The following is a 132,270-nucleotide window of genomic DNA, read 5'->3' on the forward strand; positions in this document are numbered from 1 at the left end:
TCTTCCTCAGATTGGAAAAAAAAAAGGGCAACCTTCGAAAGCTAATCAAGAAATGTATTAAGTTATGTCCAATAAAAAAGGTATCTTATTTTCTTTTCCATGTTTTATATTGTTTGATTTCTATTGATAACCTTAAGAGTGGACTAACACGGCTACCACACTCCTCTACATGAGAGGTAGAAAAGCATTACAGGTGCAGTTATTTCTGGATTGTCAGTGCAGTACTAGCTTGTAATTTAGGGCTGGGCAGGAACAGAATGTTCCAAGAGTCACTAAGCCTGAAAGCATTTCACTGTTTTCAAGATAAGACCATCCCTGTGGTGACAATTCCCTCCCATGTTGCTCTTGCATCCCCTACCTTGTGATTTCTCCTCTAGATGGAGCTATAATCCCTGACTCTTCTCCTCCTCAGGAAAGCTGCAGTAAGAAGAACTGAGGGAATGTGGTCTTGTCAATGGGATGAAGTTGAAGGACATTAATGTTCTTATCATCATAAACTACACTATACTACATAAGGCTTATATTCTACTTATTTCAAACACAATTCTAAGCAGATAACCTCTTCAATTGAGGGAAGATACCATAGTACATAATTTTAATGATGAAATTACATTATGTCCAGAAGAACAAATATGTTTTTAAAGCTTTGCAAAAAAAGATAGTAAGATGGCAACATTCTGATCTGACACAAAAGAGAGGGAAAACAGCATACAAATACAACCAGGCAAACAAAAAAAGCAAACACTGGGCCTTCAGGATTGAGAAAAAATGTAGTCCTTTAATATGACAAAGACCCGACACGGGCCGTGTTTCGGCGTACAACCGCCTGCATCAGGGGTCAATAAACTCCTATTGGTCAACTTGCAAACTATGGCGCAAGAGGTAAGTAAGACAATCGGGGTAGAACTCCCGTTGTGTGAACAGCTCGTCTGTATTCAGAAAGACGCCTCCAATACTGAAAACCGCCAACATTCTGATCTGAAACAGATTATTCAAAATCTTACACCATAGAAAGGAAGCAATGATTCTAAATGTGTTTTGTACTCAACACCCTTCACTACTGGATAGTTAAGCTTCAACTTCTGGGTATTTCTTGATGTTAGCCAGCTGAGTCAGGCCTTCAGAATTTAAGCCATAGAAGGCTTTATGAATTAAATAAGCAACTTATGCTCTTGGCTGAGTTTGATGCCTTAAATACTGAGGCTCTGATGCTCAGAAGCAAATGCAGGCATTGGAGACCATAAGCGCTGGACCCACCACCTACATTTGCTTGTGCAGGATGCTGAGATCCAGTGAACATGTGAACCAATGGGCTCGCCGGCTCTCGGTGCAATGAGTATGCAAATGCATGCTAATCAGGTCTCTCCCTATTCCTCCCCAATGCTCAACGGAATGCCAGCAACCACCAGTGTTGTTGGCGTTCAAGTCGGGCTCCCTTAGCTCTAGAGGTGGCTGTTTGCTATGGAGGTGAAAGGAGGCGCTGAGGGCCCAAAGCAATGACTGCGCTTCATCTCTTGAGCCGATAGATGTTTGGCAGCCTGCAGGTCTTTTACCCCCCCCCCCCCCCACACCCACAGGTCTGCCTTTGCACTGTTTAGCTAAGTTGCATGACAAGAAGCAGACATGTAGTTGCAGTAGAAGGCAGCTAATGGAGCTGATGGCGCAATGTAACACAGGTCGCAGCCCCCTAAATTCCAGTAGATCAGAGGTTTGTAGGAAGAGCAGATATCCTACGGTTCTGCAGGGATCTGCTGGCAACAAGACTAGGAAAAGCCGTCTGTATGGAGGGTGCTGCAAGCTCATTTCTGGGGTAAAGTTAGTGCAAGTAGCTCTCGGGTCGTCTTCTTCCTCCTTCCCTGCCCCCCCCCCCCCCCAATGTGCTTGGCATGGCTCAAGAGCTGTCCTTAATGCACAGCTCTTCCGCACATGCACCAGGCTCCATCCTCCCACAGAAGTCCCTAATGCTCAACGTAGTGAGCGTGCCTAAATTTGCATCTCATTAGCATTGAGTTCCTTCTGGCACTGTTCGGAACAACTCCGGAGTTCTGTGCGTCTGCTTGTCTGTCCTTCTCAAGAACTTAAGATATTCAGAGGTTTCGATGCAGGATGCAGCCTTCTGTAGTTGACAGATGGTGATTTTGACAATATCCAGTGTGTTCAGTGTTGTTCCAGGTCTTTCAATCTTACTCCAGGGCCATCGATTATTACACGGACCAAAACTTCAGGTTTTCGCCAGAGTCACTGAACTTCAACCTTCAAGTATTGGTTTTAATAATAATAATAATGGCCCTGATATTTTCAGATTGCTGGAGATAGCCAGGCACTAAACCTGGATATTCAATTCCGGTCCATTTTTGCAGATCTGATTTTAACCTGTCACGATGATGCCCGGCACTGGCCACTTAAAGTGAGACCGGCCAAAGTTATTCCACCTATTGTGCCACCAAAGTTGGTCACTCTCACTTTAAAAATTGGTGGATAGCCGGTTCTAACCGCTAAGTGGCAATATTCATTGCCGGATAGCCGCTTAAGTGCCGTTTTAGCGGTCATTTGACTATCAGGCAGCATAATGTTTGCTTCCTTCCTATCTTTTCACTTTTAGGTGCATCTTATATCTTAAAAACAATTCCTGGAAAATTGTACTGAAGGTCGTGGGACTGTGTCTCTGTTCTGACGAGAGAGAAGGACTTGACGGATCACAGATCAAGGTGACGGCATGTGACGACAGGTTGTACATCAGGAAAATAGAACATGAGATACGTTGAAGGTCAGGGAGAGTTGGATTTTACATCCAAGTACTGGTGACAGTTCATAAACTCTCTGCCCAGGTGGGTTTACAATCCAAACAGCACCAGAGGTAATAAATGACCTGCCCAAGGTCGCAAGCAGCATAAGTGGGAGAAGCAGAAACCTGGTGTTCTTCCTAGCTCGGTAGGTGATGATGGTGGGCAATGTGATGGGTTCCTGAGCAAGGACACAGTTGGAGGTCATGAACAGAGAAAGGGACATTTTGTCTTCATTTGGGGCGCGGGGGGGGGGGGGGGGGGATGTTAGCGACTGTGTTATTTTGCATGGAAACCATATATGGAAAACACCCACTCTGCTCAAAGTCAGCCACACTTTTCCCTTTTGTGTTTTTTTTATTTTTTTCAATTTGAAATTCTACTTGTCTTTCCCTAGAGCAAATGTACCTGGGAGAGAGTGAGACTGGTTTTCCTGCAGACATTGTATCCAATCAAAACAGGGTGGGTGATTCTTAGGCAGGTACTTTACATGGTTAAAATGCTTTTTCATCCTCAGAAATTCCTTAAGGAGGGCGATTTTCAAAACCATTTACACAGGTAAAAAGCAATTTACAAGTGTGAATAAGGTAGAGGATTAACTTCCCTCCTGCAGCATCAACGTTTTTAGGTGCATTTTAAGAGAAGGCGTCCACGGGGGTCAGGTGTGAAGAATCTAATCACTTTTAACACGTCTCAAGGTGAAAGCATGCATGCACTTTCTTCTGTTTGGTAAAAAAAAATGACATGCAGATGTCCCAGTGGCTCCGAGTGTATAATCTTTTGTTCATTACTGGTTTCTATAGCGCCTGTTGTACCTGGACATTTTCTGAGCTCTGTGACTTGGGAGAGGTGAAAGGTTGACCCGAATGTTGGCATAGGCAAGTTTCCTGCCGATGTACTGTGGTTTTTGTAGGCTTTTGTGTTGGGTCACAGAGGGACCCCAGAATCGAAGTCCAGTGTGTTCTCTTTTGGTAAGAGGTAGGGGTCCTTGGGGGTTTCTTTTTTTCCTTACCACTCTCCAAGTTTCTCTCTCTTGTCTTCGTCTCTTCTCTGTCATGCCATCTACTGACTTAAATCTTTAATGTACTCTGCAAACGATGTTGTCTGGAGATTGCACTGTCAGCTGAGGGCGGGGGCAGGGGAGGGCAGAGAGTATGGAGTGGGAGGGAGAGGGAAGGTGATTATGATGGGACTTCCAGCTTTATCTGGCAAGAAACCAGTCTGGAGTGAATCTAACCAGGTTTGGCTGGACGGATTCGGCTGTTTTGCAGGTATAGTGTACCGGGAAGCTCCACATTACAGCTACAGAGAAGGGACTTCAACACACAGCTGTGTATCCGGCTGTGTTGCAGATACAGGGTACCAGGGAAGCTCCACATTAGGGCTACAGCCAGAGAAGACACCAGAGACAGACACACAGGTGTGTATCCTGCTCTACAAAAAAGTTTGTCTATCGTTAGTAATGGAATTTTACACTTAAAATACAGAGCTGAGGTGGGATTTAATTGTTTCTATTGTGGTGTGTGTATGGTGCTAGATACAGCTTGTGTGGTTCTATGCCTATGTGTGTTGTGTTGTGAATGTCTGTATACATGTGTGTGCAGTGCTAGAGGTAAGGAAATCCTCTGTATGTGTGTGTTGAATGCTTCTCTCTCTCTCTCTGCGTTGTGAATGGCTTTCTGTGTGTGTTGTAGGAAAGGTTATTTGTCTATATGTGCTGGAAGTGGCTATTGGACTATCAAACATTTATATAATGCTACAATCTGTTGGACAAAGGAATACTCAGGATAGATGGTCATCCTGAAGTGTGGGCAGGATGTTTGGTACGTTTTGTCTCTCCTTTGCTTTCACCCATGGGTGGATGTGGAGTCTTTAGTAGAAATGCCTACGTATGTTTATGGTATGTTGGAAATACATATTTACATTCTTCTTGTCCCACCTCTCTAATTTTAGTCCAAGACAGATTGTTGTTGTTTTGTTTTTGTTTTTTTTAGGAACAATAACTTCCTGCTATAAAGAGACACTTCTCTTGCCAAAGCACACAAGGTACATCAGTAGAGACTGAGAGATTTGAAACGCAGTATGGGGTCCTTTTACTAATGTATGCTGAAAAATGGCCTGCGCTGTTGTAGGTGTGTGTATTGGACGCGTGCAGGTCCATTTTCAGTGCGCCTGTAAAAAGGCCTTTTTTTTTTTGGCCAAAAATGGACATGCAACAAAATACAATTTTTGGGCCTGAGACCTTACCACCACCCCATGACTTAGTGGTAAGGTCTCATGCATTAACTGGGTGCTAATCGTCAGCGCGCTTACTGCTGATTATCACCCGGTTAGCGCCACACGGTAGAAAATAAAACATATTTTCTGCCGTGCGTATCGGACGTGTGTAAATAAATGGAATTACCGCCCAGGGCTCATGATAGCCAGATGCTAGTTCTAAATTGACGTACATTGGATGCACGTAGGCACCTACAAGACTTAGGAAAAGGGTCCCTATGCTTGGGTCACTGCTCATTGCTCTAACAACTATGCTCTGAGCAATGGATGTGTATGTCTGGTGTTTGAGTTAGAGAGCTGCACGGCTTCCGTCCCCGCGGGAATCCCGCGGAACCCGCGGGATTCCCGCGGGGACGGAGGCAGTTCCTGCGGGGTTCCCGCGGGGATGGAAACAGTTCTGCGGGGTTCCCGCGGGGATGGAGGCAGTTCCTGCGGGGTTCCCGCGGGGATGGAACCAGTTCTGTGGGCTTCTCGTGGAAATGTAAGCTGCACCTGCACCAGCCTCTCATCTACCGAATACCAATTTATTTGAGTGCTGTCTCTTCCTCCTCTTCTTCCTTGCTTTAACAGCATAAATGTGGAAAGTCTTCCATTAAGGAGGTGGTAGAGTCACAAATGATGACGGAATTCAAAAAGGCGTGGGATGAACACAGAGGATCTCTAATTAGAAAATGGAAGTTATATAAAAGCTAACCTTAAATGGCTGCATGTGTGTGGATATGTCAAGTGACACTTAGATGGCGACTCTGGCTGTGATGAACTAGAGCTGATACCTGGCAGACTTGTATGGTCTGTGTCTCATACATGGCAATCTGGTGTAGGATGGGCTGGAAAGGGCTTAGACAGCAACTTCAGTGGCTGGAACATAAGGACAGTGCTGGACAGACTTTTATGGTCTGTGTCCCACAAATGAGAACATGAATAGGCTGGAGTGGGCTTCGATGGCAACTCCAGCAGTTGGAACATAAGGATGGGGCCAGATAGACTCCTGTGGTCTTTGTTCCAGAAACACGAAAGAAAGACCATAATCAAGTATATAATATCACACTCGTTGATTTAATGATGAATTGATCATGAGTGTGACTATTGGGCAGAGTGGATGGACCGTTCAGGTCTATTTGCTGTCACTTACTATGTTACTGTTAATCCTCTTTGCTCCCAGGCTGGTGCACAGACCTCAGCTCTGACACAGGCACGAGAATCAGATGTCACCTGACCTACTGGCGCGTGCATGTGGCGTAAATGGACTCATCCTCAGCACACACTGCCAGTGAATCAGAGACAAATCTTACATGTGCGCACCAGAGTGTTCCAAGTTCCAACTTCTATTCCTTCCTTGCCTACAGTGCTGTGGCTCAAATCCAGAAAGGGAGCTGACTGGAACTTTCTTTTATGTACTATTAAATTCTTACGGGGATGGGTGGGGATGGGTTAAATTCTTGCGGGGACGGGTTGGAATGGTTTTAATTTTTGCGGGGATGGGTGGGGACGGGTAAGATTCCAGCGGGGATGGGTGGGGATGGGTAAGATTCCAGCAGGGACGGGCGGGGATGGGTAGGATTTCTGTCCCCATGCAACTCTCTAGTTTGAGTTAAGGAGATACAGTGTAGACAGAACTGAGTGTGAGATGGGTAAATACCTGAGTACCTCTGATGTCATAGGGAGAGATACAGCACCCCCTAGAAACAGGATGGCAGAATGCCTTAGTAGCTCCAGCACCCTTGATACAGGGCACAAGATTGGCTTAGTACCTCTAACCTACAGAGCAAGATACGGCACCTCTAGACACAGGATAAACGATATTCATAATACTTCTAGCCCAAGAGAGAGAGCGTTACAGCAAACCTGGTATATGTTTATATTACTGCCCTGCAGGAGGCAGTGACTTACAATGAGTTGACCTGAGGATTAATATAATTATTAAATATCTAAATAAATAGGACAATTATTCATAGAACCAGTATGAGGCAGTCATGATTAATTTCCCTTTTCGCTATGGACAGGTCACGCTTTGTTCAGGTGACTGCGAAGGTACAATCAGGCAAAAGGACAGGGCTGGCAGCTTTTCATGTTGACAATTTATTGTTCCAATACTTTCTTAGTTATTTACAAATGATTGCGAGTAAGGCAGTGTTTTTGGCCATCAGCATCCCCATGGGTATAGAGCCCTGTTCACTGCTTTGTTTGTAGTTCGTCTCCTCCCCCAATGAATACATGTCTCATGTGGTTGAATGTAACTAATCTGAGATACAGCTGAAAAAAGGCATGAACTAAATCCATAATCCCTCCCTGTTCGTCTTCCTTAAATTCAACTGACAAAGCCTGGCCTGGGTGAGAAGGCAGCCAAGGAGGGAAGTGACAGCCCTGTAACACAGAGGGTTCAGTTTACTAAGGCTTTTGACCAAGTCTATGAAGGAAAAAAGCTTAGTATCTAACTATTTAAAGGAGGGGGAGGGGGAGAAAGCAGGGCAGCCCGAACTCCCAGACCACCTACTACTACTACTGCAATACAGTACAGATGACAGATTATTTTTTAAATTTAGTCAACTTTTCAAAATTCAAATAATACATTTAGGCAGCCTTTTTTGGCCATGTTAACATTTTTCTTTACATTGCTTTTTACAGTATGCAAACATATCTATTGAAACCATGTTATCGTAACCACCCCCCCCCCTTAAACCCTCCATTCTCCCTCCTTTATTCCTGCTAAAGTTTGAAATGGGACCAAATAAAGGAGTTGGCATCCAAGGGTACAAATGTACCTGAGCCAAGAGTCTTATCATAGGCCGTCTTCCCACAGCCCAATTTCTATGTGCCTTCTTGGCCCCACTGCAAAGCAAATGTAGTCATCAGATATAAATAATCCACTTTTGTAATTACCTTGCTGGGGTATCTCTCTGTCATCCTAAGTCATCCTATCTGCCGTAAACAGGTTAACTATTTGCGTATATGGAGTATATGGGTGTCTGTAGCGTTTAGCACACCTTAGTAAATGAGGCCCAAGCTTTTGCATCCAGATATTCCTGCATGCACATTGCATCCCTAGTAAGCCATCACTTGGCTACTCCAGTTGTTCAATGTATCAGGTTGGAATCAACTTGTCACTCTGCCTTTTCTTCCATTGCCCCAACACTTTGGAATTCCTGCCCCCAGAAACCTGCTCCGAACAGTCTTATAGTAAATGTATTTATTTATTGTATCCCGCCTATTGGTAGGTTCAATGTGGCTTACATGATTCTGGAGTAAATTGGTTACAGATTGTATCAAACAGTGTTACAGAAGGAGTTTGAATAAACAGTATAGAATTTGTATAGACCAATGAGATTGGTATGTAGGTTAATGGGTTTTAATTTAATTTCAAGTAGACACGTTATGTATTTCTGGTGAGTTGAGCGACAGAAGCCTGTGCCTTTTCTGTCCACTAGCGAAAGCCTTTCTCTTTATTTTCTGAGGGGACTGGGACCTGACCAGACTGACTGACCATTTATTATTTCATCATCTTTCTTTCTTGCCCATCAGAATTGTAGTTCCTTTCTTGTTTCTTGTACTTATTTTTAGAATTCTGTAAACCGCTTTGATATTATTTTGAAAGGCAATATATCAAGTTTTTAATCAACATAGAAGTGCTGTCTAGTCTAGATAACCCTCTTTTTCCACAACCCCCTCCATTTGCCTTTTCCAACAGTTTTTACTCCTCTGTTAATTCCTTTATGTTGTCTGAAGGCTTTGATTTTTCTGTGTTGAAATATCTCCTTCTGGTCCAACTCGTATTCCTCGATCACTTCTGCATGGTCAGAGATCTGTCCTTTCTCCAGCATAATCCTTTGGTTTGCCATTGCTTTTAGGTAATATCAGGGGCAGACCCTAACCGCCTATCAAAAGTGATTAAATGTTGACTAGGGGAGAGTGGGCCCCCTACTGCTGTGGCCCTGGGTACTACCCTCCCTTCCCAGCCTAAAGCCTTGTGCATACTGAATTGGGGTCAAGTGGAAATCTATTGTGCCTCACAGTAATTTAACCCATTGTTTACTCCATATGTAAGAATGAGCTGGTCTTAAAGTAATTGTAACTCATTTTGTGGACACCATAACACTACCCCAAAGGATCGGTTTCCTATTAGTTGCTGTTCTATTCTAATCCCATTTCCTAAAACTTCACTCTGCCACTCTGATAGACCTCTTGAGTTGTTCTGCTCTATTACATATATAGATATAGATAGATGTAATATATATATATATATATATATATACATTGGTTACCTATTAAATTTTGAGTGTTGTTTAAAGTGCTGATTTTGATGCACCAACTGGTCTATGCTACATCTCTGAAATATTTTCTAGATGCTTTGTCAATATATCAGCCACATCGGTATATATATTGTGTGTTTCTTCCTGTCGATTGGCCAATACTCGTAATACATAGTAACATAGTAGATGATGGCAGAAAAAGACCTGCATGGTCCATCTAGTCTGCCCAACAAGATAAACTCATATGTGCTACTTCTTGTGTATACCTTACCTTGATTTGTATCTGCCATTTTCAGGACACAGACCGTAGAAGTCTTGTCCAGAACTAGCCCCACCACCCAAACACCAGCCCCGCCTTTTGCTATTACAGGGGTGACTTCATGTGATAGATTACAATTTAAGAAACTTTTAAAAACATATTTTTTGTGAAACATTTTGGGTTGACTGATCTTTGATTAGACATGGACTTTTCTGTTTGGTTAGCAGCACAATGTTACGGATTGAAATTTATGATCTTGTTTCTTTTTTTGTGTTGTTTTATTGGGGTTTTTTTGTATGTTATTATTGTAACCTACTTTGGATTAAAAGCAGGATATAAATACCACTCTGATAGACCTCTTGAGTTGTTCTGCTCTATAATAAAGTTGGAAATTGGAAACTGCCATATGCCCTCTGTACCTGTGATCTTTTTTTTCTTCCAAATGTAAGCAAACACATTCTGATGTAACTTAGTTCAGAAAAAACAGGCAAGGCTGTGAATAAATAAAATAGCTTAGGTAGGGCCATCGTTTTTATCGCCTTGACCCCTCCCACTGATCAGTAGAGGGGGATGGTTGGGATCATATAGTTTTATTGGATTAACGATTACATTAAAAGTGTAGCAAGCTTGAAGTTGCCCTGCTTCAGCCGTATTCAAGTTAATATTCAGTATTTCAGTTTTGCTTACATTTTTTCTGAATCCTGACACTTGGCCATAGACATGGGGAAGTGAAACCCTTGGTTCTGCTAAGGTAAACAGAATATCATCTGTGAACAGTAATGTCTTATGGCTCCACATGTAATACCCTGTACATTCTAACATGCTGAGCCAAGGGTTACACTGTCAACGCCAATAGCAAGGGGGTGAAGCACAGTCCCACTATGTCCTGCTTCCTTCACTCCCTCTGATTCCCCTCCCCTGCCCCACCCCTCTCCCTTACTTTCCCAAAAACAGATCCATCCCCGGCCCAAACTCCCACTCTCCAACTCCCAAAGGCCCCAGCCAGGCCTACCTTGAAATCTCACTGGTGGTCTAGAAGTTCCTTCTGGCAAAGAGTGATGCCCAGTTGCATGATCTGGCTCTCTGCCTGTCACGATAGTGACTGTATTCCATGCCTACACTCATCTCACCTCCGGGTGACCCCATTCCCTATGGCTGCTGTGGACTGTGTTCTTCCTGTTTCCCAGACATGTTCTAGAGTTAATTCCAGTTCTGATGTTCCAGCACTCTAGACTTGCCCTGGTGTTTCTGCTGCCAAGCCTCACCTGTGACCTCATCTGTAATTGCCTTTATTAAGCACCTGAGAACTTTCAGACTTGCCTTTGCAACAGAGATCTTCAGATGAGCTGTTGTTGCAGTTCCAGCCCTGCTAGTTCTTGTCTTGTTTGTTTCAAGCTTTAGTTCCCCTCCTGCTTGTATCTACCCTGGTTGTCTTTAGCTTCTGTTCCCCTCCTGTTTGTATCTGTTGTTTGTCTGTGTGGGTCAGCTTTGTATCCTGCTTGTGTCTGCCCTGGTTGTCTTCAGCTCCAGTCCCCTTCCTGCTTGTCTCTGCCCTGTTTTGCTTTCAGCTTCTGTTCCTGCCAAGCTTGTTTGAAAATCCTGAATCCTGCTTGAGTATCCTGAATCCTGTTCCTGCCTAGCTTGTTTGAAAAAACTGAATCCTGCTTGAGTATCCTGAATCCTGTTCCTGCCAAGCCAAGTCCGTTCCAGCATCCGGCTCCAGCCAAGCCAAGTCCGTTCCAGCATCCGGCTCCAGCCAAGTCCATTCCAGAATTCTGTGCAGCCAAGCCTGTTTGAGAGTCCTGAATCTTGTACCAGTCTCTCTCTGTTTAGTCTCGCTTCCTGTTGGGTGGTTCACCTGCTGCTGTGGGTCCCCGGCAGCGGCCCAAGGGCTCACTACTCCGGATCATTCCTCACAGTTGTGACACTGCCTAGTTAAATTGATTTGAATATTGATAGAATTTTGACTTAAAAATGGGATACAAATGCTACAAATAAATAAATACATTTTTCAAGATAATTTTTTATCTTCTAGCTGTAGAGCCAGTGATTTGCAGCAGACCTCCAGCAGGTTTATATTATTATTATTTGTGGCATTTATACCCCGCTCTTTCCCGCTCAATAGCAGGTTCAGTGCGGCTTACAAAGTATGGTACAAAGTATCACAGAGATAATACAAAGTATGGACAAAGTATCACATAGATGACATAGTTACATAGAGTAGGACAATAGTGATAGATGTGGGGAAAGAATTGGAGTATGGGTAATGCTAATGGTATGGAATTAGGATCGGGGTTTTGGATTGGAGTATGGGTACTGCTAGTGGTGTGGTATTAGGATCGGGGTTTAGGATTGGAGTGTGGGTACTGCTAGTGGTGTGGAACTAGGATCGGGGTTTAGGATTGGTCATTTGGGTAGGCTTGTTTGAAGAGGTAAGTCTTCAGGAGTTTTCGGAAGGGTAGGTATTCATTGGTTTTTCGGATGTGTCGAGGTATGGCTTTCCAGAGTTGGCTGCCTATAACAGAGAAGTTGGATGCATAGTAGGTTTTGTATTTGAGGCCTTTACAGTTGGGAAGATGAAGATTGAGATATGTTTGAGAAGATTTGGACCAGTTCCTGGCTGGTAGATCGATCAGGTTGGACATGTAGCTTGGAGATTCGCCATTGAGGATCTTGTGGATCATTGTGTGGACTTTGAAGTTTATACATTCCTTGATGGGGGAGCCAGTGAAGTTTTTCTCAAAGTGGTGTTGCGCTTTCAAATTGTGATTTGCCAAAGATGAGTCTAGATGCTGTGTTTTGGGCGGTTTGGAGTTTTTTCATGATCTGGATTTGCAGCCAATGAAGATACTGTTGCAGTAGTCGGCATGGGTGAGCACTGTGGATTGTACTAGATTGCGGAAAGTTTTCTGTGGGAGGAATGGTTTCGCTCTTTTCAGTATCCACATCATGTTGAACATCTTTTTCATCGTGGCTTTTGCATGAGTTTCTAAAGTTAGGTGTTTGTCTAATGTTACTCCTAGGATTTTTAGATTGTCGGATATTGGAATTGTAACGTCGGGGGTGGTCAGGGTGGTTGGGAGCTGAGTAGCATGTTGTGTACACCTCAAGAATGAAAAATAAAATAAGCAAATCTCCCATCTATAGCAGGCTTTTGAACTCTGACCACAGTCATCGATGGTTTTAAAGCTACTGACCTGCAAGGGCTGACCCTAACCCAGATATTAAATGCCAGGTCATGTGTGGGCACAGGCATTGAAAATTCAGGCCAGCCACAGAGCTAGACATTCAGGGACGACCTTCACATAGCTAACTGGGCAAAGCTTGCTCTGCCTTTTCTAATTAGCTATGCAGACACCGGCACTGGAAAAAGCCAGTGACTGCATAACTGTCAACTCTTGCCTGACTCCGTCCATGGACCGCCCCAGTATTAAGCTCACAGTGCAGCAGTGGTCAGAGGGGTTTTCACTGCCACTGAAATCCGAGGATGGCCCACTGATTGGGATTTAAGTAGGCAGGAATTTCTCTTGACCATACAGGCAACTGGGCAGTGCCGAGAGCCCAGAGGATGTGGGGTGCCCAGTGCCTCTCCACCCCCCGGCGAAAGGACACCCCCCCCCCCCCCGGGGTGCATTTTACCTGCTGGGGGGGTGCCACGCGCCTGTCAGCTTCGCTTGTTCCATGCTCCCTCTGCCCTGGAACAGGAAGTAGCCTGTTCCGGGGCAGAGGGAGACCAGAACGAGTGGAGCCGACAGGCGCGTGGCAACCCCCAGCGGCTTGCACCTGGGGCGGACCGCACCCACTGCCCCCCCCTAGGAATGCCACTGCTTTCCTGCCCCCCAAGAGGCCACTAGACCTCCAGGACCATTCAAAGTAGGCCTAGGGGACTAGAATGTGCAGGAGGGGTGCTGGAAACAAAAGTGGGAGTGGGGGCACAGGGCCCAATAACATGTTCTGCCCTGGGGCCCAGATCATTGTCAGTCCACCCCTCCTCTTGCCTGCTTAAACACCTTTGAAAATCTACCCCAAATTATTTAGTTTCAGTTCTAGACATCTTTCTTTTGTCTATTCGTCTTTCCGTCTGTTTGAGTGTCTCTCTCTGTCTTTGTCTCTGTATCTCCATATTTCCTGTTCATTGCTTCATTCCCTTTCTTTGTCTATTGTTTTCTCTCTCTCTCTCTCTCTCTCTCTATATATATATATATATATTTCCTCTTATCTCTTCTTTGCCTTGCTCCCTTACTCTCTCTGTGATTTTTTTTCTTTGTCTCCCTTTCCTTTGTTTTCCCTTCTTTCTTTCTCTTCATATTTCCTCTCCGTCTTCTTTACCTCATTCCTTTACTCTCTCTCTTTTAATTTTTCTTTGTCTCTCATTTGTTTCTCTCTCTTTTGTAATTTCTTTTGTCTGACTGTTGTTCTCTCTCTCTCTCTTAAATATACACATATTCCTCTCCATCTCTCTCTTTTAATTCTTCTTTGTCTCTCATTTGTTTCTATGTTTTGTACTCTCTCCCTTTCCATTGTTTTGACTCTTCCTCCTTTTTTTTTTCGCTGCTGACTTTATTTTCTCATTTCTCCTATATCTAGGTATCCAGAATGCCAGAGGAGGAGAAGAAAGAAAAGGAGGGGCTGATCGAGTTCTACAGTTCATATCGTGAACTCTACGAGTTCTTTTGCAACAATACCACAATCCATGGAGCCATCCGGCTTGTCTGCTCCCTGCACAACAAGATGAAAACTGCTTTTTGGGTGTTTCTGTTTTTTGCCTCTTTTGGGCTCATGTACTGGCAGTTTGCGCTTCTTTTTGGCCAGTACTTCAGCTACCCAGTCAGCATCAGTATGAATGTGAACTCGGATACACTGAACTTCCCAGCTGTCACCATATGCACCCTGAACCCCTACAGGTCAGAAGCTGAATTGCAAGAACTTATCAATGTACATAATCAGGTCAATACATCCAGCAGCCCACAGGAAATACATAAATTCTGGCTATACAAGTTGCTGAAAGGCAGAATTTATGCTTCCGATTTGGGGTGCTGCTCTTCCTGCATTTAGAATGCAATGTACAAGTTGGCTGCTCTCCGTATAATCTGCATCCAATTCTAAATGTGTGAACAGCAGGTCTAATTTTACACAGAGAAGATATCTGTTAACAGTTAAACATGGATTTTCCGCAGTACCCCTGATATTCTTGTCACTTAAAATCCACATAACTGTGAAGACAGAGCTTACAGTTAAGCAGCGAGTGGGCTGCTGGATGTTACCTTCAATATGTTAACTGCTGTGGATGGTGTCAGTCTGGGAGGGTCCCGCTGCTGAGGTTGTGACCCCTAAGGGGTATCATGTGCAGTAAGTTACATGTACTTTGCAAAGTCACAGAAGTGGATGTAGGTGGATAAAGCTGGAGAAGAGAGTGTCCTAGACCCTCATAGGCAGCAACAGACAAACAAGGAACAGGGTGGATCTGAGACTGAACTCTGTGTGTGTAGGGGGGAAGGAGGGGTGTTATAAGGAAGAGATTAAGACTGCAAGGTTCAGGAAAAGGGTTATATGCTAATAAACAAGAATTAATGTCCCACTAATCTCAGTATTGGGAATCCATGTCCCACACTAAGGGGCCGATTTAATAACAGGGCCTACTAAGCAGGAAAGACACACATTTTAGCCAGGTAACATACAGTATGTACCTAACCTTTCTGAAATTACAACCTCCAGTCGGGACTGAGAGTCAATATAGTTGAATTTTGATCTTCACATCATGTTATTAAGGGAGGAAAAAAAAAGACCTCCGAAACTGCAAGACAAAAACATCTAACTTTTCTTTTGTCTCTAAGGCTATTCAAGTTTCTTTCATTGGTCTTAAAAACTCCCAATTATCTTTCATGGTCATTGTAGAAAGAGCTCTACGGGCATTGCGGAGAACAGCCTTCCTCAATAAGAAAAGTTGCTGCTCGCTTGAACCTTTGAAGCACATTAGATAAAACCCCCGAGTAAGCCAGAAAGCTTGGTGAAATGGTGGCTTTCGGTGGGTTTGGAATAAGATAAGTCCTTAGCCACTCACGTTGCATTAGTGATTTTTACACATTGGAAATTGAATTGCATATATCACAATAGTTGCAGAAAGACTTATATTCCACTTTTGGCATCACATCATAAACAATTCTTGGTTGTTTTTAAACCCAATGAAAGAAACTTGAGCAGCTTTAGAAACAAAAGAAAAGTTATTTGAAGGTGTTTTTGTCTTGCGGTTTCTGAGGTCTTTTTTTCTCCCTTAATAACATGATGTGAGGGTGAAAATTCAACTCTATTGACTCTTGATCCTGATTGGAGGTTGTATGACTGAGATTGTCTGCATCATTTGTGGCTACTCTCTTCCTCCGATTATTCGACCTGCTCAGAGGTGGCCTTAATTATGTGTGTGTATGTCTTGGTTTGTATGGATTGTCACATATGTGAATATTTTTATTTAAAAGGTGTATAGGTGCCAATCCTGCTCCCTCTCCTATTCTGCAGCCCCCAGAATCCGTTTGAAAGTCTTTACCTCTTAGAACTTAGAAAAGAGGCCTCTTAAAGAAATGTAAGATAGCCCTTAAGACTGGCTATTTAAATAGGTGTATTAACTTCTCTCTTAAACCTGTAACATTGGGTATAAAATGGGGCTATTTCTAGACCAGCTATGCTCCTGTTCCTCCCCTTTTGCGTGCACCATGAAAGCTGCTCTACCAGGTTAAATGTTCTTGTCCTATGTACTTCCTCCTTTCATGTGTCTTTCTCCATAATGTCTCATTTTTTAATGAGTTTAGCCTCATAATCTGTTTTCTCTTTGTTTGCAAGTATTAATTTTACATTGTGTACCACCTTGATATAGTTTTTGAAAGGCAGCATATCAAATTTTTCAAAATAAAGAAATAAGAACGTACCTGAGCATATAAAATGCAGTTCTGCATGTTCGAGTCCCCAAAAGATTACTTCCTAAGAAATCAGGTCCCACAACCTGCAAAGTTAAATGTTCTATGTTTGTACAAATCGGGAAACATTTCTCAAGAACTTGTACAGATGAGAGTTCATACGTGTTCAGGTAGGAAGTCACATCTCACAACTCTGTATATCTGATAAACCTTGTCTTGTGTACTTATGGGAGAGAAAAGTTACATTCTTGGGCATGGAATATGGAGTCATTTAATCTCGACAGAGAAGAATTTCAGTTGGAGACCAATTAAATGAAAAGAAAAATAAAGCTTCATACATGGCCATTGTGTGTGCTACAGTTGAGGATAAAAGCCTTTGCCGGTATGTAATCTGCTCCCCTCTGACTCCAGGTATACGAGTGTGCTGGATGAACTCCGTGAACTGGATCAAATAGCACAACAGAAATTGTATGAGATGTATCGGTACAACTCTTCCAGCCTCCAGAACCGAGACCCCTCCACTAGGAGAGAGCGACGTAGCATCTCACCAGTGCTGGTGCAGCTAGAGAGGATTCCACCTGAAGAAGGAAGTCTAGGGGCTAAGCCCCAAAGGAAGCCTCGTAGGCCAAGATCCAACGTGATGGACGACAGCCCACCAGTCGATAAGAAAGACTGGAGTATTGGGTTCAAACTGGTGAGAATCAAAATCACTCTGGGAAGGATTTACGGAACAATGAAGGAGAGATAGTGGGACTGTACTTGAAGGCACGTATTTAAAAATGGAAAAAACTTCATGGTAGCTTGTTCTATCTTCCTGTCTAGAGTGCTGGGAGGGGAGGGGGACAATGCTCTAGGTGTGTCTTTTGTGCTTTTTGACTCTTTCTTAATATAATGCTACAGTTCTGTGGAGATTAGGGTCTGACGTGACTTGAGTAGTGAGAATGTGTTGCAGTGGGAAGGGGGCAGTAATCACATTTGCTCCCATCATGATGGTTCCAGGAGCTCTGAAGTCTCCTTTCAGTACAATATTTGTCAATATCATCTCCTGTTATTCTTTCAGTGTGACGAGAATGGTAAGGATTGCTTTTACCAGAGGTATTCCTCCGGCGTAGATGCAATTCGGGAGTGGTACCGGTTTAATTACATTAATATCCTGGCCCGAATCCCTGATGGAGCTATGCTAGCTGAGAATCAATTTCAAGATTTTATCTTTGCCTGCAGATTCAATGGGGAACCCTGCACCAACAGGTGAGAGGGGAAGGAGGGAGGGAGTGGGTCATAGGGGAAAGTGGAATGGATGGATACGTCCTGCCCCAACAGGTGAGGGGGGAAGGAGGGAGGGAGTGGGTCATAGGGGAAAGAGGAATGGATGGATACGTCCTGCACCAACAGGTGGGGGGGGAGGAGGAGGGAAGGAGTGGGTCATAGGGGAACGTGGAATGGATGGATACGTCCTGCACCAACAGGTGAGGGGGGAAGGAGGGAGGGAGTGGGTCATAGGGGAAAGTGGAATGGATGGATACGTCCTGCCCCAACAGGTGAGGGGGGAAGGAGGGAGGGAGTGGGTCATAGGGGAAAGAGGAATGGATGGATACGTCCTGCACCAACAGGTGGGGGGGGGGAGGAGGAGGGAAGGAGTGGGTCATAGGGGAAAGAGGAATGGATGGATATGTCCTGCACCAACAGGTGAGGGGGGAAGGAGGGAGGGAGTGGGTCATAGGGGAAAGTGGAATGGATGGATACGTCCTGCACCAACAGGTGAGAGGGGAAGGAGGGAGGGAGTGGGTCATAGGGGAAAGAGGAATGGATGGATACGTCCTGCACCAACAGGTGGGGGGGGGGGAGGAGGAGGGAAGGAGTGGGTCATAGGGGAATGAAGAATGGATGCATACGTCTTGCACCACTGCAGTTGGTTATAGGCTAGTAAGAAGGGGGTGGAGAGCATGAGAGGCAAGTCTGTTTTGTACCATAAAGAAACTTTCTTTCATGACAATCTCAAAAGTGGTACCATTCATTGGAATTTACTGATATAAGAAATACATGTTTTATCAAAATAGTTTTCTATCTTTCTTACCTGTTTAAACCTCTGGCTCTTTTTTATTTTCCTGTAGTAACTACTCCACCTTTCATGACCCTATTTATGGGAACTGCTACACATTTAATGAGAACATTACCACCAACAGCAAAATATGGACCTCCTCCATGCCTGGAGTCAATAATGGTAAGAAACTCTGGGAGCTGTTCCATGGGGTGGGGGGTGGGGGGGGGGGTCATCCAATGAATATAAACTTAACCAGTTATGATTTTAGCGGCCAGAAAACCTCCTGGAAATTCAATTCCGTTCACCAGACAAGGGCCTTGCATTGAATTTCTGGGTTGGCTGCCGGGCTCCCTCCCACAGTCTGAATATTGGCCCCACTATATCTGACAAGGCCCCCTAATCTTTGGGCCCCAACACTAACTCTAGTTTGGCCATATCTTATTTCTTCCTTGTTTTTGGACCTGGAAGTCCATCTCTTCATTTGCTGAGTGGGGTTATAGTTAGCCTCCATTGCCCCTGGTACAAAAGAAGTACCTGAATATATGTAAACCGCTTTGAATGTAGTTGCAAAAACCTCAGAAAGGCGGTATATCAAGTCCCATTTCCCTTTCCCTTTGCTTCTGAAAACTCTCCCATCCACTGCTTTGCCAGGATTGTCATTGATGCTTCGCACAGAACAGCAGGACTACATCCCATTATTGTCCACGGTGGCTGGTGCTCGGGTGATGGTTCACGGACACAACGAACCAGCATTTATGGATGATGGAGGATTTAATATACAACCTGGGGTGGAGACTTCCATTGCTATGAAAAAGGTGAAATAATATTTATAATTCAGAAACCTAGATAATATGAATGATCAAGGAGTTTAACTGTTGAAAGCAGCAAAAAGGACAAATGAAAAAGACAGGAGAGTTACCAAGAAAAACAAGGAGAATTGGAGGAGGGACAGAGGGTGAATGAGCAATGAGGGAAAACCTGACATTTCCTAAAAGGAGCAGATAAATCCTTCTTTAGATACAAAATGACCAACCAAAGCGGGGAAAGGTGAGGTAACAGGATTTGTAGAGGGGCCTGAGCTTAACATGGCTGTGCTCTTGGAAGTGCTGGTGTTGATATGCAGGAGAATTTTCGAAAGAGAAGGGCGCCCATCTTCCGACACAAATCAGGAGATGGGCGTCCTTCTCTCAGGGTCGCCCAAATCGGCATAATCGAAAGCTAATTTTGGGCGTCCCCAACTGCTTTCCGTCACAGGGACAACTAAAGTTCCCGGGGGCGTGTCAGAGGCGTAGCAAAGGCAGGACTGGGGCATGCCTATGGGCATCCTCGAGCGATAATGGAAAAAAGAAGGGCGTCCCTGACGAACACTTGGCCGACTTTACTTGGTCCTTTTTTTTTTATGACTAAGTCACAAAACTGTGCCCTAAATGACTAGATGACCACCAGAAGGAATCAGGGATGACCTCCCCTGACTCCCCCAGTGGTCACTGACCACCTCCCACTCCAAAAAAAAAACAACTTTAAAAACTTTTGTCTTTTTTTTTTTTAGAGTATGGGTGAAGGATGTCCCTCACTATGCCTCCATCCCTGCAATGGCGGTTGAGGACGTCCTTCCCTGCAACGGCAGTTGAGGATGTCCTTCACTATGCCTCCGTCCCTGCAACAGCAGTTGAGGACGTCCAAAATGTGGATGTTTCTGTGAGAAGGATGTCCATGCCTTTGCTATGCCTCTGACACCCCCTTTATTTATGTGAATTTTGGATCACAAGTAGCAGCAGTGGGATTTGAACTGGCCATCTCTGGATTGCAAGACCAGTGCTCTAACCACTAGGCCACTCTGGCACTCCTCCAATGCCCTCCACTCCCTTGAAATCTGGCCGTCCCTGTGGGGGGGGGGGCAGTTGAGGGCATCCAAAATGTTTGAAAGAAGGACGTCCATGCCTTCGTTATGCCTCCGCTGAAACACACATACCTCCCCCCCCCAGGGACCTGCATACTGCCCCCCCCCCCCACAGGGACGGCCAAATTTCAAGGGAGTGGAGTGGAGTGGAGGAGTGCCAGAGTGGCCTAGTGCTTAGAGCACTGGTCTTGCAATCCAGAGGTGGCCAGTTCAAATCCCACTGCTGCTACTTGTGATCCAAAATTCAAATAAATAATGGGGGTGTCAGAGGCATAGCAAAAGCATGGATGTCCTTCTCACAGAAACATCCACATTTTGGACATCCTTAACTGCCGTCGCAGGGACAAAGGCACAGCTTGTCTGCATGTATGAAGCCGTCTTTGGCATGCACAGAGCAGCCACGCATAACGCTTGGCTGCTCTGCACTGACTTCCCCTCCCTAGGAAGAAAATCTTGTGCAAATGAACTAACAGTGAGCAGGTCATTTGCATGCGATTTCCTTCATGCATGCCCGTTCCTTTCCGAATCACTAAGGGATCGGTAAGGGAAGGGCTTTTTCCATTCAGTTAGTGGGACCAGTGCGCTACGAATGCTGGCTCCTCCCATGACCAAATGGCTTGGATTTGGTCGTTACTGAGATGGGCGTCCTCACTTTCCATTATCGCTGAAAATCAGAAACGGCCAATTCCTGGGGACGACCATCTCTGCGGTCGACCTAAATTTGCTAATTTGGGCGTCCCCGACCGTATTATCGAAAGGAAAGATGGACGCCCATCTTGTTTCGATAATACGGGTTTCCCTGCCCCTTCGCAGAGCCATCCTGCAGGGACGGCCCCAGGAAAACTTGGGCGCCCCGTTCGATTATGCCCCTCATGGTCTCCAGTTCTGATCTCAGCCTCTGCCCTGCTGCCACTGATTGTTGGTTGGTGATCATCAGAGAGAGAGAGAGAGATTATTATGAATTTGTGTCTCACGGCTCTAGCCTAAAAGGCTAATTTAGGAATCTATGATTGAAATATTTGAAAGCTTGGACTCCATAGCAACTCAATACTACTGAATATAAGGGATTTTTCACCTGAGATTGAGAATACTCCTGTGTGTTTAACTTTTCTCTGGGGTCTTTTTTCCTTTATAAAACTTCTCAGCCAGCCAGACTCTCCTCGTTACATTACCAGGAACTGTAGACATTGAGGTCTTGACTTCTACTCTGTATCTGTCTCTTTGTGATGCACTTTTTTCCTGTTCTTTTAAACATTCACTAATCAAATGACCTGGTGAAGAAACTGTGGCTGGATAATTCTAGACCTGTGACAAATCTGCCTTTTCTAGCTCTGTTTTTACAACGTGATCCCCCTTTGTCTTGTTTTAGGGTCAAATTTAATATGGAGACAGCATGATTTGAGTGTAGGAGTAGATTTGTATTTCAATTTTATTAAATTATTGGCTTACTCGAGGTCATTGGTGTCTCTGGACAGATAACTTAGTGCTTCAAATGTTCTTGTCAATTTACATTCGTTTTGTGATATGATGGAGCCATATCTCAGTGCCTGGTCTGCTGTTTGTGTCTGATTGTGAACATTATAGTTTCATTTATGAGCTCATTATTTTACTGGTGTCAGCTCTGTGTGCTGGGATTATTTTACCATTGAAATTCTAGGTATTAAAGAATCTTTACTGTTCATGTCTGTAGAAAGGCTTTGTATAAACTTGGCCCTTGACATCAACAAGTCTACTTTCTCTTTAGAAGAAAGGTGGAAAAGGGAAGATATGATAGAGACATTTAAATACCTACCTGACATAAATGCACAGGGGGCGAATCTCTCAATTGAAAGGAAGCTCTGGAATGAGGAGGCATAGGATGAAGGTGAAAGGGGTAACCTACTAGTACTACTACTACTATTTAGCATTTCTATAGCGCTACAAGGCGTACGCAGCGCTGCACAAACATAGAAGAAAGACAGTCCCTGCTCAAAGAGCTTACAATCTAATAGACAAAAAATAAAGTAATCAAATCAATTAATGTGTACAGGAAGGAGGAGAGGAGGGTAGATGGAGGCGAGTGGTTACAAGTGGTTACTAGTCAAAAGCAATGTTAAAGAGGTGGGCTTTCAGTCTAGATTTAAAGGTGGCCAAGGATGGGGCAAGACGTAGGGGCTCAGGAAGTTTATTCCAGGCGTAGGGTGCAGCGAGACAGAAGGCGCGAAGTCTGGAGTTGGCAGTAGTGGAGAAGGGAACAGATGAGAAGGATTTATCCATGGAGCGGAGTGCACGGGAAGGGGTGTAGGGAAGGACAAGTGTGGAGAGATACTGGGGAGCAGCAGAGTGAGTACATTTATAGGTTAGTAGAAGAAGTTTGGATGCGAAAATGGATAGGGAGCCAGTGAAGCGACTTGAGGAGAGGGGTAGTATGAGTAAAGCGACCCTGGTGGAAGACGAGACGGGCAGCAGAGTTTTGAACCGATTGGAGAGGGGAGAGGTGACTAAGTGGGAGGCCAGCAAGAAGCAGATTGCAGTAGTCTAAACGAGAGGTGACAAGGGTGTGGATGAGGGTTTTGGTAGAGTGCTCGGAAAGAAAGGGGCGGATTTTACGGATGTTGTAAAGAAACAAATACTTCTTAATGGAAAAGGTGGGAACAGCTTCCCGGTGGAGACAAGAACTGTATCCAAATTGAAGCAAAAATGGGAAAAGCATAAGGGATGTCTGAAGGAGAGGAAGAGAGAGTAGAGCTTAGTTGTTGGTATGAATGGACAGACCGGATAAGCCAAATGGTCTTATTTGTCATCATTTTCTGTGTTTTTATGTTTAAATAACTAATTTTAAATTATGAACACTATGACAGGAGACCATAGAACGACTGGGTGGAGTGTACAGTGACTGCACAGAGGATGGCAGTGACATTAAAGTGCAAAATCTCTTTCTGTCCAAGTACACACAGCAGGTAATGACTGCACAGCTCTATCCTCGCCCTTCCCCTAAGGTCTTTCTCCCCCTCCTACTCTCCTTTTGGACTCGTTGGGCAATTCTGTGCATTACACTGACTCTGTCTGGTATTCTTTGGGTCCTCTAACTGCCTTTCAGGAAGTTGATCATTGCACATATAGCATTCTTTGTCCTCTCCTTGCTTCTTAATTTTCTGTTCTCTTTCTTGCTTTTCATTCTCTGTCTTTCTTCTTATTATACAGTATTGTTCTCTGTCCTCCGTGTTTCTTACTCCCCCATTCTCTCTCCTCCTAGCTCGCCCTCTCATTCTCTTTCTTACCTTCATCTCACCCTTTAGTTCTCTCTCTCTCTTTCCTGTCTGCTTCTCACTCTTCTGCTCTATATTTGGTTATCACACTTTTGTTCTCTTTTCTCTTTGCTTCTCATCACCTTTGCCACTCCCTGCATCTCTCTTTTGTGCTTCTTCCCATCCTTTTGTCCCGTCTTTCTTTTTGCTCATTCTCTCTGTCCTCTTTGCAAGTTGCTCATGGTTTGTTTGTCCTTCTGCAGGTGTGTGTTCGCTCCTGTTTCCAGGATGCTATGATAGATAGATGTGGCTGTGCTTATTATTTCTATCCTCTGCCTCCTGGAGAGCAATACTGTGACAATACCAACCACAGAGGATGGGGTGAGCATGTAGACTTTGAGATGGTTAGAGTTACTAGATGTTATATGTTGGTTCACCGTTTCAGCTCTGCTGCACATCTGTTTACTATAAATAAATATTCTTCACATGTCCCTCTCTCCGTCTCTGTTTTACATCCTCTGTTATGTTACCCCCTCCACCCCCTTGCATATACCCTTCTATATTTCTGAACTCATCTTTCTCAGGAGGTCCCATATTGTCCTACAGACTATTTCAGCACCCCACCCCACCCCCCATGTGCATCGCCTATATCTCTCGGCTCCCTCTCTCTGTACCATAAAGTTAAGAAATCTTGCAGCAGCATCTGATTTCATGACCAATATTCAGGCTCTTGTCCATACGTGTCTTGATTATTCCCATTCTCTGTACCTGGGGCTTCACCTGGGCATCTTCTCTACTTAACTAGAATTAACATGACCCCATCATAGTATATTGAAAAGGGTTGTATTAATGCCAGTGCTACAGAGAATAAAATTCAAGGCTTTAGTCTTATGTTCAGGAGACTGAAGTGGAATGATACAAGTTATTTCCAGAGCCTCAGGGCGCTAGGGACCCATTTGTTTTTCAAGGTCTGTTGGAGGTCCTTTACTCTCACTTTCCTCCTTGAAGTTGACAGTGGCTTCTTCAGATGTCTGTTCATGTATTCGGAGTTGCTGGATCTCAAAGCTGGAATTCTTTGCCTGTCTGTATCTATGAGGAGATTGACTATCTGACATTTTGGAAGAAGCTAGAAACTTTTTTTTAATTAGCTTTTTGCTCTTTTTTTTTGTTAGTTGCATTATTTATTTATTTAAAAGCTTTGTATTTGCTATTTTAGGAACCATATTTAAAATACATAAAGCAACAAAATGAGAACTGATGCCATAGCAACATCAATATCTTTACATATTGCATATTCTCTATGATTTCATTTGCAGTAACTACATTTATCTGTTCTTGTGTTTATTTTGGTTATATTTTTAGGAGTCAATATTCAAAAGGGTTTAATCTGCCTGGTTAAACCCCACTGAGCAGCATTTAACTGGTTACTGCCCTTGAATTTCTCCACTAATCGGCCATCCCTTAAACAGCGAGGTTAGAGGTGGGCCTGGAGCGGAGTTAGAGGCAACTTAGCTGGTTAATGGTGACATTCAGTTTAAGGAACTGCTTAAGGTTAGGACATTACACAATGAGTTAACGGGGCACCAGTCTGACTCTCAGCCAGTACCCGGTTGACTTCTGGGTCACTGGACAAAACCAGGTAATTCTGTGCCAGGAGGGTTGCCTGGCATTGAATAACCAAGCGACTGAAAGCGGCTTGTAAGCTGAATATTTACCCTTAATGTATATCGGCCTAGTATTTAGGCAGAATATAAATGAATAAAAATAAATAAGGCTTAGAGCTCCTGTCCTCGTCCTCCCCCTCCCCTGGGTCACAGTCACTTTGCATTTCTGGGCTTTTAGGCAACTTTCTTTCAGTAAATACTTAATTCTTTTTCTTTTCTGTGTAGGACATTGTTACTATAAGCTGAACAGCGAATTCTCTTCTGACGAACTTGGGTGTTTCACCAAATGCCGGCAACCCTGCAAGTAAGGATGACATTGATTATAGTCATTTTTTTCTATTTTAGGGAAATTATCAGTGAAATATATATGGGTAAATAATTGTCTTACTTTTCAAGGTTAGAAGTATATGTTGGGCTTCTGCAATGCCAAAAGGCAAGTGAACAGTTCACATATACTGACATTTTCAAATCTGTGTGGGACAAATGTATCTGCATACATAAAGCAAACTCTGACAATTTGGCCCAAGGTAAGCCTGGCCAAAAGTGTGTATTTATTGCACCTTAAACCACAGACACCTCAAGAGGATTCCTTAAATCATAGGAATCTGTCTGCTATGTCAGGCTGGATTCCCTGATTTCTGATCTTGTTTTTCTGCTCTGCCATCCCTGGGCTGACCGAGTCTCTATTTCCTGACATCTGGTGTCTGCTCCACTTTAATAAACATTTTTCAAATCCATTCTCCCCAGTGACTGTCCCTGTAATCCTCATTTTTCTCTGCAGAGTTTCCAAATACCTGCTCACCACTGGATACTCTCAATGGCCCTCAGAAACCAGCAAGGTAAGTCATGTGCTGTTCTAGTGGTAATCAGAAACCCTCTTCTTCCACAGACTGCAGGGTATCCCGAGAAAGATGGGAATGACCTTGCTGGCAGTCTGTCATAATGTAGCTGGAACTAAGATTTTACATGAAAAGTTGCCATACGTGTGCATTGTGGATTTTCAGCAATGCAAAATATTTGCTAATTGAATTACCTAGAGAAGAGAATGGCTTGTCAGGGAAAGTGTTGAGACTTATGTCTATAAACTTAGAGGCAGATGCACTAAAGCTAAATGAGCCTTTAATGACCCTCCAACGAGGAAAATTTGATCCGTTGCATGCATCAAAGGGCTTTTACCGAGGAAGCCAGCAGCTAACGAAAACGGAATGGAGATGAGCAATTAGTGTGAAAACCCCATTGAAACGACATGCACTAACCTTTTCCGATTGCCTTTACGCAGGAAAAAGGCAGGAAATCTAACGAGAGGTCTGGACCTCTCGTTAGGACAGCTCTGTGCCAGGAAAAATCATTAAGTGAAAAAATAAACAAACTTTGAGCCAATCCCAGCGCATTAGCAGAACTAAAAGCGCTGTGATTGGTCCAAAGGACGTCAGAAAACACATCAAATAAAAAAAATAAAAAAAGGATCAGGAGGGGGCAAGGGCGCTCATCAGGAGCGTCCTGTATGGACGGCCTTGCCCCCCCCCCCCGCTGCTCCCCACTTTCCGCCGCTCCCCCCCCCCCCCCCGAAAAAGCAAAATGCTAGCTGCCCCGGTCCCCCTCCCTTCCTGTTCCTGTGTTCTGCAGAGCTAACTCCGCCTCCCGTCATTCTTTCGCACCGTGCCCCGCCCCCGCTGCCCCCCCTGAGATCGACTACGCCGCTCCCCCCCTCCACCGAGACCCCCCTCCCTATTAACGACCCGAGCAGCGCCTCTCACCTCTTTCAGAAGCGCTGCACGGGCAGGAAGATCTATTATGTTGGTTGTAGAGTCTCCATGACGTCTCTTCTAACCTGGCCCAGGCCCCGCCTCCTTCTGACGTAGGGGGCCTGGGCCAGGTTAGAAGAGACGTCATGGAGACTCTACAACCAACATAATAGATCTTCCTGCCCGTGCAGCGCTTCTGAAAGAGGTGAGAGGCGCTGCTCGGGTCGTTAATAGGGAGAGGGGTCTCGGTGGAGGGGGGGGAGCGGCGTAGTCGATCTCAGGGGGGGCAGCGGGGGCGGGGCACGGTGCGAAAGAATGATGGGAGGCGGAGTTAGCTCTGCAGAACACAGGAACAGGAAGGGAGGGGGACCGGGGCAGCCAGCTAGCATTTTGCTTTTTCGGGGGGGGGGGGAGCGGCGGAAAGTGGGGAGCAGCGGGGGGGGGGGGGCAAGGCCGTCCATACAGGACGCTCCTGATGAGCGCCCTTGCCCCCCCCCGATCCTTTGTTTTTGGATTTTGCTGACTGGGTAGCCACGTGTATGTGTTGTGGCTTTTTTTTTTTGTTTGTTTTTACGTTTGCAGCATGCGCAGAGCAGCCAGCAAAACGCTTGGCTGCTCTGCGCATGATTTAGGGGCCGATTACCGATGTGTATTGTGATTCTTTGATACATTGTACGTTTGAATACCGATCTGAGCATGTGTGACTTTTTTTTTTGGTGCATTCTTCATTTTTTAAAAATCGTTAGGGACTTTAACGATTTTGATTTTTTTACGTTTGGTTGCTGCATCTGCCTCTTAGTCTCTGTTCTCTTTGCTTTTTATGATCTAATCTCCTGTATCTCTCCACCTCCTGCTGTTAACAGAGCTATTTGATGTTTGGTGAGTTTTGTGGTGAAGCCAGGCCTGCAGCTCCATTTTCCATGGATTTCAGTTTATCTGCATTAAAACAAAACGCTTTCATTGGTTTTAGGCATCTGTTCTTGGCAAAGGGGTCATAGGAGCCAATTTAAAATTTAAATCTGAATTGTGTCCCTCTACTGGAAGCTCAGTTTTATGCAGCTATGTCTGCAATTGAAATACGTTATTACAAATTTATGCTAGGGATTCCCATTTTTTGCATTGAGGACCAGACTAACAAAGGGGTCCTTTACTTATGCCATGGACCTGATTATATTCCTATGGGATTTAGCATGAGCCTATGTGTCTTAGTACAAGATCTGCTAAGATGGCTGGAATTGTGAAGGGTGCCTCTGAATTAGTAAGTGGGGAGGGGATTTTTATGAGGTGAGGGAGGTCTAACCCTATAAAGATCTGAAAGGTTTGGAGGGTAGTGGCATGGGTGGGGGGAGTCCCTCAACACATACACTCTGCTACACTGGACACTAAGACAGTGGAAAAATTCAGGTCTTGGCAGTTTTTAAGACTGGATCTCGGCAGAGGAGAGGGAGGAAGAGAAGCTGAGAGCCTCTGTTCATTTCCTGGCGCAGCGGTACCACGTGGACCTGCGGCTAGCATGACATGACGTACAGGGTCCACATTCTTTCCTCATTCTTAACCTTCTATAGTCAGGGCCTGGTCTCTCTGCCAGCTGCGATCTTCCTGGCACTGGCAGGACATGGAAACCTTCACCAGCGTTTCTCCTCTTACCATAATTGAAAAAAATTAAAAAAATAAAACCTCCTCTGAGGGAGGGGTGCAGCCATAGGGAGAACATGGTGGGCTGGATAAATGAACTCTATAGGCTGGGTCTGGCCCAAACTATCAGCTGTCTATGATGAGATTTGTGTTCTTTCTCTTTCCAGGCATGGGTTTTCCACATGTTGTCTCAACAGAATCAGTACAACCTAACCTCCAAAAGGTAAAAAAAAAAGTCAAAACACAGAGGGTCAGATGCACAACGGTCGTCATTAGAGCCGTTCACTATCGAATTCCATAGCGAATTGGTAGGGAACGGCTATGCATCAAGGAAAGGGAATGCAAATGAAAACAGTCGGAGAATCGGCCGGTCAAGCATGTGCAGAGCAGCAGAGCGTTATGCTGGCTGCTCTGCGCATGCCAAATACGCCTCAATTGCCAAGTGCTCGTCAGGAGCGTCCTTTATGGACGTTCTTCACTGTAGTGTATTATTAAAAAAAAATCACAGGCATCCACTGCACCTACCATGGTACAAATAGAAGCAATTCTGGAGATTGTCATTAGGATTTCCATCCGCCCAGCGCCATCTTCCACCCAATCACAGCGAAGGAAGCATTGAGCCGAGCTGAGCTAAACGCTTTCCCCCCTCCTGCGAGGTAACCCTGGCTCCGATGCTGCAGGCTCTCAGCTGAGAGACCCGGAAGTCTCTGAGCTAAACGCGTTGTGATTGGCTCAGAGACTTCCGGGTCTCTGAGCCAATCACAACGCGTTTAGCTCAGCTGAGAGCCTGCAGCATCGGAGCCAGGGCTTCTGCTAATGTGTTGACTGAATTTCACTCATAGCACGCAAGTGCAGTTTGGAAGTTGTTAGTCTTGAAAAGGTTCATGAATGGCAGAATAACAAATGTTAAAATAAATAAATTAAACAATCAAACGTCCTTTTTGCCCTTGCTTCACTCAGCTGAGAAGTCTCTGAGCCAATCACACCGCGTTTAGCTCAGCTAAATGTGCTGGGATTGGCTCAGAGACTTCGTTTTTTTTTTTAACATTTTAATAATTTTTCCAATCCTGCCCAGCCCCAATGAGAGGTACAGACCTCTCGTTAGATTTTCCAGCATTTAGGCAACCGGAAAAGGTTAGTGCATCTCATTACAATAGGGTTTCTACACGATTTGCTCATCTGCATTCCGTTTTCCTTAGGAAAAAAGTGTTTAGTGCATGCCAGGGTTTACTGCTTGCTCGTTAATGGCTCTTAAAGTTTAGTGCATCTGGCCCAGAGTCTCACCACCCATAAAACAGGTCAGATAGTAACAACAGCTTCCCTCTTCTGTGTATAGAAAATTGCACAGTTCCAAAGGCCACACAGCAAGCAATCACACAAACAGAGAAGTGTATTTTCAAAGCACTTAGGGCAAGATGCACTAAACTTAACGAACAAGTTAACAACCCTTTAATGAACAGGTTTTTAACCCTGGCATGTATTAAAGCCCAATTTCCGACTACGGTAGCAACAAACGAAAACAGAATGCAGATGAGCAAATTGTGTAGAAACCCTATTGAAATGAGATGCACTAAAGTTTTCCGCTTGCCCTAACGCTGGAAAACCACTGGAAAGCTAACGAGAGGTCTGTACCTCTCGTTGTGGCTGCCCGGCTAAACTTTAATGAAAAAACAAAACAAAAAATTTGCGAAGGGGGCAAAACGCTCGCCAGGAGCGTCCTTTATTACCGCCCAAGGTCGCTGCTGCTCCCCGCTCCCCCTGCATTAATTAAAATGTAAAAAAAAAAAAGGATCAGGAGGGGGCAAAGGCGTTCATCAGGAGCGTCCTTTATGGACGGCCTTGCCCCCCCCCCCGCCCTGCCCGAGGTTGCCGCTGCTCCCCGCTTCCCCCCGCTTCCCAAAAATCAAAACTTTAAGCTGCCCCGGCCCCCCTCCCTTCCTTCCTCTCTTCTCCCCAGCTCCGCCTCCCACCATCCTCCGTCCCCCTCCGTCTTACCGGGCGCGTGCAGCGCCTCTCACCTCTGTGTGAAGGCGCTGCACGGGCAAGAAGAACAGCTGATGCCTCTTCGCTGAGTCTTCGGATGTCCCTCCTGTCCTCCTGGGCCCTCCCTTGTATGACGTAAGTAACCTACGCAGGTTACTTACGTCAGATGGGGGCGGGCCCAGGAGGAAAGGAGGGATGCCTGAAGACTCCGCGAAGAGGTATCAGCTGTTCTTGCCCATGCAGCGCCTTCACACAGAGGTGAGAGGCGCTGCGCGGGGCCCGGTAAGAGGGAGGGGGCCTGGTGGAGGGGGGGAGCGGCGGTGACAAACCTCAGGGGGGCAGCGGGGCACGGGGGCGGAGGATGGCGGGAGGTGGAGCTGGGAAGAAGAGAGGAGAAGAGAGGAAGGGAGGGGGGGGCCAGGGCAGCTTAAGGTTTTGATTTTTGGGAAGCGGGGAGCAGCAGTGACCTCGTGCAGGGCGGGGGGGCAAGGCCGTCCATAAAGGTCGCTCCTGATGAGCGTCTTTGCCCCCTCCCAATCATTTTTTTTTTTTACATTGTGGATGCCAATAATGTGTGCTTTCTGTGCGCATGCGTTTCCTACTCTGCTACGGGGGATTGCACCACATTAGCGAAACTTTCATGCATCCGACTTTTGAATACCGTACCGAACATTTCTGAGGTGTGTTTTTAGTGCATTCTTCGTTTTTTCAAATTCGGTAAGCACTTTTCCGTTTTAGATTCTTTTACATTTGGTTGATGCATCTTGGCCTTAGACTTGCAAAGTTACAGAGTAAGGAAACAGATGTTTCAAAATGTGCTTTAACTTGTGTTTCCTTCAACATAAACTTTGAAATGTTATGTCTGCTCTTGATGTGTCATCGCTGGCTGTGTATTGTTTGGCTCTGTAGTTTTCTATGTACAGGACAGGTGAGATGGTTTTTTTAAGAGTGTGACGGTACAAACCTGCCTCATTAACACTAAACTTTACGAGCCAATAACGAGCAAGTAGTAAACCCTGGCATGCACTAAACGCAGCTAACGAAAACGGAATGCAGATGAGCAAATCGTGTAGAAACCCTATTGTAATGAGATGCACTAACCTTTTCCGATTGCCTTAACGCTGGAAAATGGTGGAATATCTAACGAGAGGTCTGTACCTCTCGTTGGGGCTGCACAGGATTAGAAGAATTATTAAAATGTTTTAAAAAAAACCTGGAAGTCTCTGAGCCAATTCCAGCGCATTTAGCTGCGCTAAACACGCTGTGATTGGCTCAGAGACTTCTCAGCTGAGTGAAGCATGGGCAAAAAGGACGTTTTTATTATTCCGAGGTTGAATGATGCCCAAAAAAGAGCCTGCAGCATCAGAGCCTGTTTGATTTTTTTAATAAAGCTTTGCTTTAAAAAAAAAAATGTCCATTTTGTCCATTATCAGAGAAATATATATGGGTAAATAATTGTCTTACTTTTCAAGGTTAGAAGTATATGTTGGGCTTCTGCAATGCCAAAAGGCAAGTGAACAGTTCACATATACTGACATTTTCAAATCTGTGTGGGACAAATGTATCTGCATATATAAAGCAAACTCTGAAAATTTGGCCCAAGGTAAGCCTGGCCAAAAGTGTGTATTTCCTGACATCTGGTGTCTGCTCTACTTTAATAAACATTTTTCAAATCCATTCTCCCCAGTGATTTAAAGCTTTGCTTTAAAAAAAAAACATGTCCATTTTGTGCGTCCTCCCCCGCAATAATAAAAACGTCCTTTTTGCCCATGCTTAACTCAGCTGAGAGACCTGGAAGTAAGGGAGGGATATCCAAGCAAATAGAGCTGTAATTCAGAGGTGGCGGGTTCAAATCCCACTAATAGTTTTGTTAAAATTGGAGTTATTTATTATTTTCTCCCCGTTTTTATTTATTTATTTGAACATTTGTTATTCTGCCATTCATGAACCAACAACTTCCAAACTGCAGTTGCTATGAGTGAAATTCAGTCAACACATTAGCAGAAGCAGCATCGGAGCCCGTGATTTTTTGTGCGTCCTCCCCCGCAATAATAAAAACGTATTATAAAGGCGTATTTGGCATGCACAGAGCAGCCAGCATAACGCTTTGCTGCTCTGCGCATGCTTGACCGGCCGATTCTCCGACTGTTTTACGAGGGAATAGAGAGAAGCTCATTTGCATTCCCTTTCCTTGATGCATAGCCGTTCCCTACCGATTCGGTATGGAATTCGGTACGGAATGGCTCTAACGACGACTTTAGTGCATCTTGGCCTCAGTCCATTCACAGGACTGTAGCAAACCCTCCTGAGAGACGATGAGACTGCAGATTTTTTAAATCTGGAATATGATGATACCATGTGGCAGAGGGGGAGGAGGTGTGTCTATAGGAAAAACTTCAGTAATAAAATATAGACAATGTATACTGTCAGAGTTAGAACTGAAAGGACAGGTAGAATCACAGAGGAACTAAATCAAACTTAACTATAATTCTAACAACATCAACAAAAGAGTATTTACGTACTGTCTTCCACAAAGCTCAAAATGGTTTACATAAAAAGGGGGTTAAAAAAAAAACCACAGAATAATTTGTTAGTAGACTGGAAAAGCCATATGGTCTTTATCTGCCTTCATTTTTCTTTTTCTCTCTCTTTATTTTTCTAACTACCACAGCAATAATTAGAACACAAAGTAAAAGAAAAACCTGTATGGCAGTGAAATCCGGAGTAAGGTGCCAGAGGGATCCGTGCAGAGGGTAGCTGAAGCTGATCTTGGTTAGCGTCTGCTGCATTTTCTCCTTGGATCAGATTCAGAGCCCCTGTCAAGCCTTTTACGCAACAGCTGTTTCACTGAGGCAGCAGAGACTGGGCAGTGGTGGAAGTAGTGGTGATCTTGACATTCCTTCTTCCTCTCTAGCGCCACAGGAATCCCAGAGGGAAGGATCAGGGGTGGTAGAGCACCTTGGCCGTGCCTTGTTGATCTCCGACTGATAGTAGATGTCAGGTGTCATATTTTGGATAATTTGACAGTTGTTTATGCAAATGATTTCAGTATACGAAGAATTAATATGGGCTGTGTATAATAAGAGAGAGAGAGAAATATAAACTCCCCTGCTGCAGTCACACCGTCTCTCTCCTGAAAAGCAGATAATCCCAGTATTCTCCTTCATTACACTGCCTCTTCTGCAAAAAATCCTACCTCAGCTACAAGAGCATAAACAGACTTGGTTTATTAAGAAACGTTTTTCATGTATTGTTTGTAGTTTTTTTTGATCGTATACTGATTTATTTTGTTTGTATTGTAACCATTGCAACTGATCTCTTGTTTTATGTGTATTTGTAAAAATAAATCTCTCTTAGGAATGGGAGAAAGTTGACTTGTGTTCCACTGAACTGATTTTGTGCTTTTCCGATAGGATTGATGTGGCCAAGTTAAACATATACTTTGAGGAACTGAATTATAAAAGCACTGTGGAATCTCCAGCTATAAATGTGAGTCTTGTAGCTCTGTATATTCAGAGATAAGGTCTACCTGCTGCAAGCAGGGGGCGCTCTCACTGGGCTGAGGGTGTCAGTGCAGGGGGAGAGGAGTACTCAGGCATGAATGTCTCTCTGGTACCTGCAGGAGACGCTCTCACCGGGCTGTGGATGTCACTGACAGTACAGGGGAGAGGACTGTGACTGTGGAGGAGGGAAATGTCTCTCTAATACCAGTGGGAGGTGCTCTCACCAGGCTGAGGGTGTCAGTGCAGGGGGAGAGGAGTACTCAGGCATGAATGTCTCTCTGGTACCTGCAGGAGGCGCTCTCACTGGGCTGAGGATGTCAGTGCAGGGGGAGAGGAGTACTCAGGCATGAATGTCTCTCTGGTACCTGCAGGAGGTGCTCTCACCGGGCTATGGATGTCGCTGTGACTGTGGAGGAGGGAAATGTCTCTCTAATACTAGTGGGAGGTGCTCTCACCAGGCTGAGGATGTCAGTGCAGGGGGAGAGGAGTACTCAGGCATGAATGTCTCTCTGGTACCTGCAGGAGGCGCTCTCACTGGGCTGTGGATGTCACTGTGACTGTGGAGGAGGGAAATGTCTCTCTAATATCAGTGGGAGGTGATCTCAGCAAGTTGGAGGGTCACTGACAGAAGTGCAGAGAATTTAATTAATCTACTACTGTTCATGTCTCCACAGATGGTAACACTTCTCTCTAACTGTGGCAGTCAGTGGAGTTTCTGGTTCGGTTCCTCTGTCCTCTCTGTGGTGGAACTGGGAGAGCTTGTCTTTGATGTGCTGGCAATCACTCTTATTCTGCTCCTGCGACGTTATCGTGCAAGAAAACGTGATGCTGTGGAGGAGGCCAGCTGTGCGCCTTCACCATCACTACCCCGCATGGGGCATGTCAATCCTGAGTTTCAACAAGAGGTGGTTCATTCCCAACAGCTGCGAGTGGTGGCTGACATCACCCCACCGCCAACATACGAGAGCCTGGAACTGCAGGCCATGTCCGAATGTGGTAGTGACTGTGGCTGTTCACGTCACTCCAGTGTCAGGACAGCCAGAGCTGCAGCTGAGGAGGTGGAGGAGGAGGAGGAAGAAGAGTGACAAGTCAGCAGAAGAGCACTCCAGAGGTCTAAAAGTCACAGCATCAGCCCACAGGGTACAAAGCAACATGAACTACCTCAAGATCCACCAATAGGCATCTTTATTTCTCATTTGGAGGGGGAAGGAAGAGGCTTGTATAATCAAATCTCTGTCCAGAAGCTGGGGTGAGAGTATAGGATTGCCTCTCATAGTCTTCTAAATAATAATTGACACTTGGCTTCCATTGTTCAAATTTCAAGCCAGTGATATAACTAAGAGGAAGTGAGGTCCCTTGATAATGAGCTTACCTCCCACTAGAGTATGCTGGGAGGGTAGCTCATTATAAAATGTAACTGAGCTATGGAAAATCACTGGACACTGCCCACTGAGGCTGACCCTCAGCCTCAAGCAAAAGTCAGTGGATAATAAAGGCATTTGTAAAGATCCGTGTTCACATTTTGTCATGTGATCAGATCATCTTGTACTTTAATTACTCAAATGTATGAGGCAGAGTGACAGCCAGGAACAACCAGGTACCTACCACAAAAGAAATCCCTCAGGGATCTACTTATCTGTATCTACTATAAATGATATCCTTCCAGGAACTACTAACCTGTATCACAATGGATGTCCTCGGGGACCTACTAACCTGTATCTACCACAAAAGACATTCCCTCCGTAACTACAAACCCGTATCTACCACAAAAGACATTCCCTCAGTAACTACTAATCTCTGTCTACCACAAAAGACATTCCCCCACTAACTACTAACCCATATCTACCACAAAAGACATTCCCTCCGTAACTACTAACCCGTATCTACCACAAAAGACATTCCCTCCGTAACTACTAACCCGTATCTACCACAAAAGACATTCCCTCCGTAACTACTAACCTGTATCTACCACAAAAGACATTCCCTCCTTAACTACTAACCCGTATCTACCACAAAAGACATTCCCTCCGTAACTACTAACCCGTATCTACCACAAATGACATTTCCTCAGTAACTACTAATCTCTGTCTACCACAAGACATTTCCTCAGTAACTACTAAGCTATAGAGCTTATCATAGTATTGAGGTTTTCTACCCCATTCCCAGCTGAGCTTTTGCAGACTGAACTATACCACCCTGCCAGCCTGCACAGGCTGATCAATTACTCAACTTCCTGGGGGGGGGGGGGGGGGAGGATTCCTTCACACTGTGGTTGCAACACCAAATTAAAATTTTGTGACCCCATTTGAGGGTCATGATCCACCGTTTGGGAACCACTGCACTACAAGAAATGTTCCTGCATGGCCCAGTAACCTGCATCATATACCATAAAGAGACTTCTCTCCAAGACCTAGTAACCTGTATAATATACTACAAGGGACATGTCTGCAGGGTTACTAATATCTTCTCTAATCTTGCCGTATACCCCCTCCCGACTTTCGTGTTCCTGTTCTGAACACTGTGTTCCTCCTGTTCCTGGTTTCCGTCTTGAATCTCTTCTACCTTGCCCCAGTTATATGGAACTAAATCCCTGCCTCTGTCAGAAAGGAGCAGTCTTATCCCTGATTTAAGGCCACCCTGATGATGGTTCACCTTTTCAGCCAGGCCTTTGGAAGCATTTCCCGATAATATTGTGGTGGTGGTAGATAGTGGTGAAAGCTTCTAGTTACATAGGAGTGGAGGAGTAACCTAGTGATTAGTGCAGTGGACTTTGATCCTGGGGACTTGAGTTTGATTCCCACTGCAGCTCCTTGTGACTCTGGGCAAGTCACTTAACCCTCCATTGCCCCAGGTACAAATAAGTACCTGTATATATTATGAGGTGTATTTTCAAAGCACTTAGACTTACAAAGTTCCATAGTAGCCTATGGAACTTTGTAAGTCTAAGTGCTTTGAAAATTAGCCCCTATGTAAACCACTTTGCAAAAAACACAGAAAGGCAGTATATCAAGTCCCATTCCCTTTCTCTCCCTTAAATCTTTTCTAGCCATATTTCCTACTTCCTTTCCTCACTATGCGTGGCTTATTTTATTGTATTCTGCTTTGATTTTGTTTTTGAAAGGAGGTATATCAAATACCCAATAAACCATAAGAGACATCTCTCCAGGACCTGGTAATCTGCATGATGTAATATGAGACATCCCTTCGGTGGCATAGAGACAGTCCTCCCAGGGTCTATTAACATGTAATATACACCACAAGTGACATCCCTCTCAGCACCCAGTAACCTGCACTACACAGAGAGCATAATGTAGCTGCCAATTCACTTATTTTTGTGGGTTTTTCTTATTAGGAGATGATTTCTTAAACTTACAGGGGTGTTGATGGGGGAAGGGATATGGGACTTGATATACCGCCTTTCTGAGGTTTTTGCAACTACATTCAAAGCGGTTTTACATATATTCAGGTACTTATTTTGTACCAGGGGCAATTGAGGGGTAAGTGACTTGTCCAGAGTCACAAGGAGCTGCAGTGGGAATTGAACTCAGTTCCCCAGGATCAAAGTCCACTGCACTAACCACTAGACAATTTTAATCATAGTGTTTTTAGTTTGTCTTTGTCTTTGTATGTTTCTTTATTGAATTATATATGTGTCGTTTCTTTCTTTACAACATCCGTAAAATCCGCCCCTTTCTTTCCGAGCACTCTACCAAAACCCTCATCCACACCCTTGTCACCTCTCGTTTAGACTACTGCAATCTGCTTCTTGCTGGCCTCCCACTTAGTCACCTCTCCCCTCTCCAGTTGGTTCAAAACTCTGCTGCCCATCTCATCTTCCGCCAGGGTCGCTTTACTCATACTACCCCTCTCCTCAAGACCTTTCACTGGCTCCCTATCCGTTTTCGCATCCTGTTCAAACTTCTTCTACTAACCTATAAATGTACTCACTCTGCTTCTCCCCAGTATCTCTCCACACTCGTCCTTCCCTACACCCCTTCCTGTGCACTCCGCTCCATGGATAAATCCTTCTTATCTGTTCCCTTCTCCACTACTGCCAACTCCAGACTTCGCACCTTCTGTCTCGCTGCACCCTAGGCCTGGAATAAACTTCCTGAGCCCCTACGTCTTGCCCCATCCTTGGCCACCTTTAAATCTAGACTGAAAGCCCACCTCTTTAACATTGCTTTTGATTCGTAACCACTTGTAACCACTCGCCTCCACCTACCCTCCTCTCCTCTTGCCTCTACACATTAATTGATTTGATTTGCTTACTTTATTTTTTGTCTATTAGATTGTAAGCTGTTTGAGCAGGGACTGTCTTTCTTCTATGTTTGTGCAGCGCTGCGTATGCCTTGTAGCGCTATAGAAATGCTAAATAGTAGTAGTAGTAGTATATTCTTTGTAACCTGCTTAGTGGTAAGCGGGGTAAAAGTTGTTCAAATAAATAAATTAAAAACTTAACCCAGTTCCAGTGAAGACATTTTAGGCCAGGCCTGGATTTCTAAGAACCCCATCCTGATGCATTATAGGACCTGCAGCATTTATCTCAATGGGTAGAATCAGGAGCTAAAAACACTGCACTGGGGCAGTAAATTCAAAACTACTGAAACAGGGTAAATTGGCAGCTATGTATAGGTTGTTAACTAGCTCCAGGTTTACCCAAGAGGGTTAATCCATTCCTGAGCTTATCCCACTGCCTGCTGGAACTTGTTTATTTATTTCAAACAATTATATTCTGCTTTAGATCTAAAGTGAATTACAGTAAAAAGATACATAACAGCACAAAACGGTAATCAGCAATACAACATATTTTTTTCATTCTTATATCCCACAATTATCCAAAAGCAAGTTTTGGTTCAATGTAGCTTACAATTAATAGGAGAAGTTATAGTGTTGTATTACAGTTACATGTCATGGAGCATTATGATAATAGTTACGTGTGATTATATATATAATAATTACACTGTGCTCAAATAGAAAGAATGATACTGCAGAGTGGTTGAAGCAGGACTGGATTAACTTTTTACATAAATCTGGAGTGAGTGGACGCCCCTAATTATATATCATTAGAGATTAGAGATGGTCTTCCCGCACCTCTTGAGAGAGATTTTTTTCTTTCCTGTGCTCAGCAGTTTCACTCTGAGTTTCTGGGTTCTGGCTGTACAGTTTTTCATGCTTGTTAAGCAGTGAATTACAACAGCAGTTTCCTGTCCTGTGCTGCTCTGCCACACACCACCTCTTCCTCTTAGAAGCAAGACCTGGTATTTACAGAAACAGAAACGTTCATATTATAGAAAGAAAAAACAACAATTTTCTGTGAAGGAAATATTAGAGGCTACACGTAATCCTTTCTTTATATATGGTGGATTTAGGAAACTTTTTGGCATAACAGTTTGTTCCAAAAGTAGAGCATAAGAGGAGAAACAATTACATAGTATTAATTACAGTCAAATAAAATTCTAAACTATAGAAAGGCCAGTAAGGAAGACAATTTCCAGGTTCTGGTGCTGCTCAGAGTTCAGTTCTAGGGGCAGAAGCTTCTGTGTAGAGATCTGTCTCTTTGCCCTCTAGGAGGTGTTTTGGGGTTCAAGGGCCTGTGTAATATTTGCAGGGTTCTTGCGGTGTGAGTCTCGGTAGTATTATGTTATGTTATGATATGATATGTTAGCTACAAAAGTGCTGACTGTGTATTTTGGCAAGATTTTATGTTGTATCAGAGGGCCTAGTAGTGCAGGGAATTTCTGTGATTATCACTGAAGTAACACCCAAATTTTAATGGTGAGTGGGTAGAGTGGAGGTCTTACTTCTGCTCTGTAGTTTCTGTTCATGCAGAGTGTTTGCAGAATTGGAACTGCGGGATTCTCATTCAGATTCTTTTCCTCTTCATATTGTCTCTCTTGTTCAGTTGTCTTCCTTTGCCTGTGTTTCTCTTGTGCCCTCTGGTCTGCCTCTTTGTGCTCTAGTACGTAAACAGGATCCCCAATCACTGAAAAGATGTTGACATGCAATCACTGCTGAACAAACATTCTGAGCTCTTGCAACTGTGCAGTAGCTTTCCGCACAAAGAAAGCAATAGAACTAATAAAGGGCTCCTTTTATGAAGCTGCGCTAGCATTTTTAGTCCACACTAAAAATAAGCGTGCGCTAGGTGGTAGACACCCATGGATTCCTATGGGCATCTCTAGCGTTTAGCACATGCTAAACACATGATGAACTCAAGATCAGTTACATTTACATACGTAAGTACATAATTACTGCCATTCTGGGACAGGACGAAAGTCCATCAAGCCCAGCATCCTGTTTCCAACAGTGGCAAGATCCCAAAACAGTACAATACATTTTATACTGCTTATCCTAGAAATAAGCCGTGGATTTTCCCCCAAGTCCATTTTAATAATGGCCTATGGACTTTTTTTTAGGAAACCATTCAAACCTTTTTTAAACCCTGCTAAGCTAACTGCTTTTGCTACATTCTTTGGCAACAAATTCAAGAGTTTAATTACACATTGAGTGAAGAAATATTTTATCTGATTTGTTTTAAATTTACTACTTTGTTACTTCATTGTACAGTACCTATATACCTGCCCAAGAAACCGTAGAAGTTAGGCTTGTAGCTGGTTCTACAATCCTGATGTGTGCAGGCAAAAAACTGCAGTACACATGAGAGAGTCCTGTCCACTGCTGCTTGTTCCTACAGGACCAGCTGGACCTCCATGCAAGAAGTTCCTTTTCAATCCTCCCTCCTCTACTGCATCATGCAAATGAGGCCGGCAGTGAGTCTCCTCATCTCCACAAGTCACCTCCCTGTACCTGTGTGCAATGACTTTAATGGTCTGATATAACATCAAAGACAATTTCAAGTTTAACAGAGTCTAAGTGAATGGGTTTGAAAATCATCTAGACTGGTTTAAATGTTGCCTAGCATTTTGAGAGCCAATAACACAACACAAGAGAAATATGATTGCATAGCCTCCAATCAGAAGGTGGGTTGCAACATTCTGAGTAAATTGTAGAGCCTTTAATAAGGAGAAAAAGTAATCCTGAATACACAAAACTGGGCAGGGATCTCTAGCAGACCTTGTGCAATCGCACCTGTCAATAGGAGGGTGTATTGGTGTTGCAGGGCTTGCTGCAGTGTTTGCATTACCTCTTTTGTAGATAGGGTTGTTACTGTTTGGCTTGTCAGTGTTAATGCTTGTTTGGTGGGGCAGGTTTAAAAAAAATATATATATATATATATTATATTCATTGGGATTTATTAACAGCCTTTATGAAGAGATTCACCCAAGGCAGTGTACAGCAGTACAGTTTAACATAAACCTTACAATTTTAACAACATAACAATAGTAAAATAACCAGGAATAAACATAAACACAGTAAATTGAAACCTAATAATAGAACTATTGTGAAACAGTAACAAAAATATACACATTTAACAGTATTGGAATTGAAATACCAGAGAGATAATACAATGTAAGCATAATACTAATGATACACCTAATAAGCAGCATTAGAACATTCAACTAACTTAGATATGATGCTAAAGATTTTCGACAATATGGCTTACCATATAGCTGAGGGACCAAGATGCATGGTACAGAGTCAGTTGGGATCATTTAATGGTTAGCTACATTTAAGGCAAGTTCATTGTATAGTTAAGCAAGAGGTAAGGAACTGATCTAAGTTACAGTGTTTGTAGCAAGCTAGTCCAGGTGCAGAACGAATGTATAATCAGTCACCCTATGTATTAAAGGCTTGGGAGAAGAGCCAGGCTTTCACCTGCTTCCTGAAGTAGAGGTAGTCTTTAGTTATTATACGTAGCCCCTCTGGGAGTAAATTCCAGAGCGTGGGGGCTACTCCTGAGAAGGCTCGCTGGCGGGTATCACGTCATACAATTTGTTTTGATGGAGGGTACAGATAGTGATGATCCTTGAGAGGATCTTAGAGGTCCTTAAAGGTGTGTATAGGGTTAACATTCTTTAAGTACTCTGGACCATTTTGTCTGAGGGCCTTGAAAATCAAACATAGAGTTTTATATATATATATATGTTTTGAGTGTATTTTTGGGGGGTTTTGTGTTATTTCATAGAGTGGCTAATAGTGAAGGAAGTTTGTGTCCCATATCCTCTTTTGCATAGAGACAGTGGCGTACCAAGGGGGGGGGGCGGTCCGCCCCGGGTGCACGCTGCTGGGGGGGGGGTGCCGTGTGGCTGTTGGCAACGCTCGTTCCCTGCTCCCTCTGCCCCGGAACGCGTTACTTCCTGTTCCGGGGCAGAGGGAGCAGGAAACGAGCGAAGCCGACAGGCACGCGGCACCCCCCCCCAGCAGGTAAAGATGCACCCGGGGGGGGTGTCGTTTTGCCGGGGGGAGGTGTCCGTCATTTTGCCGCTGGGGGGGGAGGTGCCGCGCGTCTGTTGGCAATGCTCGTTTCCTGCTCCCTCTGCCCCAGAACAGGAAGTAACCCGTTCCGGGGCAGAGGGAGCAGGGAACGAGCTTTGCCAAAAGCCACACGGCACCCCCCCAGCAGGTAAAGATGCACCCGGGGGGGGGGGTGTCCGTCGTTTCGCCGTGGGGGGCGCATCAGCGATCCGCCCCGGGTGTCAGCTACCCTAGGAACGCCACTGCATAGAGACTTAGGGTTGCCAAATGGCTTCAGATTTGCCCTATAGTTTGGTTCATTCTAGGTCTTACCCCATTGCGTGCAGAGACTTTCCTAAGAAAAGCAAGAGTAAAAGCCTCTGCATGCAACGGGGTAAATTCAGGACAGGATCAACCCTGTCTGGGAATCTGGAGCCATTCCGGGAGGAGACATTTTGACCTCATTTCTGTCATCCTCATCCTGTTGCATTATAGCGGAACAAAAAAAATTTTTTTTACGTGTGCTACTGGGCAAAAACCATTTGTCCTATACTAAATTCAGTGTGCATATTCCAAATCCGAAGTCAGAATTGTTGTAACATGTCAGGAAATTTTGTTATGCATAAGTTTGCCAAAATGAATTAAGAACTTGGAAAGCATTGAATAATTTTTTACAGAACAAGTTCTACTCCAACAATTACCTGATCAACATCAAAGTTTTCGTAGTAAACAGTATATGAAAATGTAATGGAATAACAAAATTTCAAAAAAGTCTCGTATTCCAGTTTAAAAGTCTTACTTCAGCAAGGCCCAGTACTGTTAAAAGTGCTTCAGGCATCTACTTTTACGTTTGTGACCGGTCATATAGTCCCCCATCGTGTTGGGATTCCAGCGGCCTTGATATCTGTTCTCCATTGTAGAAATGTCTTTATGGAACCTCTCTCCATGTTCGTCACTTACGTGTCCCAAATTGGGTGGGAAAAAGTCAAGATGGGAATGTAAGAAATGCATTTTCAATGACATTCGGCAGCCAAGTTGTTCATATGCTTTAACCATGTTGTCTACTAGTTCAGTATAGTTTTCAGCTCATCTGTTCCCAAGGAAGTTCTGCACTACTAGCACAAATGCATCCCAAGCTGCAAGTTCCACAGGGTTGAGTTTTGTTCTGAATGTGTCATCATGCATTAGTTTGTTGATTTCGGGGCCAATAAAAGTTCCAGCCTTTATTTTAGCCTCAGTTTTCAGTATGCTAAACATCTCCTTCAAATACTGGAAACCATTTCCATCACGATCAAGTGCAATTACAACATTTTTTATTAAACCGAGTTTAATGTAAAGTGGTGGAAAATAAACTTGAAGTGGATTGACCAGTGATTTGTGTTGTACATTGTACGGGCCAACTGTGTGCTGGACTCTGAGAGGCCACTGTCTCATTTTGTAATGATTTTTGTCATCACGACTGTTCCATAGGCACAAGAAACACATATGCTTCATGTACCCTAACTGTAGGCCAAGCAGCAGTGCTACCACTTTCAGGTCAGCACAAATATTCCATTTATGTTCAGAGTATTTGATCATTTTCAAAATTAACTCCATAGAAGCATGGGTCTCTTTCATTCCAACCCCATGAGCCAATGGAGCAGATGGTTTTTCGTTACAATTGTGCAACAAGACAGCTTTCAAACTCATTTTGCTAGAGTCTATGAATAGCCTCCATTCATCGGGAACATGTGTACCGTCTAACTCCATCTTAAGACCATTTACATCAGTACAGAAACAGACATCGCTTTCCATTGCATAGTATGCAGTTAACTTGGTGTGTCATAAGTACATAAGTATTGCCATACTGGGAAAGACCAAAGGTCCATCGAGCCCAGCATCCTGTTTCCAACAGTGGCCAATCCAGGTCACAAATACCCGGCAAGATCCCAAAAATGTACAAAACATTTTATACTGCTTATCCCAGAACAGTGGATTTTCCCCAAGTCCATTTAATAACGGTCTAAGGACTTTTCCTTTAGGAAGCCGTCCAAACCTTTTAAAAAATCTGCTAAGCTAATCGCCTTTACCACATTCTCTGGCAACAAATTTGAGTTTAATTACATATTGAGTGAAGAAAAATTTTCTACGATTCGTTTTAAATTTACTACATTGTAGCTTCATCGCATGCCCCCTAGTCCTAGTATTTTTGGAAAGCGTGAACAGATGCTTCACATCTACCCGTTCAACTCCACTCATTATTTTATAGACCTTTATCATATCTCCCCTCAGCCGTCTTTTCTCCAAGCTGAAGAGCCCTAGTCGCTTTAGCCTTTCCTCATAGGGAAGTCGTCCCATCCCCTTTATCATTTTCGTCGCCCTTCTCTGCACCTTTTCTAATTCCACTATATCTTTTTTTGAGATGTGGCGACCAGAATTGAACACAATATTCAAGGTGCTGTCACACCATGGAGCGATACAAAGGCTTTATAACATCCTCATTTTTGTTTTCCATTCCTTTCCTAATAATACCTAACATTCTATTTGCTTTCTTAGCCACAGCAGCACACTGAGCAGAAGGTTTCAATTTATCATCAATGACGACACCTAGATCCCTTTCTTGGTCCGTGACTCCTAACGTGGAACCTTGCATGACATAGCTATAATTCGGGTTCCTCTTTCCCACATGCATCACTTTGCACTTGCTCACATTAAACGTCATCTGCCATTTAGACACCCAGTCTCCCAGTCTCGTAAGGTCCTCTTGTAATTTTTCACAATCCTCCCACGATTTAACGAGTTTGAATAACTTTGTATCATCAGCAAATTTAATTACCAGTGACGAAAGTGTGAAGTTGTGGTGCTTCGTTGTAGCAAATTCCATTCCCGAAGTCTAGAAGCTAGCAGTTTTGACTTTTCTTTAGATAATGACAGATCTCTTACCAGATCATCTAAATCTGATTGGCTCAGCAAGTGCGGCTGACCCCCCAGTTGTTCTGGATCAGGAAATACATCATGCCAATCAACATCTTCTTCATCAGGATCAGAAGCATCAGTTTCAATTGCCGTTCCTGCTGCGGGAGGGGCAGGCACTGGATTCACTACGTTGCGTGGTACTGGTTTAAGAGCAGACTCACTACTACTACTACTATTACTACTATTTAGCATTTCTATAGCGCTACAAGGCGTACGCAGCGCTGCACAAACATAGAAAAAAGACAGTCCCTGCTCAAAGAGCTTACAATCTAATAGACAAAAAATAAATAAAGTAAGCAATTAATGTGAACGGGAAGGAAGAGAGAGGGTAGGTGGAGGCAAATGGTTACGAGTCAAAAGAGGTTAAAGAGGTGGACTTTTAGTCTAGATTTAAAGGTGGCCAAGGATGGGGCAAGACGTAGGGGCTCAGGAAGTTTATTCCAGGCGTAGGGTGCAGCGAGACAGAAGGCGCAAAGTCTGGAGTTGGCAGTAGTGGAGAAGGGAACAGATAAGAAGGATTTATCCATGGAGCGGAGTGCACGGGAAGGACAAGTGTGGAGAGATACTGGGGAGAAGCAGAGTGAGTACATTTATAGGTTAGTAGAAGAAGTTTGAACAGGATGCGAAAACGGATAGGGAGCCAGTGAAGCGACTTGAGGAGAGGGGTAGTATGAGTAAAGTGACCCTGGTGGAAGATGAGACGGGCAGCAGAGTTTTGAATCTTTCCTTTCCTTTTACCATTCAACCACTGCGTTAGCCCAGAGTAACACACAGTGCAACAAACATGAGGTGCCCAGCTTTTATCTTGATCTCTAATTTGACAAAGTAATACTTGTAAGCAAGGCACACTTGCTTTCTCAGATTCTTGCGCTGATCAGTGTATTTGCCACATATGTAGCAGAAGTTGTCCGGATCGTTAACACATTTGCATCTATCCATCTTGCCTTATATACTTACTGCTGACATCAGCCAATAGACCTGCCTGAGTGCGTCCGAACAGGTCTGGGCATGTCCGTTGGAATATTTCCAATATATACTGTAATGCATTAATATTATAAGTGAATAGGCTTTGCATGTATAACTTAAAATCTAGACGTGTCATGTCAGGCAAATTCGGAGTTCATAGTTGGAATGGGCGGGTTCCATTTAGTATAAATCACATGTTTTTCTCTCAGTAGCAAAATGACCTGCAGCACTGATTTCGATGGATACAATCATGGACTAAAAATACTAGGCTGCTTTGGGATTTACGTTTAAAAGCAGGACCAGCCTCCCTCCTGGAATGGCTAACTTGGCAGCTCTGGAACTCTAAATAGTAAGGGGAAGCATCCCAATTTTGTTCTACACCCATCCAGCATTTCCCCTCCCCTACGTGCTCATGTTTGGGAGATTACTGCTACTTTTACACCAGTTGAGGCAGGAATTCGTAGAGATAACAGCACAGGCTGCAGCAGGAAGGTTAGAAGGAGGGGAGGAGTCGGGGACAGGATCCTTATGATTTATCCCAAATTATTAGGCTTTTTGGAGTATCTGTTTGCAGATCAGGAGGTGCAGGATTTTCGTTGGGGTTAACTGAGTACCTTGAAAGCTCAGACTGGGATTAATCTTGGACTGAATCTACTGCACAAGATTTCTCATTACAGCCTGGATCCCATCAAGGTCTCCAAGTATCCGTGTTACATGTCGGAGAAGCAACAGAGGCCAGGGGAAAGGAATCGGGTCAGAAACGCTTTCCCACCCTGAGCAATGCTGAGAGAAGATGTGAATGGGTTAAAGAGGCAGTCGTGAGCCTCTTGCTCCACCTCTCTCCTTCTGCTGTAAGCTGCTGCACCCACTTCCTGAAACTAACTTCCAGATTTCGCAAGAGGGTGCCAAAAGATTCTTTGAACCGAATTCTGGAGAGGGTTTGGAGCCCTGAGGCTGATTCCTAAGGGCCTAAGTGAGAGCTGGCGGGGAATGGAAGAGTGAGCACCAGGGGGTCCCCAGGTAAGGACTGGGGACCATGACAGAGACGCTGGAAACATGCTTGGCTGTGCAATCGGTTGCCTTCTTCTGGTGAGTCCTTTCCAAACTTCTTTTCTCCCCTCTCTCTGTTCCTGCTTCCCATTTTACCACTTTACTGCCAATCATGAGTCGCCACAGTTTGAGACCCAGGAATTTTTCAACTACATTTTATGGGGTGAAATTTCAGCAAGGTAGAGGTAGCTCAAAGGAAGACCATCAAAATGGTGCATGGACTACTCTGTTGGGGGGAAAAATCGTGTTACAATACAAACGACATTGAAGCGACCTACTTCAGTTGTAGTGAGTTCATACTTGCACACTTCCTGCTTCGTGTTACACTTGCACCAGCCCCTTTGGAGTGTATTAAAATGTTTTATTTTATATTATTTTGATGTTTGTTTGTTTTTTTACTGTGTTGTTTCAATGTATACTGTGCTGACACTGGCATTTTCCTAAGTTTACATCCTGTTTTTTTAATTGTGCTCTGTGTATCATGTGTGACCGCCATGTTAGTCTACTTTAAAATAAGAAATAAAAGCAAAAAAGAAAATAGGATGCTATACTTTGACTAACTTTTGAAGGCCAGACCCTTTCTAACTTCAGAAAGTAGAGGAGTGTGGTAGCCGTGTTAGTCCACTCTTAAGGTTATCAATAGAAATCAAACAAAATAAAACATGGAAAAGAAACTAAGATGATACCTTTTTTATTGGACATAACTTAATACATTTCTTGATTAGCGACCTTCGAAAGCTAATCAAGAAATGTATTAAGTTATGTCCAATAAAAAAGGTATCATCTTATTTTCTTTTCCATGTTTTATTTTGTTTGATTTCTATTGATAACTTCAGAAAGAATGGTTTTGGCCTTTGAAAGCTAGTTAAAAAATGTATTAAGTTGGTTCCAAAGAAAGGTATAATTTTCTATTCTGTTTTATCATGCTCATATTGTCATTATAATAATAAATTGCCTTTGTCCAGTTACTCCTGCTGCAGGTTAGGAGAATTTTTGTTCAAAAAGGGCGTAAATAAATCTTAATAAACATTATTATTAAAATATTTACATCTAACCTATCATGCCACTTCTAGGCAAGTTACAATAGTACTTAAAAGTAGGAATAGTGTACATCTGTAAGACATTTAGCAATAAGCCCGTTTCCCTCCCCCCAGTGCACACCATTTCCTGCGCTGGAAAAATATTTCAATTTTTGTAGCGCTGGTTTGTACCCGGCAGTAATCAGGCAGGTGCCACGCACTGCCCACTTACTGCTGAGTTAGTGCGGCAGCAGGTGGAGTTGTGTGCCCCCCTCCACACCAAAATGGCCGCGACAAGAGCTTTGCTTGCCACACGGCCATTTCTTGAAAAAAAACAAAGACCTGCCTTTTACACGCTCTGGTAAAAGGGGCCTCAGCATGCATCAAAATCACGCCAACATCAGCACAAGCCCCCTTTTGCAGCAGCTGTGTAAAAGGACTCCTAATTTCTGTTTACAATTATATGTTGATATTTTAGTAACAAAATTGGAAAAAATATTTGCATTTTATTAAAGTGTGCAATATTATGACTATAAAGGAGTATATAAAGTGGTAAAAAGCAAAATACTAACAGTAAATGCACATCATTTATCCCAGAGGCCATTATATAAAATATGTGGTGTGATAGTGAATGATGCTCACGTTATTTAATGAGTGATATTGGAATGTGTCCTACTCAAACACCTGTTACCTATGAATATCCAGTATGGGAGCCAACTGGGAGTGCTAAACCCAATGGAAATTCTCTCTCGCTGCGCACGGTCAAGGAACTTGTTCAGTATTGGCTCCTATAATGTGCAGTGTTTATGTAAAAGTGACTCCAGCCCTCAAGCCACCACATGAAACAAGTCAAGGTAACACCTCTATGGGTTAACATTTTTTCAGGACTGCATTGATGATCTTTGTGACCCTTGGCAAGTCACTTAGGCTTCTTTTTAGCAAGCGGCAGTGCATGGGTTTGCTGCATGCCGAGGCTCCCTTTTACCACTGCCGGTAAAAGGCTTTTTTTTTTTTTTTAAAGGAAGGAAATGGACATGCGGTACACCATGTGACCATTTCCTGGGGGGGCCCTTACCGCCTCCTATTTAGAAGGTGGTAAGGGCTGCTGTGGTAGCCTGGTGGTCTGCCCTAATACCAGCGGGCACACCCCTGATGCTAGAAAATACAAAAGTTTTCTAGAATCAGAAATGGTACATGGTGGGGGTCAGAACTACCACCGACCTCCCAGCAGTAGAGCCGAATTGTCACCCGGCAAGCCCGCAGTAGGCTGCCACACGTTTGTGAAGGGTCCCTTAATCCTCCATTGCCTGAAATACAAAATAAGTACCTGCACATAATACCTAAACTGCTTTGATTTTAGCCACAGAAAGGTGGTCTATCAAATCCCATCCCCTTTTCCCTTATGGTCAGAAAACTAAGAGGAACCCTTACAACAATCCAGGAACAGAAGAGCTTTGAAGTTAGGTGATGACATATTTTGTCACCAACAAGACAGGTGTTAACAGAGATCTGGGTTTCCTATGGGATTATAAATAAAACGATTATACTGCTTTGTCATCTTCTGATCACCCGTCTGCCTCCCTGTATCTCACTTCTCCCCACCCTTACCTTTCCCTCAAGACTGTCATTGGAATGCTTTCTTGTTTCAGTTTACAAGGTTGTAAAAAAACATATCATCCTATTTTCCTTTTTTTAACATTTCTATTTATTACCTGAAGTGGACTAACATGGCAACCACCCTATTTTATCTAATGATATAGAAAAAGTAAGATGCACTCAGAGATGACAGACAGTCCCAGTGGAGGAGCGTGGAAATGAGGGTGTCCTAGTGGAGATGGATGGGGGAAGTGTGAAGATAGGAGGGTCCACAGTGATAGAGGCAGGCCTAGATTTTCTGTGGGGTCCAGTGGTTCTCCTTTCTTGAGGCTGGCTGATGGCGGAGGACAGAGGATTTGGTGGCTGGAACCTGGGGTCTGAAGATCAAGATTGCCCTATGCTGTCTGTTAAAATGTTTTATAGTGTATTGTGTTGGCATTATAATGTAGCATAATATGCCATACTTTGTATTGTTGTTTGAATACTTTTACTGCTGTAATTGTCTATTGTTTATGTTTGACTTATTCTTGAGTGAATTCCTTCAAAAAGGCAGTAAATAAATCCTAATAAATAAGTGTGGAAGAACATTGGCTGCTTTCTCTCATCTGCCAATGGTGACAGCCCCCACCCAGGCTATGGCCCCTGGATCTCCAGATGGCACACAGGTGGGCCAGGGCCATCCAACAGTAGCTGGTGGGGATCCCAAGCTCAGTCAGCTGAAGACTTCCTTCCCCCTGATGGTAATGAACACACTACTCTCTAGGATACCAGCATCTGCGCAGTCTCAGTTTTCAGCGCATGCCTGCTGCAGACTGCCAAGGTAGAAAGAAGCATTTTTTGGTGGTGGTTGGGGGGAGGGAGAACACTTGGTGCCCACCCACTTCTTGTCTAGGCCCACCTAAAATCTGTTGTCTGGCTAGTAGGAAACAGAAGGACAGTAACCCTTAAAGACATGCAAACCAAACAAACATAGGGAGGGTGACAGTGGAAAGAGCAGCAGACTAAAGCTGATTTGTTTGGTCATGGTCTGCTGCTCTTTCCATGTCACCCTCCCTGTGTTCTTTTGGTTGACACACAGTGTCTTCAGCATAACTTCCTCCTCTGTTCTTTCCCTGTCACATTCCCGAAGACAGTTGGAAAGGGAGGCTCCAGCCGCAGTGGGGGTTGGTTGCCTTCCTTTCTAAACAGAAATGTGTTTCAAACACAAGCAGCTTCCTCTCCTGGGGCTCAACTTAAGAGTTTCCTGTTTGAGGAAATGGATTTTACTGTGTCATATTTAATTTTGTAATTTATGAGCTATCATTTAATATGCTGTAAACTATTTTGGCAAACCTGTTAGAATACCCACAAATAATTATCCCTTCCCCGCCTCATTATGTGTTTAAGGGATTCCTGGTGGTGGAGAGTCTGATGAAAGAATTAATACGTTTAGGAGTCTCTGCAGTGATGGTTTGTGCTAAAAGAAAGTTTTGTCTGCTTCTTTGGAATCTATTTTCAGATTATTTCTCTTTAATTTCCCTTAGTTTAAATGGCTGCTTGAGTTCAGACTATGCCTAGATGCTTCCTTTGCCACTTGGTTGGATTTGAGCTGTTTATCTGGGAGGGAGTTGTCAGGAACTCTCCCCACTTCCTGCCTGTTCTCTTGCCTAATACCCTGATTGCCTTTTTGCCAACCTCTTTACGGGAAATTCCCTCCTCTTCCCCTAAGGCAGAGTTACTGCTAAAGATTTTAACTCCTTGCATTCTAAAACAGGAGAGACAAGTGCTAGCCTAGAAAACATTAGAAGTGCTCTTGGGTCAAATTTTAACAGCTCTTCCTATGCCATGTCACCATATGAGAGACAATACCAGCCTGAAGTGCCCCTGGAGAGAGTTTAACAGCGTTTTCCCCTCATATGAGAAAGGGGCCAGACTGGAAGAGATAGTAGCCACTGGTATCATATATGAGAGATGGCAACCAGTCTGGGAGAGACTGGTAGTACTTGGGGAGAATGTAGAGACCCGGGGTGGCCCCCCTCCTGTTTCATCCTGTTTTGTGCTCCACATGATTCATTGGGTTTCCCAGGTTACTAGTCTGTACAATTCAGGCTGAATGAACTGATCCAGTCTGAAGTTGTTATCAGATGCTTTGCTATTCTGTTCACAATACACAGTGATGCAGACACCTCAGCTCTTGTCAGCGTAAGGTTTATGCTTATTAACATGTTTGATATAGAAGGTCAAATGGTTTACAAAGAAAAGAAACCTCTGGAGGAAAGGAATGCCAGATGTTAGATGGGAAAGAAAGCAATCCACCAAGGTTGCAGTCAATCGCTTATAATCAATTTCTTCAATCCCGCCTGCCAGGGTCTCAGGTCTCCAGCATCAGTCCTCATGGGATACGATAGGAAAGGCCAGTGAGAAGACCTGAGTCTTGTTCAGTTTTGGAGGCCGTACCTTGCTAAGGATGTAAAAAGAATTGAAGCGGTGCAAAGAAAAGCTACAAGAATGGTATGGGATTTGCGTTACAAGACGTATGAGGAGAGACTTGCGGACCTGAACATGTCTACCCTGGAGGAAAGGAGAAACGGGTGATATGATACAGACGTTCAAATATTTGAAAGGTATTAATCCGCAAACAAATCTTTTCCGGAGATGGGAAGGCGGTAGAACGAGAGGACATGAAATGAGATTGAAGGGGAGCAGACTCAAGAAAAATGACAGGCAGTATTTTTTCACGGAGAGAGTGGTGGATGCTTGGAATGCCCTCCCGCGGGAGGTGGTGGAGAAGAAAACGGTAACGGAATTCAAACATGCGTGGGATAAGCATAAAGGAATCCTGTGCAGAAGGAATGGATCCTCAGAAGCTTAGCCGAAATTGGGTGGTAGAGCCGGTGGGGGGAAGAGGGGTTGGTGGTGGGGAGGCGAAGATAGTGCTGGTCAGACTTATACAGTCTGTGCCAGATCCGGTGGTGGGAGGCAGGACTGGTGGTTGGGAGGCGGGGAATAGTGCTGGGCAGACTTATTCGATCTGTGCCCTGAGCCGGGGAACAGTGCTGGGCAGACTTATACGGTCTGTGCCAGAGCCGGTGGTGGGAGGCGGGGTGGTGGTTGGGAGGAGGGGATAGTGCTGGGCAGACGTATACGGTCTGTGCCCTGAAAAAGACAGGTACAAATCAAGGTAAGGTATACACATGAGTTTATCTTGTTGGGCAGACTGGATGGAACGTGCGGGTCTTTTTCTGCCGTCATCTACTATGTTTCTATGTTACTATGTTAGGGAAGGAAAGTTCAGATCTTAGGGAAAGGGGAAGAGGCCATTCCAGAGTTTAAGACTTATGAAAAAGAAGGCAGAGTGAGGTGTGGATTCACAGTGTTGCAAGTTTGATGCGGGAAGAATATTCAAAGATAGCCGGTTAAGTTTACACCAGTCAAAAATATTCCAGTTATTATGCAGCTCAATGTGGCCACTTAGAATAGCTGTCTCTGCACTGATATGTGGGGATCTATCGTGTGATATAGCTGGTTATCTCCTAGCTGCTAACGTGAAATATTCAGAGGGGGCCCCAAAGCTGGTCTCCAGCCTTACGCCTTCTTCAGCTTCAGGCAGGTATGGGGGCCCGGGGGCCCAGGGCAATTGCCCTGTTTGCAAACCCCTAACTCCGGACCTGTGTAGAGCATTTCCATTCTGAACACCAGGCAGGCATTCAGATCATACACTACATGCTCTATTTTAGGAACTGTATTTAAATTCTGCTGTTAGTGAAATTCTGGATATCAATGCTGACTATCCAGATATTTTGCATAAAACGGTGATATTCAGCACTGTTATCAGAAGAAGCATTTGCACAGTTATCCAGTTACAGTGCGGAATACTGCCACTCTCTGGATATACCCTGGCTGTATCCCAGGGGTGTAGCCAGACTTTGAGGTGGGGGGCACATTTTGGTCCACCGCCTCCCTCCGCCGCCCTGTCACTCCCCACCCACTGCCGCCACTATACATATCCTGGCTGGCGGGGATCCCCAACCCACGCCAGGTGAAGCCTTCATCCAGCGCTGGTCTCCGGCACTTCCACATTGCCTGCCTTTCTCTCGCTTCCCCTCACATCCGGCACACTTGTTTTAATAAAACTGAGCATGCATGCATGTAGTCTGCATGTAGTCTGGAGTCAGACTACAATTGCAGCAGCTTAAATGAAGTAAGTGTACATTTTATGCAAAATTTTTTATTTTCAACAAATCCCCCCCCCCCCCCCCCTTCCCAGCCTTCAGGACATAATTACTAACCAATGAAAATCCCAAAGAAATTACATATTTGCAAGTTGACAGAAGGCATCCTCTGGTATTTATCTGCTATATATCGAGTCAGTCATTATAAATGGTGTTGATTTTTTTTTTCTAATTGGGTTGTGTAAAACTTTGATGTATCTCTGAAGGTTGTGTTTATCTATTACACACTGTTATATTTTACAAAGAGTAAAGGAATTAGGATTCTTAGTAGCTGAAGATACATTAGTTTCCTCTCGCCCAATCTAAGTGTACCTGAGGCCAGAGGTATCTGCTTCTTACTCTTGGAATTGTAATTTTGAAAATATCCCTAATAAACAAGATTTAAATTTTAAAAAACATTTTGGAAGAAAGTATCACGAGTAGAAGGCTGCCTTCCCTGGAAATATCCTGGACATGTACTTGTAGGGTCGTTACCTTCACTCTGCTCCTCTTTCTTTGGTCTTCTATGTCAATCATGTTTTTACTAAATTCTGGCTATGTTTCCATGATTTAATCACTATCTCTTTCGTCCCAGGTCTTTATGAATATGCAACTCTTGCTGGCTTATGAGATCCCTGGGAACATCTCCTTGCCAGAAGCAATCCTAGTTCACGGATCACCACTGGGATATGGGAACTTCTCCAGAGATTCTGTGAGGAAAAGGAGGAATATTGTATGCAAATTAGATGAGCATGCAGAACGTAACCGACAATTCTGCTGCAAGAAATGTCAAAGAGGTAAAAAAATAAAATACTGAGAGTACCTCCTGCTAGGTTCAGAGGGTCTCTTCCATTTTCCATACTCCTAATCCCAAGGATTCCTCTCCCTGCTCACTGTAATTGTCAATGACTCCTCCAGTCTGGGGAAAGTGCCTCCTGCTAGGTCCAGAGGGTCTCTTCCATTTTCCGTACTCCTAATCCCAAGGATTCCTCTCCCTGCTCACTGTAATTGTCAATGACTCCTCCAGTCTGGGGAAAGTGCCTCCTGCTAGGTCCAGAGGGTCTCTTCCATTTTCCGTACTCCTAATCCCAAGGATTCCTCTCCTGCTCAATGTCAATGACTCCTCCAGTCTGGGGAAAGTGCCTCCTGCTGGTCTCAGAGAGATACTTCCATTTTCTGCACTCCCAGTCCTGGGACTCATCTTCCCCTGCACTCTCAGTGACAACCTTCAGCCTGGTGAGAGTGCCTCCTGCTGGTACCACAGAATCACTTTCATTCTTTGCACTCCTAGTCCTGGGAACTTCTGTCTCCCTGTGTTGTCAGACTCCCTCCTCTACGTCCTTTATCTTCTGTTTGTAGCATGTTCTCTTTATTAAATGATTGATTGATATGGATAATTTAATTTTTTTTTTAGGTTTCTATAAGTCTTCAGATTGTAAAGGACCTGGGTTGATGACTGAGTGTAAGCCATGTTCAAATAGGACCTACATAGATATGGAGAATTATATTTCCAGATGCCGGAAGTGTTCTACGTGCCAAGAAGGTATTGACCATACTGAATGTTCCACCAGAAATAAAACTTTACATTTTAGTTCAGAGGAGCTCTTTTGGACATGGATAAAGTTGCAGTCTGTTCTCTTGGGACACTTTTGCAATAAGTAGCAGAGGGTTCAGCTAGTTAATTCCTATTTGCGCTACCCACCCAAATTTTGGCCACTTTTTAGGTACAAAAGTGTATGAAGCAGGTAAAAATAGGCTGTAAAATTTAAGAACTTGGCCCTGGTCATTTTGCAAAGGGGCTGATTTAGGCAACCGTCTCCTGAAACTAGACATCATAATGTTTGAAAATTGCACCCAGTTACTAGACAGAAATTTAGATGCTTAAAAAATGGGTAGACTGAGGCGTTTGTGATGTTGGTGGGGACATTCTGCCTCATAAATTTACATAGTTAAATTATTGTTGCCTATAACTTGCCAAATTTCACAAGCCAGATCAGGTATTGTGTATTCTATTTGTTATGGATTGATTGATTGGGATTTTATGAAGAGATTCTCAAGGCGGTGTACAGCAAGTACAGATTGATATAAAACTTATAATTTTGTTAACATTATAACAATGGTAAAATGATGAAATATAAATACAATAAATGAGGTAAACTTGGAGATGGCAAACTGAATCCTAGAAAAGGACTAACATGATATGGTATCAGAAATATAAGCATTAAACAGCACAGAACAAGCATATAACAGAAATATGATACAATGCTAGCATGATATCAATGAAACACCTAATAAGCACACATTAAATGTTCAAATAACACACTGCCCAATATTCAAAAGTTTTTAACCAGCTAGGAACGGCACCTGGCTGGTTAAATACCCTCAAGCCGCCTATCTCCTGTTGAATATCCTGGTCAGTGGCTACCCCGGTCACTGGCTGTGTCACGTGACATAGCCGGTTACTCCTGATTTTCAGCAGCTGACCTGTTAAGTTTAGTGGCCAGATAGACACACGTTAATAGCGGGTAAATCTTTGGCTGCTAGAATCTCGCCAGTCAGCTGATAAATATTGGCTTAACTGGCTGTGTTTGCGGTGCAAAAAAAAAAAACCCCGGAAAATCAATGCTGATGGCTGGATGCGGCCCCAGAATTGAATTTCTGGATTCATCAGCGACAGCAGGCATTAGCCACTCTAACTACCGCTATGAGGGCCATAGATATGATGCAATGGCAGCATAATACCAATGAAACATCTAATAAGCATGCATTAGAACATTCATATAGAACAGTGCTGGGCAGACTTGTATGGTCTGTGCCCTGAGAATGGCAAGAACAAATCAAACTTGGGTATAAAGTATCACATACCATGTAAATGAGTTTATCTTGTTGGACTGTTCAGGTCTTTATCTGCCATCATTTACTATGTTACTATCAGGCTTATTTTTGAAAGTGATCGCCGGCGATCTTCCGACATAAATCGGGAGATGGCCGGCCATCTCTCAAAAGCGGCGAAATCGGTATAATTGAAAGCTGCTTTTTTGACACCATTGGCGCTTTCCCGTCACCGAGCTGGGGTTCAAGGGGGCATGTCAGCAGCATAGCAAAGGCGGGACATAGGCTGGCATGGGCCTGGCTACCAGATCACGGATAATTGAAAAAGAACGCGGCGTTAATCAGTATTTCACCAGGTTTACTTGGTCCTTTTATTTTCACGACCAAGTCTCAAAAAGGTGCCCCAACTCACCAGATGACCACTGGAGGGAATGGGGGATCACCTCCCCTTACTCCCCCAGTGGTCACCAACCCCCTCCCACACTACAAAAATAAAATAAAAACCTTTTTTTGCCAGCCTGTATGCCAGCCTCAAATGTCATACCCAGCTCCCTGACAGCAGTATGCAAGTCCCTGGAGCAGTTTTTAATGGGTGCAGTGCACTTCAGGCAGGCAGACCCAGGTCCATCCCCCCCCCACCACTACCTGTTACACTTGTGGTGCTAAGTGTTGAGCCCTCCAAACCCCCCCCCCCAAAACCCACTGTATCTACATGTAGGTGCCCCCCTTCACCCATATGGGCTATCGTAATGGTGTAGAGTTGTGGGGAGTGGATTTGGGGGGCTCAGCACCCAAGGTAAGGGAGCTATGCACCTGGGAGCTATTTGTGTATTTTAAAAAAAATTTTAAATGTGCCCCCTAGGGTGCCCAGTTGGTGTCCTGGCATGTGAGGGGGACCAGTGCACTACAAATGCTGGCTCCTTCCATGACCAAATGCCTTGGATTTCGCCGGGTTTGAGATGGCCGGCATTTTTTTCCATTATCGCTGAAAAACAAAACCGGCGATCTCAAACCCAGCGAACTCTGGCATTTGGCTGGGCCAAACCGTATTATCGAAAGAAAAGATGGTCGGCCATCTTTTTTGATAATACGGTTATGGCCAGCTGTTGCGTCGCCGCCAAAATAGATCGCTGGCGCTGTTCGATTATGCCCCTGTATGTTACTCTTTGAAGTTCTGCATGGAATGTTGCTACTAATTGGAATTCCAGAATCTAGTAACTCTTTAGGATTCCAGAATCTTCAGAACTTTTAGTACAAGAACAGTGTTGGGCCGACTTCTACGGTCTACGCCCTGAGAATGGCAAGGACAAATCTACTATGTTACTATGTGATACTTGCAATGTAAGCACAATTCAAATGAAACACCTTAATAAGCATGTATTAGAAAATTAAAATAATGTAGATATGATAAATGGAACACCCTGCTACCACAGCTGTCATTTAGAAGAGGGACAGATTTCTTGGCATAGACACAAACTGTATTGTACTGAAGCGTAAGGTTTTAGCAGTGGTTTGCAAACTAGCTGTGCTACCTTGGCACCCAACTTGATGTGACTGACGTTTGGCTGCCGATTCCCCACTTAAGTGTTGCATAAGTTTGTGTCTGTGGCACACTAATGGTTGTGTGACTTTTCTTGACCCCTCACGAGTGGCTCCATTCATTCCATTATAGATTTGGGACATGTGGCGAAGTCTGACTGTATCTCCACTCAGGACACCATCTGTGGATGCCCAAAGAGTCAGTACCAAGTACAGGCTGGTAACACCTTCCAATGCAAGAACTGCTCAGAGTGTCAAAATGGTAGAGTCCTGACTGAATGTGAGTAAAAAGCTTGTATTCAGGGCTAAGCCAGGGCAGAAAACAGGGGAATGGAGCAGATCTATAATGTAATGTTCTGTCTTGCAGGTGTGGGTTATAACGACACACTCTGCAGCTGCTTCTTTGGCTTTTACTTCACCATGGAGGACAGATCTTGTCGCCCCTGTGAAAAGTGAGTATCCTCAACCACATCTGCACCCACCAGGAGCTTGCTGTGCTGCCCGTCCAGTAAAAATTCCACCCTTCCTCTTGCTGTGTCCCATCCTCAGTAATTCCCCCTTTCAGTCTCCCATCATAAGACCCCTTTAAATATTTATATCTGTCTCCAGATACTATATCTACAGCTGTGTAGACATACGTAAATATGATAGTAGTACAATACATATTATTATAGCACAATGCCCTCCTTAATTCTTTCCTCATTCAGTCTTCATTCCCCTAATTATTACCCCTTCCTTGTCCCACTATGCTCACTCTACTGTAACCCTCCTCTTCGGTTTTCTGCCACTGCAATGTCTCCCTCTTTTACAGGTGTCAGGACTCTGATTGTGAGAAGCATTGTGGCAGCCTTACTGGTAAGCATCTTCTGTTCTTGGGGGCCCCTTTGCCCTACCCCTTTTCTCTGGATTATTTTCTCTATGGCCTTGTCCCCACCCCCCTTCTTCTCAAAATACCCTTACGGATTTATATATTTAGTTAGATTCATTAACCACTTTTAACAAGAGATTTACCAAGGTGGAGTAAGACAGGTATAGCTTGACATAAATAACTTACATTGTAATAACAAAAGACTAATGTTATCCCTTTCTCCTTGAGCCCCCAGCTTTGGTCTGTCCTTAGGTCACAGCCCTCTGTTGCTTTCTATGATGGCACTCCTGGCCGTTGGATTTATCTTGATGCTGCTTGGCTTTGCCTGGCAGTATTGGAGGAGAAAGAAAAAGCATATGTACTGCCATGGTAAGAGATGCCCACCCCTAGCTGTCTGTTCGTCTGTCCAATTTAGATTGTTGAGCAGGGACTGTCTTTTCATGTTAATTTGTACAGCGCTGCGTAAGTCTAGTAGCGCTACAGAAATGTTTAATAGTAGTAGTAGTAGCCCCTTTATTTATCTTGCACCTAAGAGAGAGGGAGAAAAATGAGACAAAAGCAGGGAGGTATGATAAAGGTGTACAAAATCTTGAGTGGAGTAGAGCAGATAAACGTGAATCGATTGTTTACTCTTTCAAAAAGTACAAAGACGAGGAGACACTCCTTGAAGTTGTATAGTAATATTTTTAAAACAAATAGGAGGAAATATTTTTATATATATATATAACATATAGTTAACCCCTGGAATTCATTGACAGAGAATGTGGTAACAGCAGGTAGTATATCTGGGTTTAAAAAAAGGTTTGGACAAGTTCCTGGAGGAAAAGTCCATAGTCTGCTATTAAGCCATTACTTATCCCTGGGATGTTAGAATGGAATCTTGCCACTCTCTGAGATTCTGCCAGGTACTTGTGACCTGGATTGGCCACTGTGAGTAGCAGGATACTGGGCTAGATGGACCATTGGTCTGACCCAGTACGGCTATTCTTATATTCTTAAGAAACTGAAGGGTGCAGTTTTAAGATAGGAAAGTTCTAGGCGTGGTGCTGGGGGAAGGTGAGAGTGCACCCAATGAAGGGAGGAGATGGCATTTTTGAGGGTGAAGTGTACACCACAGGGAAGTGGGGAGGGAGAAGAGTGCAATGATGGGGGAGGTGACATGGGATTAGGTAGTGAGAGTACAGTGCTGGAGGGGAATGAAGGGGAGGTGACTTGGGACTAGGTAGGGAGTGAGAAAGGCCCAAGCTGGGGGAGGAGGGGAGTGAAATGGTGGTGACTGGGGACACTGCAGGACCAAGAGAGGAGTGAGAAAGGTGTAATGCTGGGGGAGGAGGGGGAGTGAAGGAGAGGTGGCATGGGGCTAGGTAGGGAGAGTGCAGTGGGCAGAGGTGATTGGGAGGAATGGTTGCAGTGCTGACCAGGGTGGGTAGAATGCAGTGGTGGTCTAGGGAAATGTGTTTCACTGAGGTTTGGAAGGATGCAGTGCTAGGGGTGAGAAGGTGAAGGAAGTAGAGAGAAAAGAGCAGCAACAGGTAGGGAAGCATTTAGAGATGGTATAGTATTGTGGAAAGGGGACAGAATGGCATGCTGAGAGGGGAAGAGGGTATTCTTGACCGCTGACTCTCTGCTTTCTCTGGCAGTGACAACTGTGAGCACTGATCACCCTTCTTCAGAACAGGTGAGAGGAAAAATATATCAGACACTTACAGTAGGTGAAAAGATCTTGGTATTTCACAACAGTCCTTATCCCCTGTCCAAGCTGTTCTCAGTCCACCTCTGTGTCTTGCGACCCCTTTCTCTGGTCTGTTCCTGGTGCACTTGCTCTCTCCTTCCAAGTCGCTGGTCTGTCCCTGGTGCATCCCTTGGTTTCACTGATTCAATATATAACAAAGCCTGTGGATCTCTCTACAGCTGGTTACTGCACAGTCCTCAACAACCTACCTCCCTGGTCATCCTGTTTCTCAGCTGGAATCTAATGAAATGGAGAAAGCAGCATCTGAATCTGAAAAACATCTGACTTCAGCACAGAACACAAAGTTACCAGACTGTATTAATGATGTTGTGAAAGCTCAAATCCCAGAAAGTAAGAATTTAAACAATTGAATTGCATGTGTGTGGGGGGGGGGGGGGGGGAGGGAGGGGACAAGATTATGGCCTCGCACTCTGCATCTGAGGTCACGAGTGTGGGGTGTATTTGTGGCATCATATTGAATGTGGGATGTTCTTTTGTAGCCTCAGACTGTGCATCAGAGGTCTTGCTGAATGTGGGTGGGTGGGGAGGGGGGTTGCAGCCTCACACTGCGTCAGAGGTCACACTATTTATTAATTTATTTGTATCCCACATTTTCCCACCTCTTTGCAGGCTCAATGTGGCTTACAATACATCATGAATAGTGAGAATGCATGAGAAAGTATACATTTAGCAATAACAGAAAGATTTTGGGTAACATAATGATAAAACTTGGTAGTGTTTTAGCAAGCAATCATAGTAAGAAATATATAAGAATTATATAGAAAATGTACATTTAGTAATAGCGAGAGAAAAAAACATGATAGTGGTTTGGCAGTTCTGGATCTGTGTACAGGAGTTCATATTTATTGATCATTGTTGTATGCCTTGTTGAAGAGATGGGTCTTCAGTAGACTTCGGAAGTTGGCTTGAATGTGGATACTCGGGCTTGAAGCCTAACTCTGAATCATATTGAGTGTAAAGGAATATCATTACATGGTTTTGTGTTATCTCCATAGAACCTTGGGTCCTATATGCTGTGGTGGACAATGTACCTCCCTCTCGGTGGAAAGAGTTTATGCGTCGGTTGGGCCTCAGTGACTATGACATTGAGAGAATTGAGATGCAGAATGACCGTCGTTACCGGGAAGCCCAGTATGAGATGCTACTGGCCTGGCGGGAGCGGACAAACCAAGCAGGGTCCACAGTGGAAGCAATTAGTCGAGTCCTGAGAGAAATGGAACTCAGTGGCTGCAGTGAAAAAATCCAAGAATCCCTGCAGAGAGAGCTTTAAATATTTATCCTCTGTCACTGTCTTTTCTCCTCCTTTTATTTTACTATCTACTCCCTCCCCTGCAGCCGCCTCATTTTCCCCAGTTCTTACCTCCCTTCCTCAGGAGTGTGCATGAGCTTCTGAGACCGGCTAGGTCCTGTCTTCAGCATCAGAGACAGGAAGAAAGACCTAAGGACAAAAGTTCGGGTACCTGCTCCACTTTAAGGCCTGTTGGAAGTATTTCAGACCTTGCACCTCAGGCTGAGGGAAAGTGGGTGTGCTGCGAGACAGGAAGCAGAGAAGTCAGTCCGGCCCTTGTGATAAAGCATCCCTGGTGGGTGAGGAAACCTTATATTGCCCTTCTTCCTGGTGGTCTTGCTTGGAGGTCTAGGAGCAGAGACTGCTGCTGACTGACTGACAGCTTCTTGTTGCTATTCAAGCTTTCCTACAAGTCTTAAAAGTTCTGTAAATATTCAGTTCAAAAATGTCCACCTCTCTCAGTGACCTGGGTTGGCCACTGTTGGAAACAGGATACTGTGCTGGATGGACTGACCCAGTATGGCTGTTCTTATGTATAGTGTTTGATTGTGGCTGTGCAGAGGGGTGAGAGTATAGATTTTAGGCAGAGATACCCAATCCCTGAGCTGAAAGTTTTGTCCTGTATGTAGAAAGTAGATTTTATACCAGGGAGGAGGTGTTCTCTAGGGATGTGCCATCATTTGAAAGAACATAGGAAAATGTTAATGATATATGTCATTTCCTAAATGGAATGACAGACAAAAATCTGGAATTCTTTTTTTTTTTTTTTGGCAATAGAATATACTAATCTTAGTATGCATATTTCTCCTACATTGTGTACACTAGGAATACCATTCATTAGTTTACATGTTGTTGGTTAATGCACCTTAAACATTAAGGACTCGCTAAACTGATTTTATGTATGCTAACTTCCAAATTATTGAGCATTTAATTACAATGATGAGAATATCTGAAACAAAATATTCTTAAAATGAAATGAGATAAACTTCAAAACCCACAAATGACATGAAAACAAAACATAGTGAAAACATTTTCCAACTCAGCTCAGGGGGAGGGCTTTATACCCAGGTGAGCATTAGTTTGTATAAAGCAGGATTCAGTTCCTTTTCTTGTAAATACACTAAACACAACTTCTGTTGGAGAAATAAAAAAAATTCTTAAGATTACAGCTCTCTTGTGCCTTGTAGCTCATCCTGCCTGCTTCCCACAGCTCCTCTTTCTACCACTGGGATAACGTGGGAGGCTTATGATCCTGTGACCTGAAGAACAGCAGTTTAAGATCCTTTAACAGGACATGGAGCTTGGGCAGAGAGGCTCAGTGTAGCAGGGCTTGGATAAGGGGAAGGTGTATCACAGAACTGGGATAGGGGGTGAACAGGGTAACAGCATTTGGGGAATAAGGGAGGGTGTATCAAAGAACTGGGGTGTAGAATGGAGGCAGCGTGAATAGGGTGTTTGGCCTTTAAAGTGTTGAATAATTTGCTTTCACCAATTCTTTCATTATCTTTATGTATCTCAACCAGTGAGAGCTTTGAGATCCTCCTGTGAGGGTAAAACACAGATCACACCACCTCCTGGAGGATGGTGCAATTAGGAACATGAACTCTCTAATATAATTAGCACTTTGGGATTTACAAAAAACAATGTAACGTTCCCTGACTTGTGGATCCAAGTCCATAGCCAAGGTTATGCTTCTAATTGGGTTTCCTTTTCTCCATCTATACCTCTTCCCTTGGTGCCCTGATCTCATCCCATGGTTTTCATTACCATCTTTACGCTGATGACTCTCAGATCTACATCTCCACCCCTGAAATCTCAACCTTAATTCAAGACAAAATCTCTGCCTGCTTGTCTGACATTGCTGCCTGGATGTCTCATCGCCATCTCAAATTAAACATGGCTAAAACTGAACTTCTCATTTTCCCCCCTAAACCCTCCTCCCCTCTTCCTCCATTCTCTATCTCTGTTAATGGCTCTCATATCCTCCCTGTCTCCTCGGCTCGTAACCTTGGAGTCATCTTCGACTCTTCTCTCTCCTCTGCTCGTATTCAACAAATTGCCAAAACTTGTCGCTTCTTTATCTTCAACATTAGCAAAATTCGCCCCTTCCTTTCTGAACACGCCACCAAAACCCTTATTCACACCCTTGTTACTTCTCACTTGGACTATTGCAATTTACTTCTCACTGGTCTTCCACTCAATCATCTTTCTCCTCTCCAATCTGTCCAGAATTCTGCAGCTCGACTTATTTTCTGCCAGAATCGTTATGCCCACACTAGCCCACTTACCAAGTCTCTTCACTGGCTCCCTGTCCGCTTCCGTATACAATTCAAACTTCTCTTACTGACCTTTAAATGCATCCACTCTATGATCCCTAGACACAACCGAAACCTTATCACTTGACTGACTAACCTCTTTGCCATTAGTGAACAAATACTATCACTACAATCCTTATGTCAAATATGGTCTCTCCAAAGTCGATGACCTAATGTATGTTATAATCCAATTATCACCCAGGAACCTTCATGCAATACCATAATGTATTCTTCTTTACCATGTATGTATGCACACGGTGTGTATATATATATACAGTGGGGGAAATAAGTATTTGATCCCTTGCTGATTTTGTAAGTTTGCCCACTGACAAAGACATGAGCAGCCCATAATTGAAGGGTAGGTTATTGGTAACAGTGAGAGATAGCACATCACAAATTTAATCCGGAAAATCACATTGTGGAAAGTATATGAATTTATTTGCATTCTGCAGAGGGAAATAAGTATTTGATCCCCCACCAACCAGTAAGAGATCTGGCCCCTACAGACCAGGTAGATGCTCCAAATCAACTCGTTACCTGCATGACAGACAGCTGTCGGCAATGGTCACCTGTATGAAAGACACCTGTCCACAGACTCAGTGAATCAGTCAGACTCTAACCTCTACAAAATGGCCAAGAGCAAGGAGCTGTCTAAGGATGTCAGGGACAAGATCATACACCTGCACAAGGCTGGAATGGGCTACAAAACTATCAGTAAGACGCTGGGCGAGAAGGAGACAACTGTTGGTGCCATAGTAAGAAAATGGAAGAAGTACAAAATGACTGTCATTCGACAAAGATCTGGGGCTCCACGCAAAATCTCACCTCGTGGGGTATCCTTGATCATGAGGAAGGTTAGAAATCAGCCTACAACTACAAGGGGGGAACTTGTCAATGATCTCAAGGCAGCTGGGACCACTGTCACCACGAAAACCATTGGTAACACATTACGACATAACGGATTGCAATCCTGCAGTGCCCGCAAGGTCCCCCTGCTCCGGAAGGCACATGTGATGGCCCGTCTGAAGTTTGCCAGTGAACACCTGGATGATGCCGAGAGTGATTGGGAGAAGGTGCTGTGGTCAGATGAGACAAAAATTGAGCTCTTTGGCATGAACTCAACTCGCCGTGTTTGGAGGAAGAGAAATGCTGCCTATGACCCAAAGAACACCGTCCCCACTGTCAAGCATGGAGGTGGAAATGTTATGTTTTGGGGGTGTTTCTCTGCTAAGGGCACAGGACTACTTCACCGCATCAATGGGAGAATGGATGGGGCCATGTACCGTACAATTCTGAGTGACAACCTCCTTCCCTCCGCCAGGGCCTTAAAAATGGGTCGTGGCTGGGTCTTCCAGCACGACAATGACCCAAAACATACAGCCAAGGCAACAAAGGAGTGGCTCAGGAAGAAGCACATTAGGGTCATGGAGTGGCCTAGCCAGTCACCAGACCTTAATCCCATTGAAAACTTATGGAGGGAGCTGAAGCTGTGAGTTGCCAAGCGACAGCCCAGAACTCTTAATGATTTAGAGATGATCTGCAAAGAGGAGTGGACCAAAATTCCTCCTGACATGTGTGCAAACCTCATCATCAACTACAGAAGACGTCTGACCGCTGTGCTTGCCAACAAGGGTTTTGCCACCAAGTATTAGGTCTTGTTTGCCAGAGGGATTAAATACTTATTTCCCTCTGCAGAATGCAAATAAATTCATATACTTTCCACAATGTGATTTTCCGGATTTAATTTGTGATGTGCTATCTCTCACTGTTACCAATAACCTACCCTTCAATTATGGGCTGCTCATGTCTTTGTCAGTGGGCAAACTTACAAAATCAGCAAGGGATCAAATACTTATTTCCCCCACTGTATATAGCATGAACTGTTCCACGTATGTGATGTTCCATCTAGGTTGCCATGTATGTATGCATCTTAACGCAACATCATTTATAATTTTGTTACCCGGAAATGGCAACCGCCACTACGGCAAATGTAAGCCACATTGAGCCTGCAAATTGGTGGGAAAATGTGGGATACAAATGCTACAAATAAATAAATAAAAATAAATGACCTTTCCTCTCTCATTTCTCCCTACATTCCTCCCCGTGAACTCCGCTCTCTGAGCAAGTCTCTCTTGTCATCCCCCTTCTCCTCCGCCACTAACTCCAGACTTCGTTCCTTTTATCTTGCTGCACCTTATGCCTGGAACCGTCTTCCCGAGCCCATACATCTAGCTCCATCTCTACCTGTTTTTAAATCTATGCTGAAGGCTCACCTTTTCAGTACTGTCTTTGGCTCCTAGCCGCTACTCATTGCCCTCCTCCTCCCCTGTTCCTCTTTACCCTGTAATTCCCTTGCCCTTAATGTCTTGTCTGTCTGTTTTACCTAGATTGTAAGCTCTTTGAGCAGGGACTGTCTCTCTATGTCAAATGTTCAGCGCTGCGTGCATCTGGCAGCGCTATATAAATGCTACTATTAGTAGTAGTTTCTGCCAGGTACTTGTGACCTGTATTGGCCACTGTTGGAAGCAGGATACTGGATTAGGTGGACCATTGGTCTGACCCAGAGCAGGAGAGCTCAGCTGTTCCTTCCTCCTGGGACATTGCTGTGCTGCAGGTGCAGGGCTGGCAGGCACACGATGAGGGGGTCCTCCTTGGGGAAGATGCAGATGCTGTGTAGATCTCTAGGGCACTGGCAGCTCAGATCTGGGAGAACATTTGTCACCAGATAACCTCTTGCTTCCCAAGAGGCTGCTTATATTCAGTTCTTGGAAGAAAGTGTGTGAACAACATTGCTATTTGTTCCAGATGTTTTGGGTTTCTGGGGTACTATCCTTGTTGTGTACACACAGCTTCTTGAGGCAATAAAGCCCAAAAGTTGCATCACTCCAGTAAGCCTTAAGCATCTTCCTCGCTGCTCAGTGGTCTTGACAATTCAATCTACAGGATGAGAGTTTCACCTTGCCAGGCTCTATATTGTAGAGCTATGTAGGGGTTTCACTGGTTTATTAGAAATTCCCTCTTTCAAGGTAATCAGATTGGAAAAATATTGTTCTACAATCTTTAAAGTAATTGTATCCAAACTATGGAATAATTTAGCGCTTAATTTGCAAACAATGAAGAAGGTGGACTTATAAAACGAATTGAAAACTAAGTTCCGATTCTATTTCGGAGTACTGCAGATCTTTGGTTAATCTGAGGGACTGAATGAGAGATTTATACATTTTATTTTGGAACATTATGTTAGGTATTTTATGTCATGTAAGTATTATGTATTTTCATTATGAATGTTTATTTATGAGCCGCCGAGTACATTAGGATCATGTGGGATATAAATAAATACATAAAGGTCACATCACTGGGGAATAAGGGGAGGGTGTATCAAAGAAGTGGGGTGTAGAGGGAGTGTGAAGAAGGTCACAGCACTGGGGAACAAGGAGAGGGTATATTGGGGAAAGCAGATTAAGCCAGCTGCGTCATCAGGAAAGCTTCCAGTGCCCTGCTCCGGGACAGAGAAAAGATCAGAGCATGGACAGTACAGTTGCTCCTGAGAATCTTTATTACATATGGCTCACACATTCAGTTTTCAAATATCTGAAGACGTGGAATACCGTTAAATGTTAAATATCCCAAATTCTAATCAAGATAAAAATTCAAGTGCAATTTCATAAAAAAACAGCAGCAAATACATGCAAAAAAAAAAAAAACCAAGATAAAATCTAAAGAGTCCCTGAGCTCTGTACTCCCTGGAAAGTTCCTTTTCCCGTATTTCTTGCCCACAACTCTCTCTAAAGATGTAACTAGGATCCCTTCAGGCCATATCCCAGCTTCCTTCTGTGCATTCCTTGGAGGTTTCTGTTTCCATGCAGACTTGGGAAATCTTTGCTTAACCCTTGACATGAACAGGGATCTGCTTCTTGGATACTGCTGGGTAACTGTGACCTGGACTGGATGCTGGACTTGCTGGACCTTTGGTCTGAAGTGGTTTGGCACATTTTACGTTCTAGCCTCCTGCCCTACTGTAGATTTCTGTAATCATAGATTCAGTGCATAAGTTGTCTGAAGCAGCATTAACTCTTTCACCGGGTCCTTGTTCGTTGATTCTCATCTGAAGGTAGCTCGATTGTCAGTGCAGAAGCCTTGAAACTTTCACATCACTGATGTGTGAAGAAAAAGGCTGTGAGTGAAAACTGAAATCTGATTAATGAGACAGAAACCAATTCCTTCACAGTGCTCACAGAATGTAAAAATGACAGACAGGGACAAAGGAGGGAGAGAGAATTGTGAGAAACGAGGCAAGAGATGGGAATGGGTGACAGAGAATGGGAGGCAGAAAAAAGTGAACCATCACCAAGAGATGACAGAAGAGAGACACATTCCTTGGCAGTTTCAGGGTCCAGAGCATAGGAGCCAACTTTTCTAAATTAGTGGGATACTAAACTCAACACATGAGAATTCTCTCTGGTCACAATAAAGGAATTTGGGGGTGTTCAAGCACCCACGGCAGCCCGAGATTGTACGTATGGTCTATAGGGGGTTTTTTTCCTAAGAAACCTTAACCCATTTCTGTGGTTTGGGCAGTAAAATCTACAGGTATAAACCATACCTGTGAACTGGGCAGAGGAAATATGTGAGAAATGAATCCCCCGTGTGTATCCCTCCTCCATCCCTGACCCAACACACACTTTTCCTGTAGCAAAATCCACCTCCCTGTGAAATTAAGCAGCCAGACTTAGTGCAAAAGGAGGAAGCCATTTACTGGGTGAAAAGCACTTGTAGAAAAGAAGCTTTTCTTGGGACATGGACAGAAGTGAACTTCCATCTGATTTCAAATGTGTGCTTGCTCAATAATAGGTGATCAGTACATGCAGGGATTTCACAACGAAACTGCGCATACGTCACCTCCCTGATCTTCCTGCATTCCCAGCACCACCTACTTGTGACATAGCCAAATTTATGCTCCTGTTTTAGCCCACACTGGTTAGGGAGGAGATTTTAAACACAGCAATCCAGACTAGTAAATCATTATTAAACCAACCTCCAGTTCTGCAGTCACTCCCTACCTGCACTAACAACTCCCAACAATGAGTACAGAGCAGAACTAGCATCTTTCTTACTCCATCCTCACCATACCTTCAAGAATATTCAAATTCAGCCATTACTTCAGCAACTGCCCCAGATTCTGTGATGCAATACAAAACTCAGGGGTGTAGCTACCATTGAGTAAGCCTGGCAAAGTGCCCAGAGCTGCTCAATGGAAGGGGCCACCTGCAGCTGAAACCTCCTTTCCTCTCCACCATCTTTCCAGATCCTCACCCGCCTGCCAGACCTCCAAGGGCTGCAGCGGGTTGTGGCAGAAACAGTGCTGAAAGCTGCCTCTCTCTGGCTGGAGGAGCCTTTCCTCTGCATGTCCTGCCTCTCTGATGTAATTTCCTGTGGGCGGGACATGCAAAGGAAAGGGTCTGCAGGCCAGAGAGGCAGCTTTCAGTACGCTCTCTGCCACAACCACCGCAGCCTTTGAAGGACTGGGGGGAGGGGCAGGTGACAAGCTGGAGAGATGCCGGACCTGGGGGTGGAGAGAAGAGAGAACTGGACCAAAAGAAAGCAGGAGGAGAGGAGGCAGATACTGGACTGGGGAGGTAGAGAGAGATTGAGACCCCTAGGAGGGAGGGGGTAAGAGAGAGAGAGACTGAGGCCCTGAACCAAGAAGGGAGAGAGAGAGAAAAAGACACCCTGGCCCTACAAGGGAGAGGAGGGAGAGAATGAGAAACACTGGACCAAGAAGGGGGAAGGGGGGAGAGAGACCCTTGACCAAGGAGGGAGGGAGAGAATGAAGAGATGCTGAACCATGGAGGAGGAGGGGAGGTCATGAGGTGCAGGAAAAAGGGAAGAGGAGAAAAAGTGGGGAGGGACAGGGAGACAGAGAAGAGATGCTGGGCATGGAGGGAGCATAGAGACAGTGACACCGAGAAGCAATGCTACATATAAGGGGAGGGATATTGACACAGAGGGAGATGTTGGTCAGAGTAAGATGAGGACACAGAGAATTGATTTTGGACAGGGACACAGAGGGGGAAGACACTGGACAGGACGGATAGGGCTGCAGAGGAGAGATGGTCAATGGATATAAAGAGAGAAGAAATGCCAAAAGGATAGGAGATCCTGTAGAGCGTTAAGAAAATAGAGAAGCAGGAGACACTGAGACTCAAGCAATGCTCAGACAAAAAAAAAGGTTGAAAGAAGTATATTATGTTTAAATATTGTAATACGTGAGCTTTGGGAAATGATCAGCTCTGGTATCTTGCATTTCCTCTGACATTTTCTATATAGGTCTGGAATGTGTTTGATTTTTGCAAAGCTTGTTTACTGGAGCTCTGAAAGGGTTCTCTCCCTCCCCCCCCCCCCCAACCACCTTTGGAGAGACGGCGTTATAGGGTCCCATCTCAGTTGTTCGGCCTTAGAACACTAAGGCACTTTCTGAAAGGATAAAACAAGTGGGAATGGACCAAATACCCGCAGATAAATTCCATGCCGGCGCAGAATACTGGAACTTAGTCAAGGACGCAGAACATAGACCGACTCACCAAATACAGAATAAAGGGCCACAAATTAGAAATAGAAATGTGCAGACGAAACCTGAACTGGAAACCCCAAGAAGCCAGGTTATATATGCAAAACCAGAACCAAGAAATGCATTTCCTCCTGTACTGTGCAAAATCCAAAGAAAGAAGAGATACACATTTACCACAGAGCAGAGAGAGAAAATTAAAGACTTCCCACAAAAGAATGAGCAGGAAAAACTGTCTAATCCTGGGGAAAGAGGAGAAACAACAGCTGGAGCAGCAAAATCTGTGGGATCCTGAACCCAGGTTAGAAGCAGAAATGCTAAGAGAGAAGAGATTCACATTTCCCAAAGAGCAGAGAGAGAAAAATCAAAGACTTTAATAAAAAAGAATGAGCAGGAAAACCTGTGTCTAATCCTGGGGAAAGAGGAGAAACAGCAGGTGGAGAAGCAAAATCTGTGGGATCCTGTCTCCAAGCAGAACCATAGAAGAGAGAATCCGCATTAGAACAGCATCAGAACTGGGGACCTATCTGTGGGATTTCACTTCTGCACTTTGAAATTCTTTCCCTGCTTTGCTTTATTACTTTAGGGACAAAATAACAGACTGTAAGGCCCAGAGAATTTCCTGAGAGAACAAAATGGGAGAGAGAAATAGAGTTAAGAGAGTCACAGGAGAGCACAGATTCCTGCCTCAGCTTCGAACTGTTCTGTCTGTACTGATCAGTTGTTGGTCTCTTCTGGCTCTGGTTCTCAGAAACTGCAGTGCAAGAACCATTGGTACTTTTTCATTGACCTCGGTGACTGGAGCTGTTAGACTTCACTGAAAAGAAAGGATTGAAAAAGAAGCTGTCACCATAAATCTCCTTTACAGTCTTGAAGATCTAAACATGTATTCTCTGGAGGACAGGAAAGAGATGAGACATTTTAAATACTTCTATGGTATAGACACACAGGAGTGATCTCTCTCAGCAAAAAGGAGGTTTTGTATTGAGGGGTCGTAAGATAATGGTGAAAGAGGATAGACTCAAGAATAATCTAAGGAACTATTTCTTTACAGAAATGGTTGTAATAGCCTCCCTAATGGAGGTGGCAGAGATGACGATGACCTCAATTCAAGAAACTATGAACAGACTGGATGGCCTGTGGAAGACTTTATCTGACGTCATCTACTATATTACAAGCACCGAGGATCTTGGGGGATATTGGCACTTAGCCTGGGCAGACTAAATAGGCCATATGGTCTTTTTCTGCCATCATATTCTAAGTCGCCCGATCTGTTCACTTTCAGTGTTCCCTAAATCTTTCCTTGTACTCCCCCCTTTATGCTCTCTGACTGGGTGGAGATCTGTCTGTAATAGCTGACCATAGAGCCCCCTTTTCTCATCATACTGGGTAACCCAGGGGCCCTGATCCTATGAGTCTAAGGAAGGGCCTATAATGCTGGGTATTCCAAAGTGTCTCGTATCTCTCGTGACATCTGTTAAGGAAGGTTATGAATATAGTACTTACGAGACTGAGGTAGTGCATTTCAGGTGAATGCTTCTGATTCGTCGAAGCTCCTTTCGTGTCAGTTTACGATTTGTTAATGGACCACCAGTTGTGGTATTACTTATTCCCTCCCGGAAAGGGACAAGCATAGAGCTAGCATCCCCCACTCTGTCCTTTATCAGGATAGTGTCCTCTTTAAGGGTCCTTGGAAAGTGTCTCTCATTAGGATCTGATTCTAGCTGGATTGTCAGGAATGACTGCGAGAGGGGTCCTTCATACCTCTCTGCATGTATTTGAGGCATCTCAGTGTGCTGCAGATTTGTCCAGAGACTCTCAGAAGATGGAGGACTCTGGGATAGAGACACATTCCTGATGTGGGCAGGGATCCCAGAACCATTTTTGACTCTCAGAGTGTCTCTGCTGGGTAGCACTGGTTCTTCCTCCTTCCCATGATTGATCAATGGCAAATTAGAAAGAGGGTGCTCTTCCAGGGTCTCCTGGCCCAAATCTTCCTCACCAGATGTTCTGCGGACCCACCCTTCCACATCAGAGAGATGTGAGGTGCATTCGCTACCGTCTTTAGTAGATAACGTTCTCCACTGCCTTTCCATGATTTCTGCCCTCTGCAATGTCTCCACCACCAAACTGCACCTGGGAAAAATGGAGATTGGTAAGTGATCTGTGGAGCCAGAATCCAGGCTTTCTTCCTCAGTATCGGAGAAAGGAGATGTCCCTTGGAGCTCGATATAGGACCCCATATCCGGCATGCTTCTGAATGGATGACCAGTGAGTAGCGAATCATGAGGAGAGACTGCTGTCAGCTCGCTGGAAGAGTCAGATATATGCAAGGACCTCAGGTCTAAGGCAGACAGGGCCATCCGGGGTTCTTGCTTTGACCCTAGTTGATATCTTCTCTGGTGCTGAAGCTCCGGGCACAAGAAACCCCTAGGAGAGGTGTTTTCCAGATCAGCAACCCATGAGAAAAGAACCTGGTTTCCATGGATCTGAGTCCCATATTTGTGCCCCTCATCTTTGGGCAGATCCTCCAAGCTGCTGCTGCTGCTTTTGTCTGTTCTTCTAAAACCAATGTCTGAAAGTTCATCTTCTAGGTCTGGGGCAGTGGCATCATCTGTAATTACCAGCTGTGGCAACACTGTAGAAAACTCAGAAAGACTGAGGAAGAAAGCAGATCATCAAAGAGGGGGGGGGGGGGGGGGGGAGAGAGAGAGAGAGAAACAAGAGATCTGTAATAGGCCCTGCTACCAAACCATTTTACAAGCATTCCCTCTCAGCCTCCCTCTCCCATCACTCTCTGACAAACAAAGTCTAAGCCATCTGTCTGTGTCCAGTATAACCACTGCTTTGCAGGATATCAATCATGGGGCAATTTTCACCAGCCACTTTGGGATTAAAAACTGTTTAGGTATTGTGTATCCCCATTTCTTTCCCCTGCTACATCTGCACATGGATTTCATGCTGAAAAGTATTGTCACAAGAATGCAAACAATTCAACTTAGAAGTAGAACCTTTTCAGCAGTGGATCCCTGTGGAGATTGGAAGATGGATTACTGATATTTTGAAACAAACTAAAACTCATTTATTAGCGGAGTAGGCTGGAGTTAGGATGGCAGCTGCTGGGTAAGCCTTCCACACACCAACTGTGCCTTATGTATAGAGAAAGTCCTCCCAACTCTGAGGAGAATTCAGTACAAGAGACCCCCCTCCTTTTAAGAATCCAGCAACAAAGGTAAACGTTCAGAGACTGGAGCTTCTTCAGAAGGCTTCCCAAGATTTATACCCATGACCCGCAGGTTGCAAGGTCTCACTAAATGTCACTTTTTTGCCCAAAAAATAGTCCTGGTTTGTTTTGCAGTCAGCATTTAAATGGAGACCTCCAGGACCAAAGACCCTCTGACCGGACTGTACAAGAATTGCCAAGAGCTTCTTCTGAGATGCACCTCGAAGATCTTCTCCTTGTGTGCATGGGCTGCACTACTACACAACCCCCCCCCCCCCAAAAAAAAAAAAAAAATGTTGCTGCCTTAGATAACCACCTACTCTGCCTAATGATTAAGCTGAGCCTGGAAACCATATTGTTCACTGGAAGAAAAACAGAATTATTTGTGAAGGTTCATAAAGATACGATTTACAAAGTGTCCTCATTCCACGGTTCCATTTTCAAAACACGTTAAGTGGAATCAGGCTATAGTGTTTCCCAAAGTTAAACCATACTTGAACAATTCCTGAAACCAAGAAATGAAGATGTTTCATCTGAAACTATAGGTTACCTCACATGAATTGCACAGAGAAGACCATTGTCTGATCGTTTAAATTGCAAGGGTGCTTAAACAGACATAGAGGAACTTTTCTAAAAATTGGCTAGTCCTGTAAAAGGGATCAGTGTTGTCTAAGAACGTCTCTTAAAACCTGGACTTTTATGGACTACATTTTTAAAATATAGTATTTATGAGGTTTATGAACAGAATCGCCTTCTTGTAAAATTTGGAAATATTCTGTGGTTGTATTATTTAGCCAGATCTCTTTATACTCCTTTGTAATCTTGACATAACCATCCCCCTGTCTCTTCTCTCTTCCCTAATCCTAACAGATATCTCCATGCATCCTGTGTAGGATTATGTACCCATGTAATCCTGACACGCACCTTCCCATGTCCAGTGCAGGGTCATTGCTTCGATGAGACAAGGCAGGAGAACTAGATAGTGATGGGTGACTCTGGGGATTCGGAGACATGTAAAGAGCTCGAACTTCTTTCTCATGTTTTAGAGACTCTTCAGTTTTCAGCTTTTTCAGGGTGTCCTGTTCAACATAAGCAAAGATAATAGGTTTAAACTCAACCCAGAAAACCATATAGCAATGTGGATCACTACTGTTCAGTCTCATCCAGATGTGTTTCTGTCCTTTTGGGTCATTTGATTTTACTGCTGGGCTACCAAGTGGGCCAGGATCTGATTTTTCAAACATGTATTTTGGTAACAATCTTTTTGCTTGAAGACAAATTTGTTCTGTATGTCTTTATTTGGAAATTTGTACTTTAGTTCATACTTGATTGCTGAAATTCACTGTATGTAGGACTTAGAGAACCCAAAATACACAGTAAATGACGACAGATAATAGACCTGTCCTGGTTCATCTAATCTGCCCAACAAGACAGCCAGAGCCACACTTGCCACTCTGTGCGGGTTATAGTCATTCATGCTTAAACACTCTTTGAAGGAAAAGCAGAATTAAAATGCGTCTGTTATGGTATTGTATAATCCCAGAAAGTTTGATCATGTATCAGCTCAGGGTTCTCGTTTACTCACTCTCCCTGTAAGGGAATCCATGGGACCCTTAGACCATGAAGGAGCAAAAGAGGCACTCGGAGAAGACAAGGCCATAGTGAAGAGATTAATTGAATTAATTCCTTGCTTCGGTCTTTACGGCAGAAGATGTAAGAGATCCACCTGTACCGGAAATGGTTTTCAGGGGTGACAATGCGGAGAAACTGAAAGAAACTTTGGTGAACTTGGAAGACGTACTGAGCCAAATTGGCAAGTTAAAGAGTGACAAATCACCTGGATTGGATGGCATACACCCCAGGGCACTGAAAGAACTCAAACATGAAATTGCTGATCTGTTAGTGATCTGTAACCTGTCATTAAAATCATCCGTAGTACCTGAAGATTGGAGGGTGGCCAATGCAATGCCGATTTTTAAAAAGGGTTCCAGAGGTGATACAGGACTTTACAGACCGGTAAGCCTGACTTCAGTGCTGGGGAAAATAGTAGAAACTAATATAAAGACCAAAATTATTAAATTAAATTCTTGTATATCACTAATATCCCCTTTCCAGGGTTCAGTGCGGTTTACATTCTAGGTGAGAGAAAAGCCAATAATGTTTGTGTGAGGTATGAAAACAATTAAAGACCATTGGATTAATGCAAGAGACCAAAAACATTAAAGGAAAGGATAAAGGATGATACTAGGAAGTAGAAATCATGATCTTTGGGAAGAGAAAGGTTTTTAGCCTCTTCCTGAAGTTGAGGTAGCTGTTTTCTGTTCTGATGGGAATAGGTAGAGAGTTCCATATTTTGACTCCAAGTACGGGGAATAGAGAGCTGAAAATCTTCTGATTTCGAATTGTCTTTTGAAATGGTGATGTGGCATTAGTTGTTGTTTCAGTCTGTTAGTCTGGACCAGATATAGCGAAGCAGTCCCGCCTTCTGACGTAATTTCCTCGAGGGCGGGACTGCAGAACGAACTCACGAAGGGAGGGAAGGCTAGAGACGGGGCAGGGCTTTCAAATGACGCGGCTGCTGGAACGGAGGTAAATTAAAGATTTAAAGCACCAAGGGCGGCGGGGGATGGGGCGAAGGAGAATCGCTGGACAGGGGCAGGGTGGGAGAAGAGAGAAAGGAGATACTGGGGGGGGCGCGCGCGGGCGCCAACTCATAGTCTGCAGGGGGGCGCCAGAGACCCTAGGACCGGCCCTACCGGGCCGGCATGTTTTGTGGAATGCAGTGGTATATTATAAGGGTTAATGAAAAACAAAACAGCGAAGAAGACAAAGAATGTATGAGGATGACCACACTTCAGATGTAAGTCCAAATAGAAGGTTTATTGATCGTTGAACAACCCCTTCTTCCACCTCAATCTCACTGTTTTTCCTCCTTTGAAGTCCACTCTATCCGCCTTTTCTCTCCTCTGCCTCTTCGAATAGCGGTCATTTATCGTCCCCCTGATAAGTCCCTTTCATCCTTTCTCAGTGACTTTGATGCCTGGCTTGCCTTCTTCCATGATCCTTCCTCCCCCTCTCTCATCCTTGGTGACTTTAATATTCCTGCTAATGATCCTTCCAACTCTTATATTTCCAAGTTACTCGCTTTAACGTCGTCCTTTAATCTCCAACTATGCTCCACCTCCCCCACTCATCAAAATGGTCACTGTCTTGATCTCATCTTCTCCTCCAACTGTTCACCCTCTAGTTTCCTTGCCTCCGATCTTCCCCTCTCTGATCACCATCTTATAACTTTCACACTTAAATCTCCTCCCTCCCAGTCCCGTCCTATCCTATCTAATTTATCTAGGAATCTTCACGACATTGACCCTTCATCTCTATCCTCCCATGTTTCAAACCTCCTCTCTACTGTGGCACCATCCACGTCTGTCAACGAGGCTGTTTCTTCTTACAACAATACTCTATCCTCTGCCTTAGACACTCTTGCACCTTTGATGACCCGCCCTGTAAGGCGTACAAAACCCCAACCTTGGCTGACTTCTAATATCCGCTACCTACGTTCCTGTACCCGCTCCGCCGAACGCCTCTGGCGGAAATCTCGGGCCCTTGCTGATTTCTTACACTTTAAGTTCATGCTGACCTCCTTCCAATCTGCTCTCTTACGTGCCAAACAGGATTATTATATCCAACTGACCAACTCTCTTGGCTCTAATCCTCGACTTCTCTTCACCACATTGAACTCTCTCCTCAAGGTGCCCCCTCCCCCAACTCCCCCTTCATTATCTCCTCAGACCCTTGCTGAATTCTTTCACAACAAGGTTCAAAAGATAAACCTTGCTTTCTCTACCTCACCAGCTCTCCCTCCACTAGTCCGTTCCCCTCTCTCTCCTTCCCCTCATTCCCTTTCCTCCTTTCCTGAAGTTACTATTGAGGAAACTACACTTCTCCTTTCTTCCTCAAAATGTACCACCTGTTCCTCTGATCCCATTCCCACCCACCTTCTTAATGCCATCTCTCCTACTCTTATTCCTTTTATCTGTCACATTCTCAACCTCTCACTTTCCACTGCGACTGTCCCTGCTTCCTTTAAACATGCTGTGGTCACACCTCTCCTTAAGAAGCCTTCACTTGACCCTACTTGTCCCTCTAATTACCGACCCATCTCCCTCCTTCCTTTTCTCTCCAAATTACTTGAGCGTGCTGTTCACCGCCGCTGCCCTTGATTTTCTCTCCTCACATGCTATTCTTGACCCATTACAATCTGGTTTTCGCCCTCTCCACTCAACTGAAACTGCGCTTACTAAAGTCTCCAATGACCTATTACTGGCTAAATCCAGAGGTCAATATTCCATCCTCATTCTTCTTGATCTTTCCGCTGCTTTTGACACTGTCGATCACAGCATACTTCTCGATACCCTGTCCTCACTTGGATTCCAGGGCTCTGTCCTTTCCTGGTTCTCTTCCTACCTCTCCCTCCGCACCTTTAGTGTTCACTCTGGTGGATCCTCTTCTACTTCTATCCCTCTGCCTGTCGGTGTACCTCAGGGTTCTGTTCTTGGTCCCCTCCTCTTTTCTATCTACACTTCTTCCCTTGGTTCATTAATCTCATCCCATGGCTTTTCCTACCACCTCTATGCTGATGACTCCCAAATCTACCTTTCTACCCCTGATATCTCACCTTGCATCCAAACCAAAGTTTCAGCGTGCTTGTCTGACATTGCTGCCTGGATGTCTCAACGCCACCTGAAATTAAATATGACCAAAACCGAGCTTCTCATTTTCCCCCCCAAACCCACCTCCCCGCTCCCCCCGTTTTCTATTTCTGTTGATGGCTCTCTCATTCTCCCTGTCTCCTCAGCTCGAAACCTTGGGGTCATCTTTGACTCTTCTCTCTCCTTCTCTGCTCATATCCAGCAGACCGCCAAGACCTGTCGTTTCTTTCTTTACAACATCCGTAAAATCCGCCCCTTTCTTTCCGAGCACTCTACCAAAACCCTCATCCACACCCTTGTCACCTCTCGTTTAGACTACTGCAATCTGCTTCTTGCTGGCCTCCCACTTAGTCACCTCTCCCCTCTCCAGTCGGTTCAAAACTCTGCTGCCCGTCTCATCTTCCGCCAGGGTCGCTTTACTCATACTACCCCTCTCCTCAAGACCCTTCACTGGCTCCCTATCCGTTTTCGCATCCTGTTCAAACTTCTTCTACTAACCTATAAATGTATTCACTATGCTGCTCCCCAGTATCTCTCCACACTCGTCCTTCCCTACACCCCTTCCCGTGCACTCCGCTCCATGGATAAATCCTTCTTATCTGTTCCCTTCTCCACTACTGCCAACTCCAGACTTCGCGCCTTCTATCTCGCTGCACCCTACGCCTGGAATAAACTTCCTGAGCCCCTACGTCTTGCCCCATCCTTGGCCACCTTTAAATCTAGACTGAAAACCCACCTCTTTAACATTGCTTTTGACTCGTAACCACTTGTAACCACTCGCCTCCACCTACCCTCCTCTCTTCCTTCCCGTTCACATTAATTGATTTGATTTGCTTACTTTATTTATTTTTTGTCTATTAGATTGTAAGCTCTTTGAGCAGGGACTGTCTTTCTTCTATGTTTGTACAGCGCTGCGTATGCCTTGTAGCGCTATAGAAATGCTAAATAGTAGTAGTAGTAGTAGTGAACAGGACTCACACAGCTATGTTTCGGCCCACAGGGTCTGGATCAGAAGTCTATGTTTCATGATCTTATGAGTCAATCCTTGTATTCATTAATCGATCTTATAGTAGAGTTACAGCGTCTCCTGCAGCAGGAAAAAAGTGTTCAGAATGGCACCTCTCGGCGATTTTCTAATCTCAAGACTGAACTTGGATCAAAAAAAGTAAACGGAGCAGTCGTTTGCCTTTCTTATTTAAATGGCGCCAATCCCAACGGAGTCCTGTTCAACGATCAATAAACCTTCTATTTGGACTTACATCCTAAGCGTCGTCATCCTTATACATTCTTTGTCTTCTTCGCTGTTTTGTTTTTCATTATATCTTTTGCGAAGACTTGTTTCTTCTGTTTTTTTGCATCATGTTATAAGGTTTCCCAGTGCAGATTTAACAGTTAACATGAAGAACCTATCAGGAAACAGGATATGTTATCTCTGTGATACATTGTACCATACTTTGTATTACCTCTGTGATACATTGTAACATACTTTGCACTGTCTCTGTGATACTTTGTAACATACTTCGTATTGTATCTGTGATACTTTGTACCATACTCTGTAAGCCGCACTGAACCTGCTATCGAGCGGGGAAAGAGCGGGGTATAAATGCTAGAAATAAATAAAATATCCTCACTGAAATTTGGCCATCTGTTTTGTATAGAAGATAGAACAGTGTGGAAAAATTAGCGCACAAAATAGAGTTTATAACTGCTTTTTCTACCAGCTACAATAATTTTTGAAGCTGTTTCAGTGATATTCAATCTTTATTTCATTCATATTTATATCTACATATGGGAAGCTTTCAAATGAATTAAAATACTGTCAAGTAAAAAGCTTTTGTCCTCCACCTTTTAAGGCACTGACTGCCTATCCAACTGGAAGAACTGTAGACTTTTTACAGATGGACCATGCATGGGCAGTCCGTTATTTCTAATCTTTTGCTAGATATGGTAGAAGGGGAGTTTGAGGGGGCAGACTGGTCACAGAGGAATGAGGGAAGATATGTTGGGGAACATTCTGGCCTGGGTATGGAGGTGGTGGAAAGGGAGATCGTGGGACATGCTGGACATGGAGGTATGTGGGAGGGGAAATGGGGGGGTGGAAAGGGACATTAGGGTGACATGCTGATAATGAAAAAAATCAATGAATGGAAGAAATTAGGAAGACAGAAAAAACATGGCAAATGGACGCGAGGCCCTGGATAGCGATCTAAGAGATAAGAAGGAGCAGAGACTGGGACCATAAAGGTAGAAAAATAATTTTATTATCCATTTATTGATTGCAATGTGTCAGATTTGGGAACTGACATTTGTTATCTTTATACTTTGCACTGTACAAGGAAATGCAACTTTTTCTATTTCTCTGGCGTTGTGCTGAATGTAGAGTCTGGGGTCTTGAGCTTTCAAGCTAATTGTTGTTTACATATTGCTACTCCTTAGAATTCACTAATGGGAATTACTGTGCACCATAGGTATAAAATAGGATGTACGACATTAAGCTTTAGTGAACGGGCTCCTTACTTCCTGTGTATGTGTTTGCAGGTGTGACCAAGGCCAGATATTTTGTGGGTGTTTATTGTTGGGGTCTGTATTAATACTCGTAGTAATCCAGCTTGTTCAATTTTCCCAATAAGTGTATTGATGCTCTGGTCTCACCGTGATTTTTCCAATGCTGCCTTTTCCTAGGAAGGTCCTTGTTGGTGCTGTTATGGAAGGGTGGATTTGTGTCACACAGATCCTGAGTGACTTTTATAGGGTTTTGTATAAATTCATAATATGTCTGCTACTGGAGAAAGGTTATGTTGTTGTATTCCTTAGATTAATGTTTGGTTTCCTCCTCTTCTCCTCATTGAAGTAGATTTTGTGATTTTTTTTTTGGTCAATCTCTCTTTACTGTGTAGTAAATTGTCTATTTATTAATTATAATATGTCAGTTTTAAGAATGTACATATGCTAGAGCTGGTTTAAGGGACCCGTGATAAAAATCTCACTCATTTGGCCTTCAATCTCCAGCATTGGAATGGGTTATCCTTGGTGTGCCTGCCCCCAAACAAGCCACTAGACCACCCCTTCAAGGTAAGAACTGTGGGGGCAGTGTGGGAGGGACCAAGAGTACTTTCAGTGCCCGGGGGCCCAGAGTATTCTGTCTGTCCCTGCTAGAGACACCTATATATATTGTGATCGAATGCAATCCTTCTGGGAAGAAGGTACATGGAGAGATTAGAGTTATCACGAATGTATGTATTAAACTCACCCCTCATCTTTGTCTCTGGGAAAATGGGATGATGGAAATGTAACCGAGCAGCAGGAGTGCTGGATTGCAGACGGTCTCCATGCTGCTTGGCTAACTATTGCCTTGGCTTTTTTGAGAGCTATGGGCTTTGCTACTGGACCTGGAGGTGAAAAATGGCTTAGGCCATTGAAGTCCTGATGAATGCGAATTTTAACGGAAGTTTCGAAATGTTAGAGAAGGCTCTGGGATAAAAGTTATACTCAGGGTTGAATCTAATTCTCTTAATATTATAAAGACATTTATACTGTTGCTGTAATTGACTCGTATCAATCTACCTTGGTGAAATAAAACATTAACATGAAATGTGAACACATGGGAGACACCATGGAAAGCAACGCACACAGATAGTCAGATGAGTAACTAGGCCCTACATGAAAACAACCACATGCACATATAAAAGGCAATCAGATACTCCTGGGAATGGCGAATGAAAGCGTGCACACTCGTGTGTATTCACTCACATCCATCTAATACCCACAAAAATGCCTACTTGACACATATGGGCAGCACTTAAACTCCTGAAAATGGTACATGCATGGACATATGTACCCAAACTCTCACACGCTCAAACATGTATAAGCACAGAAAGTTACCCATGCACTCTCAGTCTTGAACCACGACCTGGATTCTAGAAGACTGTTATGATTGTTTTGAAAGGACAGGGTGAAATGGACCTGTGCTTACATATCAAATGCAGGTGGTCAAACACACCTTCACAGCAGTGCCAAAACCTCCTGCTAGTAATGTCACTCTCACCAGCACAGTGATGTCACAGTGCTTATCTGCTGCACCAGAGTGATGTCACAGTGCTAATCAGAACTAGAGTGATGTCACAGTGCATCACACTCTCTTGTCGGCAGGGGCATAGCCAGACAACAGATTTTGGGTGGGCCTAGGCAAGAATTGGGTGGGCACCAAGTTTCCCCCCCCCCCCCCCCCAAAAAAAAAGAAAATCTCAGCTGGTGGGAAAACGCTTCTTTCCACCTTGACAGCAGGAATGCACTGAAAACTGAGCAGGTGCCGGTGTTGTGGAGAGTAGCGTTTTCATTACCACCAGGGGGAAATCTTCAGCTGGCGGAGCTTGGGATTCCCACCAGTTACCACTAAACATGTGCTGCTGTTGGGTGGGCCTGAGCCATAAATGAGTGGGCCCTGGCCCACCCAAGCCCACCTGTGGGTACGCCACTGCTTGTCGGTGTTCTCACCTGTGAGTGTCTGATTTTCTGTATCCAATCCTTACAGCTGGAAGGGCTGGAACACTGAAAGCTGAGAGCAGCCGATGCACAGCAAAACTCATTCAAGTAAATGAGGAGGAAAGAATCTTAAAGAGAGACAGGGAGCAAATTAAATTGTTCCTTATTAACAATGGTTATCTTTGTAACACCAGTTGTATTCTTGTACCCTGAAATGGTGATGCCATAACAGGTCTTTGTAAGCCACATTGAGCCTGCAAATAAGTGGGAAAATGTGGGATACAAGTGCAATAAATAAATAAATGGTGACAGCACATGAGACAGAAAAAACAATGGCTAGAATTGGCAGTTACCTTTGAGAAGGCAAGAGCAGCCAGAGAGGTGGAACATGGAAGGACGCCAAAGGCAGAGGAGGCTGGAGACCGAGGCAGCACAGAGATCAACCAGAGCTGAAGGAGAATGAAGAGGAGAGAACAGAAGCACAGAGAGAACAGCCCTGCCAGAGGAAGAGGAGGGGAGTGAGACAGCACAGAGAGAACAGCCCGTGCCAGAGGAAGAGGAGGGGAGTGAGACAGCACAGAGAGGACAGCCAGTGCCAGGGGAGGAAGAGGAGGGGACTGAGGCAACACGGAGAGAAGAGCCAAAGTTGGAGGAAACTGATGAGCAGCAGCACAGAGGGACTGAAAGGAGTAGAGAAAATGCTGAAAGAGCAGTCCAGCAACAGCTCAAGGAGTGGAGAGGAAGGTGGGACTGCAGTAGAGATATCTTTAATACCATCCTTCATTAGAAGACTGGGAAGCCTGCTTATGATACTCACTGGGATCCCGCAGCCCATGGCACACAATTCTCTCTGTCAGAAGTGGGGAACGGATTATTTTGCAGAGCTCGGACTTCTTCTGCATCTTAGTTATCAGCAACACGTCAATGAATAAGAAACAATGAACATCGAGCTACAAATGAAAACAAGGGGTGGATGTCAGTCTTCATGGCAGGTCCAATGGCACTTCTACTAGTTCTGAAAGGGAAAGTAAGGGACACTATTCCCTTCAATGTGCCCAAGGAAAAACTGTTGCCACGACTTGGAACTACTTTTTCTGTGGGTTCTTCTGTCCAAACAACTGCAAACCTGTGCATAGTGTACACTGACTGCCTCCCTCCCCCCCCCCCCCCCCCCCAGCCAGTCACTTTCAGGATTCCCACAATGAGATCAACAACACACTGGAATCAGACATACAAATGTATCTCATGCATATTCATTACATATATTCTGAAAAGATTGGCCTGGACAGTTTTCAAGAGACCCTTTAACTGGGAAATGGTTTTTGTAGTTTTTTCTCATGAGATTGTGGCAATAAACACAAAGTTCCTGCGTCCTTGTACTGTAGTGATAGTCTCGTGTTCTGACACTAATTTGCACCTGTTATCTGTAAAGGGACACATTTTCCAAGGCAAAACTATGGTTCCATAATGGTGTCTCCCTCTGCTCTGTCTTTCTTCTGGATGTGCCCTTCCTTTCCTATCTACATTGTGATTTTTCTTCATTCCTTTGATTTTAATGCAAACCGCTTTGATGGATAAATTCTCCTTAAGTGGTATATCAAGATTGATAATAACCTTGGAAATGTCTCAAATCCAAGTGTGTACAAATGACAAGGGGAAATGGTCTGGGCACGTTTTTGGCTGGGACAAGAGTTTGGTCCCCATTTCATGAGTAAACCTCTGTGTCCTAAAAGACGGACGTCAAGAGTTACACCTGCTACTAAGCATGTTTAGGGTTTTGGAGATGGCTGCTATTAAGCAGAATTCCACTGGAGGGTTTGAGGGAGACGTCTCAGGTCCTTTCTGCAATGGGGCTGATTGTGTGAGATGGTCCATGGGCGCATATAGCTGCCCAGGTCATTGCCAGTAGGGGCCATGTCAGTGTCGTGCATATCTGCCAGAGCCTATACAGATAGCGCTATACGTATACAGCACTCTGGTGTCGCTTACAAATAATGTTTGTTTATTCCTGCTGTTGGAACCCGGCTACGCATTATTCTATACAGGTGCTAGACAGGCAGCTTCCACGGCAGAGGACCTCGAGCATGCTCTGGACAGGGCATGGATATGTTTGCCCCTGTGGTTCCTGGTCACAGGCATCCTTTTAGAACTTTCTGGATTCCCACATTTACCATGGTGGCATTTTGTGAAATCAACGTTTATCTCCTATACGTTGTTAATGCTTTTTAAAGGCCTTCAGAGGGGAGGGAGGGGGGGGTGTTTGAGATCTGCTACTTTTACTGTACGCTTACATACACAGCCCTAGAAATGTAAAATATGTCACAGGCTCAGCACGTTTTCACAAAAACATCTATATTCCAGAAGATTTCTAAAATGACACTATAAATGACAGTCTGGGTGCACACACAAGCAACAAATTCATTCTAGCAGGCTACTTACACTTTCTCACCAATTTATACCCTGGTGACAGTCAGTATTCAGGAGACCGAGTCCCAACCACTGATGTTCAGAACTTTTGGAAACTTTAACCCAGAATGCCTATCACCATAAAGTATGTGCCACAGCCAGTCAGGAACTAAAGGACATCACCTTTCCCTCTTTGCCCTCCTTCATTTTCAGGGGTCCCTCCTTCAATAAACAGCGAACGCACTGTGGTCCAGCCCCTGACATGGGTCCAGTCAGATCCAGTCTGGAGAATGGTTTCAAGTTCTGCAGGGACAAGAACAGACAGACAGACACAGCATAAGTGAGATTTCAGTCCCCTGAAGAACTGACTTTTATGCAAAGTTCTGTCCTGTAATTACCTTCTCAATTTCCTCCGATGCTGATTCTAGAACCTCATATGATCCGATTCGTCCCAGAGTGAATAACAGCTTCTCATAATCTTCCCCATGCTGCATCTGACCATTAATGTACTGCAAGAACTTCTCCACTGAGCTGATCTATGAAAAACAGATTTATAAGAAAAGACACAGGCTTCAGTCATCCTGTGCTGTCAAGAGCATCTCTGGGGAAAAATCAGGACACTATGCCTCTTACCATGCTGGTGAGAGCATCACGGCTCTGGATGTCTTCAGTTCGTTTCAGGATAGCTTTCAATAGGAGGGGGTATTTGGTGATTCGCTGGTGAGGTTTCATCAGCATGTCATTAAGCAACTGTCGATGAGACTGTTTGTGTTTCTGAATCCACTGGAAGAGATATTAGTAACTGTAGGGCTGATTCAAGACTGACACAGGCCTTTATACCAAATTTACCTCTCCAATACGATAAGTAGAAAATATGCAGATTACGTCTGCACTGTCAGAAAAGCAGCACACACCTCCGTGCACTGACAGGAAGGGAGACGTTAAAATATTAAATTCTGCAGTTTTCCTCTGCACACCCTCAAAAACTCCCTGGTGGTCTAGTGGATTCCTGGATCCCCCACCTCTGACCCCAAAGATGACCCCTCCTGACAACACCCCAATACCCTAATAAAAAAACTTTGCTGGTCTCAGATTCTCCAATACCTTCTCCCAATGATGGCACCTGACTCAGCGCAGTGCATCTGGGTAGAGAATGACATGAGGAAAACATTTGTCCCCGTGGGTTGTGTCTCCGCAGGCCCGTCTCCATCCCCGTGGGCAGAAGCCTCAACACTTATGATCTTATATTTAAATCTTTTTATTAAAGTATAAAAAGGAACAATATGCTGTGCAGCTGTTGTGTATAAATTACAAATAGAAAACAATAATACAATGAGCAGCTATAATAACCCTCCTTCCCACTACCACCCCACAACCCCCAAAATAATCATTCTACTACCTCAAGGAATCCTAATCCACCCTGTTAAAATGTCCAGGGGTACAAAATACAACCTGCTTTGTATGCCCTAGAGAACAGAAATATTCCCTATGAAGTACTGTTATGATGTTTTAATCTGTGGATTATAATGAATCATCAACAATCTCAGGATTGAGTCTAGCTCTCCTCTCTTCTGCAATAGAAGATGTCTTCTTAGAAGATGTACAGAATCCCTTATGCAAATGTGGCTAGCTGTGGCCAGCACGTTTAAAAAAAAATACAAATATTATCATCGGCATCAATCAAACATAAATAACAGTCCAATTCATTAACAGACTTCAAAGTAGAAAGTGACATAGGGACAAAGTTTGTCCCCATCCCCGCCCCCATAGGCTCTGTCCCCGTCCCCGCAGTTACTGCCGGTCCCTGTTCCCATGTTATTCTCTAATACTGCATGCACTGCACAGTGTCAGTCTGCCAAATAAGGGCCCAGGCTCTGAAAATATACTGAAAAAGAGTGGAGCATTCAACAAGCTCTGAGGAATATCATAGCGCAGGTGATAAGTGAGTGAAGCAGAGAGAAATAAAAACGGAAAGTAGCAGACTGGATGGACCGTGCAGGTCTTTTTCTGCCGTCATCTACTATGTTTACTATGTATGTTTAAGAAAGAACATAAAGCACTAGAGGTCATGGCCAGATATGCCAATCTCGGTGAGTCTGTAAGTCATGGTCCACCACAAAAGGCAGAAGCAACATAAGCACTGGCAAGTCAGATGCAAAGCATTAATAAAGAAGTAAAACTCACAGTACATCAGAAGCAGCCTGCAAGGGAATCCATGGGACCATTAGATCACAGAGGAACAAAAGGGGCGCTCAGGGAGGACAAGGCCATAGCGGAGAAACTGAATGATTATTTGCTTCTGTCTGTACTGGAAATGGTTTTCAAGGGGTATGATGCAGAGGAATTGAAAGAAATATCAGTGAATTTGGACGATGTACTGAACCAAATTGACAAATTAAAGAGAAGTAAATCACCTGAACCAGATGGCAAACATCCAAGGATACTCAAAGAACTCAAGCATCTTTTATCATACTATGTTGCTTCCCTCCCGCGAGCCTCGTTGACTTCACAAAGGCGGAAACAACTTATAGACTTATTTGATCTGGAGGCGCGGCTTTTGGTACCTCTCAAATACTTCCATACCCAACTCAGAGAAACTTGTCCCGGGACAAATTACGAAATACCAGCTCAGGCTTGGTCTGGAGAGCTGGGTTGTTGCAACACAGCTACAATGGTGCAGTCTAGCCTAGTGACTGGATATAGAACTTTTAGAGATGTGACACTGCATGAATCACAGTACAAATTTACCATGCGATTGTATATCTCACCATACAGAGAGCGTTCAAGGCCACCTTAAGACCCAGAGACGATTGTCCGAAGTGCGCAGGGCCCGGAGCACATCTAGGCCATATGTTTTGGCTATGCCCCCCCCCAGTCCGTGCTTTTTGGACTCGATTATGTGCATTTGTATCAGCTATCTGGGGGCTGACTTGGAGCCCGGTGCCTGCCCTCTTGTTTGACACATACCAAGTGAGGGGTGGCCAGAAAAAAAAGGCATGCTAGCATTTACCCGCAGAACAACTGCCATGGGAAAGAAAACAATCTTGTTAGGTTGGATATCACCAGACCCACCCAACTTACAACAGTGGCGATCTCTAATGATTTCCCTGAGCGCTATGGAGCATAGAGAAGTAGAAAATCTGGCCTCCCAGAAGGGAGACTGTCTACTCCAGTGCTGGTCTCCGTTTTGGGACACGCTGACCCCAACAGCCTGCAGTAGGATTTTGAATGGTTAAGCCCGCAGGGAGAGAGGGGGGGAAGAGGGTAAGGGAGGGAAAGGGGAGGAGGGAGGGAGGTATTGGGTGGGGTGGTGCACAGATGGAATGGTGAAAGCAAAAAAGAAAAGTTGTGGTACCATACATAACATAGTAACATAGTAGATGATGGCAGAAAAAGACCTGCCCAACAAGATAAACTCATATGTGCTACTTTTTGTGTATACCTTACCTTGATGGTATCTGTCATTTTCAGGGCACAGACCGTAGAAGTCTGCCCAGCACTATCCCTGCCTCCCAACCACCGGCTCTGGGACAGACCATAGAAGTCTGCCCAGCAATATCCTCACCTCCCACCACCGGCTATTCCAATGTGGACAGCCATTAGGCCCCGCCGTGAAAGTGGATCTATTATGGAGGAAGGGGGGAGAAAATGAAAATTTATGATGACAGACCAGGTTGTAACTTGATAAGTTTGTATATTACTTGTTACATACTTTTGTTAACCAACTTGTTTTCTGGCTTGTAATTTGCGTTGATATGGTCATCAATAAAAATGACATTATAAAAAAAAAAAAAGAACCAAGCATGAAATGCTTATCTGCTGTTAGTAATATGTAACCTATCGTGAAAATCGTCCGTACTAAATGAAGATTGGAGGGTGGCCAATGTGACGCCGATTTTTAAAAAATGGTTCTAGGGGCTATCCAGGCTTGATGGACCTTTGGGTCTGTCCCAGTATGGCAATACTTATGTACGGCTGCGGGACAGGGTGTGCATATACAGATGCCTGGGGCTGTAGGATGGTTGGAGTGAATGAAGGGGAGTATGAGAAGAGGGAAGCAAGCAGAGGACGAGAAAACCTCTTCAAACAAGCCTACCCAAAAGGTCTGTCCTAATCTCAAACATAATTCCCCAACTGTAAAGGGCTAAAATACAAACTAATGCACGCGTCAACCTTTTCCTACTTGAGCACACAATTCTGGACACACTACCACGCAACTTAAAATCGATCCATGAACTAACAACTTCCGCAAACTATTGAAGACCCATCTCTTTACAAGACATACCACAAAGACCAACAAATATGAACTCCTTCACACATACCTAGAATTGTCTTTACTATTTGCTTGTTATATTAATATCATGCTTTATCATTATCATGTTACCCAAGATCCTTCTATAATACTAAATGTTTATTTCTTACATATCTCCATTATTCATGATGGTATTGTAAGCCACATTGAGCCTGCAAAGAGGTGGGAAAATGTGGGATACAAATACAATAAATAAATCCTTAGTATTACCCACACTCCAATCCCTTCCCCACATCTCTTATTATTTTCCTACTCTATGACACTTTGTTCCATACTTGTATCATCTCTGTGATACTTTGTAAGCTGCACTGAACCCCCTCTATGTAATTAGGTCATCTCTGTGATACATTGTTTCCATACCTGTATTATCTCCGTTATACTTTGTACCATACTTTGTAAGCCGCACTGAACCTGCTATCGAGCTGGAAAGAGCGGGTATAAATGCCCCAAATAAATAAAACAGGAGTACGTAAGGGGATCTGAGAGACACACTCTACCCATCTTCTAGTCTGCCAGAAGACATATGCTGTGGGAAAAGGGAAAGCAGGACTAGGGTTATCTCTTCCCCAGCATATGAAATTAGTAAAAGGCTCAGACATAATTTCCCCCTTATCCAGTCTAAAAACTTATCTTTGAGGGGAATCTCGTCCTCATTTGGCCCTCTCAGTGATTTGAAATGACCTATATATAACCCTTCATATAAAAAGTTAGACACTATAGCGAGATCATAGAAATTGAGCAAGAAGATTCAATAGGAAATTTATCAGACACTTACTAATACAAAGATCTTAAAGAATTCATTCTCACAAAAATGGAGACGCACAAATTCCATCTTCTTCTTCACCTCCAGGCAGTAAATGACATAGGGATCAAAGTGACCTGAAAACTGGATGCAGAAAAGAAGAAATCAGAGACAAGTTACAAGAGATGGCGAGAAGGGCTTTGACCCCTGCACCCCCTCCCATCTGTAGCTCTTTCCCATGATATTTCTTCTGCTCAAACTCTCCCTCAAGATGGACCCCTTCTACAATTCCTCCCCATTAAGCCCCTCTGTAACATTGTCCTGAGCTGCCTCATATGTGATCCTGTCCCTTCTTGCCATAGCTGTGACCCCCCCCCCCCTTGTCTATGAGTGATCCTGCAATAGACAGGCTCCCTGCTTAGCAAAGTCATATTAGCAGTGCGAGAACAGGAGTCAATGCACCACAGTAATTGGAGCATTTATTATTATTATTATTTGTAGCATTTGTATCCCACATTTTCCCACCAATTGCAGGCTCAATGTGGCTTACATTGCCGTAGTGGCGGATGCCACTTCCGGGTAACAGAATTACAAACGGTATTACGTTAAGGTGCATACATACATGGTAGCATAGATGGATCATAGCATACATGGTACAGATCATGGTATATATATATATATACCATGTGCATACATACATGGTAGAGAAGCGTGCATTATGGTATTGCATGAAGGTTCCTGAGTAATACATTGGATTGAAACATACATTGGGTCATCGACTATGGAGGGACCATATTCGACATAAGGATAGAAGTGATAGTATTTGTTCATTAGTATCAAAGAAGTTGATCAGTCAATTGGTAAGAGTTCATTTTTGTCTAGTTCGTGTATGGTCTTATTATTTAGTGTTTAAGATGGATGTTTATGATTTAGGAGGGGGGCCACTATCTGAAGCCCCCCCCCCCCCATACACACACCTAACCTACAAGGGTTGGGTCTAAGATTTCCACTCACCGCTTGAAACCCTTCCTTGAAGCTCAGTGGATTAAACTTCTGCCCAGTCCTGCGGACATGTTCCAGTGCTGGTGACATTACTTCCTGCCAGAACCTGCGGTGCACTCGGATTATCTCTGGGATGTTACCAAAGATATGTTCAGGAAGCACCTATCAAATAATATCATTTCAAGCTAATAAATCCAGTTGGTACACAGAGAAGATGATAAAATATGTAGCTTATGGGATGTGCAGAGAATATGGATGCAATTGTATAAATGTATAGCTTCAATTAGGAGATGCAGGACGTACAGTAGGATAAAGGAAGTTAGGCACCAGGTTACATTACCGAATATAGATGTAACCACCTATCAAGGTGCCTAAAATGTAGGTGCACAAACGGTACTATTGTAAACATTTATACACAGAATGCATATATTTATTTTATTGGGATTTATTAACTGCCTTTATGAAGAGATTCACTCAAGGCAGTGTACAGTAGGTACAGTCTAACTAAAACTTATAATTTTGTTAACAGCAAACAATAGTAAAATAACCAAGAATAAACATAAATACAATAAAGTAAATTTGAAAACAGTAAATTGAAACCGAATAATAGAACTACCATGAAACAGTACCAAAAATATACACATTTAAACAGTATTGGAATTGAAATACCAGAGAGATAATACAATGTTAGCATAATACTAATGATACACCTAATAAGCAGCATTAGAACATTCAACTAACCATAGATATGATGCTAATGGTTTCTACAAGATGGCTACCATAATTGGCAAACATTCCACACAGAATGCACACATTGCAAACATTTCCACATGGAATACGCATATTGTAACATTTCCACACGGAATGCGCACACTGTAAACATTTCCACAGGGAAGTCACACATTGCAAACATTTCCACATGGAATATGCATATTGTAAACATTTCCACACGGAATGCGCACACTGCAAGCATTTCCACACGGAATACGCATATTGCAACATTTACAACACAAAGATATAAACAGGATGGAGTTGGTCCGGAGGGTGGCTACTAAAATGGTCAGTGGTGTTTATTCATAAAGCATATAAAGACAGATTAACAAACCTCAATATGTATTCCTTGGAAGAAAGATGAGAGGTTGAGATATTATTGAGACATTTAAATATCTCCATAATATAAATTCACAGGAGGCAGGGTCTCTTTCCACTTGAAAGGAAACTTTGGACCAAGAGGGCATAAGATGAAGTTGAAGGGGGACAGACTAAAAATAATCCAACAAAAGATTTATTTACGGAAAGGGTGGTGGATGCGTGGAACGACCTCCCGGTGGAGGTGATGGAGACAAGGACTGTATCTGAATTCAAGAAAGCATGGGACAGGCATGTGGGACCCTTATGGAGGAAGAAAAGTGGATGATATGGAATGCACACTGGATAGTCAAAGACAAGAGAAAACCAGAAAACTTCCACACAAAATGTAAGTAAACCACATCAAGAATGGAAGATGACCAAATGTTGCAAAAAAGTTCCTTTAATGGGTAAAACATGTAGATATAAGTCCCAGACAAGAAACTCAACACAGGCTGTGTTTCGGCTGGACAGCCTTCATCAGGAGAATCTGTCAAGACTCCACAAATCAGAATTTAATCTGACCAAAAATATCAAACACTGCATTAATTAAACTGTCTGTAAGGGTGCATGTGATCAACATGAAATGTGTAATATGCAATGGAATAAACCTGCATTTACATGAACCTACTGCACGCCAGCAGTCCAAACTGGAATATCTGCATCAGTACACAAACAGTTTGCATGAAAAAGAAGCAGCCATAGAAAGAATTTGAGAAACTTAAACTGGAAGAAAAGAAAGCAGCGGCTGCCAGTGCATGCAGGAAAGCAGAATTAAAGGCAAAAGCAGTGGCTGCTATTGCAGAATTAGAAGAAGAGGTGACAGCCATTGCTGAATGGAGGAAGGCAAATTTAGACATCACCTTCAAGCTGCTCCAGCAAGACTAATAGTTCTTTGAATTTGTACAATTATCAGGATTTAATGTTTTGTATTCCTCTGAGCAGGAAGTATGGATTGATGTTCTGTGAATGTATCAGATTTACAGTTTTGCATCTGTGAGCATAATGGATGGATAGTTCATTGAATTATCAGGATTTACAATGTTGGCATCCTTATGAGCAGAAGAGTGGATTGATAGTACTTTGAATTTCTGTGACTATCAGGATTTACAGTTTTGCAGATTATCAGACTTAAATTTTCCATCTCTGTGGGCTGAAGTATGGATTGATAGTTCTTTGGATGTTGTGATTATCAGATTATCAGGATTACAGTTTTGCCAGTTCTAGAAGCTGCCCACCCTAGGCAGCCTGTAGTCTACTTAATGGGTAAACTGCCCTGTTTGAGAATAGGAAGTAGTGAGGAAATTTTTAGAACTACTGCATCTGAAAAGAATTTGTTGCTTTTATCAGATCATAGTAAGATCAAAGATCCACAATATTATTGTTGATTATTATCTATTTAAAAGCAGTTTGCTGATTGTTGTCAGCATCAAAGGGATAAGCTCGGAAAAGGTCAGTGAAATTTAGATGCTGGGATGATGGTATGGCAAGCAGAATTCTACACCAGCATTGTATGTGAAATTGCTGTTATATGACACTAACATAAGCCCAGGTTTACTGTGGTATTGTAGTACAGCATTTATGACACGACTAAGTGCTCTATTCTGTGAACCTGGACAGCTCGATGTGGATTACAAAGTGTAAGGAGAACTGGGAAGTAGCCCAGAGAATTATACATTAACACTAATTTAAACAAAAGATTAAGAAACGTAACTCAAAGGTTGGTGTAAATTCTCATGCTTTACTGTAGGCAATTAAGCATAGAAATAACCCACGTGCCTAACTGCCTGACCTGCCGCCCCCCAGGTCCACACCACACTCTGGAATGTTAATGCATAATTTACAGAATACAGAGTAAAGGCACATAGCTACATAATTGCCATTCTGCCTGTTGCTCGTTAACACCGATCTGCAGCTCATTATTAAATTAAGTTATGCGTGCAACTGACCTTAATCTATGACTTGTGTGTGCAAAAAGGGATGTGGCTTTGGTGAGGGTGGAGAAAAATCTAATACGATCAGCGACAGTCACTGAACACGTGTTCAAGTTGTGGCGGTTAAACAGAAAGTAGAGCTTTAAATGTGTATGAAATACATCTAAAGTTGTGAATTTTCAGCAGTGGAACTTATATGTATATTCAGCAGCATAAATATTTTATTTTAAAGAGATTTCCTTTCTCATATCCTCTAGACCTCCATGGCAACCACATGGTGGGGTTTGGAGAAGCAGATACTCATTTATTTCACTTAGATTTTTTTCCTAATCAGTTTAGTTTCACCTTAGATTGTACCCTTATAAAAATAACCAATTCCAAATTCTCTCAACCCTCTCTCAGTTGTGGCACAGTCCCAGCAGTGGCACCATACTCCCTCTCTCCCTTTCCTCTGCCAGTAGCCTGGTATCTGCCCCTGTCTCTGAACTACCTTAGAGGCAGCCGCACTAATTCATTTTGGCTTCCTGCGCCGATCCAGCAGACTTCCCTCTGCTGCGTTCTGCCAGTAAGGAAACAGGAAGTGATGTCAGCAAGGGCAGGATGTGGCAAAGGGAAGCCTGCCAGGCTGGTGTAGGCACTGAAAATGAATCACTGCAGCCGCCTCTGCAGTATACCAGGAAGGAGATTCAGAGATGGGCAGTTGCCGATCTGTGGGCAGTGGATCTGGAAGAGACGAAGAGATATTGAAAATGGGGATGGGGAGGGAGCTGAGGGAAGGTTAAAAATAACCCTTATTTTATATATCTATTGTGTGTGTGTGGGGGGGGGGGGGGGGGATGGAACTGGAAGCAGGGCCGGTCTTAGGCAGAGGCGACCAAGGCGGCCGCATAGGGCCCCGTGCCTAAGGGGCCCCGCTCTGCCTCCGCTCCGACCTCCGCTCGCCTCGGACGACCATCCGCATCATTCATGATGATCCCGCGGCTGGCCACTCCACTTCTGGGGAGGGAGGTTTCATGATAGCATTGTACTTATTATTTCAATCAGTTTTTTGTACAAGTTTAGCTTCATTTGTCTTTATTTGAAATTTCATAAATAAAAAAAATTTAAAAATGGAATAATCTTATCAATGGGGTGGAGCTAGGGTGAGGGCGGAGCTAGGGCGGGGCTAGGATGGGGCCCCACCAAATTGGTCTGCACAGGGCCCCGCACTTGCTAAGACCGGCCCTGACTGGAAGGGCCCATCCTTGTTAACTTTGGACCTACCCAAAATACTAGGCTGGGCTATTGCCATCTCTAATGTATAATTGATGGTGTAGAAGAATCTTCTCAGCCCACCTTGGCAGTGCTGGACGAGACACATACCTCATTCAGAAAGCCCGAACTGTGCAGGTTTAAGAGTCCGCAGATGAAGAGCTGGAGTAAAAAAAAAAAAAAATGTTTGAAACATTATACAGAGCACAACATTCTGCAGGTGACTGAATTTTAGGCTGTGAGGGTCTCAGGAAAGCAATAGACAGCAGTAAATCACACTCACATCCGTGATTATCCGGAGTTTTTTCATGTATGACAGCTCTGTACACAGCAGTTCCCATATCGCCTCCTGCTGATGAGAGCTTCCTGCTTATACTCTGCAGGGAGGAGAAGTGGGAAGAAATCAGGTTACACCAACTAGGACAGAACTTTCCAGCACAAGTTCAGCAGAATGAAAAAATCAGTATGCGTGTGCACGTATGTATGTATGCATGCAAGTGTGTGAGCGTGCATGTGTCTGTGTGCACATATGTGTGTATATGTTTAACAGAGGCAGTTTTCAAAATTCTGTTTTTAAAAGGTCCAGCTACTTCTGGCTAATTTTCATAAAGAAATTACCATTGTGGTTTCTGTTTGAAAATCTGAGTGGCAAGAAGCCATAGGCAGTAGGTAACTCAACTGTTTGGGGAGGATTAGGGTGGGACTATAGTGGGAAGGGGGGGGGGTATGGTGGGGCAACACCTACATAAGCATATGTACCCATCTGTGAATGTACCAAAGTTCCTTACCTCATGTCCCTTGACAATGTCCCTCCAGGAACTCTCCAGCCGGATGCTGGTCTCATTCCCCTCACGAATTTCCCAGAACATTCGCAGGTCACGGGAAAGCCGTGGGAGTCCAAACATGCTATAAAAGGCAAGTTTCTTCTTCAGTTCCTCTGTTTTATCTGACTGTAAAAAGTGTAAATGGACCAGATTAATATAAAGAGATCAATCTGCCTATACATCAGGGAGACACACTGACATTGTAAGTTGTATTGTTATTGGATTACCCCCCCCCAGTCCATTTTAATAATGGTCTATGGACTTTTCCTTTAGGAAACTGTCCAAACTTTTTAAAACCCTGCTAAGCTAACCGCCTTTACCCCATTCTTTGGCAACGAATTCCAGAGTTTAATTACACATTGAGTGAAGAAAAGGTTTCTCCGATTTGTTTTAAATTTACTACTTTGTAGCTTCATTGCATGCCCCTAGTCCTAGTATTTTTAGAAAGAGGCCATCTTTTTTGATAATACGGTTATGGCCAGCTGTTGCGTCGCCGCCAAAATAGATCGCCGGCGCCGTTGGATTATGCCACTCTATGTTACTCTTTGGGTTCTGCATGGATGTTGCTACTAATTGGGATTCCAGAACTTTCAGAACTTTTAGTACAAGAACAGTGCTGGGCAGAGTTCTTGTACTAGTTCTGAACAGTGCTGGGCTGAGTTCTACGGTCTACCCCTGAGAATGGCAAGAACAAATCAAACTCGGGTATAAAGTATCACATACCATGTAAAATGAGTTTATCTTGTTGGGCAGACTGGATGGACCATAAGGTTTTATCTGCCGTCATTTACTATGTTACTAAGTATGATTCACATCTACCCGTTCCACTCCACTCATTATTTTATAGACCTCTATCATATCTCCTCTCAGCCGTCTTTTCTCCAAGCTGAAAAGCCCTAGCGCTTTAGCCTTTCCTTAGGGAGTTGTCCCATCCCCTTTATCATTTTTGTCGTTCCACTATATCTTTTTTGAGATGCAGTGACCAGAATTGAACATAATATTTGAGGTGCGGTCACACCATGGAGCGATACAAAGGCATTATAACATCTTCATTTTTGTTTTCCATTACTTTCCTAATAATACCTAACACTCTATTTGCTTTCTTAGCCGCCGCAGCAGCACACTGTCTGTGTAGATTGCAACCACCTGGAAGTCGTTGGTGAGGCCCCACTTTTTTTGTTGTTACATTTGTACCCCGTGCTTTCCCACTCATGGCAGGCTCAATGCGGCTTACATGGGGCAATGGAGGGTTAAGTGACTTGCCCAGAGTCACAAGGAGCTGCCTGTGCCTGAAGTGGGAATCGAACCAGTTCCCAGGACCAAAGTCCACCACCCTAACCACTAGGCCACTCCTACACTTGGAGTATTGTGTTCAGTTTTGGAGTCCGTATCTTGCTAAAGATGTAAAAAGACTGGAAGCGGTGCAAAGAAAAGCGACGAAAATGGTATGGGATTTGCGTTGCAAACTGTACGAGGAGAGACTTGCTGACCTGAACAATACCTTGGAGGAAAGGAGAAACACGGGTGATAAGATTCAGACGTTCAATTATTTGAAAGGTATTAATCCGCAAACGAACCTTTTCCGGAGACTGGAAGGCGGTAGAACTAGAGGACATGAATTGAGGTTGAAGGGGGGCAGACTCAGGACTAATGTCAGGAAGTATTTTTTCACGAGAGAGTGGTGGATATGTGGAATGCCCTCCCACCTGAGGTGGTGGAGATGAAAATGGTAATGGAATTCAAACATGCGTGGGATAAACACAAAGGAATCCTGTTTAGAAGGAATAGTTCCGTGGAATCTTAGCAGAGATTGGGTGGTGACGCTGGTAATTGGAAACAAAATGGGAGCTGGGCAGACTTCTACGGTGACTGAATAGATAGGATGGGCTGGAGTGTAAATTTTAAGGGGCTTCGATGTTAGCTTCAGAACGTAGTACAAGAACAGTACTGGGCAGACTTCTACGGTCTGTGCCGAGAATGACAAGGACAAATCAGACTGGGTATAAAGTATCACATACCATGTAAAATGAGTTTCTCTTGTTGGGCAGACTGGATGGACCGTAAGGTCTTTATCTGCCATCATTTACTATGTTACTATGTTATTTGAAAACTGTCCTTTATGCACCACGAGCATAAAGAAGGAGAAATTAGGTCTTCATTACTAGCAATGGTAAACACTAGTTAATGTCAAACTTAAACAAACCAAAATATAACAATCCTTGGCTGCAACTGGCATCAATTTTAGTCGATATATCGTTTCTATCAGGCTCAAAACTCCTTTTTTACATTTGTTTTCTGTGCCATCATTTAGTGTGCATGAAAAAAAAATGTTTGATCAGTTCTTGAATGCATCGGGAAAGTCTTAGAAGGATCTCTAAGCCCCCTCATGATGGATTAAGATGGAAAGCACTACCAGTGCCTCAGAAATAAGAGTATTGAGTTCCTCTTTATGAAACAACCTCAATACTTTCAGATCAGCAGCTCCTTCCACATCAGATAAGGAAGGAGAAGCAGAGATAGCCTCATCTGCCCACTCCTGGAGGTCTAAATGAGATCTCTTTGGAGCCAGACAGACAGCAGGGCAAGAACCTGAAGCACATTGAAGCAATTCTAACTGTCACTGCTTCAGTTGTAAGAGAAATATAAACTCCGGAGAACACAAAGATCCTGAAAGGTCTGTTGGGTCTTGAGACTGTAAAATGGTGGCATCTGCTCCTCACTTCCAGTCAGCACCAACAAAATGGTGTCCCTGCTCTCTCCTGCATCAAACTGCGCATTGGCCCTGCTGTAGTGCCTGAAGACGCCAGCATATTCAGATTCTGTGCCAAATCCAAAGATGTGCTGCTGCTGCTAACCATTTCCTCCGTGTCCCACAGGATTCCTAGCTTGCACAGACTGCAATGCCCTGATGCCGGCAGGTGTGTCCTACAGCGGGAACACTGCTTAATTGCCTTATGGGAGTCCCTATTCACCCCGACTGTTACAAGCACAACACAATGTGTCCCAAGCAGTGAGTCAGGAGGATCCCTCCCCTCCCTGCAGTAAGTAGAACTTGCAGCCATTCAAGTGGTCCCAAGTCAAACTTTAGCCACTCACCACTGCTGGTTGTTCCCCTCAAGCTCAAAGTCTCCACAAGTCTTACCCCAGATGAGAAAGGATCAGGACTGATATTCTGCCCCATGCTCTCTAAAAAAAAAAAAACCTCTTTCCTTCTCCCTTTTTTTTTTAAGTTGTTGTCAAGGAGAGCTCCACAGGAAACTGGGGGAGTGGTGAAAGGAGGGAAGAAGTAAATTTGCGAAGCACCACAGTCAGGGATCTGAAGACCTCCAGATGTGACTCTGCAGACTCAAGCCACCTGCAAAGCTCAACTGTGGACCAGCTGACCAACTGGACCAGGAGAAAGTCACTCAGAACCAGAGGCTGAAAAGTGTGTCTATCCACATGATGGAGTTAGAAAATACTAAGGAGCTGGACTAAATACCAAGAGAGATATGTCTCAGCTATGTTTTCAGTTCTCTGTCTCCATCTGCTGGTTAATGGACACAACATAAGGATAGCCGTACTGGGTCAGACCAATGGGTCCATTCAGCCCAGTATCCTGCTTCCAGCAGTGATCAATCCAGGGCATAAACCTGGCAGAAACCCAATTAGTAGCACCATTCCATGTTACCAATCCCAGGGCAAGCACTGGCTTCCTCCATGTCCATCTATGGACTTTTCCTCCAGGGATTTGTCCAAACCTTTTTTAAACCATATGGCAATCAGTTTCAGAGCTTAACTCTTCTTTGACTGAAAAAAATATTTCCTACTATTTGTTTTAAAAGTAGTTCTATGCAATTTCATGGAATGTCTCCTGGTCTTTGTACTTTTTGAGTGAGTGAAAAATTGATTCACCTCCACCTGCTCCACATCACTCAGGATTTTGTAGACCTCAATCATATCCCCCCTCAGCCATCTCTTTTCCAAGCTGAAGAGTCCTAACTTCTTTAGCCTTTCCTCATATGGGAGCAGTTCTATCCCCTTTATAGAAACATAGAACATGACGTCAGATAAGGGCCAAATGGCCCATCCAGTCTGCCCATCCTCAGTAACCACTAACTCTTTCTTTCCTAAGGGATCCCACATGCCTGTCCCATGGTTTCTTAAATTCTGACACAGTCCTCGCCTCCACCGGGAAGCCATTCTACGCATCTACCACCCTTTTGGTGAAAGAGTATTTTCTTAGATTCCTCCTAAGTCTATTTCCTCTTTTCATCATGTGGAGTTTTCCTTCACCTCCTGTATATTGACACCACTTGAGGTATTTAAATGTCTCTATCATATCCCCTCTCCTCCAGCGTATACATGATGAGGTTCCTAAGCTTGTTCCTATATGTTTTATGACAGAGACAGCTTACTAATTTTGTAGCCCGCTCTCTGGACTGACTCCCTCCTGTTTATATTTTTCCATGGTGTGGTCTCCAGAATTGCATGCATATCTTGTATAACTATCTGGTGAGATTTATATCTAAACTAGTAAAAAAGGCCCATTTCTGACACAAATGAAACAGGCACTAGCAAGGTTTTCCTCGGAGTGTGTATGTTTGAGAGAGTGTGTGTAAGAAAGAGAGTGAATGTGCGAATGTGTGTGTGTGAGAGAGAGTGAGTCTGGATGCGAGTGTGTCTGTGCAAGAGAGAGTGTGTGTGTGAGAAAGAGAGTGTGTGCAAGTGCGTATGTGAGACACAGTGTGAGAGAGAGAGAGAGAGAGTGTGTGTTTCACACAGATACAGTGTGTGTGAGAGAGAGTGTGTGTGAGACACAGACTCTCTGTGAGCCTGAGTGTATGAGACCAAGAGAGTGTGTGAATGACTGTGTGACACATAGAGAGTGAATGTGATACAGTGTGAAACATAGTGTGTGAGAGACAGTGTGTGAGAGTGAGAAAGACATTGACTGAGAGAGAGAGTGTGTGTGTGTGTGTGTGTGTGTGACAGAGATACCTCCCCCCCTCTCTGGTGTCAGCCCCCCCTCTCTCTGGTGTCTGAACGTTACTGTGCAGGACGCTGAGCTCTGGCTGTGCTTCAAGGAACTGACCAATCCTATTTAATAGAATGCACCTCCAACATTCTGAAGCCGAGAAACCTCGTGTGGTTGGTCACTTCTGCTTGTGACGAACCCGGAAGTACGTGATGTCAATTCAGAAGATGGATACAGAGAGCAGGAATGCCTCAGCCATGCAGTCAGCCTCAGAATGTTGGAGGTGCCTTTTATTATATAAGAAGATTGGGCCTCACCAGAGATTTATACAAGGGCACTATCACCTCTTATTTTTTTCCTGCTGCTCAAGCATCTTTCTAGCTTTGACCATCACCTTTTCTACCTGTTCGGCCACCTTAAGGTAATCAGACACAATCATCCCCAAGTCCCGCTCTTTTGTACACAGAAGCTCTTCACCCCTTATACTGTACCGTTCCATTGGATTCTTGTGCCCCAAGTGCATGACCCTGCATTTCTTAGCATTAAATCTTAGTTTCCAATTATTGGACCATTCTTAAAGCTTTGCCAGATCCTTCTTCACACCATCCACATCCTCCAGGGTGTCCACCCTATTACAGAGTTTGGTACCATCCGCAAAGAGAGAAACCTTACCAGACATCTTTCCACACAAAGATGTTAAAAAAAAGAGCCGACCCAAAGACTGATCCCTGCGGTACACCACTGATAACATCCTTTTCCTTGAGCAAGTTCCATTTACCACGACCCTTTGTCTTCTTCCATTTAAACAGTTGTTAACCCAGTCAGTCACTTTAGGTCCCATACCGAGGGCGCTCAGTTTATCAGTTGCCTGTGTGGGACCATGTCAAAGGCTTTGCTAAAAATCCAAGTACACCACATCTAGCACCCTCCCATATAATTTTGGTCACTCTTCTTTGAACCTTTTCTAATTCTGCTATATCTTTTTTGAGATTGTGAGGTGGAGGTCACACCATGGAGTAATACAGAGGCATTATAATATTTTTGGTCTTTTTTAAGCAACCCTATTCTAATAATTCCTAGCATCCTGGTTCTGGAATAGTGGGAAGCTACAAATGGAAGTGTTTTACACATTACAGAACTTTAACGCAATAACACTGATTTCTTACTCTGGAAAGATCTTTAATACTTGACTGCTTCAATTTACTTTGTCATGTATGAAATTTACTAAAATACCACTCTGTATTTCTTGTCCTGAATTGGTGATCACCATTGCGGTATACTGTAAGCCACATTGAGCCTGCAAATGGGTGGGAAAATGTGGGGTACAAATGCCAACAAATAATAATAATTCAAGTAACATTTGTTCAAAAGGTGGCAGTCAGAAGCATGTAGACACAACAATTCTGTTTTCCCCATGGAAAAAATTGTTTATACAATTACCCCAGCGCTTAGCTCCTTTCAGAACTCTGTAATTGTGAACCCGACTTCATCCATCTAGACTTCATTCACACATAATACCCATAACTTACCACCCACCTGAGCACCCTGGTCAATCAAGAAGTGGAGGTGTCAGCCTGGAATCAAACTAAGGCCCTTTCTGTGCAATACTCACCATATCCATATAAATACTCCCCCTCCTTCCCAAGACTATGCACTAATAACCCTAACGCTTGGTTGGACTGAAAGCTGAGGCACCAGCGCCACCTACAGTTAGAGTGTGACAAGTGAAAGGTTTCCCCCCTTGTTGCTGGAGATACAATTCTCTTGTTCCAGGCTGCCTTGTTTCTTCTCTACTTCTGTATCACTTAATACTAGGGAAGAGAGAGAAAAGGTGCGGGTTGTAGCTCTTGGAGAAGGTCATATAATTTGGTAAACGTTTCCGTCGTTTTGCTGGGACCTAAAGTTTAAGAAAAGAACAATAAAGATTTGATGCAGCAAAAGTAAGAGAGCAGTATTTAACTGGCTTTGGTTTTACCTATGCATTCATGTGTTTATGTTTATGTTGACTGTGCATACTTTGTGTCACCTTTTTTAATGTTACATTTTATATTGTTTTTTCTATAAGATTTCATATTTAGTACATGATTTTCTTATTTAGCTATGTTTGTAAATGTATTCTTTTTTAATAGACCCCTTACGCAGACAATTGTCGAAAATAGGACCTGCGGCAGTTCTCTTATAAAGTTGTTTACCACATCCCATCTGAGGCTCACTGTGCTTCTCTTGTGGTATTCCTTTTCCCCATTTTCTTGCTAGGACCTACTCCTTGTTGCTAACAGATGTTGAAATCATCACTGTCCTGTATATCTTTCCCAGCAAGGACCCTGACATAGATAAGGGGACAATGAGTCCTGTATACTGGTGAGGGAATTTTGTATTTCTGCCTAAATGTTCCATAAAGGAGAAATCCACTAAATATGGAAAAGGAGACAAACATTCTGCAATTAAATGAGTAAAGTTGAGAAACACAATTAATCTAACAAAGACTGGAATTAATTGTAAGATCTTCAGCTGAGTATTCACCAGACACATAAAGAAATGAAAAGTACATCAAAATGGGTGGTCAAAACCCTTTGTTATTCAGATGTCCAAAAGACTTCTATCCAGATGTTCATATAACTTCTTACCTTTTGATGAACACCTTTGTTTACTGAACTTCCATTAGTTTGGCAGCAGTTCCAGGGATCTAGCAGAGGGCCGTTGGAGGTACTGTGATAGGCCAGACGCCTGTCGCTTTCATAAGTTTTCAATGCGTGACGCCACCAGCCCTTGGAAGTAGGTGCCTTCTTCCGGGCTTCCTAGTCTCAGGTGATGCTCCCCTATGGCATTAGGGGCTTCATGTGGAATAGTCCAGGATTTAGATGAGTTAAACATTCTCAATGTTTCTAATCCGATCATTAGATCTGCAACCCCTTTGGCACTAGTCACAGGTAGGCAGTCATGCTGACCAATCCTTGCAAAATCTAGAGGAAGAAATTAAGAAAATATCCTTCCATATGAAATCTCTCTCTCTGCTGCTGCTCCTCTGCATAAAGCCCTCCTTTAAAATTAAATGCATGTCTGATTGTTAAACGAACATCTGATGGATATCTGGGGTCTCTGAAGAAGATTCCCATCTTCTTCCTCCATTTATTAGTAGAACACATGGGGCCTGAGCATGAAGTGAAAGAGACGGTGAACAAGGAAGAGAAAGGATAGAGTTCAACAGGGAGAAGAAATAATGTAAAACATAAGAAGAAATGGAAAGAAGAGATTTAAAAAAAGATGATGAACAGCAAGAGGAGAGAGAATGAGCTGAAATAGAAGGAAGAGGACAAGAGCAAATTGATGATAGTGGGTTGTGATAGAACAAGACCTGCTCTTTGGAGACTATCCCTCAAATCATGCCCACACACACTGTTTTACAGACCCCCCGGGCAAATGGCAAGTCTCACAAACGCACTTTCTAGATTTCATATCGAACACCTGTGTTTCCACCCAGAACCTTCTCATAGTAGGAGACATCAATCTTCACCTTGAAGATACTAACTCAAGCAATGTACAAGAATGCAAAGACTTCCTCCAACTATGGGAGCTCCCCTGGCCAAACACACAACCCACCCATAACAAAGGACATACACTAGACATCGTCACCCACAAATTCTCATCAGAACCAAATATCACACTAATAGACACAAAATGGACAGCCAGGCCATGGTCCGACCACCACAGTGCAAACCTTTCCCTTCACTGGAGAACAAAAAAGACACAACAAAAACCAACAAACTTATACTATGAGAGGCAAAATTGACCACTAATATTCTGGCAACAATTCTATACCGACAAATGGACAACACCCACAGACTCACCCTAATTTCTTCAAGAATGGGATAACAGATGCAGAACAATACTAGGCAATATAGCACCACTTCAAACCAGAACCTCACATAGAAAAAACTCAATACCATGGTTTAACGAAGAACTGAAAGAACTAAAACACAGGTCAGAGACTAGAAGAGCACGGAACAAGACCAAACACACATAAAAACTGGAAAACAATTACAAAGAAAATACAAATACAATATCAGTCAACTAAAAGGACGTATTACCAAAACCAAAATAGGACCAAACTACAAGGATACACAGGTTTCACTTATGAATAAGAAATTGAGATTGTCTGCAGTGATCCAGTCTGTTGTTGTTGTTTTGTTAACTACTGATCTGGCATTTATGTAGCCCAGTTGGATTGATTGGTAGGGGTTGGTTAGGGATGACGATGTGTTAATTTTTATTAGTGTCTATCCTCTTGGTGTCTGGATTTGTTGTGTCCTTTCTTCCCTTTCTGTTGATTGTGCCTGTGTGTAGTAGGTTTTCCTTTTAATTGGTTGTTATTTTTTTGGACAGGTGTATTGTATTTGAGTTGTCTGCAGGGTTTGTGTACTGCGGTAGATTGTTGTCTGAGAGAGGGGTTGTCAATGCGTGGTAGATTAGGGAGAGAAAATAGATTATTAGGAGCAGTTTGTTAATATTCATATTGGCGTTGGTTTGTGTAATGCAGTAGGAGCTGATTTAAATAGTGGTCAACCAGTGCAGACGGTTGTGACTGATGACATTTTACGGTCAGTAGTGCAATTTAGTGTAGTGTAATAGATGCAAGCATAATGTTGGTGTGAGTATTTCCTGAGTTAGGAAAGAAGGAGCTATCTCATCTGCCTAGGGTTTCCTGTAGATGAGAGCCATCTGTGATGTTAGTCATACCAGTTTACCACCATTGCCTCAAAGAATAAGACAACCCAGGAATAGATGGGTCACAGGTAGGCTCAGGCAGATTATGACATGTGACACAGAAGCATCCGCCCTCACAATTGCTGCCCCTATATAATTCTTTCGCCTGCATTAGAGTGTTGTGATGCTCAAGAAAAGAGACCTGAGGCGGAAACCAGAAACACTGATGGTAGCCGAAAAGAAAAGACGTCCTAAAGCACTAATAAAGATGCTCAAACCAGAAATTATTGCTGCTAGGGGATTCCATTATCAGAGGCATTAACTTTGGAACCTAGTTCAAAGGACCCAACAAAGGTCAAATGCCTTCCAGGACCTCAGCTTACAGGAGTGCCAGGCAAATAATGACTATAAATCAGAGAAAGACTAAGAGGCTATTTTCAAAGCACTTAGCCTTCCAAAGTTCCCTAGAAAACCTAAGTGCTTTGAAATATGCTCTAAGAGTTCTAACATGATGTTATCCACCGGAGAACAAATGCCCCACTTGTAGCACAGAGAGCTTTTCAGGAGTTGGGGGAGGGGTAGCCGTTTTCTGAAATTCTACCAACTTATGGAAAGGGAGAGAGTGTGACAATTGGGCAGACTGGATGGACCATTCAGGTCTTTATCCTGCCGTCAATTACTATGTTAGGTGTCATTGTGATGATACGTTGAAATCTTCTGGCTCAGTGTGCTGCTGTGGCTAAGGAAGGGAAGGGAAAGGGAAAGGAACTTGATATATACCGCCTTCTGAGGTTTTTTTGCAACTAAAGCGGTTTACAATATTCAGGTACTTATTTTGTCCAGGGGCAATGGAGGGTTAAGTGAGAGTCACAAGGAGCTGCAGTGGGAATTGAACTCAGTTCTCCGGGATCAAAGTCCACTGCACTAACCACTAGGCTACGCCTCCACTCCACAAGCAAATAGAATGTTAGGTATTTTTAGGAAAGGAATGGAAAACAAAAATGAAGATGTTATAATGCTTTGTATCGCCCATGGTGCCGACCACACCTCAAATATTGTGTTCAATTCTGGTCGCCGTATCTCAAAAAAGATATAGTGGAATTAGAAAAGGTACAGAGAAGGGCGACGAAAATGATAAGGGGATGGGACGACTTCCCTATGAAGAAAGGCCTAAGTGGCTAGGGCTCCGGCTTGAAGAAAAGGCGGCTGAGGGGAGATATGATAGAAGTCTATAAAATAAGGAGTGGAGTTGAACGGGTAGATGTGAAGCGTCTGTTTACGCTTCCCAAAATACTAGGACTAGGGGGCATGCGATGAAGCTACAATGTAGTAAATTTAAAACAAATCGGAGAAACTTTTTCTTCACTCAACGGGTAATTAAACTCTGGAATTCATTGCCAGAAAATGTGTAAAGATGGTTAGCTTAGCGAAGTTTAAAAAAGGTTTGGACAGCTTCCTAAAGGAAATTCCATAGACCATTATTAAATGGACTGGGGGAAATTCCATTTGCTTATTTTCTGGGATAAGCAGCATAAAATGTACTGTTTTGGGATCTTGCCAGGTATTTGTGACCTGGATTGGCCACTGTTGGAAACAGGATGCTGAGCTTGCTGGACCTTTGGTCTGTCCCAGTCCCTTGGTCAATAACTGTATAGATGCTATTGGTCTGTAGTTTGTAATTTCAGTATTAGGTATGGTGGTATTTGGGGGAATACAGTTGTAAATGTATTTATTTGTTATTGGGAGTGTATGCATCTTTCGGTACAGTTTTACAGTTATTTTGTATCTAGGTTAATAGGCACCTTTTGGTACAGTTGCAAAGTTACTTAAGAACATAAGAACAGCCACACTTGGTCAGACCAGTAGTGCATCTAGCCCAGTATCCTGCTTCCAGCAGTGGCCAATCGAGGTCAGAAGTACCTGGCAGAAACCAAATGTAGCAACATGCCATGCTATCAATCCAAGCGCAAGTATTGACTTCCTCCCAATATCTATCTCAATAGCAGACTATGGACTTTTCCTCCAGGAACTTGTCCAAACCTTTTTTAAACCCAGATATGATAACCGCTGTTACCACATCCTCCAGCGACGAGTTCCAGAGTTTATTCTTTGAGTGAAAACATATTCTTCCTATTTGTTTTAAAAGTATTTCCATGTAATTTAATTACTAGAAGATAACGGCAGAAAAAGACCTGCACGGTCCGTCCAGTCTGCCCAACAAGTTGAGTGTCCTCCTGGTCTTTGTAAATTTTGAAAAAGTGAAAAATTGATGCATTTTTACCCATCTACACCGCTCAGGATTTTCTAGAACTCTATCATATTTCTCTCCCCCCCCCCCCCCCCCAGTCATCTGTTTTCTAAGCTAAAGAACTGTAAACCTCTTTAGCTTTTCCTCATATCATTTTGGTTGGTCTTCTCTGTACCTTTTTCTAATTCTGCTATATCTTTTTGAGATACGGTGACCAGAATTGAAAGCAATACTGAAGGTGAAGTCGCACCATGGAGCGATAGAAAGGCATTATAATATTCTTGGTCTTATTTACTTTTCTAATAATTTTGTAGCATCCTGTTTGCTTTTTTGGCCACACACTGGCAGAAGATTTCAGCTTATTGTCTACAATCCTTTTCTTGGATGCTGACTACTAAGGTGAAACCCAGCATCAGGTAACTATGATTTAGATTCTTCTTCCCAATGCGTATTTGTCCACATTAAATTTCATCTGCCCATTTGGATGCTCAGTCTTTCAGTTTCCTAAGGTCTTCCTGGGGAACTGAGGAACTGAGTTCGATTCCCGGCACAGGCAGCTCCTGTGGACTCTGGCAAGTCACTTAACCCTCCATTGCCTGCCGCATTGAGCCTGCCATGAGTGGGAAAGCGCGGGGTACAAATGTAAAAAAATATATATATTTCAACAGTCTACATGTGTTTTGACAATTTGAATAGTTTTGTGTCATCTGCAAATTTAATCACCTCATTTGTGTTTCCGATTTCCAGGTCATTTTGTACTGTACTACTACTACTACTTATCATTTCTATAGCGCTACTAGACGTACGCAGCGCTGATCAAATAGAGACAGTCCCTGCTTGACAGAGCTTACAATCTAATTAGGACAGACAAACAGGACAACAAGAGATATGGGAATATTAAGGTGAGGATGATAAAATAAGGGTCTGAACAAGTGAATAAGGGTTAGGAGTTAAAAGCAGCATCAAAAAGGTTGGCTTTTAGCTTAGATTTGAAGACGGCCAGAGATGGAGCTTGACGTACCAGCAGGAAGTCTATTCCAGGCATATGGAAGATAAAAGGAACGGAGTCTGGAGTTAGCAGTGGAGAAGAAGGGTGCAGATAAGAGAGATTTAACCAATGAACTGAGTTCCCGGGGAGGAATGTAGGGAGAGATGAGTGGAGAGGTACTGAGGAGCGGCAGAGTGAATGCACTTATAGGTCATAAGAGGAGTGTTGAACTGTATGCGGAAACGGATAGGAAGCCAGTGAAGTGGACTTGAGGAGAGGGCTAATACAAGCATAACGACCCTGGCGGAATATTAGTCGTGCAGCAGAATTTTGAACAGATTGAAGAGGAGAGAGATGGCTAAGTGGAGACCTGTGAGAAGCAAGTTGCAATAGTCTAAGCGAGAAGTGATAAGAGCGTGGATGAGGGTTCTGGTAGTGTACTCAGAAAGGAAAGGGCAAATTTTGCTGATATTATAGAGAAAGAAACGACAGGTTTTAGAGTCTGTTGAATATGTGCAGAGAAGGAGAGAGAGGAGTCGCAAGATGACCCCAAGGTTACAAGTTGATGAGACAGGAAGGATGAGAGTGTTTATCTACAGAAATAGAGAATGGGGGAGGAGGAAGAGGTTGGTTTAGGGGGAAAGATGGAAGCTCAGTCTTGGTCATGTTTAGTTTCAGGTGGCGCTGAGACAATCCAGGCAGCAATGTCAGACAGGCATGCTGATACTTTGGCCTGGATTTCGGCTGAGATTTCTAGTGTGGAGAAGTAGATCTGGGAGTCATACAGCGTAAAGATGATACTGAAAACCATGGAAGAGATCAGAGTACCAAGGGAAGAAGTATAGATGGAGAAGAGAAGAGCTCACAGGACAATCCCTGAGGTACACCAACTGACAGTGGGATAGAAGTAGAAGAGGATCCACTAGAGTATACACTAAGGTACGCTGGGAGAGATAAGAAGAAAACCAGGAAAGAACAGAGCCCTGAAATCCAAGTGAGGACAGCGTATCAAGGAGTAGGCTGTGATTATAATACTGTGATATGCATATTTGGTATTGTATACATTATCTTGTTATGGGGTTTATATGCAATCTTTCAATACAACTGTAAAGTTTTTTTTTTTCCTATTGGGATTGTATCTTTTGGTCAATTTTCTTTACATTAATCACCTTTATTTTCTAACTCCTCTTACTCTCTTACCTATCTATAGTTCCATCTTTGCTTATAACCTACACGTCAATTAAAATGTTCCATTACATATGTGTTGACATTGTAAGTAGTATAATATGCCATAATTTGTATTGTTGAATATTTTTAGTGCCGTAATTGTCTATTGCTCTGTTTGATTATTCTTATTGTACACCACCTTGCATGAATTCCTTTAGAAGCGGTAAATAAATCCTAATAATAAATAAATAATAGATGGGAATATTAGCAGCAAGCTGGTTGAGTTTCTGGATCAAAATGATATTCCATTAAAAACCACAGACCGAGTGTGAATTACAAAATCAAGAAAGGAAAAACAGAGTAATCCACGCAATATAACATAAGGAACACAACTTATTCATAAAAAGGAAGTACAAGCCTCAAAGCTCAAAATCAAAATGATTTAAAGAGCTTTTCTGATCAAACCAATCTTACCTTCATCACGACAAAACCTTCCAAAAATAAATGCAAAATCTTTTAGCAATTAATCATTATGAACTTCTAATATTCATATATAAGTGACAAAGCACTTATCTTTGATAGAATAACAAAATGTATGTACAGGATAAACATCCGGGTGAATGATATTCTGCATTGTACTCAGTTCATGTTTCAGGAGCAGGATATAATACTGAAACTGTTATCTAAGATTAGACAGAGCTCAGTCTGGTGGACAAGTTTAGCTGCTCCATTTGATATGTCAAGCGCCTTGATTTGGTGGATCATGACATCTTATGAGTGGGCTCAGCATAGCTGGAGCAGTGTTGGATCGGTTTAGAGGCTTTCTCACAAAAGGAAATATCAGGTTACAAATGAGGGGAGAGCTCACTAATATGTGATGTCCCCGCAGGGCTCCCCATTGTCTGCAATCTTATTTAATATGTTTGATGGCCCCTTTGGGACTTAGGTTGGAGGCCTTGGGGTTTGCAACCTTTCATCTATGTGATGAGATAACTGCCATATTTCCTTTGATGGTGATATTTTACTATATCAACTAAGACAAAACAGGTCTTGTATTGACTCCAGTCCTGGGCTAGGTCTGTTAACGAAAATGAATCTGAGGAAAGGGGGAGTAGGAGGAGTAGGCTCTTGAACAACACTAGTAGACGACGTAGGTTAGGAACAATCTCTTTATTTAAATATACACGTCAATTCACAAGCAAGCCAAACCACCACGAGGGTGGAGGTACACAAATCCTACGAAAAAGAACACTGAGAAGACCAAGTTTTTGCTTATCTCTCACTCTTGTAATTTGAAATTATTTGACATGCTGTAATTGATGGGATTACCTATAATTTAATCACAGTTGAAAATCCTGGGGGTATTAATCATGAGTTATATTGTTTTCATCTTATGTAGCTAGTTTGTTGGGTTTGCTGTGCTTTCCTGTAATGATTGGAGTTCTAATGTTGTCCAATTTGTACTTATTGTACTTGCTTTTTTTTTTTTATAAATTGTAAACCGTTCTGTCTTGCAGTAGCAATAAGATACGGTATATAAATTGATGTAAATAAAAAAATAAAAAATAAATATTTGAAACCTCATGTCCATATGTTATCCATTAAAGTGTTTTGACAACTATGGAAACTGAGATGTATAAGAACATATTTTAAAGTTGATGTTTTTCGCTTGATAGTACAAAAAACTTACATTGGGTCATTTGGACTACTGTAACTTGTAGATTTGAGAGTGCTAAACCTCTACTTATAAGCTTCACTGGCTGATATCTATGGTTATGTTTCTTAGGTAAGAGCTATGAATCTAACTTGCGGCATTATCTGAATCTACAATTTCTGTTGCCTCTAGGGGTTAAATATAAAACTGAGTTAGATAGCAATATAATGTCTCAGACCTCTACCCTGAGAAGTAGTTGAAAACCTCCATTTTTGGAAAAGCTAAGTAGCTGGTATGATATTTTCATATTAAATTACATCTTGTTAAAAGTGGCTAAAAATGGATCAATGACGACTGAGTTTTGTGGAATGCAGTATATTGCCCGGATATCTGAAGATCCGTTTAAAAGAGCAAAGTTGTTTTGATAGTAGTGACTAGTAACGTAGTTTGTTTGCTGAGATTTTGTTGGTTATGGACTATTATCCCTGCACATTGAGTTTTATTTTATTTATTGGCCACTTCATCTGACAGCATATAATAATTTGGTGTAGACGTTCAAGAATATCTCAAGAGATGGGCAAAGAGGGTAACCAGCCCGGGCACCATGTTGCCCTTCCCAGTCAGTTTGGGCACAATTTTTCCAACTGCCCTGTAGGGGGCAGAGTCTACCCCATATCTCTTATGCTTACAACCTGGGAAAGCCATATAAAGTTGAACCCCACCCCCTCCTGGTGATTAGATCAAATACAGTTTAATAACACATAAATAAAGACTTTTCTACTGATGTATTAAATATGACACTATAAAAATACAAATGAGTGAAATTAGTGGCTATTTTTATACGTGAGGGATTATGAAATGCAAGAAGTTTATATACTCACCAATGAAGGCTGTCAGCTACTCTCCTCATCTCCTCTCTGTGACCCCAGACTTCTACTGTTGCTAAAACCTATTTTTCTCCTTGGTTTCCGCTTCGAAACTCCAGATATAACCAACAAATCTTTCTGTTTGGCAGTAACTTGTCAGGGAGTGTTCACTGGAAGTTAGTCACTCCGACCTTGTTTGGTTAGTGGCAGAGATTGATCTGAGGTTCTCTAGCTGTCATCAATCACTTTACCTCTGACACACAGTCCAAGCTAAACAGTAGAGCAGCACAGAAAACTGGAAGAGAGCTTTTAATGCAAGTTACATACCTGTAACTAGAAAAGATTTCTTCTGGAGCTTGTGTGACAAACACACCTGCTACAGGAAGGTTTCAGTGCTACCTGATGCCTATTGGATAAGGAAAACAGCATTAACAGGAAGACAGACACTAACTGCTCGCTCCTTGAGTCTGTGAAAATGGAGCACACCTGTAGAATGGATAAATTGTGCTTTACAAGCAGAAAGAGCAGCAGAACACGTCTAACAAGGATAGAGCATTAATCTGTGACAAAATATCCTAGAACTTGTCAAAGCTTGTGCCCAATCCCCTGCAGGCTGATTTTTACAATCCTTTCCTCTTGTTACCAGATTTCTAATTAGCCCACTTGATGCAGACACACATTGGTTTGTGTTCCTGCCTTTATTATGAACTCTCCCACCCACCACCACCACTTTGGCAGGCATGTAACCCTTCCCCTTCTGTGTGTAGCAGATCATCACTCTGTGTATGTAGAAGGCAATTCAGACAGTCTAAGTGAAACACACAATGGGGACAGGACTTTCTGATGGGCACCGACAGTGATCACAGAATGTCTGGAGCAAGAAAGAGAATCAGCAGCATGTGATGACATTTTTCTGTCGTTGCTGAAGGTTCCCAGAATGACAGTGCAGACTGATTTACGCAATGTTTGTAACTTCACTAAGACGATCCTAAACACCTTACCGATGTTTGAAGACCCTTAGCCCTCTATCTCAAAGTACAAGTGAGGCATGTTTACAATTAGTCACTGATGTGGAAAATAAGTAATTGCAAGCTAATTAAGGGGTCCTTTTACTAAGGTGCGCTGAAAAACAGCCTGCGATAGTGTAGGTGTGGGTTTTGGGTGTGCGCAGGTCCATTTTTCAGTGTGCCTGTAAAAAAAAGACCTTTTTAAAAATTTGTGCCGAAAATGGATGTGCGGCAAAATCAAAATTGGCATGCGTCCATTTTGGGTCTGAGACCTTACCGTCAGCCATTGACCTAGCAGTAAAGTCTCAAGCGGTAACCATGCGGTAATGACCTACGCGCTTCAAAAGCCACTTGGTGCGTGTCTGATATGTGCATCCGAAAATAACAATTATTTTTCGGACGCACGCCAAAATTGAAATTACTGCAAGAGCCATGCGGTAGCCGGGCGGTAACTCCATTTTGGTGCGTAGCTACTTACGTGGCTTAATAAAAGAGCCCCCAACACTTTTATCAGGTGCTCTGATTGGTTTAATAGTCTCTGAAAGAGGAACAATATCAAATGTTTGTATCCTCACTTCTGTATTAAGAACATGAGAAACTTAACAAAACTGTCTAAAACCAATACTGACATCATTTGCACACCCTTCTCTATTTTGAAACCTTTGAGCAGGGCAGATAGTGGCCGCCTTCAGATGGGATATTAACATATTGTAGCGGGATTTGCTTATCTAACTCCTAGCGGAGATAATTTTCATTCACTTTTCTGACCTCTTATTTTCTATCTAACTCCAGTTACTCTATCCTATCAGTCTATATGTTCCACCTCCTCTTACATCCTATGCTGTCTATTAACATGTTGTATTATATAATGTGTTATGTTATAATATGTACTGTTAGATGAACATTTTTTCTGCTGAAACTGTCCACTGCTGTACACTGCCTTGGGTTAATTTATTTAAAAAGATGATCAATAGAAATAAAATAAAATAAAACATGGAAAAGAACCATCTACCAACATTTGCTTATTTCCAATCTGACGAAGAAGGGCAACCTTCGAAAGCTAATCAAGAAATGTATCATCTTATTTTCTTTTCCATGTTTTATTTCTATTGATTACCTTTAAAAGTGGACTAACACAGCTACCACACCTCTCTATTTAAAAAGATGGTAAATAAATCATATAAACAAACAGCCCAAACTGCCTGCCTAATATGTATCAACACTCTACTTTAATCTTTGTCTGTCGTCATGTTTCTCTGTTTGTACTTGAGCTAGTTTCTCTTTTACTGTCTTTCAGATCACAAACGCTGCCTTGGCACTTCCTTTCCCTTCATCTCTCTCTCTCTCCTTGATTCTTGCACATTCTCTCCCCTATCAATGCCTCATGGCACTCCTTTTCTGTCTCTTTCTTACGTACTTTCCCTGCCTCGTACTCATTCTTTGAATCAATGTCCTGATATTATGAATGGAACTAAGGGATAAGAATGATGTACAGCATCCCATACACTTTATTTATTTTATTGCATTTGTATCCCACATTTTCCCACCTTTTTGCGGGCTCAGTGTGGCTTACAATAAGTTGTGAGTGATAGAAATACAATTGTTACTACTCAGTTATGGATTACATTGTGAGGAGTTATGCGAGACAAACTCAGAGTATCATTCAGGAATATAACAATGGAATAGAGCAGTGAAACATTGGGGGAAACTAAAAGGGGCAGTACATAACAACAAGAAAGCATATGGTATACATTTTCTGTGAGTAGAGGTATGAGTGTGGTGAGATTACAGGGGATGAGAATTCAGAGTGGCTGTATTGATGCATTATTGACCCGTGGGTGTGGGCTTTATGTTTTGGTTCTTTCCGTAAGTTTTCTCAAAAGATGGGTCTTCATTAGTTTGCGGAAGGTGGCTTGCAGTTCTATTCTTCTGGAATCATCTTTTGCTCTCCCTTGTTCTCTTATTGACTGATTCCTCGGGAACACCCTTCTGGCATTTTTCACTGAAGGCTGAATAGTTTCTCTGACAGGGTGGGGAACTCAGCAAAGGAGAGATCCAGCTTGGAATGTAAATTACCGGATGACACTGTATCCGTGCTATGAAAGGCTCAGGCTCAGCCCCATCACATGTTCAGTCATGTACAGAGCCTCCTGCTGCTGTCACTGCACCTACTATGAGAAGCTCAGAGCTCCCCTGCATGTGCAATGCACAGAGCTTCCTGCTGTCACTACATCAGTTCCAAGGAGGTTTAAAGACAGGAGAAGGCTTGATCCTATCTGGCTCATTATCTGGGCTGAAGGCAGTGGGCGGAGATTGCTGCCATTGGTCAGAACAATAGCAAACACTATTGAAAACAATAGGAAACTTGTGAGGTTTTTACTGTTTTATTAAACCTCCTAGGTTTCGCATTCTCTCTGTTAGGAGGAGATTGGGACGGGGGGGGTTGGGGAATTCTTGATGGGTCAGTGAAGGGGGGAGGATTATATTCAAAATGTATTTGTCAGTGCTTCCAGAGCTTGTCTTGTTATTTGCTGTATTTGGGTTTCACTATTTGCCTTTATTTTTGTTTATGATGACAATAAAGATATTTCTACATAAAAACAATAGCAAATGCTTATGACTTCCTATGTGTAGATGTTTTAATTTGACAGCTATTTTATTTGTTTGAAAGTAGAGAGTTGCATGGGAACGGGGATCCCTCCGAGTCCATGGGGATCCTGCAGGGATAGACCGAAGTCCAGGGGATCCCGGCCGCAGGGATGGACCGGGTCCTGCGGAACTGTACAATCCAATTGAGCTTTGCTTTCCCTCTCTGCACATACCTCAAGTCACCCTGGTGGTCTAGTGGCTTGCTTCAAGACATGAAAGATCCTCATTTCCTGTCTGCTGCTGCTGATCTCTTGCTGCCGCTATTGCTTAAAGTGGCTGCCGAGACTTCAAGCTGCAGCCTCGTGAGACTTCAGCAGAAGTCTTGCAGGCCACCACTTGAAGTCTTGGCAGCCATTTTAAACAAGAGGCAGCAGCGGGCAGGAAAGAGTTGGGAATCTTTCCTGCCCCGAAGCAAGACACTAGACCACCAGGATGACTTCAGGCAAGTGCAGGGAGGGGCACCCAAGGCTGGAGAGGAGGTGGATGCAGTAGTGTATGTGGGTGGAGAGAGGGGCTGTAAAAGGTTGAGAGTGTGGGGCAGGGGAAAAAAATTGGTAAGGGGCAAGGAGGTTAGACTGAGAACAGGAGATAGTACGAGGCTAACCCAAGGGTTGAAGCCAGTAGGCGGATTGCCGCCCACACTGGTTCACCCAAAACAATAGCAAACGCTATTGAAAACAATAGCAAAAGATTATTAGAAATAAGGTACTGCCTATGCGTGGTCCATCTGTTAAAAGTCAAAAGCTGTTCCAGTTACATAAGTACATAAGTATTGACATACTGGGACGGACTAAAGGTCAATCAAGCCCAGAATCCTGTTTGCAACAGTGGCCAATCCAGGTCACAAATACCTGGCAAGATCCCCCCAAAAAGTACAAAACATTTTATGCTGCTTATCCCAGAAATATTTCCCCAACTGCCTTTAAAGGCGAAGGACAAAAGATTTTTTTTTTAATTGACAGCTTTTAATTTATTTGAAATCTTCCCATATGTAACTCTACCAAATGCAACGCTTCCTTCACATCGACACCGACAAAGTGGTGAAGGCGTCAGGGAACATCCAGTGCAGATGAACAGGCATTACGATACTTAACTTCAAAACTGTATTCATGCAAGTTTTCACTCCCATCCTTTGACCCCTCATTGTAGAACTTCCTTTCTATTGAAAGAGGGCCAGCTTCTGTATGTTTTTTTCCTGGGAGTTGAATGTTTGGTATTTTCCTTTCTACCTTTCCTCCAAGTACTGTATACAGGATTAGATCTTTTAAGTCTGTCCCCATTTACTTTATGGTGAACATGGCCTGCCCATTTTAGTAGCCTTCCTTGCCTCTTGACTGTTCAGTTTTATTTCCGGAGAACACTAAAAACTCGTCAGCTTAAAAAGGCATATCCTACCAATCCAACATCAATGCCTGACCTCTGCAACACAACAAAATTTAAACACAATTCCCTTATGTGGTTGGATCACATGAACTTAATCTTATCTCAACATCACTTTGTATTTCTTCCCACCGGAATCTGCAAATGCATCTCCGGTACTATGTAAGCCACATTGAGCCTGCAAATAGGTGCGAAAATGTTGGGATACAAATGCGGCAAATAAATAATTATACTGGGTTGGGGATGTTACCAGTTCTTGAAACTCCAAAAGGTCGCTGTTATACGAAATTTACTCACGTTTGGACAGAATGCATAGAAGCTGCCAGGACAATCTTGTGTGTGATGGTTTCTTAATGGTTCCATTTTACTTTTGTGTTAAAGATTATGCCGCAGCAGCGTCTGAGAAGGCAGCTGGAAAAAAGGGTGCAGCTGTGTCGGGAAACAGGAGTCGGGCTGCAGGCCGTGCCGGAGGTCGCGGAGTGTGTTAATGTTCCATTTGACCATGGTATCTCCTGAGAGGTAATGTGTGATTTTTTTTCCATGTGGTATATGCATGTTGTACACTGCATCTTTGAGGTGTTTCCCACTGTTTTATAATTACAGCTCATGGTTAATGTCCCAGTCGACTCTGGTACCTGCTGAGAATTAATGTGAGATATTACAAGTGGTGTCTGCAGATTCTGCACTGCATCTTTTGAGGGTAATATCACATTTTTTAAAATGGCTGTTCATATTAATATTCATTAATGTGGTACCTGCTAGACTTAATGTGGGATTTTATCGTGTGGTATCTTCAGAGCAGTAGTGATCAGGCATTGGGACGATATTTCTCACACTGAATATTTCTGTTTGTTCCTCGCAGGTATGAGAGAGTAGGTAGGATTTACGTCGGGGGCAAAGAAATGGGGCAGCGAAAGGCTGAGTCGCCTGGGCGCAGCAGAGAAAGGAGCGGTTTACTGACAGAATTTCAGCATACCTGTGTGTCTGTCAGCGCCTCAACAGGTATTTCGGGATGGGGCCGGTGGCGCGATTCACCAGTTCCTCCCGCGTTTTTTCAGCGGAGTCTTATGGGCGGCCATTCTGGCCCAGCGGTTTGTTTTACCGCATTTTTGTTGGCCATTTCGAGGGGGGAGACATTGCCATGCCGTGTTCTTGCATTTTTCCCACGCTTTTTACCAGCCATTTGGTGGAGGGATGTAGCAGCGTGTCCTGCATTTTTTCTCCTGCGTTTTTGCCCTGCCATTCATGATGCATCCTATTATAACTAATAGAAGTAAGTGCTATGCGCCTGATTGCCACTAGATGGTAGCAGTAGCTCAATTATGTTTTAGTGTACAAAGTCAAACTTCTGGCCACTAGAGGGTAGCAATGTCCAATTCCTATAGTTTCTACATGAGTGGCAGTGCTTTATTTAGTAGGAGCACTTTTAAATGTGTGTGGGATGAAAGGGCTTTGCTGCATGTATGCGTTTAATATGTTAAATTGGAACATATCTCTTACTCTGTTTATGGTTATACCTTTTGCAACATTGAGCCTGCAAATAGGTGCGAAAATGTTGGGGTACAAATGCTGCAAATAATAATTATACTGGGTTGGGGATGTTAACAGTTCTTGTAACTCCAAAAGGTCGCTGTTATACTAAATTTACTCACGTTTGGACAGAATGCATAGAAGCTGCTAGGACAATCTTGTGTGTGATGGTTTCTTAATGGTTCCATTTTAGTTTTTTGTTAAAGATTATGCCGCAGCAGAGTCTGCGAAGGCAGCTGGAAAAACAGGGTAAAGAGGAGTCGGGCTGCAGGCCATGCCGGAGGTCGCGGAGTGTGTTAAGTTCCATTTGACCATGGTATCTCCTGAGAGGTAATGTGATTTTTTTTTTCCATGTGGTATCTTCATGTTGTACACTGCATTTTTGGGGTGTTTCCCACTGTTTTTGTTAATTACAGGTTAGGCATAAATGTCGTATGTGAGAATGATACATACTGAGAGTTAATGTGGGATTGTACTGTCTGGAATCTGGCCCATGGTACTTCAGCTTTTGGGGATTTACAGTGGGATTATTTTTTTATTTCAGATCATGTGTTCATGTTCCATTAGAACGTGGTACTGCTGTGAGGTAATATCTGAGTTTACCATGTACCATGTGGTATCTGCAGATTGTACACAGCATCTTTTGGGGGTGTTCCCACTGTTTTATAATTACAGGTCATGTGTTAATGTCCCAGTCGACTCTGGTACCTGCTGAGAATTAATGTGAGATATTACCAAGTGGTGTCTGCAGATTCTGCACTGCATCTTTTGAGGGTAATATCACATTTTTTAAAATGGCTGTTCATCTATTAATATTCATTAATGTGTGGTACCTGCTAGACTAATGTGGGATTTTATCGTGTGGTATCTTCAGAGCAGTAGTGATCAGGCATTGGGACGATATTTCTCACACTGAATATTCTGTTTGTTCCTCGCAGGTATGAGAGAGTAGGTAGGATTTACGTCGGGGGCAAAGAAATGGGGCAGCGAAAGGCTGAGTCGCGTGGGCCGCAGAGAAGGAGCGGTTTACGAACAGAATTTCAGCATATCTGTGTGGCTGTCAGCGCTCCTCAACAGGTATTTCGGGATGGGGCTGGTGGCACGATTCACACATTTTTTCAGCTGCGTCTATGGGCGGCCATTCTGGCCCAGTGGTTTGTTTTACCGCGTTTTTCGTTGGCCATTTCGAGAGGGAGATATTGCCATGCCGTGTTCTTGCATTTTTTCCGCGCTTTTTACCAGCCATTTGGTGGAGGACGTAGCGCGTGTCCTGCATTTTTTCTCCTGCGTTTTTGCCCTGCCATTCATGATGCACTGTTATAACAATAGAAGTAAGTGATATGCGCCTGATTGCCACTAGATGGGAGCAGTGGCTCAATTATGTTTAGTGTACAAAGTCAAACTTCTGGCCACTAGAGGGTAGCAATGTCCAATTCCTATAGTTTCTACATGAGTGGCAGTGCTTTATTTAGTAGGAGCACTTTTAAATGTGTGTGGGATGAAAGGGCTTTGCTGCATGTATGCGTTTAATATGTTAAATTGGAACATATCTCTTACTCTGTTTATGGTTATACCTTTTGCAACATTGAGCCTGCAAATAGGTGCGAAAATGTTGGGGTACAAATGCTGCAAATAAATAATTATACTGGGTTGGGGATGTTACAGTTCTTGTAACTCCAAAAGGTCGCTGTTATACTAAATTTACTCACGTTTGGACAGAATGCATAGAAGCTGCTAGGACAATCTTGTGTGTGATGGTTTCTTAATGGTTCCATTTTAGTTTTTTTGTTAAAGATTATGCCGCAGCAGAGTCTGCGAAGGCAGCTGGAAAACAGGGTGCAGCGGTGTCGGGAAAGAGGAGTCGGGCTGCAGGCCGTGCCGGAGGTCGCGGAGTATGTTAATGTTCCATTTGACCATGGTATCTCCTGAGAGGTAATGTGTGATTTTTTTTTTCCATGTGGTATCTGCATGTTGTACACTGCATCTTTTGGGGTGTTTCCCACTGTTTTTGTTAATTACAGGTTAGGCATAAATGTCGTATGAGAAATGATACATACTGAGAGTTAATGTGCGATTGTACTGTCTGGAATCTGCCCATTGTACTTCAGCTTTTGGGGATATTACAGTGGGATTATTTTTTTATTTCAGATCGTGTGTTAATGTTCCATTAGAACATGGTATCTGCTGAGAGGTAATATCTGAGTTTAACATGTACCATGTGGTATCTGCAGATTGTACACAGCATCTTTTGGGGTGTTTCCTACTGTTTTATAATTACAGGTCATGTGTTAATGTCCCAGTCGACTCTGGTACCTGCTGAGAATTAATGTGAGATACTACCAAGTGGTGTCTGCAGATTCTGCACTGCATCTTTTGAGGGTAATATCACATTTTTAAAATGGCTGTTCATCTAATTAATATTCATTAATGTGTGGTACCTGCTAGACTTAATGTGGGATTTTATCGTGTGGTATCTTCAGAGCAGTAGTGCTCAGGCAGTGGGACGATATTTCTCACACTGAATATTTCTGTTTGTTCCTCGCAGGTATGAGAGAGTAGGTAGGATTTACGTCGGGGGCAAAGAAATGGGGCAGCGAAAGGCTGAGTCGCCTGGGCCGCAGAGAAAGGAGCGGTTTACTGACAGAATTTCAGCATACCTGCATGTCTGTCAGCGCTCCTCAACAGGTATTTCGGGATGGGGCCGGGTGGCGCGATTCACCAGTTCCTCCCGCGTTTTTCAGCGGAGTCTTATGGGCGGCCATTCTGGCCCAGCGGTTGTTTTACCGCATTTTTTGTTGGCCATTTCGAGGGGGAGACATTGCCATGCCGTGTTCTTGCATTTTTCCCAGGCTTTTTACCAGCCATTTGGTGAGGGACGTAGCAGCGTGTCCTGCATTTTTTGTCCTGCGTTTTGCCCTGCCATTCATGATGCATCCTAATATAACAAATAGAAGTAAGTGCATATGCGCCTGATTGCCACTAGATGGTAGCAGTGGCTCAATTATGTTTTAGTGTACAAAGTCAAACTTCTGGCCACTAGAGGGTAGCAATGTCCAGTTCCTATAGTTTCTACAAGAGTGGCAGTGCTTTATTTAGTAGGAGCACTTTTAAATGGGTGGGATGAAAGGGCTTTGCTGCATGTATGCGTTAATATGTTAAATTGGAACATATCTCTTACTCTGTTTATGGTTATACCTTTTGCAACATTGAGCCTGCAAATAGGTGCGAAAATGTTGGGGTACAAATGCTGCAAATAAATAATTATACTGGGTTGGGGATGTTAACAGTTCTTGTAACTCCAAAAGGTCGCTGTTATACTAAATTTACTCACGTTTGGACAGAATGCATAGAAGCTGCCAGAACAATCTTGTGTGTGATGGTTTCTTAATGGTTCCATTTTAGTTTTGTGTTAAAGATTATGCCGCAGCAGAGTCTGCGAAGGCAGCTGGAAAAAAGGGTGCAGCGTGTGTGGGAAAGAGGAGTCGGGCTGCAGGCCGTGCCGGAGGGCGCAGAGTGTGTTAATGTTCCATTTGACCATGGTATCTCCTGAGAGGTAATGTGTGATTTTTTTTCCATGTGGTATCTGCATGTTGTACACTGCATCTTTTGGGGTGTTTCCCACTGTTTTTTGTTAATTACAGGTTAGGCATAAATGTCGTATGAGAGAATGATACATACTGAGAGTTAATGTGGGATTGTACTGTCTGGAATCTGCCCATTGTACTTCAGCTTTTGGGGATATTTACAGTGGGATTATTTTTTTATTTCAGATCGTGTGTTAATGTTCCATTAGAACGTGGTATCTGCTGAGAGGTAATATCTGAGTTTACCATGTACCATGTGGTATCTGCAGATTGTACACAGCATTTTGGGGTGTTTCCTACTGTTTTATAATTACAGGTCATGTGTTAATGTCCCAGTCGACTCTGGTACCTGCTGAGAATTAATGTGAGATATTACCAAGTGGTATCTGCAGATTCTGCACTGCATCTTTTGAGGGTAATATCACATTTTTTAAATGGCTGTTCATCTATTAATATTCATTAATGTGGTACCTGCTATACTTAATGTGGGATTTTATCGTGTGGTATCTTCAGAGCAGTAGTGCTCAGGCAGTGGGACGATATTTCTCACACTGAATATTTCTGTTTGTTCCTCGCAGGTATGAGAGAGTAGGTAGGATTTACGTCGGGGGCAAAGAAATGGGGCAGCGAAAGGCTGAGCCTGGGCCGCAGAGAAAGGAGCGGTTTACTGACAGAATTTCAGCATACCTGCGTGGCTGTCAGCGCTCCTCAACAGGTATTTCGGGATGGGGCCGGTGGCACGATTCAGCGTTTTTTCAGCTGCGTCTTAGGGGGCCATTCTGGCCCAGCGGTTTGTTTTACCGCGTTTTTCGTTGGCCATTTCGAGAGGGAGATATTGCCATGCCGTGTTCTTGCATTTTTTCCGCGCTTTTTACCAGCCATTTGGTGGTGGGAGACGTAGCAGTGTGCACCTTTTTTCTCCTACATTTTTGCCCTGCCATTCATGATGCATCCTAATATAACAAATAGAAGTAAGTGCATATGTGCCTGACTGCCATAGATGGTAGCAGTGGCTCACTTATGTTTTAGTGTACAAAGTCAAACTTCTGGCCACTAGAGGGTAGCAATGTCCAATTCCTATAGTTTCTACATGAGTGGCAGTGCTTTATATAGTAGGAGCACTTTTAAATGTGTGTGGGATGAAAGGGCTTTGCTGCATGTATGCGTTTAATATGTTAAATTGGAAAATATCTCTTACTCTGTTTATAATTATACCTTTTGCAATTTGAGCCTGCAAATAGGTGCGATAATGTTGGGATACAAATGCGGCAAATAAATAATTATACTGGGTTGGGGATGTTACCAGTTCTTGTAACTCCAAAAGGTCGCTGTTATACTAAATTTACTCACGTTTGGACAGAATGCATAGAAGCTTCCAGGACAATCTTGTGTGTGATGGTTTCTTAATGGTTCCATTTTAGTTTTGTGTTAAAGATTATGCCGCAGCAGCGTCTGGGAAGGCAGCTGGAAAAAAGGGCGCTGCGGTGTCGGCAAAGAGGAGCCTGTCTGCAGGCCGTGCCGGAGGTCGCGCGGAGTGTGTTAAGTTCCATTTGACCATGGTACCTGCTGAGATTAATGTGAAATTTTAACAAGTGGTGTCTGCAGATTCTGCACTGCCTCTTTTGAGGGTAGTATCACATTTTTAAAATGGCTGTTCATCTATTAATATCATTAATGTGTGTACCTGCTAGACTTAATGTGGGATTTTATCGTGTGATATTTTCAGATTTTATACAGCAGCTTTTGTGGGGGGGCATTTTCCCTGTTTTTTAAAGATGAGTCGTGTGTTAATATCCCTTTAGAGCATGGTACCTGCTGAGAATTATGTGGTATTTTACTGTGTGTACACTAGCTATTGAGGTGTTTCCCACTGCTTTTTTATTGCAGGTCTTGCATTAATGTCGTATCAGTGCATGCTACATACTGAAAGCTAATTTTACTGTCTGGTTACTGCAGATGGTACATGGCAGTTTTTGGGGACAATTACACTATTTTTTTTTTTAATTGCAGATCGTGTGTTAATAACGAGGCCCACCCCTAAAAGGGAGGCCGATCACAACCCGGTGAAGGAAGCATTGCTGTACAGTTGCTGGTGGCTGATTATTTCATCCCTGTAAGCACCTTTTTGCCTCATATTCCTTCCCTGCAGTAGTGCTCAGACAGTGGGACGATTTCTCACACTGAATATTTCTGTTTGTTCCTCGCAGGTATGAGAGAGTAGGTAGGATTTACGTCGGGGGCAATAAATGGGGCGGCGAAAGGCTGAGTCGCGTGGGCCGCATAGAAAGGAGCGGTTTACGGACAGAATTTCAGCATATCTGTGTGGCTGTCAGTGCTCCTCAACAGGCATTTCGGGATGGGGCCGGTGGCGCGATTCACCAGTTCAACGGCGTCTTATGGGCGGCCATTCTGCCCCAGCGGTTTGTTTTACCGCATTTTTCGTTGCCCATTTCGAGGGGAGACATTGCCATGCCGTGTTCTCGCGTTTTTCCCACGCTTTTTACCAGCCATTTGGTGGAGGGATGTAGCAGCGTGTAGCACCTTTTTTCTCCTACGTTTTTGCCCTGCCATTCATGATGCATCCTAATATAACAATAGAAGTAAGTGCATATGCGCCTGATTGCCACTAGATGGTAGCAGTGGCTCAATTATGTTTTAGTGCACAAGTCAAACTTCTGGCCACTAGAGGGTAGCAATGTCCAATTCCTATAGTTTCTACAAGAGTGGCAGTGCTTTATATAGTAGGAGCACTTTTAAATGTCTGTGGGATGAAAGGGCTTTGCTGCATGTATGCGTTTAATATGTTAAATTGGAACATATCTCTTACTCTGTTTATGGTTATACCTTTTGCAACATTGAGCCTGCAAATACGTGCGAAAATGTTGGGATAGAAATGCAGCAAATAATTCACTGGGTTGGGGATGTTACCACTCTTGTAACTCCAAAAGGTCGCTGTTATACTAAATTTACTCACGTTTGGACAGAATGCATAGAAGCTTCCAGGACAATCTTGTGTGTGATGGTTTCTTAATGGTTCCATTTTAGTTTTGTGTTAAAGATTATGCCGCAGCAGCGTCTGGGAAGGCAGCTGGAAAAAAGGGCGCTGCGGTGTCGGCAAAGAGGAGCCTGTCTGCAGGCCGTGCCGGAGGTCGCGGAGTGTGTTAATATTCCATTTGACCATGGTATTTCCTGAGAGGTAATGTGTGATTTGTTTTTTCCATGTTGTATGAGAGCATGATACATACTGAGAGTTAATGTGGGATTGTACTGTCTGGAATCTGCCCATTGTACTTCAGCTTTTGGAGATATTTACAGTGGGATTATTTTTTTATTTCAGATCGTGTGTTAATGTTCCATTAGAACGTGGTATCTGCTGAGAGGTAATATCTGAGTTTACCATGTACATGTGGTATCTGCAGATTGTACACAGCATCTTTTGGGGTGTTTCCCACTGTTTTATAATTACAGGTCATGTGTTAATGTCCCAGTCGAGTCTGGTACCTGCTGAGAATTAATGTGAGATATTACCAAGTGGTGTCTGCAGATTCTGCACTGCATCTTTTGAGGGTAATATCACATTTTTAAAATGGCTGTTCGGGTGGTTGGGAGGCGGGGATAGTGCTGGGCAGACTTATACGGTCTGTGCCCTGAAGAGCACAGGTACAAATCAAAGTAGGGTATACACAAAAAGCAGCAAATATGAGTTATCTTGTTGGGCAGACTGGATGGACCGTGCAGGTCTTTTTCTGCCGTCATCTTCTATGTTACTATGTTACTATATCTATTAATATTCATTAATGTGTGGTACCTGCTAGACTTAATGTGGGATTTTATCGTGTGGTATCTTCAGAGCAGTAGTGCTCAGGCAATGGGACGATATTTCTCACACTGAATATTTCTGTTTGTTCCTCGCAGGTATGAGAGAGTAGGTAGGATTTACATCGGGGGCAAAGAAATGGGGCAGCGAAAGGCTGAGTCGCGTGGGCCGCAGAGAAAGGAGCGGTTTACTGACAGAATTGCAGCATACCTGCGTGGCTGTCAGCGCTCCTCAACAGGTATTTCGGGATGGGGCCGGTGGCACGATTCACCAGTTCCTCCTGCGTTTTTTCAGCGACGTCTTATGGGCAGCCATTCTGCCCCAGCGGTTTGTTTTACCGCATTTTTCGTTGCCCATTTCGAGGGAGAGACATTGCCATGCCATGTTCTTGCGTTTTTTCCCACGCTTTTTACCAGCCATTTGGTGGAGGGATGTAGCAGCGTGTCCTGCATTTTTTCTCCTGCGTTTTTGCCCTGCCATTCATGATGCATCCTAATAGAAGTAAGTGCATACGCGCCTGATTGCCACTAGATGGTAGCAGTGGCTCAATTATGTTTTAGTGTACAAAGTCAAACTTCTGGCCACTAGAGGGTAGCAATGTCCAATTCCTATAGTTTCTACAAGAGTGGCAGTGCTTTATTTAGTAGGAGCACTTTTAAATGATGTGGGATGAAAGGGCTTTGCTGCATGTATGCGTTTAATATGTTAAATTGGAACATATCTCTTACTCTGTTTATGGTTATTCCTTTTGGAACTTTGAGCCTGCAAATAGGTGCAAAATGTTGGGATACAAATGCGGCAAATAAATAATTATACTGGGTTGGGGATGTTACCAGTTCTTGTAACTCCAAAAGGTCGCTGTTATACTAAATTTACTCACGTTTGGACAGAATGCATAGAAGCTGCCAGAACAATCTTGTGTGTGATGGTTTCTTAATGGTTCCATTTTAGTTTTGTGTTAAAGATTATGCCGCAGCAGAGTCTGCGAAGGCAGCTGGAAAAAAGGGTGCAGCGGTGTCGGGAAAGAGGAGTCGGGCTGCAGGCCGTGCCGGAGGTCGCAGAGTGTGTTAATGTTCCATTTGACCATGGTATCTCCTGAGAGGTAATGTGTGATTTTTTTTTCCATGTGGTATCTGCATGTTGTACACTGCATCTTTTGGGGTGTTTCCCACTGTTTTTTGTTAATTACAGGTTAGGCATAAATGTCGTATGAGAATGATACATACTGAGAGTTAATGTGGGATTGTACTGTCTGGAATCTGCCCATTGTACTTCAGCTTTTGGGGATATTTACAGTGGGATTTTTTTATTTCAGATCGTGTGTTAATGTTCCATTAGAACGTGGTATCTGCTGAGAGGTAATATCTGAGTTTACCATGTACCATGTGGTATCTGCAGATTGTACACAGCATCTTTTGGGGTGTTTCCTACTGTTTTATAATTACAGGTCATGTGTTAATGTCCCAGTCGACTCTGGTACCTGCTGAGAATTAATGTGAGATATTACCAAGTGGTATCTGCAGATTCTGCACTGCATCTTTTGAGGGTAATACCACATTTTTTAAAATGGCTGTTCATCTATTAATATTCATTAATGTGTGGTACCTGCTACTTAATGTGGGATTTTATCGTGTGGTATCTTCAGAGCAGTAGTGCTCAGGCAGTGGGACGATATTTCTCACACTGAATATTTCTGTTTGTTCCTCGCAGGTATGAGGAGTAGGTAGGATTTACGGGGGCAAAGAAATGGGGCAGCGAAAGGCTGAGTCGCGTGGGCCGCAGAGAAAGGAGCGGTTTACTGACAGAATTTCAGCATACCTGCGGCTGTCAGCGCTCCTCAACAGGTATTTCGGGATGGGGCCGGTGGCACGATTCACGCGTTTTTTTCAGCTGCGTCTTATGGTGGCCATTCTGGCCAGCGGTTTGTTTTACCGCGTTTTTGTTGGCCATTTCGAGAGGGAGACATTGCGTGCCATGTTCTTGCGTTTTTCCCGCGCTTTTTACCAGCCATTTGGTGGCGGGACGTAGCAGCGTGTAGCAGTGGCGTAGCTACGTGGGCCTAAGGGAGCCAGGGCCCCCGTAGATTTGGTCCTGGCCCCCTGCCCCACGATCCCCTTCAACCCCACTCCCACCACCAACTCTCCCCCGCCGTCGCTGCCCACCCCATCGCCGCAAATGGTACCTTTTTTGAAGAGAGACTTCCTTCCGCGCTCAAGTAGCGCCTTTCTTCAACGAAGTTCCGGCGCCGGCAGCGTCGCCGGTGTGAAACAGCTGATCGCCGGAACTTCGTTGAAGAAAGCGCTACTTGAGCGCGGAAGGAAGTCTCTCTTCAAAAAAGGTATCATTTGCGGCGACGGGGCGGGCGGCAACGGCGGGGAGAGTTGGTGGCGGGAGGGGGTTGAAGGGGATCATGGGCAGGCGGCGGCTCGGGGGGGGGCGGCTAAACAGTGCTCCCCCACCTGGCAAGGTCTGGCTACGCCTCTGGCGTGTAGCACCTTTTTTCCCACGTTTTTGCCCTGCCATTCATGATGCATAATATAACAAATAGAAGTAAGTGCATATGCCTGATTGCCACTAGATGGTAGCAGTGGCTCAATTATGTTTTAGTGTACAAAGTCAAACTTCTGCCACTAGAGGGTAGCAATGTCCAATTCCTATAGTTTCTACATGAGTGGCAGTGCTTTATTTAGTAGGAGCACTTTTAAATGTTGTGGGATGAAAGGGCTTTGCTGCATGTATGCGTTTAATATGTTAAATTGGAAAATATCTCTTACTCAGTTTATATGATACCTTTTGCAACTTTGAGCCTGCAAATAGGTGCGAAAATGGGGTACAAATGCGCAAATAATATACTGGGTTGGGGATGTTACCAGTTCTTGTAACTCCAAAAGGTCGCTGTTATACTAAATTTACTCACGTTTGGACAGAATGCATAGAAGCTGCCAGGACAATCTTGTGTGTGATGGTTTCTTAATGGTTTCATTTTAGTTTTGTGTTAAAGATTATGCCCCCCAGCGGAAGTTAAGAGCAGCAGCGTCTGCGAAGGCAGCTGGAAAAAAGGGTGCAGCGGTGTCGGGAAAGAGGAGTCGGGCTGCAGGCCGTGCCGGAGGTCGCGGAGTGTGTTAATGTTCCATTTACCATGGTACCTGCTGAGAATTAATGTGAAATTTTACCAAGTGGTGTCTGCAGATTGTGCCCTGCCTCTTTTGAGGTTAGTATCACATTTTTAAATGGCTGTTCATCTATTAATATTCATTAATGTGTGGTACCTGCTAGACTAATGTGGGATTTTATCGTGTGATATTTTCAGATTTTATACAGCAGCTTTTGTGGGGGGCATTTTCCCTGTTTTTTAAAGATGAGGTCGTGTGTTAATGTCCCTTTAGAGCATGGTACCTGCTGAGAATTAATGTGGTATTTTACTGTGTGTACACTAGCTTTTGAGGTGTTTCCCACTGCTTTTTTTATTGCAGGTCTTGCATTAATGTTATCAGTGCATGCTACATACAGAAAGCTAATTTTACTGTCTGGTACTGCAGATGGTACATGGCAGTTTTTGGGGACAATTACACTATTTATTTTTATTTTTAATTGCAGATTGTGTGTTAATAACGAGGCCCACCCCTTAAAGGGAGGCCGATCACAACCCGGTGAAAGGAGCATTGCTGTGTACAGTTGCTGGTGGCTGATTAATTTAATCCCTGCAAGCACCTTTTTGCCTCATATTCCTTCTCTGCAGTAGTGCTCAGACAGTGGGACGATATTTCTCGCACTGAATATTTCTTTTGTTCCTGCAGGTATGAGAGAGTAGGTAGGATTAAAAAAAAGCGGAGGATCGCGATGACTATCGCAGGGCAGTTGTGTGCTTAAAATAAAAATAAAATAAAATTTGGGAGTGAGCGTTTGCATGGGGTTCGAAGGTGTAGGGTCAAGGGGGGGCAGCGGGTAACAAGGAGCCGGGTATGGATGGGTGGTAACATAGTAACATAGTAGATGACAGCAGAAAAAGACCTGTATGGTCCATCAGGCTGCCCAACAAGATAACTCATATGTGCTTATTTTGTGTATACCCTACTTTGATCTGTACTTGTGTTCTTCAGGGCACAGACCGCATAAGTCTGCCCCGCCTCCCAAGCACCGGCTCTGGGACCGTATAAGTCTGTCCAGCACTGTCCCCGCCTCCCAACCACCAGCCCCGCCTCCCGATCTTGACTAAGCTCCGTGTCTCGGAGTTCCT

At 43.6% G+C, this 132,270-nt stretch overlaps 3 protein-coding genes across 4 annotated transcripts; 2 read left to right on the forward strand and 1 right to left on the reverse strand.

The window, feature by feature from the left end:
* The first annotated feature begins 3,998 nt into the window (after window positions 1–3,998).
* On the forward strand, window positions 3,999–35,678 carry SCNN1A (sodium channel epithelial 1 alpha subunit). Of its 2 annotated transcripts, XM_030187399.1 has the most exons (14): window positions 4,125–4,203; window positions 4,778–4,829; window positions 14,154–14,470; window positions 16,886–17,168; window positions 17,535–17,722; window positions 18,586–18,695; window positions 19,167–19,330; window positions 23,256–23,354; window positions 23,906–24,023; window positions 25,532–25,610; window positions 26,088–26,145; window positions 28,854–28,909; window positions 34,083–34,158; window positions 34,847–35,678. In XM_030187399.1, exons 3-14 carry the CDS (start codon window positions 14,163–14,165, stop codon window positions 35,255–35,257), a joined length of 1,950 nt encoding a protein of 649 aa, XP_030043259.1. In that variant the 5' UTR covers window positions 4,125–4,203; window positions 4,778–4,829; window positions 14,154–14,162; the 3' UTR covers window positions 35,258–35,678. The 2 variants fall into 2 exon arrangements, with proteins under 2 accessions (XP_030043261.1, XP_030043259.1); XM_030187401.1 differs by lacking the exon at window positions 4,778–4,829 and having other exon boundaries at window positions 3,999–4,203.
* An 11,219-nt stretch (window positions 35,679–46,897) lies between these two features.
* TNFRSF1A (TNF receptor superfamily member 1A) lies at window positions 46,898–63,759 on the forward strand. Its single transcript, XM_030187431.1, has 10 exons — window positions 46,898–47,540; window positions 54,902–55,103; window positions 55,721–55,849; window positions 58,811–58,957; window positions 59,045–59,129; window positions 59,489–59,532; window positions 59,774–59,914; window positions 61,186–61,223; window positions 61,457–61,628; window positions 62,294–63,759. Exons 1-10 carry the CDS (start codon window positions 47,508–47,510, stop codon window positions 62,566–62,568), a joined length of 1,266 nt encoding a protein of 421 aa, XP_030043291.1. The 5' UTR covers window positions 46,898–47,507; the 3' UTR covers window positions 62,569–63,759.
* Window positions 63,760–72,657: 8,898 nt separating this feature from the next.
* Window positions 72,658–100,663, reverse strand: PLEKHG6 (pleckstrin homology and RhoGEF domain containing G6). The gene is made up of 13 exons (XM_030186867.1): window positions 100,625–100,663; window positions 97,434–97,608; window positions 96,942–97,024; window positions 96,770–96,820; window positions 92,358–92,507; window positions 91,377–91,487; window positions 86,923–87,072; window positions 86,688–86,825; window positions 86,473–86,592; window positions 84,701–84,833; window positions 83,896–84,011; window positions 75,614–75,768; window positions 72,658–74,124 (listed from the first exon to the last, which is right to left on the reverse strand). The coding sequence occupies exons 1-13, from the start codon at window positions 100,661–100,663 to the stop codon at window positions 72,969–72,971; spliced, it is 2,577 nt and encodes an 858-aa protein (XP_030042727.1). The 3' UTR covers window positions 72,658–72,968.
* Window positions 100,664–132,270: the final 31,607 nt, after the last annotated feature.

This window comes from Microcaecilia unicolor, chromosome 14 (assembly GCF_901765095.1).
Source record: "Microcaecilia unicolor chromosome 14, aMicUni1.1, whole genome shotgun sequence".
In the NCBI taxonomy this organism is placed as follows: Eukaryota; Metazoa; Chordata; class Amphibia; order Gymnophiona; family Siphonopidae; genus Microcaecilia; species Microcaecilia unicolor.

Coding starts and splice junctions, on each gene's coding strand:
- TNFRSF1A (XM_030187431.1), top strand. CDS start 47,508: ATGCTTGGCTGTGCAATCGGTTGCCTTCTTCTG. Junction 59,130..59,488: donor TCTTGTCGCCCCTGTGAAAA/GTGAGTATCCTC, acceptor CCTCTTTTACAG/GTGTCAGGACTCTGATTGTG. Junction 59,533..59,773: donor GCATTGTGGCAGCCTTACTG/GTAAGCATCTTC, acceptor TTTCTCCTTGAG/CCCCCAGCTTTGGTCTGTCC.
- SCNN1A (XM_030187401.1), top strand. CDS start 14,163: ATGCCAGAGGAGGAGAAGAAAGAAAAGGAGGGGCTGATCGAGTTCTAC. Junction 18,696..19,166: donor CATGCCTGGAGTCAATAATG/GTAAGAAACTCT, acceptor CTGCTTTGCCAG/GATTGTCATTGATGCTTCGC. Junction 28,910..34,082: donor TACAACCTAACCTCCAAAAG/GTAAAAAAAAAA, acceptor CTTTTCCGATAG/GATTGATGTGGCCAAGTTAA.
- PLEKHG6 (XM_030186867.1), bottom strand. CDS start 100,663: ATGGGGCAGAATATCAGTCCTGATCCTTTCTCATCTGGG. Junction 96,821..96,941: donor AACTCCGGATAATCACGGAT/GTGAGTGTGATT, acceptor TTTTTACTCCAG/CTCTTCATCTGCGGACTCTT. Junction 92,508..96,769: donor GTTCGGGCTTTCTGAATGAG/GTATGTGTCTCG, acceptor ATTATTTGATAG/GTGCTTCCTGAACATATCTT.